This window comes from Sander vitreus, chromosome 11, assembly GCF_031162955.1.
Source record: "Sander vitreus isolate 19-12246 chromosome 11, sanVit1, whole genome shotgun sequence".
Lineage (NCBI taxonomy): Eukaryota > Metazoa > Chordata > Actinopteri > Perciformes > Percidae > Sander > Sander vitreus.
This window is the reverse complement of record NC_135865.1, coordinates 5,771,188-5,896,910: the sequence shown is the minus strand read 5'-3', so window position 1 is coordinate 5,896,910 and position 125,723 is coordinate 5,771,188. Positions and strand designations below refer to the sequence as shown.

Sequence of the window (125,723 nt, the reverse complement as noted above, 5' to 3'; positions counted from 1 at the left end):
CAAAGAATATGTTTACTATCTAACTGGAACATTTTGGGACCGATTGGAGAGGATTGCTGTGGACAAAGTACACACGCCGATACAATGCTAAGAGCAAATTCCTGTATTGTTTTTCATTTCATGTTTATTTGAATAGGGACAGATGCTTAGATGTAGACATTTGTGCAACAAATCTCCAATGTACAGCATCACAGCATTTATAGCTATTGCTAATTTCCAATGCCCGTCCCTAGAAGGGTCCCTTGTGTGGACAGTTAACTTCATTTAATATTGTATGTGGCATTTTCTTTTGCGGGGTGCAAATGTTCCACCAAAACATGTTCCTTCCTTAGACTATTCCGCAGAGCCACCGTCGCTGTGTCCGGAGCTTAGTGCCGCCCAAGACGACTGTGAGTGGTTTAAAGAAATGCAGACAACCCAGAGTGTATTTTTCTCCTATCCCAGAATGTATGTGTGGAGGAGAGACTCCGTACATACCGACAAGTATTTATGAGACTTTTTATAAACTACCAACCACAGAATAACCACTAAAAACAAATCTCTGTTGATATTTATCATCCTTCTGTCTTTTGCATCTCCTTCCTGATGAGACCTCAGTGATGGTGTAATTCACAATTCCCCCAGGTCAGGTCTACAGTGGCAGTTCACGGCTACCTCACCAGCCTTACACAGCTCACTGGCCATGGTCATCAGTGCAGCTGGTAACATATTAAATGTGACATCTCCTTCCATCTTCTAATGAATTTTTTATGTCTCTTCCTCTCCCCCACACACGCAGACGGGGCTTGTATCAGCCCCGTTCCGTGAAACTATGCTCCTGTAAATGTGTTGCCTTTGGAATCTGTAACCCCTGTGCTGCTTTGGCTATTGATCGCTTAGGTTTCATACTGATTGGACTGTCCAGAGACTATGTAATGCACAGTGTCGGCGCATTCACGACATCATTTGCAACCATTGCATTGTCGAGATACAAAGAGGGAAGAGGATGTCAAACATACATTTCCATGAAATTATTTTCCTGATTAGGAATCCTGCCAGTGGTTTCCCTATATTTGTGGAAGACTTAGGTGCACGTATTTGGTGGGGGGTTTAGGATTCCCCCCTCAAGAAAATGTTTTTCAGTAAAAAAAAAAATCATTTTGGACCAATATTATTACCATATCTGTGTCTAAAATGTTGGTAAAGCTAGAGCAGATAACACATTACACCCAAAAAACAACTTGCTAAATAAGTCCACTGGGGACCAACTACAACCATTCGATCTGAGAGAAGTCTTTTAGTCACATTCATTTGACTAAGGTGGTGCCATAAACAGCGTGGGTGCTATGCCTAAGCCTTATAATGATAGGGAAAACCCTGCCTGCATGTATGTCTAATCTTAGACGCTATTATACAAGCAACACTCCAGCAAGGACCACTGCCGAGGAATATTCTTTCTCATGCATCCCCTGTCTGGCCATATTAGACGTCGATTTCACAGAAAGACAAACTTCTGGATTTTACTCTCCGCTAAACTGACAGTTTGATGCAACACTTGTGCTGTGCATATCCGACCGTGTTATAATGCACTCAGGTATTGACAGCCTCATTGATTCTCAGGGCCCCTGCTAAAGATCATTCAAAAGGGGAGTAATGTGATAATCTGCAGGCCCTACACATGCACAATGGTTTTACCTTGGTAAAGAAATAGCACCTTTAATCTCCAAACTCTTCCCACAGCTGATGATGATTTTTTAGTATAAAAAATACTGTATAAAAATTTTTTTTTGAATCCAATATTTGTTTTATTTAGGATTGTGGAATGGAGCTGTAACTATTGCATAAAAGAAATGGCTCATCTAAATGCAAATAGGAATTTAAAATAATAAAAAGCGGAGTTACTTTAATGTAAAGAAGTCTGAAATGCATGCGGTCAGATTTATGTAAAGGTTAGGAGTTAAATACACAGAGAGAAAGAGAAAATCCACATTTGCTCTGCTTTAGGAGTGCTGTAATACATTTGTCAGTGTCCCTCCCTACATTTTCCCAAAAAAAATAAATGAATGAAATAATAAAAAAAGAAAAAACAGCAAAATGCTTCACATACAACACATGATCAGACAGGAATTCCCCTGTTCCATTGTGCCATTGCCCCCTCTCCATGCACCAGGTCACATTAACATTATGATTATTTCTGTAACGGTCCTGTCATGTCTGAATAAAGCCGTGATAAACATTTATGAAATAAAGACCTACGTTTGAATGCTGAAAAGCCATCACTTTAACAGATACATGAAGCCAGCAATATTCCATATATATGTAGCATGTATTCCATGTCTGAAAATGAGAAAAGACATTGTCAAGCCTATTCAGATTAAAGTTTGGCAATGGATCATGGATGTATTATAAGAACTGGACACCGGCCCCAAAGATGGCTCCTATTCAGTCCAATAGTACTCGCCAAAAGACCTTCTAGCTTCTGGGTTTACTTCCGGCGGTACGTGGCCCACTGAATATGCCATGGATGTATTATATTAACTGGACAGCGTATCCCAAAATGGCACCAAAATTGACTACAAGACTGAGCGCTCCTCTGGCGCCTGGAATATGCGCAGTAGTGTTTCTCCTGCTGGCACCGCCCGCGAGTTAAACCCTTTTACAAGTACAAAACCTCCATGGATCAAAATCCATAATAGAAAGAGTTATAATTGACCTTGTGTGCAGTTAGAGGTGTCCTGTCAACAGGGGAAAATTATTTTTGGGCCGCAGGGGAATTTATGCTGCAATACCACGAGTGGCCACTGGGACAAATTGGAAGCAAGGCTGAACGGCAGCAACATATCCAGGTCTTACTATACATCCATGCAAGGGATCTTGAGCAGGAGAGGACATGGCAGAAAAGAACTACTACTAACTACTAGTGTTCCCTGGAAACCACAGTCTAACTGCAGCCATTCATTTGTATTTATGCACCATGTCTGCATAGGTTTCCTCCAACATCCCAAACACATGCAGGTTAGGTGAATTGAAAACACTCAAGTGCCCATAGGCGAGAATTAAGGTGTTTGTCTATGTGTGTAAGCCCTGTGATAGACTGCCGACCTGTCCAGGGCTTACTCCCGCCTCTTGTCCAATGCATGCTGGGATAGGTTCTAACCCTCCCCCCCCCCTCTCCACTCTGAACAGCGGTAAATGGATGGCTAATTTTCCTTGGGGACTAAGTTATTGTTGAAGCTTGTGAACATCATGGAGAAAAACGCTGAGTCTCACAGCAAAATGTAAAAAAAAAAAAAAAAAAACCTGCTCCCCCCACACACAGCTGGCGGCCCCTGAGAATACCCTGCATCCCTGACAAAATCTACCTTTCAGCAAGTCGCCGAGCTGCGTTTGATGACAAAAAGAACAACGGTTCTTGATGTAAAAGTATAACTGATGTTTCCCTCACTTCACTGTGCAGAACGAGGAGTGGAATAGTGGAATGGTGATGTGCATTTCATTCCTCAACCTGACAGTTCACCATTGATCATTTATCATGCTGGGTGCTTGCCAGAGCCATCGATTGAGCAGGGGCGGAGGGGGAAATAAAATAAGACTTGTGGAAGTGAAGCGTGCTTATTCAGTGAACATAGGAGCAACAACGCCGGATGGTATTTCACACTTTGGTTCTTCTTCTCTGCTCAGTGTTGTTGATGAGCGCAGTAGGAGAATGCCGAGTGTAAATGTACTGTACGTGGCAGAAGGGGATTGATTAAGTGGGTGTGCGTGAGAGCCTGTGAATGTGAACACATGCATGTGTTCCTGCCTTTGCATGCATGTGTGGCTCGTTTGACCAAACATGAGTAATTCTCAAACTCCAGCTGACGGAAGCCTCTTTTCCAGTGTGGCTGCAGGGGTCTGCAGAGCAGCATGCAGTAACGTCGGGCCGAGTTAAGTGGCCCGGAATCTAATCACTCTAATGCCTGTTGCAGCCCTAAATCACACTCACTAGCTGGACTGCAATGCTTGGTCCGTCAAAAAAAAAAAAAAGGGGACGGTTTTTTTCACCACTCCTTCCATATTGTAATTATTTCAACTGGATATGAGCTATTGCACTTATTGGCTGGGGCAAGGCACCGGCTGCTTCCCCTTTCATTGGCTGCCTGGACACTTCTGTGCCGCCTCCCATTGGCTGCCTAGAGGAGAGTGGGAGGAGATCTTACCCCACCCTCCCCCCGTGGCAGAGCGTGTAAATCTAAAGACTCTTTCTCTGCCTATTATCTGAGTGACTCGGGGTTCTGGTGTCTGCCTCCGAGCGCGTGTGTGTGTGTGTGTGTGTTTGCTGGTGGGAGAAAAGAGATAAAGAGAGAGAGAGAGTAAGGGAGGGAGAGGCAAGCAGCGTTTCTTCTCCCCCCTTTAGCCTCCCCGTCTCCCTGCTCCCTGTCACTCCATCCTTCCTCCCCTCTCCTGGACCACCCTCCAGCCCTGCTGGACCGAGACCCCTCTACCACCCAGACCACCCCGGGACCCTTTGACTCTCCTCACTTCTCCGTCCCACCAAGCAGAACCTCTGAGCAGGTAAGACTCTGCTTATTTCAGCCCGGCACTGAGGCTTTAAAAAGTACTTCCCGCCTCTCCTTCTGCTCTTGTTTTTGGTTTTCTTCACACTCAGTTGTCTCTGTTCCGTCTCTGGACTCTCCATCTTTCCTGTATGCATGTTTGAAGTTTTCCCTGCAGCGCTTCTGTCCCTCTCAGAAAAGTGACACTATTGCAGGAGATGATATCAGCGGGGTCACTGTATTTTTCTTCTTCCTCTGATAATTCTGCCCTGATATCAACTTCCCCCTCCCTCTCCACCCCACAATCTCTTCATCTTCTCTCCTCGTGTCTTTTGCAATCTCATACCCTCCGGCTTTTCAGCGTGTCCAAATTCAGTGGGAAAGTGAGTCAAGTCTTTTATTTTAAGGTCTGCCCGGAGCACAAGTTGAGAAGGACAACATGCTGTGTTTTGGTTACGGAAAAACGCATCCCTAATTGATTTTTTGATAAGTGTTTATGTTTCGTTGGGTGATGGCTATTTATAGGTGGTGCTGACGCGACAGGCACACGTGCTTTCGCTAAGCCACTTCCCTGATGCCGGGACAGAACACAGGACCGTCCACTGGCTCCAGAACGCATGACATTGCACAAAGTGTAATGACTTTACAAGGCAGTGACTTGCTTGATTGAATCAAGCAATCTTTCTAGCAGGAGAACGCCAATATTAACATGCCCCATAAAGCATTCCTGGCAACAGCAGAGCAGACGAAAAACTGCTTAGTTCTCCATCCGCACATCCTGTACTTAATCAGGAAGGGGAAGTGGAGAGTGTGTGTGTGTGTGTGTGTGTGCATGTGTGTGTATTTGTGAGGGAGACAGAGATACTGCTAAAGTGCTTTAGACATCAATACTGCCAGCCCGGAGATTTTAAAGCCACTCCATCATATCTGAAAATTGGAACTTACAACAATGTCAACAACTGAGGAAATGCTTCTCCTTGTGTGACGTGTTGTTTCTTTGGAGCGTTTCTGTGAGGAGGGAGGTATGGTTTTAATGCTTACATATGACTGAGGAGCAAATGTAAATCACATATTATATTATCATATTATTTTAATTGGTAAATGGCAACAAAAAAAAATATCTGCCAAGATATGTGTGTTCATGTTATTCATCCAAAGTCTTTAGATAAATCAATTTAAAAACACGTTTTTATAATCCAATCACAGGTCAGGTATGTGGCCCTATTTAAAGGCATCTAATTTTGCATGTTTTATACTATTTCCATTATGCAATCATATTAAGATCTGTGTGACTTTCAACTTAGAAAAAACAGACCTCTATTAGACAGTTTGACCTTTCTTTCTGTGATCGTCATTTTCTAATTTACACAAAAACAGCATCTGTGACAAAGCATCCTGGGAATGAGGTTCTTCCCATCAGGGCTGCCTCGAGGGAGAGCAGCTTTCACTGACAGGCTTTTATTGTGATAGTTTGTGTGGAACAGCTGAATGAAACAAAAAATAAATAAAACGGAAATCCTTGGCACTTAAAATCTAACTCTGAAAGTCACTTTTATTTTGCATGTTTATGATGTTTTTGACCATAAATCAGTGAATTGCGTATTTATGATGTCACATATTTGTGCATTCAGGTGTTGGCTTGTTAGTTTATTAGGACGTGTAAATTGGGTGTTTTTACTACATGAAGAAACATGCAGGTGTTTTGCCTCAGATGCTCAGCTGGCCCTCAGCCAAAGTCACAACCGCTCATCCTCCCTGTATTAACCCGCACTCGAGTTTCCATGTATCATCACAAAGAGCATGTTGATACAGCAGGAGCCATTAGAACCTTAACAGAGTCCAGGCTGAATGCAAAGTTCTATAGATTGACTTTAGTGTATACCACAAGCACTCAGCTGTAACGCATTTTCAAGAAAGGAAAATTATTTCTCAGTTTTTGAGAAAGTTGCTTTCCCACTAACACTTAAAACAAATCATTCAGTCCTGCGAAAACTTAATATCACAAACCTTAACTACCTAATATCTTTAAATCACCAATGTGATTGCCATTGTATGTACAAAAGACACTGAGAGAACCAAAGAAACTACGAAAGAAAAGAAAATGGCTTTGCTCTCCAAACATAACTGTCGTTTCTTTTCACACCACATGAGCCCAGCAGCTCTGATGCAGCCATATTTAATGCACTTAGTGCACGTCAACTCTTTCAGTGTAAGCTCGCATAAGAATGCATACATAGAAATCCCTTGTAGAATGAGATATTTACGAGCCTCGGTGATGTGTTGTGCACACTCCTGCTCGTGCCTTTGCGTGCCTTGGTAAGCCACTGCTTTGAGCTTAAGTTGAGCTGCGTGCAGTTAATGCAGACAATGAGTGTGGCTCGCCATGTCACACCAGTTTTACACTTTCACATCACATAATGCCACACATGTCAGTTTGGGGGCACTAGGTGTTGTGAAGGTTTGGGAACTGATTTGGGCAAAACACACAAATGTAGCAGCATATGAAATGGGAGCCGACAGCTTTTGTTTCTCAAATAATGTCATTGAGAGAAGACGGGGATGAAGCCAAGGATGGTGTACGACACAGTTGATCGCAGGCTACTTGCTCGTTATTATTCAATGAATCCTCAGTAATTACATGCTAATTAGGGCTGCACAATGTGAGGAAAATATGCGACATGCGATAACGTTGTTGAATATCGCGATAGCAATATTACTTGCAATAAATAAACAGATATTAAAGTGATCTCAGTTCTGCATTTCGGCTGCTTTCAGTATTCTGCTAACATACAACAAGTTGCTTGTTGAATGTAAAACAAATGACAGGAAATAATTTCCAACATTTTTTATGGAACAAATTAAACACTGAATTGAATATAAAAGACAAAAAAAAAAACAATGGCGGTTTTATTTGTTATTTAAGTGCAGATTTCTACTGATATAGTATGTCGCAGCCTTTCCCAATGTGTTTATTGCGCAGGTTGATATCACGATGAATATATATATATATATAGTGCAGCCCTAATGTTGTGTTGTATTCTCTAGAAACGTCTTCCTCAAAATTAATTCTCAAAGTATTCCTGTTTCCACTGCTTATTTGTCATTTGGAACAACCACACTACAAAGAGATGGATTACATGTATCCAGTATATTCAGTAAGCCCTACTTCCTTCTATGTAAAGCCAATGCTCTGCAAGCAGCTGGCCCCTTTGTGCCTTGGCCCTTTTTCGAGCCGTTCCGGATCTCCTGCTGGCCTGGCTCAGGGCACAGAGTGTGCCGGGGTTTCCTGGGTAGGGACTGGCTCAGTGTGAAAAAGGCCACTGACACTGACTGCCTGTCACAGAATGATGGAGGGCAAATGGACGCAGACAAAATGGCTGCAGAGGAATTTCTGTGTTTGGTCTGTTGTGTGCTGACTTTAGTCTTAATATATTGGATAACTGTTAACTGGCATCTACTTTTCCACAATAGGAATTACAAAGAATAACCTTTTAATAGGCTAGTTTTAAGTTTCATGCTGTGTATGAATTCAAGTTTGGTGAACTGAAAATTGTTAACAAAATTACACACATCCAAAGATTGTGTTGCTGCAAAATGAGTATGAATGAAACGTCAGTATAACCATAATGTGGCCATAAATAATCTATTTGAAGCCCAAAATGTTTAATATATACGAACACTGTTCAGAAAAACAAAGAAAATGATTTAGAGCAATTATAGAAAGTTATTGATTATTTTATATAATATAATTACAAAAATCTTGGAACGTATTAGGTATTTATTTTTAATATTAGAACATTTGAAAATTAGATTCAAGAGTCAAAATAAAAACCTGCTTTAACTTTTCATTGGCTTTTTAATTACTTTAAGGTTGTTTGCCGTTCTGTATGCCTTTCCAATGAGTCATACAGCAATGTCTGCACACAAGAGACTCAATTATTATTATGAAGCTCTTTATTATTATTATTATTTTATATCAGATGCTGGACTTTAATTTTTTTCAGATTTCTTTAATCACATTTATTGAATTTTCATAGCCAGGTATTTCTATGGGTAATTTGTCAAAAGTTGCTGTTGCTGCTTTGAGCCGTTTTCGATTTCTACATCTATCTGTACCCCTCCTCAGGTCTCTCAGTGAGAAAGCTATGAGCAGGTACATAACTTCATATAGTCAATAACACATTAACGTACCTAAAGCCACAATCTGTAGGCTACATCTCTGAACATGCATGTAGTATCAACAAACATACAGCAGAGATGCTCACAAGTCACTGAGCTAGAGTCCAAGTCAAGTCTCAAGTGTCTGAGCTAGAGTCCAAGTCAGGTCTCAAGTCTCTGAGCTAGAGTCCAAGTCAAGTCTCAAGTCTCTGAGCTAGAGTCCAAGTCAAGTCTCAAGTCTCTGAGCTAGAGTCCAAGTCAAGTCTCAAGTCTCTGAGCTAGAGTCCAAGTCAGGTCTCAAGTCTCTGAGCTAGAGTCCAAGTCAAGTCTCAAGTCTCTGAGCTAGAGTCCAAGTCAAGTCTCAAGTCTCTGAGCTAGAGTCCAAGTCAAGTCTCAAATCTCTGATCTAGAGTCCAAGTCAAGTCTCAGGTCTCTGAGCTATAGTCCTATCAAGTCTCAAGTCTCTGAGCTATAGTCCTATCAAGTCTCAAGTCTCTGAGCTAGAGTCCAAGTCAAGTCTCAGGTCTCTGAGCTAGAGTCCAAGTCAAGTCTCAGGTCTCTGAGCTATAGTCCTATCAAGTCTCAAGTCTCTGAGCTATAGTCCTATCAAGTCTCAAGTCTCTGAGCTAGAGTCCAAGTCAAGTCTCAAGTCTCAAATCTCCCCTACTGCGTTTCAACCAGGATGCTTAGAACATTGCATAGCTACAGTATATAGTGTATAAGGAATCCAAAGCATTGCAGTCAGCGGAATGTCAATTATTACGTAAATCTACTACCACAAGTTTGGCAAATGCTTATTCATCTTTTCATAACTATCTATCTAGAGAACGAGTTAACCTTCGTAGGTCATGGCTAAAGCAAGAAACAAGCTAACTAGATGGCCAATGCTGAGCTATATATGTTTGCTAACCTGTCAGTTTGCGTCTTCAGGTGCCTGATAAAATGATATGTGGTTGAGCCAGAATCATTTATCTTGATACCACATATTCGGTATTCAGTGCTTCTATTGTTTGGCCCTTGTAGTATGAAGTATTTGAAGCCAAAGCTTGTGATGAATGGAACAGCAGCTGCCGGTGCCATCGACATGTATGTTGTCTTCTCTCATGTACGCAGCAGATATGTTACGCATCACGTGTTATGTAGTTAGGTCATAGGTCACGCAGTTAGGGGAATAACAATCGGCTCATCAGACATTTCCTAAAAATAAAGATTGTTCACGAGTCCCACATCTCGAGACCGAGTCAAGTCTTTTGAGGACACGTCTCAAGTCAAGTCTGAAGTCACTGTGGGTGCAACTCAAGTGCGACTTCAGTCTGAGTCTCAAACTCAAGTCCCTATCTCTGGCATACAGTAATGTCTTTATCTCCACCTACTTAATGTTTTAGACAAATTGCTTAGCATGTACATTTAGATTGATGCAGACATGGCATGACCCTGCTAAATAATTTGTCAGTCTGGTTTTTATACCATATTCTTTTGACATTTGCAATTTGATCACCTGATTAATTATACTGACATCCTGACTCAGCACAGCACAACCTTGCACAGAAGGGCTATTGAGTTAGTAGTCATGGCTGGATTAAGAGCTCCATGGAACCCTGGCTGTTTAAGGTCAAAGTCTCCCACGTCCCACCCAACTTCACCAATCACACCATCAGTAGCACAGCAGCTTATCAGGTGACAGCTCAGCGTTAAACCGTATTATGTAATCTTAAAATCCATTCAACATAATGTAACTTGTTACACCACTGCAAAACAGTAAATTACAGGAGTTTTTTACCTTTAGTTCTTATCGGACTTGCCACTACCTCTATTCTTCTCAATGACTTCACTGTGGCGGCTAAGTACTCCTGCACTTGTTGAAACGGCACTTCATTAAAGAAGATGTAGATTGCTGGAATGATACATTCACTAATTGCCTTCTATTTTTTTACTGCTAGTTGAACATTTTCAAGCTTCATTACATTGAGGAAAAGAACGATTGCTGGAGAGTGGTACCTACTAGAGATGTTTCAATACCATTTTTTCCTTCCCAATATCGATTCTCGATGTAACGGCCGATACCGAGTACAGATTCAATACCAGTGCATTAAGAACAATATATATAAATTATTATTTTTTAAAAGCTGTATACTACTAACCCTGTACGGATGTGATATGATTGTGATCATGACATACAGAAAATCAATGCCAAAAACTTTATTTCATTATCAAGTTTGACAGAAAAAGAACATAAACTACTTTGAACGAGATTTTCTTCCGGGCTTAATTACGTGGAATCGTATCGGTGCAAAGACTCGCGTACTCGCCGATACTGACACTAGCATTTTAGGCAGGACCTGATGGATTTTCCCGATACTGGCATCGGTTAGGGGCGTAATGATACATTAATCTTGATCGATGTATTGATTCAAACCTCAATAATCCGATATTATCAATACTAAGTGAAAATATCGATACATATCATCATCTTTAAGATGCACCTTTATTTTGAAATTCACACTTTATATTCATTATTTTTTATTAAAAAGAGTAGTTTGTTTTTAATTTAAATGTCTAGAAGAGCTTGATAATGACATTGTTAAATCATATTTTAGTTTTAGTTTGTAAATATATATATAAATGTGACTGGTTGTGTTAAATGGGCTTATGTATCCTCTCGTATCGGTAGCAGGACCCTGAATTGAATCGAAATGGTATCGTGGCAGACTTTGTGATATCAGTAAATATTGTATTGTTGTCCTAAGAATTTAATATAATATCGTACCACAAGAGGGGACTGTATCATTCCCTCTCGAAGAAGTGCTTTTGGTCAGTCAGAGTTCTCTGTAACAGCATCTAAAGACTGGAATATGTTGCCAACGCAGATAAGAGAATTAAATACTTATCGTTCTTTTACTGGTCACCTGAAGAACTGGCTTATTGATAATCAGATATGTGACCATTAGACTGCTGACTGCCTGTTGACTTTTGCTACCTGCCTGCAGATTTGTCTTGTTTTGTTGCTTGCAGTCTAATGTGTTGTGTTCGTTACTTGTTGTTGTGCATTGTATGTTGCTTTTCTGTGCTGACTGTATTAAGACATTTTATTGTATTTTATTTTTTTAGGTTGCCATTTTAAAACTGGCCAGGGACAACAGCTGCAAATTTGCCTGCTGAGCTAACTCTGGCTCATTTACAGTTACTTTGCTGTTGATTAATAAGCACTGCCCCCGTCAAATAAACAAATAAATAAATCATATTGTGATAAAACGTGATTTAACTCCGTAGTATCGGAACAACATTAGCAGTGACTATGCTCAGGAAATGCAGTTTGACATGCAAAGCAGCCTACTACACCCATTGCCGTCTTTACAGCTCACTGTGTTGTTTTTAAAAGTTCTTGATAAAGTCGATGACTGTTGAAGGTTTGCACTGCGTTTTAGCGGAGAATGTGTGTGTGTACAGTAATGCACTCACAGGGTCAACACACAGCCGATCAGACACTGACATACAAACAATCCATTGGGCTCATCTGCGGCCGTTGGCTGTTTTTTACCTCTCGCTCCCTCCTTCACACTCGCTCACTCAATTGGTTAGCAGTTTTCTGTCACTGAGCTGAGCTGTAAACTTAAAAAAAAAAAAACAATCTATGCTGTGTCATAATTCATAACAGAATGCCAGGGCTTGGAGGTGTGAGGCATTGCCAGTGGCTGAAATTAAACATGGCACCTTTAAAAGTTGAAGCTATTGGAGAGAATTATGATCTGTGAAACCTGAGGGCCTTCCTGTCTCTGTGCAAAGCCACCGGCTGATGTAATTTAAGCTGGTGAAGGGCTGCGAGATCAATCAGAGAGGATGAAGAGTTGGGAGAGGGAAAATGGAAGCGGCTGTGGGTTGAGAAGGGAAAGGTGGAGCAGGAACAGGGCTTTAGCCTTCCCTGCTGCTTTCCTAGCATCACTCTGGGTGGTGATGTATGGTCATAAATAGGCAGCCCCTCTGCCCCCTGTGTTAGTGCTATTTTTATACCGCTAATGCAGGGGGTTTGGAGAACCAGTTCAAGTGGTGACAAGAAAATGTTATTGTTGGCTTGGAGTTAAGAGAGCTGTGGTGATCAAAGAACTATGCACATACCCATGGAGGAGTGTTAGCCTTGTGTTGTTATTTCTCTATTAGATCAGAGCTTGAATGTGCTCATTAATGACTCTAGCTGGGATCCAATCTGACATGTGTCAAAGCATTTGTATATTGGGTCTATTTCCAAATAGCGACAGTGTTTTGGTTAAGGATAGGTTATAGAGTTAAATCAGTCAAAAGTTCAACTACAGGCCCACGTTACTGCCTACATTAGTTGTCCTATTAGAGAGTGCAGTGGGTGTTGTGCAGAGTATTTTGTTCTTGGTTAGAACAAAAGGAAAGGTGTGACGGTTTCCCGTGAATTCTGTGAAAACAGCATGCCATTTGAAATTCCTGCTTATAGAAACCAAATAAAATGAATTGAGTCTTCTCACAAGAGAAGGATGAAATGAACAATGTGTCACGGGAATCAGGCAGTAGTTTGACATTTGATACGCGCAATGGAAAGAAAGGCAGGTCGTGTTCAGATAGTGCTCGAGCAGATATGGAATATTAGCCTTGACCTCGGAAGATGGGGGTTACATTTTCAACCCATGGCATGGATTATTATATCGCCAGCTAGGTTTTATTTGTCAACGTTGTTTTTCAAATTTAATAACCAAAATCTGTCTAACCAAAACCCCTTTTCATGTTGTTTTCTCTTATCTGAACGTTAAACCTTTTCATATGACAGACAGGAGAAAATGTAATCCAGCTGATGATGTTCTACTGGAATCCAGTTTGGGACGAAGAAGCATGACGCACACCTTAGTTGTGTCTGCAACATGTAATTAATTATTTAAAGGTCTGCATTGGACTGTTTTTTAAATCCTGCACCCACCTGCGCACCCACATTTTGTGAATACTCCCGCCTATCCCTGCAGAGATTTAATCCTGTCTGCAACAATGTTTGGCAAATGTGTCTGCACCGTCCTGCAGACAAAATAAGACACAAGACCACTGTCCTTCAGGTCTGATGAGGGGGAACTGTCTGAGTTTTTTGTTATTTGCTTTTTGTTCAGAACTAGTTTGAAAGACGTGTTGTCTGACCTCATGGAAAATCTAAATAAGTATAGTTGTTCTGAATGGCCACACTGGAGGGAGGAGTGAAAAGTCAGCCGTCATAGAGAGGGAGGAGATCTGATATTGTTTAAATATGGAAATAACGGCATTAACAGTTTCTCCTGGAAGGCATTCACAGTCTTGCACTTGGTTGTTCACATGAAAAGTGAAAGAAATAGTTTTGTTAAGACGGAAAGCGGAGAGCTGCAGAGAGAAGTTCAAACACTGGCTCCTTTCTCCCCTCCGTCTGCACAGCTGACCAATCTCAGTGTGAATTGGGTGTCAACGTTGGATTGTCGTTTTTGGAAAGTTACAGAAATGGCCGGACACTGCCCTCCTCCAGTCCAAAGACATCGGAAATTCGACTATGCAACGAGCAGGTCTGACAGAACACTGGCCCCTAAAGAGTCAAAAGCCAAGCTAGAATCTGTAAAAGTATTCAGTAATGTTTACCATCAAAGTTTAGTGTGTTAGCATGGCAACATTTGGCATCCATTTCAAGGAACTGCATCCAGTAGTTGTGAAAATATTTAATTATAAAAACGACAATGGCAGTCAGGGGATCACCACACTCTGACAGATGATTTCCGTCACACGTACAAACCAGAATATGGCACATCAGATACATTTAGGTGCTGAGAATCACCTGTGACACAGCACTGCATTTATAAACTAGCGTCTGATTAAGAAAATCATTTTCTCAAACTGTACAACTGCCAATGAATGCACCATTTGGGGAGAATTGTAAATCAACATTTCAACAGCACTTTCAAACTGAGTTTTGAATGATACTTGCAAAAACCTATTGGCATGGGGCAAATTAGGGTACATTCTGTAAATAGAGAAACACCGACGCTTTTGTTTTCGCCAAGCAATCAATCAAAATCAGACTGACAGTTCAGCTATGCTGGCAACTGCTGCTGACAGTGGGGTCTCACATATAGTGCAGTGGGTCACAACAACACGTTAAATGCGCAGTAGGCTGGATTTCACCAAAACAATGTAGATTACACCGTCATTCACAGTGAATGTGGAATCTATTTGTAGAATGTGCAGAGAATCAGCGTACTATGAGGTGGTTACACTGAATATGATGATTCACATTAAATAAAAAGCATGGAGAAAAAAAAATTCACTGTGTCCTCTTTAAAGAAAAGGGAAAAAAAAAAAAAGCTGCAGCTTACAGTGAAAACGCACGTCTGGTGATGTCAGGAGAAAGTGTAACAGATATTCTAAAGCTCATCTCTTAGCCGGGGATCTTGGCACTCGCCACTGCCTCTCAGCATTTTCGCTTGATTAAAAAGCGCCCAGGAGTTTGTAAGCGCGTGGTAGGTGCGAGCGCACACCCTGACAGCTTAACATACTGATTATTCAAGCCTCTTAGGCTAAGCCACGGCACTCGAGTGATGAACGTCAACTCCCCTCTCTCCCTCACACAGTCTCGATTTCTCCCTCTCTTTTATTCTTCATTTGAAAGAGTGGAAAGCCAATGACAGCTTGCAGAAGGCGAACCTGTTGTCTGGAAAGCAGAGGGGATCAGTGACACAGTGATTCATACACTGCCGAGGCTTTATTTAGGCATAATCCACCCAGCGTAGGGTCCTCGCTCGCAACTTCTTGTATGAAGCTGGCGAGCGTTAGCTAAGGCTGTGTATTGTCCTACACTGTGGACCACAGGGAAAGTCCCTCTGTTGGGATTTAATGCATTAGTGGGTACCTGGTACACTCTGATGTCCTGCTGGAGGGGTCAAAATATCACACATACAGCCTACACAACAGTGCTGTTTCCGTCATCACAGCAAATAATACCACTTTGCTTGACATGGCTAGTAAACGGTCAGTGGTTAGTGTTGCACGGTATACCACTACTAGAAAGGTATTGCAATACTCTGCCGTTAAAAACGCTACAATTCCCCATTTTATTAGTACCAGTACAGTGTTTTCCACAGAATTTGGGAAACTCTGGCGGGTGGATCTCGGAAAGAAAATGTTGTCCATGTCCAACGTATCAATCTGGTGTACTTTGACAGCAAAATTAAGAGGCTAGATCTATGAAGAACCTTTTAGCTGAAATTACCAATGTTTACAGCATCTCCCGCATCTCAGTTCTAGGGCTGTGTATTGGCAAGAATCTGGCGATACGATACGTATCACGATACATGGGTCACGATTCAATATATTGCAATATATTTCGATACTGTGCGTAAGACGATATATTGGGATTTTTTTTAAAGTATAATTTTAGAAAAACTAATATTTAAAAAAAGACATGATGTGCATAAAAGTCAAAGAAGTTTACTTTAGGTAAACAATTCAGTACACAGAAAATCAAACTGCCAGTTTGGGATTGTGGTTCACAGGTTCTTAGTGAGCTAATGTTTATATGCTAAAGTAGGCCAAAGGTCAACCGTAGCTACATTACGTTAGCTTCTAGCAAAAAGTCAGACACTGCTAACAACACAACAACATAAATGTGAACCACTGTCTTACATGAATATTTTTGAACGTTTAAAAAAAAAAAAAATAATCGATACAGCATTGTAAAATAAAATATTGCGATACTCAAGTGTATTGATTTTTTCTTACACCCCTACTCAGTTCTCAAGAGAACTGAAGGTCCGTCTCTGTGAAATACGACAGTTACGGTAGCTTAAAAAATAGCAACATGGCATTGGTGACATGGGCAATGAATTTGATAAATGAAAATGATTATAGTGTGATTTTTGCGAGAATCTGTACCAAACAAAGATGATTTCTGTAGTCTGTAGGAGAGGATTTGTAGGCCGGGACGTCTCTGCAGCGCCACAACACTTCATTCAGAATGGTTTGACACATTTTTTGCCATTAACAAACATTGCGCCCCCCTGCAATTTGGATATTGCACTAGTCCATATTGCGATTTCAATACAATTGCGATTAATTGTGCAGCCCTATATAGAATCATTTCCAAAATGACTACAATAAATTGTCACAAGGATCATTTGTATCAATTGTGTATTCTGGGTTGCACTGCAGTATATGCTGCCCCGTTCAGTATGTGGGCTGTGTGCACCCTCAGCTTGCTGGCGAGGCCTTGGCTACTACCACCGAGCCACACCTGACCAACAGATTGGCCCCAGCTGGAGGCTGAGGCAGGAACAGACACAGCAGACGCTTACCTAGTGATTCAGCTCATATTGTGGACATGTGCAATGGAAAAGTGCATAAAATGCCACTTCAACTGCCTTTCTGAGGTCCTGGGTATACTTATGTGGTTGTTTCAATTAACAGACAATCCACTTTAAAAGATAAAGCTTGTGATATTCTACACATGCATAGATTTTTTTCATTGTCAACTAATCCCATGAAAAAAAACCAAAAAAAAACAGAACCAACAATACAGTACACATCTTAATACTTCCCTACTGTCTGTGACTCTCAGGCCCAAGCCCATTCATTACTGAAGACGTACATCTTTATAAAACAGGTCAACAATATAGAGTCTTGTCTTTTGTTTTTAATTCTAAAACAATCCCTAAACAGCTGGGCTGTGTTTTTTCTGCCAAACATGATTTAAAAACGGGAATAAATAGTGCGTCTGTGGGGAACTATTTTCAGCCACAGCTTTGGTTCAGCTGCAGTATTTAAGGCAGCAGGACGGTGAATGTACTGTAGGATTGACTTTGAATAAACTACTGGTACAGCGCCCATGTTCATGCTTGCAATTGAAAGTTGAGTCAGTGATTCTAATCTAATACACTTTCTGTCAAATTCAGCAAATATTTCCTCCCGGGGCCGCTAGTTGTCCGTTCTGTGTGTGCTGAAAACGTTCCAGTGTTTGTACAAAGCCAACATGGGTGTTGAGTTCAAATATTAACAATCTCTCTCCAGAATAGCAGACTCCACCTTTAAGGAATAGGTCACCTGATGCAATGATGTGGCACACTGTGCGTTTTATATAGTTTTCTGACGACCATGGAGCTCTACAGCACAGAGGAATAAACTAATCAGGGAAGACCTGTTGATCAATTCAATCTTTGTTTTGGGCTTTTTGTAGGATTTGTCCTAGAAACACAGAATATTGCCAGACTTCTCCTTTTATTATATTCTAAATATATTATATATATATTCCGTTTTGGTTTTATTTGATTTCATTTTGGACTGCAAGGAACTGAAATATCAAAGTACAGTATACTTGCATAGCAATTCACTTAAAAGCCAATAAAACAATATGCAAGTGTCAATAAGATAAGAGACAAGGAAATCAACATCTACGCAATCACTTTTCAGGGGAGTATACACTCACAATCTAAACTTAGCAGAACAAGTATTTAAGCTACTGCAGCAGGACAGCTACGGCAGGGATTCAGCATATTACTAGATTTAAGATATAAAGTTCTTATCTTTTTTAGGTTATTAGTCTGGGGATTGACTACATGGGCAACAAGTCCATTAACTCTGCTGTGAACTGCTAAGCATGTCTTTTTATATTTCTCCATGTTCAATTTCTCTCATCTGTCTCTTGTTTGTAATGTCATCCTCCTAACTCAGAGGAGAAAGAAAACACTTTTTCCTGTACGCTGTCTTCATTTTTTATTTTTTTTATACTTTTTTTCTGTGCAGCTCCCGAAGCATTCGCAGAAGAGGATGCTAAGTCAGCGAGAACTCAGCCAAGTGTGCTTAAGCAGATGTAGAAAAGAAGGCGAGCGCTTCAGGAGCTTGAGAAAACACTTCCCCGGGTTGCTGCGGCTGGCGTGCGCTCAGCGTCTTAGGGAGTGGGTTTGACGGGGGAAGGGGTGGGAGACGGACGTAATGAAATGGGGCAGGTCTGAAAAAAAGAGAACTTAAAATCTCATAAGCCCGCGCTGCGCTTTTCCACCTCTCTATATGTACAACCTAATTAATTAATCACTAAAAATTTCAGAGGACCCCCCCCTCCCCCCCCGTCCTGGGGACACATTGATGATTTTGATCATGTTCTATTAGGAGTAACATTTAGATGGCTGGCTGCACCAGAACAATGTTGAAAGTGTGCATTAGCGTCTGTTAAACTAAACTGTCGAGAGAACGTCACCTTACAGCGTGGTCCTTTCTCCCCGTCTTTATTTTCTTTCCACGTTAGGAAAGAGGAAATGCTCGTAAACCCTCCCTTCTTCCTCTATTATTCATTCAATGGAATACTGAAAGTGTGTCAGTGCGACTGCTCAGATATTGTAGCAGACCTGGTGTGCAACAGTGGCTCTCCCTCTCTCCTGCCTTGTAGCCTTTGCTTTCTTGTTTGCACGACATTACATTGTCCTCTTATCTCCTCTCTGGTGTGAATTATCACCTGGTGACATTAGAGGCATGACATTTTGCAGGCCTATTTGAAACACACCATCTGTCTCAGATCAGCACTAAGCAGACAGCTAAACCCGAGCACTGTGCTCTTGTTGAAAGCTTGAATCAGGTGTAAAGATTCACTTTTATTTAGCAGACACAGAACTTTCATAACAATGTACATTCTGCTACATGCATCCTCTGTGCATTGGCATTGTTGGGACACCAAGTGAAGCACATAAACTGTAAGAACACCCTCTTGAGTTTTTTTTTTTTTTGGTGTGTGTGGACATTTTGCAGAGCTCGTCGTGAGCCGAGCCACAATCTGTTTCCCTGCAGGCGAATCAAAAGTGGCAGCAGATTATTTAACCAGCATGGTGTGATCTCCACTCACCCAGATTTGATGGAACTTGATCCACTGGCTAATCCCGCTTTCCCCCATTCTGCAAGAGGGAAAGCCGTATGACATCATTACGCCCCCTCCCCCCCACCACCCCCTTACTATGGGTGTCACGATTCTCCAAATCCTCGATTCGATTACATTTTCAATTCTACGGTCACGGTTCAATTCTTGATTTTTACATTTATTTATTTTTAAAGCACAGCTTGCTATACCATTTTTAGACTAGACTTTTATGCAATGTAATATCTGACCTTGGTTCGCAATGTACCACACTACATTGTCTAATTTAACATAATGTAACAATAACTTATATCTATAACCTGCCATCTAGTTTCTCTTTTGTAACTGCAGTCTTCTTCACAGAAGATGACATTCAAGTTCACAACAAAACAAACAAAAACCAATAAAACAGCCATGTCCATAGTCTTCTCTGAACAATTAAGTGTCTAAACAAACTATTTCCGAACAGTTGAGCGTATACCACACAGATTAACTGCCATGTTAGTCGTGCTGCCAGTGGAAGAATATGGTACGCGCACATAGCAGAGCTTGCAAACTGTGGCTTTTTGTCGACAACGCGAATGTTGTCAACATAACTCACTGGAAATCTGAAATACTTCCACACCGGCGACTTCAGTGAAAGAGGAGGGGGCTCAAGTTCTGTCGATGGGTCTCCAGCACCTGCAGTTGCCATCCTATCTTTTGACTGGCTGTAGCTAAGTTAGAGGAGGTTGACTGACTCGTAGCTGACCGAAGAGCCGGTTAATTAACCCGAGCAGTGTCACTGAACCGGGAGAATGAACCGACTCGCTCCTGTTTTTTTTTTTTACCTCATTCGTGCCGGCTTCGCTCAAGCTGAGTGTGATCGGTGTATGCTCCGTTGTGTGTGTGTGTGTGTGTGTGTGTGTAGCTGGTCTTCTTCTGCTACTGTGTGTGTAATAATCTAGCTCATTAGCGCCTCTACTGGAGTGGTGGTAGAATCAATCAGGAAACCGACTACCTCGAGCAGGCTACGCGTGTCTTTTTCTGTTTTTTTTCCCGCTTGGCAAGCCGACCGGACGTGACATGGGGGCGTGGCAGCATCGACGGTTCCATTTTTTAATTCGAAATTCCCGATTGTGACTTCATTTCGGTCGATTTCGATTTAAAAACGAAATCGTGACACCCTTACCACACAATCATTATACCACACATGAGCATATTGCTGTTGTCATGTGCAAACCCTGTGTGTCCAATTATTTGTGCGACATTTTGCTTGAAGGGTTCAATTGATCTCTGTAAGTAAATTCTTAGGGAAATATCCACATATATCATTGGATGTCAAGCTACAAAATCACTATATACATGCCTCTATACAAAATAAATGTGTGTGTGCGCGCGCGCGTGTGTGTGTGTGTGTGCGTGTGTGTGTTTGTTCGCGTACAATCTACAGAATGTGGAAGACTACAAAAACGACATTCAAATGCAAGACGTTCTTAATTTTTTTCCCTCTTTGGGATTAAGTGGTTAAAGACTCTGGAACATCAAAGAGTTTCAGTGTCGTCTTTGTGTTAAGGAAAGGCTCTATGATGAAGGTGTGAAAATGTCAAATGCTGCTTAATCATGCAGGATATTAGGCTTCCCTGACGCACGCGCGCGCGCATGCATGCATGTAAGCAAGTGGACATTCAGACACTGACATCGTCACCAACCGTGTAACTACAGTATTTGTAAATCTGCACATTGAACCCCTAATATCTGGTCATTGTAGCATGAATGGTTTTTGGGGATTTGGACAATTCTACTTTTGATGTGCAGCTCCATTCATTTGCATGTACATCAGAGCGCCAGTGCTGTTAAAAGGTCTTCTTAGCCACTGACCTCATTAATGTGGTTAGATCAAACAGTCTTTTATCATCTGCTATCTACCATTCATCTATGGGGTTCTTAACTGCAGGGTCAGAACGCCACAGGGGCCTGCAAGACAATTTGGGGGGTTGTGCCTTTATCTATGGGTTACCAAGAGTGCTTTGCATTTTTTGGGGGGGAAATATGAAAATATAAAAAATCTCAAAAGGGAAAATTGTTCTCTGGCTAGATATATCACCACTATTTTCTTATCGCAGATAAACTGGTATATGTCTGTTCGATAGAGGTACCCGGTGGAGGTTTTGGACACTATTAGCCTTATGGAGCAATGTTTTTAGACACACGATTACCATCCCTGTTTGAGGTTTTACGCTATTGGTAACACGTCACCTCCGTATATCTACAGCAACAGCTTTTAGTTCACCTGGAGCTCCCAAACTGTTTCTCTCTTCATGGAAGGCTCTGGAGTCTATGTGAAATACAACAGTATTTCACATAAACTCCAGAGCCTAACGTTAGCCTTAACGTTAGTGCTTATTCCAGCAGACAGCGGAGTCAGTTGACTTTAACCAGCCCGCTTTCATGTGGAAAAAAACAACACACAACCCCCACTAATTCTGTGGGAAACACTGACAACCAGGGCTTGACATTAGCACCGGCCAACCCGCCAAATGCGGGTAGATATCGGCAGTGGCGGCTAACACAGTCACTCTCATTAGCCACTTTGGCAGGTGGCATGCCTTTAGATTGTAACCCTGGTGGCTGGAGTACTGTGCCACTGTGCCGCCGCCCGACACAGGAACACAGCTGTGACCCAGTGTGCAGCGGCAGCCCACGGCCGGAGTACGGTGGCCCGTATGGCACATCCGACCAGCAAGCCGCGGCGATTCCTTAAAATAACCCCCATAGCTCCATTCAGCGTGCGCACTCAACACGGCAAGCCGAGGCAACAGTTGGGTCTGTATAGGTCAGAGAGTGTATAAGATATGGGTTTGTAGAAGAAGTACAGAGAGAGACATTTGCTCTGCTTCCCGTCACCGAGGGCGCATGCCTGCTGCTACAAATGACAAGCGAGCGCTCCAAATCACTTTTAACTACTTTCAACTAATCTTCTCCACCCCTGCACCACCTAGCCTATGCAATAAGAAGCTACTCTCTTACTCGGTTGCATGTTTTCATACAAAAAGGATCTTTACACATTTACTCAGAGCTGAATATTTGATGACTGCATTGTTATATTTTCTGTAGTCTTGATTTCGGTGTTTTCAGTGCTCATTTATATTTAAAAGGGTTAGTAATCTGGTTCTTCAAGTTAATTGTAGCACACCATCGACAACTTTATTCAAATAAAACCAAATAAAATGTAATTTTCTCCAAAATAGCGGCTAGTGAAAATGCTGAGTGGCTAGTAGCTTTGGAAAAACCACTAGCCACAGTTGCTGGTGAGCAAAAAAGTTAATGTCTAGCCCTGCTGGCAACGTGTCCAAAGTGTTATCCTTATCCTGAAATACACGTTATAAAAGGAGTGTATGTTGAAGTACATGGGATGTATTGTTTGTTTGCTGTTGTCAAATTGGGTATCAAGAATCGTGGAATTTCACTGGTATTGGTACATACCAGTGAAATTCTAATCAGTGAAAAATTGGTACTACATTTCTGGTATACTGACATCCCTAATTGGCCCTTAAAATTCCACTACACTGGGGATTTTCCTTTTGCTTTGGATCTGGGCCAATCTAGCCAGCCATATTTTAAATTGGATCAAAAATGCATGATCCCAAAAAAAGGCTGTTTTTCATAATTTCTAAAAAGTTGACATTTTAGAGATTTGTGAGACAAGGCTTTTACTGGATGTGATGATTGTGTATGCATCTTATGATCAGGGATCAAAAGAAAGCATTGGTTTGTTTTAAGGGATCACAGGCCACAGAGCTGAACAACTTATATTACTGTATGTAGTGTATGAACATGTCACTCGTTCTTGTTTGTATGTAAATGAGTTTATAAACATGTAAATATAGTTAATGTCGTGACAATTCTCCTATGTGTATCGGTTTCGTGTGCGTGTCAGAGAGAGAGAGAGAGAGAGTCAGAGTGAGAGCGAACGGAACTAAACGGAGAAACCGGCTGTCTTCGCGTGAGAAAAATTCCCATGAGAAAGAGGAAAGCTGAGTTACTTCAACATCACTAAATCTGTAATTCACCACCTTGGGGAGCAATCAAGCTCCATTTGCAGTATGTCTCGATGAAAAGGAGAAAATCAGGTAATGCAGCCTGTCAGAAAAATTGACTGGTAAACAGTTTGCATCTGGTAATTTATCAGATTTATTAAAAGCTGGCACTTTTTATCTGCAGAAAATAAACTGTACTAGTAAGGGGAAAAACAGCTGTGCAATTTTCATGCACATAAATGGGGTGGGGGGGCATGTCTCATGATGCATGAAATTCATTTAGCTGACTGTGTATATAGAACTGGGATATGTTAGACAAGGCACATTATAGAATTCTACTTCTCTTTCGTCAGAAATATATTGAACTGAGATATGTATACTCGGGCTGGACATTAGGAGAGTGATTTGGCAGTATAGCTCTTTTCTTCTGGATATGTATGCAGGATTAATAAGGCTCATAATCTCCATTGCAGGCATTACATTAATGTTACTCATATGGCAATGAGGAATAAGATGAACTATAATGAGAGTGATATAATGGGGGACAAGTGTGATGATTTTAAAAGATTTACATTAATTTGTGCCTTAGTCTTCATTGAAGACAAGAAACTCTCTTACATATCTTACATCAATTGAATCAGAATTCATAAATAGATGGTAGGTGATCAATAGTGAGAACAAATAAAAGAACCCATCTCAGAAAAGAAATCTGTTCACAGACGAGAGCATCGTGCTTGCAGCAAACATGTCAGACCAGTTTGAAACAGACTTGTTGTGACTGTAAATCTAAGAAATGCTCGTAAAATTGATTTAGCAGGGCGTGATCGGCTGCCCATCTTGGAATAAACTGATGGTGAAATTTTATTTATTGAATGAGTTGCTTGTCACAGCTGATAACACAAGATTCCTCTGTGCAGCGCGCAGACAACAATAAGCTGTGGGTGACCCCCAACTGTTGGCTAGGGATACTGTTCTCACTTTTAAAAACAGGATTGGGCAGAGATGGGAACTGTGAACAGCCAGAGATTCTGTCTCTTCAAGCACTGTGATTGGAAACATACTTCAGTCAAATCAGTTCTATACTGCATTCTAAGACGAAACAATCGGCCATTTTTTCCACACAATGCAGTATGTAGTAGAGCTGGGACCATATGCTGTTGTTCAAATTAATTCTTTCATGATACATGGGTGCCGATTCGATTTGTATTGTGGTTTTTATTTAATGCGACTCGACAGTATTGAGTATTGCGATTTTCTTGTCCTTTACCAAAAACAACAGTTGAATAATACACTTTCAGAGACAATACATCATCAGACATTTCCACAAACTAATTGTTTTCTAAGAAGAATCCACATCACATGTCAGTCAGTCAGTCTGACATTTATTTCATTTGTAAAGAAGAACATAACATGGATTTTCGGCTTCGTTGGAAATGGATATGATGTAGTCGCCGTCAGCGGTACCGTATAAACAGAACACATTTAGGTGAATCATTCGATAAATGGGATGAGGTGTCAGAATACAAAATATTCCATAGTTTTTGAGAAAAGTGTAATTTGTATTCAAAGCTCTGTGTCTCGATGCTCATTCTTACAGAATGTCACAAAGGATGAACCGATTTGAATAAGCAGTATGAAATGTAATTTATCAGACACAGCAACATAAGGGCCCATAAAATTATCCTGACAGGCCTCAGTTTACTCATATATTTATATCTTTATTTGTGCTTTGCATAATTTGACTTGGACTTTCATTGGACATTTTTAAGTCACATTTCTCTGGGTTAGGCATCCACAATGTAGATGTCATTATTTACGAGTTTAGAAAATGCAGTCTAAACCCCAGACACACACCACCGCCGCCAAACCTCTACGAATCAATGGACATGAAATCACATCGTAGTTTTTTGGGCGGCGTGTCCCAAAGTGTAACAAAGATTTTTCACTGATTCAAGTGGACTGAATTCCTGTATTTTTGCTGGGAAAAGGAACATAACATAATAAACTAGGGCTGGGCAATATATCGATATATTGATGTTTTATTGATATCGTGATACAAGACTAGATATCGTCTCAGATTTTGGATATCGTGATATTATAATATGGCATAAGTGTTGTCTTTTCCTGGTTTTAAAGCAGGGGTTGGCAACCTTAGGCACGCTTGCCACCATGGGTACGTGGTACCTTAACCAATGGCACGCTGGCAACATAGGCGCCGATACTGAGCGCCCACGTGTGCCAGATTGCCAGCAGACTACATTCATTTCAAATTAAACATTGCAGTAGTTGGTGCTAAGTGGAGCATCTGTCATAGTGCGATTGGATATGTCACTGTCAGTCCCCTGCTCCATATCTTATCCACCAATCACAGCGTCTCTCAGATGAAAACACCTCTTTAGTGACCCCCCTCCACGCTATACAGTACGTGCATGTGCATTAGGTAATCAGAGTGAGACTAAAATGGACAGATTTGTTGAAAAAAAAAAACCTAATAATGCAAGTGCAACGACATTCATCACCAGTGCAGAGTTCTTAATTTCCCACGAAGCTGATCGCGGTTGATACCCCAGGATCGGTTACTGTGCGCTGGGTACAGAGCACGGCGAGCTGCCGGTCGTTGTGCTCCGTCAGGTCAGCGGTAGTTAGTGGTCAGTTAAACTTTTCATCCCCAATCCTATCTGTATTTGTGAGAAGTCTAGATAATGTCTAGATAGCCTACTTTAGGGCTTTGTTATTGAGTTAATAGGTGTGTCGGTGTCGTGTTTGTGTCGGCCACTGTCCACTTCCTAAGGTTCTGAAATGCATTTTTTGACTACTTTTGTTTTTAAAGGGCGTGCGACCGTGAGCACCCACGGAGGAAAACATAAATCGGCGCCTATGGCTGGCAGTATATGTGCAAGAGAGTTATTGATGTGTTGAAATCATGGTTGAAATGCTGAAGCGCTCTCTCATCCGCATGCCAAACAACGTTCATAGTTGCGCGACCAGTTATTTATGGTAGTTTGATTGACTTGTATCCCCACCATAGACTGTATAAAAACTATCCCCATCCGCATGCAGCAAAGACCAACCCAAGTATTAAGTGTACTGCTGACAAGATTAATGATTTCAACTCAGATGTGGATGTTTCAGCATGGCAGCATTATTGTATAGTTCTCATATTTCTGTTTGTTACTCTTAATTCTCCTGTTTTGACATTTACTGCCATTATAACTGAGTGAAGTTTAAGATGATAAACAAGATTGGTGTAATGTTGGTAAGGTTAATGATTTCAACTCATCTATGTGGATGTTTTCATAAGGATGGCAGCCTTGTATCATACTCCAGATATAATTGCAATGTCCTGATTATGGGAAATAAATGTTATCAAATGGTGCAATGGAATAAAATTACAGATTCCCTGGATATTAAATGTTGATGTGATGTCATAATTAAACTTAATGTTGACATGGCACACTAATAAACAGGACATTTTGAAAAAGGCACTTCATATCAAAAAGGTTGCCGACCCCTGTTTTAAAGTCTGCATTACAGTAAAGCGATGTAATTTTCTGAAGTTACCAGACTGTTGTTCTATTAATTGCCGTTACTTAGTCATTATATCCACATTACTGATGATTATTTATCTAAAATCTAATTGTGAAAATATTTGTGAAAGCACCAATTGTCAACCCTACAATTGTCAAACCCTACAATACCATAGTAAGTCCTCCTTCCCTTTTATTGTGTATTACAATGTTCAAGCCATGTACATCCTGCATTGGTATATTTAGAGTGTAAACCTTGTACAACATGCTTTGGCCACACTGTACTTATGATTATGCTAATAAAGCAAATTTGAAATCTTATTGATACACTTGTTTACGCTCTCAGTGACTTCTCTCTCAAACTGCATTGCATATACAGGACACTGGACACACTGCAAAGCACACTAGAGGTCGACCGATATGGGTTTTCTCTGGTCGTCGATGGCCGATAAATGCTGCCCATTTATTTTGGCCGATATGTACCTGTTTTTTAAACCTCTATTTGAAAGATAAAATGTAACACTAATATACACAGAATTTCTGTTAGCGGTTAGCTCCGTTAGCGGTTAGCTCCAGTTAGCTCCGTTATAGGAGTGGATAAGACTCCCACGGACAGGGGTAACAACCAGACTCTGATAAATGACATTCGGGGAGCTTCTACAGCGGTGTGGCCGCGGTGTTTTGTACGGTTGTATTAGTACAGTTAATCCCAAGGCAAGAACACCAGCAACATGCTACTGCTAATGGTAGCGTCTGAGTCTGAAGTGACTGTGCGAGACACACGGCGCAAGAATTCAGGAGGGGAGGGGCTGGAGGCAGCTGGTCTGGGTGCGCTGTAAAAAATGTCGCCTATTCATGTTTTTAACACTAGGCTGCCCGCAGATGCGCCTGCCTATTAATCGGCTTGATATACTGGGATATTGGCCGATGCTGTAAAAAAATGCCAAAAATCGGCCAATTGATCCGCCGGCCAATTAATCGGTTGACCTCTAAAGCACATGCACACTCATAACATAATATGTGACTACACATACAGTATGCACATGCACAAGGTCACGTATTATCAACACATGCACACAGCACAAACACAGTCTGCACACACACAGTTCACCACCCGACAGCGGCTGTGATGAGCAGGCAGAAAGAAAAGCCTCTCTGGCCATAAATATGTCCGGCGTCAGGATATACAACTGGCAATTCCATCTCCAGTTGAAGCCTGGCCGATTGCTTTTTACCCTTTCCCTGCAACTCATGCAAGCATGCAATACACACAGACAGAAAAACATGGCCTTGCACACGTGCATGCACAGCATGGACATATAATACACACACACACACACACACACACACACAATGGAGCGGGGTCAAAGAAGGGATATCTAACAAAATGAAAATTACCTCTCTGTTTAATTGAGGATTATGCAAACACATCCATCCATCACACATTGATGCTCTGTGCAGCGGCGCAGCAACCTAGAACCGAGGAAGCAGTCTTACTCTTCCTCATACCTAGCAATGTGCCTGGATGGTCACACCAGAACCATTGTTCTCTGTGATCACTCAATAGATATCATTATAACATGTTTCAATTAAATGCCTCTTCCTTTAATAACAAAAAGTAACTAATGTAAATCAAATCTGCATACAATTTAATTTAAATATTTTTTACAGTAGTACAGATGATATTGAAATATCATGTGTGACCTGATCAACTGCTTCTACTATCAACAGGACACATTTTTCCCCATCTAACCTGTATGTAACCAAGTAGCCCCACCGAGATTCTAAATCATCTTTCAACATAGACCAGCACGCTAAACACAAGTTAAGCGTAATGGAGGGCAGGGTGGCTGCTGTTTGAATCATGCCATTTTTTATTAAATAAAATGCTCAGTTTCACGCTTTGTAATTTGATACAATTTCAAACATGTTTTAATAGGCTTTAATAAACTATATATATATAAATATAAAATAAATATAGTTTCAAAATGGTTACATGTGGAACTGCAATAAGAAAGCTTGGACTGGCCTAACTCATCTGGCAAAACTGTTGGGATGAATCTGTGTTCACTAAAACCTTTAATGTAACTGCTTTGGGGTCAATTCAATCAAACAAATGTAAACATACAATGTATGCTATCAATAATGCACCAGGTTAGAGGGAACCTTGTACCATTGTAGAATCTCTTTAACGTCCAAGCAAAATTGGTTTTGCAACTGAAATATCCCGAATCGGCACTGAAATCAAATAGAAACCTCGTGAATCGGCAGCGAATCGGGAAATTAGTGGCGTTACCCAGACCTGTGTGAGATAGTTGTAGAGTTTGCTTGATGCTGAAGTTTGCATATGCTGTTCTCTTACAGTGGAAGCGTTTGACAAAAACACCTCAGAAGCAAAAATCCCTTAAACGCAGCAGTCAAGAGAGCTGATTCACACTCTCCAATAAACACAGCATGACTAATCCCTCCCCACAAATGACAAGGCCTTGTCATCTTACACACAATGAATGGTCTCCCTCTAAAACTTCAGAGCAAAGCATTTGCCACAACACAGACTTGTGAGAGTGATGGAAATACATTTCCGTCAGTAGCACACAGGGTTAAGAAAACAAGCCATTTCAGCGCGGCAGCATTTGCTAAAAAGCTTGATGGGGCCAGCTAAGCTCCTGTGATTGGCCTTTGTGTGGTAAAGTGACCACTTAAGTGCTGTGCAGCCCCTCCTGAGTATGTTTGTAGGCATAAGCACTTCCTCTGACTATTGCCTGCTCGCACTGTGTGATTGTGTGTGTCCTTGAGAATGTATTGCTGTGTGCTACATGCTCACTGGTGCATTTGTGGTTCTTTTTCTGTACATGTTTGTGTGTCGGAGAGAGAACATCTGTGTTTTTAAACGTCCTGCTTCATTGTGACTATATGTTAATGCTCCATGTAAAAAAAGACCACAGTTAACACTAGAACCACCATAGACCACGCCATTGAACGTAAAAAAAAAAAAATGGAATTAATGCGTGTTGTTGAACTGAAAAGACGCATTGAGCACGAGATGGACAGACAAATATCAGAATCAGAAAAAGCTTTATTGCCAAGTAAGTTTTTTACACATACAAGGAATTTGTTTTGGTGTTGTAGGTGCATGTCACACATTCTCTAAAATAAGTTAAACAAACTAGGTTTAATAGGTTAAACAGAACAAACAATATAAGTATAAATATATATATATATATACACACACACACACACACACACACACACACACAGTATTAAAAATAAGAGAGTAATAGTTGAAATAAAAAGAGCAGAGTAAGTACAGTGGCATGTAGAGCCAGAGGGGGGGTGTGGAGAGAGTCAGGGTGGTTTCCGGGCCTTGTTAATAAGGCTAGTGGCGGAGGGGGAAGAACTGTCCTTGTGACGTGAGGTTTTGGTCCTGATGGACCTCAGTCTCCTGCCAGAGGGGAGTGGCTCAAAGAGTTTGTTGCCGGGGGGGGGGGGGGGTCGGCCACAATCTTTCCAGCACGCTTCAGAGTCCTGGTGGCGTATAGGTCCTGGAGCGGCGGCAGATTGCAGCCAATCGCCTTCTCAGCTGACCGAATGACACGCTGCAGTCTGCCCTTGTCCTTGGCAGTGCTAGCAGCGTACCAGATGGTGATGGAGGATGTGAGGATGGACTCAATGATGGCTGTGTAGAAGTGCACCGTCATTGTCTTTGGCAGGTTGAATTTCTTCAGCTGCCGCAGGAAGTACATCCTCTGTTGTGCTTTCTTGACGAGGGAGCTGATGTTATAAATGCTGAAATTGATTACAGTGTTTCAAGCATTTGTTTCATGCCTTTTAGGTTTTACGCTGCAGGTTGAACGCCGCTTGCAACGCAAAACAGCATCAGATGGAAGCAAATACATGTGTTCTGTCATGAAGACGATTGATTTGCAGGAGTTTCTTACAGGAACCGGAGAATTTGTGTTGACTGTTGACTACACTTAACGACACACAGCGCAAATGACGCTTGGCAGTTATAGTACCCTCAAGCTGTCTGGCAGTGCTAGTGTTAAGCAGCTTTAAAAAATGTGAATATTCACTAGAAAAAGTCACTCAGGACAATGATCCTAAACAGACACTGGCCCTCATTTACGAAACAAACTAACGACAGAAAACAAGCGTAAAACCGGCATACGGTCATTACCACGCAATGCTCGGCATTTATCAATATGGACGTGAGCGGAGGCTACGATCAAATCTTACGTCAACTTTAAACTCATGTCCGCAAGTTTTCGAGTCAGTGTTGACTTGCCGTGCAGCATATAATCACTTTAACAGGAGAAGGAGAAGTCATCAGTTGATCACTTATCGGCAATGGCAGATCTGGCTCTTTTAGAGGACCTCTATGCGCCGTGTACAACAGTGCACCCTACTATACACGCCAGAAAAAGTCTGCAACATTGTTTTAGCCTGTGGGGTTCTGCACAACATCGCGCAGGAAAACAGGGTGCCATAAATGTAGTGATGGAGCCAGATGACCCGATGCCCAGCGAGCAGTGTCCAGCACAGCCCCAACTGGGGGCTATACCAAGGAGACAGGATATGATTCATCGATCTCAAATATGCCAGAAGATCGTCAGGGTTTTCCCAGCCTATCGTTAATGGCCACAAGTGAACAATTTATTTCTGCCATTGACCGACATATTTCGACTGGTTTTTCCAGTCCCTCTGCTGTCAGGAGACAGGGTCGAGGTGGTGGTCCAGCACAGGGGGGGGAGGACACTCGCTCTCCCTCACAGCTCACGGCTGCCTGGCTCTGACTCATGAAAAAAAAAACACTAGTAAAATAAAAGACACTGCATAAACTCCGCTACTGTGTGTTTATTTAAATATAGGTACACCTACATGTAGGCCTAAGAGATTGAAATATAAGCCTGTATATTACTATTAGGACTATAGCATACATATGTCAAGGATGTAAAGATTAAATAAGCTTCAGCTGCATCAGTGATTTCTTTCCATTCCGAATTCTTTCTACAGCCTTTAATACCAGTTTTCAGGCTGACAAGTAGTACACACGTAAGTGCAAATAAACCTGAGATGTCAGGGTTTCAATCTCCACCTCTGAAAAGTGCCGCTCCTTAGCCAAATTTTGTCTCGCCCATGTCGTAAATTGTAGGGGCGAGGCCTCAAAACCGAGAATATATTGGGGCGTGATATTTAAATTACGATCATTTCAAGCCGCTGCATTTATCAATGTACGACCATTCTTACGCTCTGATTGGTGTGATACGAATGTTTCATGAACCACACGTGAAGCCTGTCGTAAGAGGATTTCTGCGCTCATATCGGCGCTGGTTTCTCGATAAGGTTGATAAATGAGGGCCACTGTCTTTACCGGCCACATCACACATATGAGCGCAACCCACCTGGTTATTGTATGCATTTCACTTGCTGAGAACCAGACTAAGGCCAAAAGCCCCTGAAGGATTTTCCCAAGAAGAAGATGGCTGAGGTGCATGCCCGGCAGAGCATTACCAGAGAAGATACCCAAACGTTTGCAGATGTCTTTAGGTCAGAGAACTCTGTCAGTCAATAACTGCAAAGGATTACGGCACCAAAAATTAAACGTTGGTCCACCACATTGATCAAGGCTAAAGTATCTCATACAACTATTGGATGGATTACCACCCAATTTGGAATAGACATTCATGCCCCCCCCCCCCTCAGGATAGATTGTAATCACTTTGATGATCCACAGACTTTTTATCTAGTGCTACTGTACCATCAGGTCAGACTTGTAATTTGTCAGATACTTTGGTTTACGACCTGCAGAACTATCAGCTTCAGTTGTACTTTGCTGTGTTTTTGTGCTAATTAGCAAATGGTAGCATGCTAAATGAAGGTGTTGGACATGGTAAACATTATATCTTACCTGCTTACCATCAGCATGTTAGCATTGTCATTTTGACCTTATGAGCATGCAGACATTAGCATTTGGCTCAAAGCAACGCTGTGCCTAAATATAGCTTCAGCGAGAGGCCAGTGTGGCTCTAGACTCTTAACGTTCACTGTACCGTGTACGGTACACCTTGTGGCTGTGGGTCGCTGTAACCTCCATTCATAAACGTTTTTGTAACTTTAAAGCATTAAATCTTCAAAATATACAGTCATGCGACACACCAATTGAATTATAGCAGTTACACAACTGCTACAAAGTTATAGAAAATAAAACAATACAGCGTAAACAGCGCAGCTGGTGTGTAGTGCATCCATACCTTTTTCCTTGTCCCTTTGCCCAAAACTTTTTTTTCTTAAATCCCCAAGAGTCCAAGGAAATGGAATATCCAAGCCATTATATCGAAAACGAGCTGTTCGCCTCACAATCTTGACGTTTCTGGCCGAATCACAACGGAAAATCGCTAAACTGTTTTTCATTTACGCACTTCTAACGCTGCTCGCTTCTCTCCTGAGGCTCCTAGCAACTTGATGTGGGCGTCACTGTATTCTCTGAGTTCTCAGGTTTCAATAGACGTCTGGTATAAGCCAATCGGTGCAGGTTTGGCTGTGATACACCAATGAAAAGCTGAAGAGTCCTCTGACGCAATATGACCCCACGTGAAAATGATCGACATGTGCTCGGACCAGTTAGATTTAAATGCTATAAGACCCGTCCACATTTTTAGCCAATGAGCAGACAAGAAGATAGATACCACATTTGCCCCTGAAATTTTAACCCTGTAATGGCTGGAACTGTGTCAAAGCAAAAACAGGGCCTCCTGTAAGCATATCACACCCTGTGCAATGTATAATTACTTATTTCTATATATTTTTGAATATAGTTATTTCAAGTATGTGCATGATTGATGTGGGTGTGTTTGTGTATTTGAGAAGTGTTTTATTTTGTACTTTATTGGCTTTTTTCTTTGCACTTTTCAAATGGAAATCAGAAAAACGCACAGACATATATGTAGAAAAAAATTCATATAAAATCCATTTTTGAGTCTTTTGGCTTTCAGATTTTTTTTGTAGTAACCTGAGACATGTGGCTATGACATTGTGTTGTCTGTATCTCACTAGATGTGTTTACAGCAGTGTATTTTAATAATTTTACAGATGTATGACTTGGACGGAAATAAAAACCTCCATTCTAGCCTCTGTAACTCTGTGTCAGTAAGGCCTAGAATCACCCTGACTGACTTGTAACAAAAACTTGAGAGTGTTTCCCTTCCAATGATACCAGGCACATCCCTGAGTGTCAAAGTACATGGGAGCTCTACCACTTTTAATTTGGGTATGTCGTTTAGACCAAAAAGCTTGAAAATGCAGCCGTTTGTTAAGAGGCTAGACTCTTGTTAATCAGGTCACAACATGTGTTGTGCACTATGAGTAAGAAGGACGGCAGGGCAGAGCAATCATAAACAGGACATGGGAGAAATAACTAATATAAGTAAGTAATATTATAAGTGTGTTTTCACAGTGGTACAGTTTGTCAGCTGAAGAATTATTTCTTCAAAGAGGATTCATGCTGTTACACAAGTAATCGGCCATCACCAGTGAACATGTGACGAGCTGTTAAAGAAAGATTCAGGGTAATTACAACTTCATTTAAATTTAACAGCTCTGGCTATCGTTTCTATCCGTTATGATAACACTGGACATACAAAAGTAATTGCTGAAATCTAAGAAATCAGTCCAACAGGACAAGAAACATGAGCGGTCAGACAATTGGGCACCCAGAATAATCTAAATGAGGGATGCAACTATCAAATACAACACTGGACCGGTATTGGCACCAATACTGACATTATGAAGAGAATCTGATATCGGCAATGACACAACAAATCCACTTGCCACTTGTCACTGTGAGCCTACATCTGGTCTCACATTACCTAAAAACCATTTCAGTGAGTGCCATGCAGTAGGGCTGGGTACCGAATTCAATACTTTATAGGCACCGACCGAGTGTTGAAAAAATGCCTCGTCATTCCATACCAAATTTCAATACCTAAGGAGCAAATCTCATCAGTAACAGTGAGCCAATAAGCATGCAGCATGCTTCTACCAAGATCTAATAATGTTGGTGATTGGTTGTTTGACGTTACAAAACTATGTTACGCACAGAGATGGGGCGCACGTAGTAAGAGCTGAAAAAAAAAATTAAAAAAAATAACCAGTATCGAAGTCCTGGAATTGGTACCGGTATTGAACATTTTTTTAACGATACCCAGCCCTACCATGCAGTGAGTTACAGATTTTAAATTTGGGAAAAAAGGGAGCTCTGGTATGGGATGGGTATTGGCACTTGGTATTAGAAACAGTATTGGTCCATCCCTAATCTAAACCAGTGGTTCTCAACCTTTTCGAGTCGCAACCTCCAGAATAATGAGGTTGGTGTTGGCGACCCCCCGATCCCCCTCGACGACGAGAGAAAGAGCTTCAAACCGGCGTAAATAGCTGTTTCTACGCACCACCTCCTGCTGTTTTTGAGGGATTTTTATGAATGCTCTGATTAATACATGGAAACAAATAATGCTTTGCTGACAGTTTAGTTTTAGTTTTAGCAGCTAGCACCTAGCCTTGTCCAATGTGCTCCAGGCCCTGCGGATTTTTGATGCGTCTGTGACTTTTTCTCTCCCCCTGACCCACCAGAACAGCACCCTTTCTGTGTTCCAGGACCTCCTGATTTACAAATAAAGCTCTGAATATAACACATGAAATGTACCAAACTTCCCACAGTAATGTAAAAACCGTTCCCCTGTCTAAAATATGTTTTTTATTTTTATTTTCTCCCCAACTATCTGGCGACCCCCAGAATTGATGTCGCGACCCTCCAGGTTGAGAACCACTGATCTAAACCACTTTAGAGATGAAGCGGGAAGTGGTAGCCCCAAATATGTTTATAACAATCCCTCCATTGCCCAGGGAAACGATGTGCCCACACATCTATAGTGGTAGGTCAAAGGGGAATCAAAGGGTTGTTAAAACATGATAAAATATATAACACACTGGTATCGGATCGGTCGGATCGGGCCATCTCTAATCTGTGCATTTTAAATCTTGCATGAATGTCAAATTTGACCATGTGTCTCGAGGCTGCAATGTTCACATTACTGCAGAGGACAGAGTTTTCTTTTGAACATTTAGATTAAAAATTATGAAATCCAAAATGAGTTCAACTGCTTGCCTTCAATGAAAATTGAGCTAATTTCATTTATTGAAGCCACGTTTGACTGCACAGTCCAGAGCTGCACTGGACTGGACTGGACACATATCATATTTTGGACATTTTACTGATGTATGAAAAAAATTAAATAATCGATTTTTGGGAATAAATGTAGAATGAAAATTATTATTTCAACAATCAATTATTGCCTTTATTCTAACTGACTTTCCAACAAAAGTCAACAAAAAGTTTTGAATAAACCCTTAAGTAATGTTTGGAATGAATGAATGTGGGCTCCCAATTTAAAAATACCATTTGACTGACAGAGCGTCTGCTGGAAAATAGTGATAAATAAGGCGATGTTATGCACAAGATGTTGCTGCTCACCCAGCACGTACGCTCAAGAAGTTTCACCTGCTTCCTTCCCGTAACTCATCCACATTAGAGTCTTAGTCTGGCTAAATCCTCACACACATGAATGTCACAAAATGAATCCTTTGATAACGATCTTGGGTGGCTTTTCAAATAAATATAGGACCTAATATTCAAATTATGATAAGTCACAGTCTTTGCTGAATGTGTCTGATGTTCATTTTTAATAGTTTTACTTCTCTTTTTCTGTTTCTATAATTAATGCTAGGGGTGGTACGGTTGATGAAAAAACATCCGAACCGCTCGGTTCGCCTGTCTCGGTTCGGAGCGTGTGTGCGTCGCACGGTTCGTCAGTCCACTGTTAATGTGCACTAACCACTTCCTGCCGTAGTGCCCACTTTCGACACCTATGTTAAAACACTTACTGGAAACGACCACAGACAGTATATAAACGACGAGGGGGATGAGCGTGAGGAACGCAACACATGGCAGCTGATTGGACGAACGCGTCACGTGGTTCTTGCTGCTCCCGAATTTCAAAACAGACTCTAATGGCGTCTCGTTCTGAATACGATCTCCTATTTTACGAAAATAGTTCACCGGAAGGTGTTTCTGAAAACATTTTAAGCGAGAAATAGGCCATACAGTTGCTGAATCTGTCTGTTTGTTTTTTTTGATCGACAGGTCGAAGGTCAGTTTAAAAGATTTTCTTCAGATTTTGAGAGGCGGCGAGCCGACCGCTCCTCAGGTAGAGTGTGGAGTGCTGCTGCTGCAGGTCACGTCACATGCAGAAATGTGAATGGGAGAGATGAGGAAGGCTGCCCGGAGTGGGAGGATGCGCCAGCGTCGTATATAGATTTCATGTTACCTATGATGACAGCGGAAATAAAACAATAGATAGAACTGCCACTGTGTGCATGTATTGTGCAACATGCATTCGATATGCTAATTTTAGCTATATATCATATGCTGAAGTATATTTCTGGAGTGTTAAAGATTAAAAGAAAAAATAACAACAACCGTACAGAACCGAAAACCGTGACCCTAAAACCGTGATACCAACCGAACCGTGGGTTTTGTGAACCGTACCACCCCTAATTAATGCATGTGAAAAAAAAAAATAAAAAAAAAAATAAATGCCTGTCTGGTTCCCTGACCTGCAGTTGCAGCTGAACAGGCCTCGCTGAGATCCAAGATGGTGTACACTTCCCTCCTCACTCACTGATGTGAAAGCTCATTGGTGGCACTGGTGCCTGGGAGGGGTTTCCCACCGGTGGTCCATTATTATTTTATGAATCCCCTGGCCAAGCTGAAACAAGACACAGTTATAACATAATTAACACGTGCATAGGCGCAGAGTTATGCATTCTTATACACTTGGTATAAGCTGTAAAGGTAATTTTCTGTGTGCACACAAGGTATTATTTTCCATATCCATATTCCAATACATGGTGCTCTGCTGCCTCCCCCTGAACAAATCTTAAACTCTACGTTAATCTTTTGTGTGTGTGTGTGTGTGTGTGTGTGTGTGTCTGTGTGTCTGTGTGTGACTGTGTTCACGGGCGTGCACGCGTGCAAGTGAGAGAGAGAAAGAGAGAGAGACACAAAGAGAGAGAGAGAGAGATGTGTTCAATATCAGTGAAGGGCGAGTCCTTCAGCAGACGGGGTCAGCGCTCTAATCTGAGGAGGTAATGATATTGTGAGGATATTTAATGAGGAGGATGAAAGCAAAAGTGAAAGGGGGGGGGGATGAGTATTAGCCTTTTTAGATATCATTAAACATTAATACTGTCAGGGGGCTGGAGCACACTGGGGTCCTTTTCATTGACTTTCATGCTGTGTGCTAATAGAGTTTTCACCTCTGGGGACTTCCACACCCCCCCACCCATCCCTCGGTGCAGCGCTAAAGCTAAGAGGAGATGAGATCGCCACCACGCTTCTGAGGATAAGCTTTGTGTGTGTGTGTGTGTGTGTGTGTGTGTGTGCGTGCGTGTTAATTGTAGATTATGTGAGGTCTTTTGCTCATGATGTATGATATACGCATATTATAACTATTCTAAAACTATTACAGGCCCTGAGGAGACTAGCATATATTAACCTAGTACTTAATTCTGAGAAGCACTTTAAATACTTTTCTACATTAGGTCTTTTTTGTGTCCAAGTATTTAGCAAATTACTTTTGCTCTTATTTCAAGTTTTAGACTTCAGACATGTAAGCAGTGTCCTTATCATACTATTTCTATTATTTATTAATACATAAATAAAAATAAGTTTGTCCGGGATTGTGTGTGGATTGGTCAGTGTCTATAAGACAGACTCCTTAGTCATTATTTAGAAGCCTGTTTGTGTTCCCTGTAAAATGCAGTTCAGTAGGGCTGCAGCGATTATTTTTAAAGGTTCTTTATTTGTCATGCGCACAACAATTAACAAAAGTAATTGTTGGCAATGAAAATCTTAGGCCTCGGCACGCTTCAATTTCATGATCAATTAATCTGCTGATTCTTTTTTTCAATTTATCATTTCATCTTTAAAATGCCAGAGAAGAAATGTACAAATGAAATATTCAGTTTCCTCATTCTAATGATCTTCACAAGTAAGAAGTTCATAGAATGTTCATAGTAGTAGAAGCATTTATCATCTTACTTTTCTTATATCTTTTCTCATTAACCTGTGTTGAGAAAAAAAACATTGATTCATGCATCATCATTCAATGACGCACTCAGTCTTTGAAAATCAAACTTCCTTCGAACTGAATGGTGTTTTTCATGTGAAGCACCAACAGAGGGCAGTGGTCCCTTTTAAAAGAAAAAAGGCTTGGCAGCGCACACTAGGTCAAACCCTGTGTGTGTGTGTGTGTGTGTGTGTGTGTGTGTGTGTGTGTGTGTGTGTGTGTGTGTGTGTGTGTTGTACAGCTGGGTGTGGCTGGGAATGACTGAGACTCAGTGGGGTATGGGCAGACTGTTCCTCTCTAAGTCACACTGACACCAAAACTAATAAATGTGTCATGATTGTGACTTTGTGTTTCCTGTTTTATTTTGAAATCTGTTTGTTCTCCCTTATCTTGTCAGATTTACTTCCTGTTTTCTGTTTTCCCACCTGTTTGATTGTTCTGCTCCGCCCTGTTGTGTTCCACCTGTTTGTATTACCTGTCCCTTGTTAGTGTTCATTACCCTGTGTATTTAGTCTCTCTGTTTTCCCTTGTTTTTTGTCAGCTCATTGTTCCTGTTAGTGCGTGTCTGTTTCATGGAGGTCTGTCGCGTCGTGCTTTGCTGTCTGATATATGTTTGTTATTAAATCCTTGAACTGCGTTTGGTTCCGAGCTTCACCTTCCACCTGACAAAATGACTCTCATTCACAGGAATTCCTCTCCTCTTCTCCCCCTGGCCGCTGTCTGTCAACAATTCAACTGCACAATGTAAGAAACAGCACAACTTCTACTGATCACTCAGACTAACATGACCCATATTAAAAATTGAACCCTTCATGTTTTCACGTCACGCAGTAGGTATAATGTCATAATTCATTCTAACGGCAGAGGAGTGCTTGGTGTGCTTCCACATATTCAGTCTTGCTTTTCATGCAGTATTTTTCTCTCTCCAACAGATCTTCTGAATCCACTTCCACAATTGATTTTACCTTAATACGCTTCTGCTGGGCAGGCGCAGCAAGGTAGGTGGTTGGGTTGAATTTGATTCAGAAGATTACAGTTTTTGAAAGATGTACAGCCTGGATCACAATCCACCCGGATCACTTTTCTGCTCTCCACACTCCACGCTTATAAGTATATGTCAATACAAATGTTGGCCCTCTGACTTATCAAGCACATTAATCTATAATGTATCCTATAGGTTAAAGGGGCACACAACCTTAATGTTATTTCCATGGCAGAGGAAAGTTCAGTCCATATTTGTGAACATGAGCTTCCTCTTTCTTAAAGCCAGAAACCAGAGAAGTAAGCCTCAAACTGTTGCATGTCATCAAGTATAAAGTCTGGAGCTGCTCCGTGTCCTATTTAGACAATAAATAGGCACAACCTTAGGCATAATATACATTTTGAAAATGGCCGTATAGTTCCCTTTTAGTAAGCCTTAGCCAAAGATTCCCACAGGCTCATTAAAATTCACTTAATCATAAACTATTCAATTCTACTAAATTCATAAGCTACTTGAGTGTTTGATTGCATGAAAATTAATACAACTTAAAGAAAACCGAAGAATCTGAATAGCTCTTACACCACGGCATAAGATTTTATCGGTTAGATCCCCAGGACTCGGCTAATACCAAAAACCCGGTCATGTTACTACTTTACAATTGACCATGTTTTTTAAGTCTTAACCCTGTGATCTGTTAAGGTGCATCGGCCAGAGGTCCCGTCTCCCCATTCTGTTGGAAGGCTGCCTGCCACAGGTCACATGACCTGGAAGAAAAAACCTGGGAGACTTTTGGGATCCCTCTTCGGTCAGACACACCTTATTAATGTTATTGCTTGCACACCCTATGAGCAACATGATTGATGGGTTGCTCTATTCTGATTGAAAGGCGGTGGTTGGAGAGTCTAGGTTTGCTTCGAAATGTATTGATCCTGACAAACTTTTTTTACCAAGAAAAACAACCCATGTGTTGATAATGCACAGTATACTTCAATAGGGATTTCACCGATAGGATACTGCTTATCAATAGTCATCGTTACTCTTACTGATACTACTCTCTAGAATTTCCTGTAAAAAATAAAGACGTGAAAAGTTAATTTTCAAGTTATTTTTTTTCAGTAATAAGGTTAAATTGGTTCCAGAGTTTCCTGTAAATATAATTGCTACAAATGTCTGGTCTAACAACTGTAAGCAATCCAAAGTTAGTTTCATGTGGCCGTCAGAACAGCTCCCACTAAGTTCAGCTGAGCAGCTTGTCACTAAAATGAGAATAGCTGATCCCCCTTAAAGGTCAGCCCACCTTACATTAGTGAGCCTGGACCGCTTAAGCTTGTCGCTAACGTCGGGGCTAACCTCCTTCACTTTAATCAACAGATGGAACTTGGCTTGGGTCTTGAGGAGTTGTTGCATCTATTCAGAGGCAAATAGCCTAAACTGTACACACACTACACTGCTACGTTCACAGCTATATCCTTTATTCACCGCCACCTAACACACAACCTTACTGCTGAATATTCACTTCCACCTAACACACACACACACACACACACACACACACACACACACACACACACACACACACACACACAGCTATAACCTTACTGCTGAATACTTACTGCCAAAACGAACACACACACAACCTTACAGCTGAATGTTCACCGCCATCACACACGCACACTGCACTGCTATGTTCACAGCTATAACCTTACTGCTTAATATTTACCCCTGTCACACACACACACACAGCTATAACCTTACTGCTGAATACTTACTGCCAGAACGAACACACACACACACACACACACACACACACACACACACACACACAAACCCAACCTTACAGCTGAATGTTCACCGCCATCACACACGCACACTGCACTGCTATGTTCACAGCTATAACCTTACTGCTTAATATTTACCCCTGTCACACACACACACACACACACACCTATAACTTTACTGCTGAATATTCACCGCCAGAACACACGTTCACAGCTATAACCTTACTGCTGAATTGTTACCCCTGTCACACACACTGCTATGTTCACAGCTAACTGCTAACTTCATACTCACCGTCACACACCTCTCTCTCTCTCTCTCTCTCTCTCCTGCTCACTGGCTTACATTACACACATGTGCTCAGTTATTCCTCAAAAGAGTTCCCTACTTGTTCTGTAACCTAACACATTTTAGTTTACTTTCCCAGATGCTTAAACATTGCGTTGCATAGCAGTATAGTTTTTCAAGGAGCTTATCAATAACTCGGTACTGACCATTCCAGAACCGGTACCAAGTTAATAGCGGGTCGCAATACCCATCCCTATACTTCAATTCAGTTTAAAGTAATTGTGTAGTGCTACAACATTTTTGAAAAATCAACATTTGAAGAAAATATGATTTTAAAAAAAAGTTTCTGGGTGCACACAACCCGATAAAGACATTTCTTATCCTCTGTTGCAAAAAAAAACAACCTTCATGTCTTATATCTTTGGGCTTTAGCATGGGCTGATTATCAACCTGAAGGGAAGTCCAAAGGCTGATGAACTGATCTGTGTGCAACCATATTGCTCTGGTGTCCTGTATGCCCTAGGAACACGGCGGCCACTGCAAATCTGGTAAGTAACAACACTCACCTGATCGGTCGATGGTGTTTTGATATTCCATTGCAAAGAGGTTTAATAAAGCAGGTGTCCTTGCTTTAAAATTTTAGACTGGATGATTGCCGATGGGGGCTGTGCCACTGACGCTGAAATGCGTCAGATGATTTTGAACGAGCCTTGCCTTCCAATCATAGACTTTTGTTTGGTTGGAAGGCAAGGCCAACTGTCAATAATACAATGTGGAAAACGTGTAGTTGCCTATAAAACAACAAATGTTTATGAAAACAATGCATCAAATATTCATATTCATTTTTTCACAATTCTCCCTCTTCTTTCTTTCTCTTTTCTGCCCGTCTCAGTCAGCCTCAATACCTGTCTCAACGTTCTGTACTGTTAGATAAAGTAACGAGACATATGGCGCTTTTCCATTACGCGGTACCTGCTTGCCTCAACTCTACTCGCCTTTTTTGGTTTTCCATTACGAAAAAAACCCTGGTACCTGCTAACAGGTACGTTTTTTTAGTACCACCTCAGTCGAGGTTCCAAGCGAGCAGAACCGATACCAAAAGGTGACGTGAAAGCGACGGGGGAGGGGGGTGTCCTGAACAAACCCGCCATTTTTAAATAGTTTAGCCAGCTGTGTTTATTTTTTGCTGACTCCAGCTTCATTTGAAACAAAATGTGTCTTCTGGCTGTGGCAACAACAACACACCTTCCATGTTCTGTGTGTGTGTCGCGTTAGGTCACGGCAGTTTACTGCGGCGCCGCTATGACGACCAGCCACGCTGAGGCGGTACTAAAATCTGCAATGGAAAACGGACGCACAGTGAGGCGAGTAGAGCAGGTACCATGTAATGGAAAAACGGCAATATAGTCCTGTCACTCAGAACATCAGCCCTTTTCTGTTCCACTGTTCTCTGCAACACGGTATCATTTTACACAAGGTTTACACTAGAGATGCAACGATTACAATTTTTAGGCCGATTCTGATTTCCGATTTCTTTTTTTCATTGAGTTAGGCCAGCCAATTCCGATTTCATTTTTTCAAACCACTTTACAGCACACACAAATATTTATTTTCTATCTTTTTAATAGAACATTTTACATTTAGCATAGAACAGACAATTTGTGAATAGATAATCGATCGCTATAAAATAGAACTATATAAATGACTCCTGGTGTGGGAAAATCACACACATCTAAAGTGCAATGTTGTAAAAGAACCATTTCCTTCTTTTCACATCCAATATCCAACTAAAAAAAAATTGATATTTAGCAAACTAAACTTCTGTATGTATGAAAACAGGGGAAACGGGTACTGGCAATAAAATAATATATAAATAACAAATAAAATACATAGCCTTGCAGTATAAAGATATTTCTCAAAACACACACACAGGCCTGTTTGAACGTCAACAGTAACGTTACCTGAAAACAGCGTGTAGTTCCTTTTTTTTTTTTTTTAGCAAGTTTGCTTTGCCATTGTGCATAAATATGAACAATACCATTGCTGTCAACAGGCTGATCTGCTAACGTTAGCTAGCGGCGGTTACCTCGGAACAATCCAGCAAATAGACGGTACCTTAGAGTGCCGTTACCTGAAACCGATGATTTAACGTCACCGTTCATTTTACACACAGTTTAACAACAAAACTAAACTCTTTAAAGATTACTATGTTTTTAATGTTGGTTTTGAGTGGTATGCATCCCCACTAACCTGGAAAGCGTTTTACATAGTAATGTTAATACAGCGTCTATTGTTTATTTTTTTTTAATACAGCGTCTCCTACAGCGGCCAGCGGGGCGTCAGAGGCAGAGGGACCACAGCGTTCGCTAACGTTAGCTAACGTTTTCATGTTCCAGTTGTTCAGCCTCAGAGGGGAGAGAGAGCGGCTGACTGTTCGCCTGAGATCAGTACAGCAGACGGCTCCGCAGAGCCGTGTATAATTACGACTTTGTGACATTTCATAAACGGCTGATTGAGCGGCAGTGCGCCGCTGCTACATGCATATAGCGGAAACCCTGCATGTGCACGTGTGGTGCTGATGTTGCGCGACGTAAATCATGCGGCGCCCGAGTGCATTTGACCGGCATAAAATCGGCATTTGTCGGACTGACCGGCAGGTCGCCGGTCATGGCCGATGATGTGAAAATCGGCCAATTCCGGTCACCGGCTGGTCAATCGGTGCATCTCTAGTGTACACAAAATCTCCCATCAGCTTTGGGGTTTTAGGGACCTTTTATTTGGAAAAAGTCATATCTTATCATATCTGATATTTGCATGTCTCATGTCTCATAATCTTCTCACTTAGTTTGGTTGACAAAGCCCTAAAAGTCAGTAGCCATTAAAGGAGAACTCCGGGCAACTTTTATGTTAATCTTTATCGCTGTAAGTATGGGAGTACTGTCGATAGCAAAAGAAAATGAGCCGACTCGGTGCTAGCAACATGGAGTTGCTGCAGCTAATGCCGAGAGCTCCCACTTGGCTAAAACGGCAGTTTTGGGGGCATATCATAAAGAGTGCCTTTGTGCCTCTTAACAGACACAAAATGCAATTAAAATGTCTGTGCAACGTGAACAGGGCCCTTACATGACAACAAGATGCGTTTTCAACTCAGACATTGTTTAAATTCACTTACCCTGTTAGCTGCTAGCTGCCGTCTGGGATCAGCCAGGCTTCGGTAATAATCATCACGCAGCAGTTATGTGTATTTGTAGCATATATCCATTTTGTGTGCGATCCATCTGGCGTTGATGAATAGTAGTCTCTGCAGTGGCGAACTGTGTGTTAATTGCCTTAGCCAGGCTAGCAGGCCCGACCGGCATCGTTCTACTTCCTCCCCGCCTGCCGCGGGTGACAACAATCCATGGGTGCCCGCCGGTCTGGTGGATGTCCTCCAGAGGACAGTTCATGCTTTTCGCGGCGAAAAAAGTTTATTTCCCCCTCAAAATTAGGTAATTGAGCACTGTAGTGGTTATGATCATATCAGTGACTATGTAACTACATGGAAACGAGCCAAATGATGCCCGTTTCTTGTACAGTAATAGCGTTACTGAAGGCTGACTCTAGCTCCATAGGTACGCTACTCCAAGCTTCTTCCCTTGCGAACACCTCCGCTCTTCACTCTTCACACACTACGCTCCGATCTGCACACTGCTGTTTACCTTTTCCTGCTACAACTGAATTCCCGCGGGACTTCAGCGCAAGACTACAGCCAGCCTCCTGTAACGCTGTTACTTTACAAAGTGACAACACGTTTAAAAAGCGACAAACAATAGGTGGGCCAAACACATTTGTGAACCTAAATGAATATGCGGGCCGGATCAAAATCTGCAAGGGGACAGATTTGGCCCGCGGGCCTTGAGTTTGACACTTGTGGTCTAAACATTTGGTAACTTTTTTCTCAAACTTGGGTGCAGCAGACAAAAAACAAAACCCAAACAACCAAGATGTTTTGTGAGTTATGATTCATTGTTTGTGTAGCAGTTAGCTCTGTTTCTTATTAACTGTAGTTAAAGGTTAGCCTGTAGAGATTTGACTACTAGTAGGCATTGTGATACACATTCCTGCCAAAGGTTTCACGCTCCTCCACTGATCGGTGGCAAGTAAAGCTGCAGTTGGTAACTTTTATGTTTTCGTCATATTTGCTGAAACTGTCCCTATCCTGACAGTAGAACATGAGACAGATAATCTGTAAAAAAAAAAAAGAGAAACATGTTCCTCTGCCTCCCCCTAGTGCTCCTTATGGCAGTTGCAAGACTTCGAGGAGTCTTTAACACAATGTCAATGACTGCTCGTGAACTCCAATCAAACTTTTAAAACTGGGCAGCGTTTTCATAAACATATTTTAGTGTACTGATTAGCTGAAAAATGAGAACGTTCGTTTCAGCCGGTAGGCGGTGCTTGGATTTAGCTCGACTGTCCGACGGGTCGACGAATGCCAGTGGTGCCATCGGTCACATGCACAGATTACATGCATGGACCTTCAGATTCATTCCTTAAAATCATTTTAGGACATGTCATTGTGACGTCTTGGGCTGCTCTTTTTGTTGAGTAAAAGTCCACTTTACCACTTGAAACTGTGGCGTGTGGGGAAGAATTCCTTAAGGCAGCCATTACCCTTTGTCAATGTAACAGCTTTGGTGATCTTACCAGGGGTCAGCACCACTGTCAGGTTTGAAAATAGCATCTTTATAATACACACAGAGCCGTGAAGTAAAACAAAAAGACAAGTTCTTGGAGAAACGCATTGGAACACCTATTCTGTACAATTGATAAAGGAATACTCATCAATTACTCACCAAGTGATGCCTTAAATTCTTGACGAAACCTCTGTTTATTTTGCATGCCTCCACGGTGAATATAGAACTTAAAAACGGAGTCTTGATACATTGTAATAATAGTCTCTTTTGTTAGAAATAATTTAGTTTACCACACTGAATGAATCCACCTTTGTAATGCTATTTAAAAAAAGGTACAAACACAGATTAGTGGACCAAAGGCATATTGGCACAACCGTCACCTCCCTCCCTAAATGAGGCGGTCTGGCCTCGCAGAGCCTACCAAAAAACTCATTTGTGCTGTCCTTGCCAACTCGTATTTACTATCCATTTTACTGCTAGTACTTTCACTTCCAACAAAATATCAAAACCCAGGGTTCAGTGCCAACTTATTGGGCAGTATGAATTGTGATGTGTCACACATGATGGACAAATAGTGTACCAATGGTAATGTGAAATAAATGGCAGCATTTATGTCCACAGTACTTAACCCTGTTAGTGGCTTAATCGTTGTTCCAGTTCATGTCATGTATTCACCAGTGACGGAGGACAAAGACCTGGTTGATGTGACAGGTTCACATCATATTGCCCAAATTTCTTTCCAAAGTTAATGAGAAAGCCTGAATGCAAGGACACACCATCTTATCTTTGCAAAAGCAGACAGTATGGCGCCATTGGGAGAGCACAGCCTTCTCTGCCGTAATGACGTATTCAGCCTTGATCTGTAGACTTTCAAAGAGGCAGTAACTGAACTGAATCAAAGTGCTTGTGTTTACGTCTCTGAGGGACTTATCCATATGACTCAAATCTTAAGTCAATTGAATTTCTAGGAATCAAAAACAGAGACCTGCTCAGTACCATGTACAGAGCTGAATTCTTATTATCCAACAGCGCTTACTGCACTTCCTGCATCTGACCCATATTTCATAGTATTTCCAAACTTTCGCCTGCAAACTATACTGTTGCGTTGGAAGGAAATTATTCATTCCAGATGACATACTACACATAAAGCATTTCTTACACCTTTCTAACATTGATCAAATACTAAAGGTTAAGGAGAAACTAGTTGGAATTGTGCCTGCAAGGGAATGGTCTATAAGCAAGATTTTCAGTACAAATACCCCTACAGAAGAATTGCCCAATGCAACCAGTCAGGTTGGTCACTGAGTATTACTACTGTTGTTATTATTACCTCTGCCAAGGAGGTTATATTTTCTGTTTGGTTTGTTTATTAGCAGGGTTAAGGGAAAAACTACTGGCCTGATTTCCATGAAATTGTGTGGAAGGGCGTAGCATGGGCCATGGATGAACCCAGTACATTTTGGAGCAGATCTAAATCATGGGGCGGATACACTAAATTATCTTTGACATTTGTTAACATTGCAAGACAGCGCATTGCCTTGGCAGAGGTCTGCACTCTCTGTGTGCCCTTCTAGTTGCACATTGCAATGCTCCCCATTATTTCCCACATCACAGTGGAGGCCATTTGTGTAGTGGTGACTCATATTGCCTGGCTTCAACTCTTAAAGTTCACATAAGCTCTCTGTCCATCGTCATTGCTTCATGTGAGAGCAAAAACATCAAGACAGTGAGGGGGGAGTTTCCTTTAAAGTTATTCTGCTTGGATATGTTGGTCTGTCGGTGTGTATTCAAACCCTTTGAGCATGCGTGGCCGTGCCGGTGCATACACGTACTTTATGTGTGTTTTGACTTTTAAAGACTTGTAGCAAAGCTTTAAATCAATCCTCAGAACAAAATACCTAAGCTGGCTCCCTCTGCAGAGCACTGTTTTGGACTGATAGGCTCTAAGTCCGCAGATACTGACTTCCTTTTATAACCCTATAGGGGAAGAACACTGCCTCTGTGGCCTCTGGCCATACTATGGTAGCATACACCATACAGAAAGATTAACACAACCACATTGCACATACGGTTCAGACAACTTTCCTTTGAAAACCTCCAGTGTGTAAACTCAAGTTTGAATTCCCAAATAAAACTAGACAGTATTCATAAGGTTGAATTACTATGTTAATCAACTTTAAAATACATCACATAATCTGGTGTGAGTAGGTTCATAAGTAAGTTTACCTAAAACCCCATACAGTACTTTACATTTTGATTGCTTTGACTAAAAAGAAGTTATTTTGCAGATTCAACCGGGTCAGCTTATAGGCTACAGAAAGCTTTGGTTAAAGGGTTTCTAAGTAAAATATTGTTTTACCCTAAATGCTCAGACACAACCAATGATAGTAATCACCAGTGGCGGCTTAAACATTTTTTTTTTTTTTTTATTTCAATATTCAAACAAAAGAAAGAGGCTTATCTCAGAAAAACGTCACTATACCAAGCACAGTGGGATCTCCGTCAAGGCTGACGGCTTGTTGACTTGATTCTGAACAAGATTAAATATCAGATTAATAATAGGATTAGTATGAACCAATTCCACTAAGTGCAGTACATCAAACTAAAACATGGAGGCATGTGCTGAGTTGTACATAAAAACGACAGCACTCAGCCACATTCACTCTAAAATGCTTCACTGGGCATATTCTCAGCCTTTCCATGCTTCACTTTGATACAGTTGCTCACATGGTAACCTTAACTGCCCAGTACATCTGCTGTGGTCAGTGGACAGTTGTACTACACCCACTGGGGAATAAATGGCATAGACAAGGGCACAGAGAAGGTTTTTGTGTGATTTGTTGATGAAGGGGAGGTTATGAATTCACTGCCTTTCCCCAAACGTCTCCTAACTGGCATAAGATTATAAAAATGCATTCATTATAAATCAGGTATCCACAAGTGTATATAAGAAGGATGTACAATTATATAACCAGTGGGACCTATTACAAAGTGTGTAACACAAACACACACCTTACAGAGACATGATTAATCTACACAGTAGCAGTTACAGTTCTTAAAACAACTTTTCATGCACTTAAAATATCATTCTGCAGCTTTACCCTCATTTAGCTATAAAGTAGGCCCTCTCCAGCACTATCCCTAAACTGGCCGAGGAGGAGCACTAAAGCAATGAAGCCAAATAATAATGAGCTGGTTGAAATTTGCTTCCAGGACATGATCCCAGAGACTCATTGTTTAACTCTCAAATGTCGCAGGGGGTTTCCCCAAGCACCCTGTGCCAGCTAACCAGCCGCCTCCTCCCCTCTGTCTTACTGGCTACTTCTTTACAGTAACTGTAAAGAATTTGGCTTCTCATTAATTAGCGTACAGTTGCCGTTAGATCATCGGTCCATGCACCATGAGGTAGTTTATGTTCTAAATAGGGCTGGGTACCGAACTTCGATACTTTTAGGCACCGACCAAATTGCCTCCATTGTTTAGAGAGGCGAAGTCCCTCCCCTTCCGGTGGACCGCCATGGGACCTTACCTCGGGAAAAATATGAATGGTAGTGAAGGGGGAAAGACAAATCATTTTTTGATCCCGTTTTAAATTGAGCCATGAGATACACATATGATGTTCATCAGTTTAATAGATAATTTCACAAGTCAAGAAAGTCTCAGTTTATTGTTAAACTGTTGAAGTATAAATACGTAATTAGAAAGACTCCACACTTCAAAGTCGCATGGATGACGTCTTACTCTAATGAGCAGAGGATCTTGCTTGTTCTTTCGCTTATCTGCTGAAAACACTTCACTGGAGAAAACATCAGTAAGATAACGTTACATGTGTTGTGGAACAGAGCTAAGCTAGCTAGCTAGCTAGCTAGCTAGCAAGTTGAGCATCAAGCTCGGTGACGTAAATTGTGCGAGACGAGAGATGTAGTTCTGGCCGACTATCTTACCGGGTCTATAGTCGCATCTCAGCTGGATAACCGTTTATTAAGTAATTTAACTGTACACAATCGCGTGGGTACAAACTTGAATAGTGGGATTGACTTAAGAGTATTTTGTCCTGACAAATTATATTTTAAGTCTTGAGCAAAATAGGACGGTTGTCAATTTGAGCAGAATAAACTTTCTTCATTTGTAGACAGGCTCTTTTTTGTTTTTTTATCGCCACATGCTGCTTTTTTTTCTTTTTGGGCTGTCCTAAACTGTGACTGTCAGAGCTCAGCTGTCAGACAGAGACACAATGACAGGATGTGTTGGTCCACACAGCCTTGTACCTGGAAAACATTTAGATGATGATGATGATGAAAAAACTGACAAAACCTTGGAAAAACACAGTAGAAAGAAGGAAGGCAACAATAGGGCGACAAAAGTGCCAAGAAATTCAAATAAGCAAGACACTTCTTTGAAAAAAGAGGCAAAAACTTTGAAGATAAAAAAAGACAGGCAAGAAAAGGTCAAAACAAGCGACAAAACCTTCAAAGAAAGGTGACAAACTTCAAAAACGGTGACAAAAATGACAAAAAAAGACAAAAAAAAAAATAGACAAACTTGAAGAAAAAAATGACCGTAGAAGTAACTACAGCCTTGTAACTGAAAAACATTTTGCAAAAAATGTCACGTACCCCCTGCAGTCCCCCAAAGTACCCCTAGGGGTACACATACCCCCATTTGAGAAACACTGCTCTACAGCATGGCCTGCTTTCATTTAACAAAAAGCTCGATAATATCATCAGTCACCCGGAAATCCTGCATCCAGAGAAACCTACGCTTATTTGATCCTTCCTTCCTTCCTTCCTTCAGTCTCCTTTCATATAAAGCATCAGAGAGCATTTGGACTGGCAAACATGATGTGACATGGTTCTGGATTTTGAAGTTTAAAAAGTCTCAAACATGTACGTACTGCTGCCATTTGGAGCTGCTCTCAGGGCTTTAAAACAGATATTGAAAAGGGCAGAGGCTGTCACTGGGAGCTTTCTATCGCCAAAAGCAGCATTTCTTTTTAATGAATCATTAGAAAGAAAAATGAAAACAGCATTTACGCAGCAACCAAATACATATTTCTGGTAATGTCGGTCTACATATTCACTATTGTTAGGGCACATTTAAGAATAATAATCTTATAACCTTAGCAATATGCAATATATAAAGCTGAAGAATGAGATGTTATAATTAGAGATAATGATGACGGTGATGTGTATACTGTGTTTGTGTGTGAGGATGGGGACAGGTGTGTAAAACGTGTACTAAAATATTTATAAATAATTATGATGATGATAATCTGGTTGCAGGTCAGGTGGAATTTAAATGTTTCAGAGAGATTTAATATCCCAGTCTGTCAGTGCTTTTGGCTTTTTTAAAACACACATTCTGTTTTACCGTTTTTAGCAATGAGGCTCATTTGCATAAAAGGGTTACATTTTGCACCAAATCTATGCCTATTACCTCATTTTAATTACATAATTGTAATTACATAATTGCAAACATCACAGGCGCACCGAGACACAATTTGCTTGGCAGCGCAGTTAAGGGTGCACTTCAACCTTTTGGTTGATGCTTTGGCAATTAGTTTCTATTTGTCTTATTTGTGCAGGTTTAGCGCCCACTAAAGCTGCACAATCCTGTTGTGAAGTAACCTGGGAGTGTTTTGAAGATTGTGATGTTTATTGCAACACACACAGCTGTGCTCTCTCAGCGTCAGAGCCACAGCTGACCAGTGGTGCTGATGCTCGTGAGGTTTAACCAATCAGCTATGGGCGGGACATTAAATGACCGAGCGGTGACTACAGACAGAGAGGCTGCATACACATATTTTCACCAGACAAATGTATGACCGGACACCAGGGCCCTGTAACTGAAGCAGCTAAATAGAATTTAGCCATCATTCATTTTATTATTTACACCTGCACTTTTCATACTAAGACAAGTCAGAAAGTCTTCTGCAAGACGTGACCTACTTGTATTTTGGTTCATATTCAACACCTCAGCAGAAGTTGTGAGGTTAAAAACAGTCAAACAACAATGTTTAAGCAAAATATAACAAGGAACAGTTTTATACCCATTGGGGCCGGTAATTTTCACTAACACTAGCCTAGACATCTAGACGCACCCTGGCAGCAGCCAGGGGGGGTCTAGGCACTCTCCGTTGACTTGCGAGCTGGAAAAACCAAACTCTGGTCAGGCCAATCACATCGTGTATAGAGTCGGTGGGCGGGCTTATGGCTGCTGCTGCTGGGAACAGAGGTCTTCTGGAAGACTTGGAGTTAAGCTTTTCTTTGAGAAAAGAACAAAGAACTGCACTGAAATCATTCTTAAAAATGGAAGATGTGTTCGGAGTTTTGCCAACCGGATATGGCAAAGTATAATCTATGAACTAGCTCTGCTACCAGAGCTCAGCACCTCTGGGAACTCCTTCAAGACTGTTGGAAAACCATTCCTGGTGACTACCTCATGAAGCTGATTGAGAGAATGCCAAGCGTGTGCAAAGCTGTCATCAAAGCAAAAGGTGGCTACTTTGAAGAATCTAAAATATATAAACCATATTCATATTGTTTAACACTTTTTGTTTACTATATGATTCCAAGTGTGTTCCTTCATAGTTTTGATGTCTTTAATATGAATCTACAATGTAGGAAATAATACAAATGAATTAGAACCATTGATTGAGACAGTGAGTCCAAACTTTTGACTGGTACTGATATTACGATACGAAAAATATTATTGCGGCGTGAGAGTCCCGCTAACGTTACTATAAACCGAAAACATCACTGCCTCTATCACTGCCACAACAACTTTTAAACACTATGAGAAATAAGAAGAAAAAACTAAACGCAAGCACTGAACTGCCGGGAGTTTGTGTAACAAAAATCAGATTTTTTCAAATCAGATTTAGACCAGTTCCATATGTGGTCCTGAATCAGACCCAGGTCTGATTTTGTTCAATGCGGCCGCAGTGCGAACAACCAAGGCGGATTTGATGCGACTTTTACGTAAATCTACATCCACGTTTGTCACAATTATGCACCGGCGGGAGTTAGCCCTAGACACAGACAGTAAAATAAAAAACTTGACTAGGCCTACAAAATGGAGAACAGTGATGGAGCAAGTCAATGGAGGGAGAGTGAGGTGTTAGACCTCATTAGTGTATGCTCAATAATGTAACGGCAGCCATTACACAAACATTTTGAAACAAAAGCGAAAATGCTTACTTCCTCCATAAGCACCCTAACTTTAGTGCAACAGCGTGCTGCGTCTGACTCTGATGTTATTGTTCTTTTGCGCATGCGGGTCAGTTCGAAACCAACAGCCAAACAAAAAAATCGGATCTGAGCAAAAAATCTGAATTAAGCATTAAGACTTGCGGTGTGAACGTAGCCTAGGTGACTGTGTCCTGCAACGACAAAGCAAAGTCGCTTCAACTCTTTTCTTTTTCTCCAGTGCCTTCACGTACTGCCTTCAGGTGCAGTTGGACATTTTGACAGATTACCATGTACGTAAACTCAACCACTGGCAATATGTTTTGATACAGGATTTATTAGGTAAATGGCTTGTGGAGGTGGCTTGTGCTTAAAGAGTTCACACAGTGTTGTGGGCACTTGAGCTAAGAAGGATGGTTCCTTTGGGGGAACTCATTTCATTTTGACCTCAACACTTGCAATGGGTTTGTCTCTATTCTTCCTGCTGATATTATCAAGAGATGGTCCGATACCATTTTTTGCTTCCCGATACCGATTCCGATACCTGAACTTGCGTATCGGCCGATACCGAGTACCGATCCGATACCAGTGTGTCATATATTTTATTATGTTTTAAGAACTGTATACTACTATCCCTGTATGGATGTGATATTATTTCTTGACAGTCAGTTATAACAGAAAAAGAGGCTTTAGGGCTTTACTAAGTGGTATCAGATCGGTGCATAAACTCCAGTACTTCCCGATACCGATACCAGCGTTTTAGGCAGTATCGGAGCCAATACCGATACTGGTATTGGTATCGGAACATCTCTAATATTATCTATTATTTGTAAACTCACCATTTGATTCCTGCAATTCACCTTTGAAAATGCAGTCATGAAAAATGTTTCATTGCGAATCAAATTAGATTCAGTGCCTGAAGATCATTTATTATTTGCCTGTTGGGTGAATTGTCCCACTTAATGGTGAAGCTATATCACATCTAATAAAAAAAAACAACAACCTCCTGTTCAGTTTGTAATAGACTTTAATGCTTCTTCTTTATACAGATATGGACGTGGATCCATGTCTGGACTAATTAAGTTTTTTTGGTTTGTGATTAAGCGATGCCTTCTCAGCCACACTTTAAGAATGTAATTATTTATAATTATAAGAATGCCCTATGTACTGTACAGAAGAAAGTGACACTTTTGAGATTACAGTGACCCTTCCTTTTGTTTTTGTTTTTTTACCCGACCCTTCACACTGGCTTTCAGAGGAATACCTTGTTAAGATGGACTTTGTTTTTGTGGGGACATATCTCGCGGTGATTATTACTGCACTTGATCTTTCATCCTCTTTGAAAAAGTCAAAGTTCCGGCGGATACTGTATGGAAGTATAAAAGCACTTACCTGAGAGGCCATTGGAGTGGGGAGCGTGTAACATTACATTACATTAAGAACTACGTATAGGAACATGAAGCAGACACATATAGAGGTTGTGTCTTTAGGTTACTGTGAGATTATTTGAGCCTGTTTTTATACGTGACAAAATGATATATTGTCATTGACACCAAAACCAAGAGACATCAGACAGTGCTAGCTAGGGCTGAACAGTTAGATTAATCAAAATCATCACAAAATGGCTTACTACAATTTTCTAAATCGCAGGAGGCGCAATATTTGTTGAATGCGAAATGTGTGTGACAATACCATTTTGAATTAAATGTTGTCGTGCTGCAGAGATGTCCTGTTCTACGCAACATAGTGTACCGACGTAAGAAAACACCTCTGTTTGGTACAGATTACATCATAATTATTTTTTGTTTTTCAATGAAAATAAGAATGATGTAAAATGACTATTCCCTTTTTAATATCCCAATTACAATATCAGTCAAACTCTTTAAGCCATTAAGATATTTTGTCTAAATTGTTTGGCCCTAGTGATGGCAGTCTTAAGGGCCACGGTCAAAGTCACACCAGCACTGTAACTGTGCTTTACAGTATACACAAGCAGCATCTTAAATCAGTGTGTCGTGATTCAGTGTTAAGATGTTTCCTCGATGAAAAGAAGTTGTGATATGGCTATTGATATGGTTGTTTCTTTAGTAAAACAACATTTTATATATCTCACACTACTCTATATACTGGGAGATTGCCAAGGGGGTATTATTTAACCTGGTATTAACAGTGCCACACATTGCTAAACAGCCCATGAGCAAGGGCATAAAGGTGTGGAAGGAGAAACCACTTTGTGTGTCGACATGTTCATTTATTACACAACTGCAGCAAGAAAATTGGATAATTAATCATGCAAAGAAAACACCTGATGACCAATTTTGTCGGCTCCTTTTACATTTAAAAAGGAGTACAGTTCCACATGTGGGATTAGGCCCGCATTTGTTGTTGTTTTTGGTGGCATGCCAGCTGTACAAGGTTTCAGGGAACACCTAAAACAAAGGGACCTCCTTATCTTTGACAGATCACTTCAGCCCAAAGCATTACAATTTCATTTTTTTCAGCTTGTGACCCTCATGTCACATTGCTTTGGGATCTTATTATTTACTTAATATTCTCAAACCCTAAAAACTAATGCACTGATGTTGAAATAGATAAAGTATATTGGTAATTCTTTTGTATACTGATCTACAGTATTCTTTATTGTGTTTCTAGGATATGTTAGGTTTCATCATCTTTAGACCCATTTGTTTCGGGCTTAGTTTTGTTCCTCTTGCACTTTGTGTTTATTTATGTATTGGTCTCTCTATTGTATATTGTTCTTCTCACCAGCATTGCATTAATTACACTACATTTAATATAACCATATATTCACTTACTTTTAAATATAACACTTTCACAACTAGTATTTGGAGCAGCCCTGGGCTACATGGCTTTACATGTTTATCATAACTGGATGCAATGTCCAAAAGCCTTAATTATCTCTTGGATGAAAACTGTGAGTTACATCTCTTTTTTTTCTTCTTTTTTTTTTTTTTTTTCCTTTGTTACCTAAACTGTAGAAGCTTTCATTATTGAGGTCATGGATTAGATTTTGGTCAAATTGGAAAAAAAAACGAATTACATGTTCCTACTTTGGAGATACCTGGTTGAATTGACTGATAAAATACAACACAGACACACACACACACACACACACACGACAGCGAGTGTTATCAGAATGGTGGGAAATTAATAAAACAAACAAAAGTGTCATTATTGATCTGGAAAGTAATTGCAAATGTGTTATCAGTCAATCATAAAATACTCTGGAGAACGTCTGGGACAGAGACCTTCGGCAGAGAAATTTCATAGTTGATTAGTACTCCTTCTGTTTGCTGGTAGCAGCACAGTCAACTGTATGGTCATTTGTATGTAGCAAGAAAAAGTCAGCATGACCAATTTCAGTCTGTGGGTTACTGTATTCCACTCCACTGTGAACCAAGGCATTGTGGCGCAATGATGATGGTAATGTTTACACGCCATTCAACACACTAAACCAGAGAGGCGGTACAGAAGCCGATTCTCCCAGCAAGCCGACAGTAACATGGAGCTACCACGTTTGATGGCTTCGCTGACATGTCACTCAGAATATCCAGACACGCATTTCAATTGTTTGCCACCTCTAATCCGCCCCCCCACATACCCTAAGGGGCATTCTAATCTGGGGCACCCATCAGGTCTTCTGCCCATGTAAAGGAGAACACTTGGCCATGCAATGGTCAAAGCATGACGACACGGCTAGACCGGCTGTAGCGTTTGTCCAAAAGCTGGGGAGTATTTTGGGGTTGCACGCCAAAGGTGACGTCACGAATTGTGATGCATCGCCCACGTGACTCCATGTCCTGGCCAATGACTTGCCAGTATTTCATTGTGTCTTAGTGATAGGGGGGGATATCATATTTCAATTCCATTTTGCTAATCTTTTGTTAACAGCTGAAGTGGTGGTCAACAGTTTGGAGCTGCATAAAGGTAAATCCTTTCTGAATAATTAAAAAGGGTGGCACAGATGAGTATTGAATGTCTCAGTGGTCAAATGTTGCGATTCTCATAGAACGTTAAATATCATATCCCAGGGCCCTTCTGCTTGGCGACTATTTGCATGTAGACGCATTGTGACATCTTGGGGGGGGTTTCAGAGCAGACAATTTTTTTTTTTTACTTTTTCAGTGAATCGCACTGATTGGAAGAGATGTTATGTCTTACTGCGTTAATTTCTGTTACAACTATGGATTTATCATTCAATAGATTCAAATGCGAAACCAATAGGGTGCTGTCATGAAATCCTTTCAGTTAACATCAAACTATTACATTTCTTGTTTAAATGACTTGCATTTTGCCGTCAGTTATGTGTGCTAAGTTTTCAAGTGTGGCTGTGTGGCAGATTTCCTGTGAATGATAGTCTTATATTGTCTGGAACATGGATTTCAGTTCACGATGCAACTGAAAAACTGAAGCTATTCTAACTGGAAACGGAGTAGGCAGTGCACTGTTAGCTGTGTCTACCATTATGTTATGAATCAGTAGTGGATAGATGTATGGTCTCCATAAGGTACGACCGTGTCAACCTGGAAGAAACTAGCATTGTCTTTTCATTGGATGTTTTTGGTCAGACTGAAGAAAAGGGAAAACGGTCAACGGGCATGGCTTATTAGCAGACACGCACCAATAAACTATTAGCCATCCAAGCTAATGCCAGGTGGCAGGGGAACAATGCCAAAGGCGGTCATCTTGTAATTGTAATGTAGGCCGAGAACTCAACCAGGCCAACTGATGGAAGATGACAGGTTTACAGCCCTCTTTTGGGGCAAATGGGTCTGGCAGGATGGCTGCTTGCAGACTTAAGTGCTGCAACAAAAGGCTCCTTGGCACATGTATCTGCAGATATACTCAATCTCCCCTTTCCTACATCTCATTTTTCACAAATGCATTGAGGCCGTTTATGGCTGAGGGACCATTGTGAAATCGTAGAAAGTGCTCTGCTGCAGAGGGGATGTGCTAAAAGGACACTAGTAGCTATCAGGTGACGTTTAACCCAAACAAAAGGACACTTCTTGTTCAGGGTTATAATCTCAAAGATGTTCCTGGCAAGCAATGGCACTTAATTGGTATATTTAGAAACGCCGCATGCTCTGATGGTTTGAAGAAGAGGACTACAGAATAGGCAGAAAAGCCAAGTGCTGGCTGACATACTTAGTGTGTCAACTCAAATGTAATTTTCTGCCCCAATCTCTGCTTGTCAGAGTATATTTTTAAATATTGTCACTTACAACTGCTCATCTACTGTACATGGCTTCATGATATAAGCTGTATTTTGTTAAAGCACTTTGTACAATAATATCAAAAACAACAATGTTTTGTCAATTTTACAGTTTGGGGGTAAAAAGTTGAATCTGAAAGAAATAGTCTAACACAGTCCTATTATTTTATTTTTTAAAGATTATTTTTTGGGGGCATTTTTAGTCCTTTATTTCCACAGGACAGATGAAGACATGAAAGGTGAGAGAGAGGGGGAATGACATGCACCAAAGGGCTGGCATCAAGGAGTAAACCTTGATATATGTGCACCTGATCTACCAACTGAGCTAACCTGGCCCCACACACAGTCCTATTATTTTACGAGTGGAGAGGCCAACATGATAGTAATTGTATGCTTAAGATGGAGGGTTTCTCACAACGAATGCTTTTCATCTGCTTTTTGAAGTGAATTTTGTGATGGTTGGTACATAAGTGACTGCCAGAAGTAATGCTCCCTTTATATGTGCAGTCATGTGCACTGTTTTAGTGTGCAGCGTTTAAATGTGCAGTGTTTTAACTGAGTGCAAATGGGAGTTGCTGACAGCTGGCTTTCCATAACCACCAATGCAATTAACACAAAAGAATATGACATTTCTTACATTGTGGGATTTAGTTGTTTTTTTTTTACAAAAAAAACTGAATAACAAAAACAATACAATCCTTATTGTCTATAATACAGGGCACATGTATTCAATATATCAAAATGTATGTAGCTGATTCAGTTACACAACATTGTACCATAATTGTATGGCTTTATTCCTATTCCTTCATGACTAATTACGTCTCATTCACACAGTCTGCGTCGGCCATCCGGCAAAAACGCAGGTCTTTCTATTCCTTTTGAATGGGGGTAGTGGGTTTAGGCTGCGGCGGGGGTTGCCGCAGGGGGGACACGCGAAAACTTGTGACCGACTCAACTTTTGGAGAAACGCAACCCCGCGTCACGCTGCGGTGGCCAACCATGTAACCGGCGATCAGACTTGTCGGTGTGCTTTGAGGCGGTGTGAGAATCCCCTAACACAAGCACTGAACTGCCCGGGAGTTTGTGTAGTAGACGAATGTTTCCTGGCTGAGCGATAGAGAAAATCAAATATCGCAACATTTTTGACCAAATACCTCTAAAACGATATTGTAGGGTTGACTGTTGGTTCTTTCAATACGTTAGTTACACAATTATTTTTTGGATAAATAATTATCAGTAAAGTGGATATAATGACTAATGGCTGTTTTCTGCTGAAAGCTGCCTTGCCTTACAACCTCAGCCTGTCAGTCAGTCCCCAGGGCACAGAAACCACCGTTGTGCCTGCTTGTCTCAGAGGAAGTGTAATGTCAACAGTGCCACGAATGCTTTCGGCTCGCCATTAATATCATATCACAGTGAAAGGTGTCTGCGTGAAGTCTTGAAAAACTGTAACCACACTTGAATCCACTTTATCGGCATTGCCCTGACTCACTGTGACTTCAACAAAACTGCAGAGCTTCACCTGCTTCACACAAATTGCTACGATTGTGTTATTTTGCTGAAGCAACTGCAGCAAATTATGTTGAAAACAAAATAACTGCAACTGGAATGCCAATGCCTTAGTGTGCACCAATACCATTAGAGCGTTACATAACAATGCATACTACCATATTCAGTCCTTCCAGAGGTTTTTTGTGATTGTTGTGGGCAAAAGTCCTTGATTATGCGGCACGTTTTCTTAAAAAATGCGATGGAATATGCGGGATATTTATGCAATTTTATGCAATGAAATTGCGGGAACTTGCAAAAACTGTGGTTTCAACGTGGCTTCATCGCGGGGTTTGCAGCTTCTCGATGATGTTCACGTCGCGTAATTACGTCACTTAATAACATTCCCATGGCAACAGGGGGAAATGGCTGCTCTTGTGTGAAGTAAATGCAACATTTTTCAACTTTCTGCTAAGATAGATGTGACTTTTTTGCAACGAAAATGTGGGGATTATGAAATCATGCAAGCCCCGCATATTTTGCGCAGAAATCGGCAATTTATGCGGCAAAAGTGCGGCGTATTTGAAAAAATGCGGCCCCCGCATAAATATGCAGACTTTGGCTTATTATGCATTGAATTATGCGGTCGCATAATCGTGTTTTTCTGGAGGGACTGGATATTCAACAGAGTGTCAGCTAAACAAATGTTAAACAGTTGCCCTAATTTCTGCTTCACCTCTCACCCATGGTGATTGCTTTAATGAATAGGATAGTTTGATTTGCTTTCTGGCTGACAGTTAGATGAGAAGCTTGATACCACTTATATCTGTGCACTGTCGTGTTGGCGAAGCTTAGCCCAAAGACTGGAAACAGGGGGAGATAGCTAGCCTGGCTCTGCCCAATGGTAAAAACATCCACCTACTCGAACGTCTAAAGCTCACTGATCAACATGTTATATCTTCTTTGGTTAATCCGTACAAAAACCAAGGCGTAAAAATAAAAAGGCGTAAAGCTAGAGCAGATAATACAAAAATAACACTCAAAAAGCTTAAAGACAAAACTTGCTGGGAAGTCCACTGGGGACCAACTACAACCATTAGATCTAAGAAAAGTAATTTAGTTAGTTTTGATGCTCCCAGTAATGTTACATTCATTCAGCTCAGGGGGTGCCCAAAACAGGTTGGGTGCCACGCATAAGCCTAAGGTAGGGAAAATCTTGTACTTACCTAAATCTTACAAATTATTTAAAGGTTTCTCCAAAAGAGCACATCAAGTCAGGGTGTTCCTTTAACCACAGTAGTAACAAGGACACATCTTTCAAACAGCAGGGACCAATGCACAAATGTAGTTAAAGTGGTTTGGTGCATCATCAAGGGGCAGCAGCAACAAGCAGATTGGGACTAATTTAAATAAGAAAATCATAATGCCGCAATACGATTCAGTAAACCATAATCAACACAGAATATGAGGCCAGCCTGCCCTTGCACCACAATCCAAGGTGAGCCCACAAACAAATGCTTCCAGCAAGGCCGACATTAATATTTGAGCAGTTTTCCCCCCAGTTTTTCTCTTTTAGAAGATTACAGAAGTGAGCACATTCATGGGTGGACACTGGACAGAGTCTGGATGACTATCTTACACATGAGCTTGTTAGCACCTTTGGTTGCTACACACATGCTGCTGTCTGCCACCTTTTCACAAACACACTGTGGTCATTAGAGCGGAAACAAGTAGGACATGGTATTTTTGAGGGGTTGCAATTTCTTGCAAAAACTTTAAGTGTGCTATGCTTTCTATAGTAGGTGTTGCTAGTTGTCTAAAAAATAACATCAACAGGAGGTGCAAAAAAGCACTAAGCCTGAGCACCAACTTGGCAGTTTGGTTGGTGAGTAATTTGTTTTGACACCACGTTTGTCACTACACAGGAACCAAATACATTTGAACAAAATATGAAATTAGTAGCAGGTATGAAATACTTTGCCTCCTGCCAAATACCAACTTTGCAATTTAAAAAAAATAAAAATAAAAATAAATGAATGCCCTTCTGTGCTGATGATTTCAGAGACTTTGGCTGACAACACTCGCATCCAAAACTCTTTCCAATGTGTTAAGGAATTAGAAAATGACATCCACTGTGCTAAGAAAGTCACACAAAATACGTCAAACACACATCAAGGCATTACAGGATATCACAAGATTCTGTTTGGTACAGAGCAGCCAAATATCAGCCATGTAAGTGGGCAATATTCTCTGGACAGATAAAACATCAGATGAAAACTGTAACAGAGCAGTAGCACAGCTGTATACCTCCTATGCTCATCCCTGTGTGTCCTTGGCTCAAGTAGATAGCACAAGAAGCATTATGTTACTTTTTTTTTTCTTAAATGTTGTATGAATGGAAGTGCTGTCAGCTGACTTGTGTTATTATTAAGATTCAGCTGTATGATAGGAAAAGCTGGTTGAGGGGAGCATTTGTTATTCCGGGCCCATTTAAACCACAGAGGCAGGACTAGGAGCAATGTTCTGTTTGGGGGTTGGATCTGTCAGACCTTGGTATAAAACTGCCCCTGAATTTAAACACAAAAAGGCACAAACACACCTGGTGTCTCCTGGTGTCATTTTACAAAGTTGCATGGTGGAGCTAACTTAAGCTAGCTGATATCGTTAACAGCAGTTAGTTCACTTTCATGGTTGTTTTATTTCCAACTTGCTGTGTTGTATCGTTACTGTACTATGGCTGGCTTCATTTTACATTTTTACACCGTTTCCTGAGCCTGTTCGCTGTGAGATGGCAAGACACTCGTTGATATACTTAATTAAAGGAGACAGTTTCACCTAGCTTCCCACCAGCCATGGGTCGAGTCAAACCGGCTGACATTTTACTCTACCTTGTTGTAATGCTGTTATACCAAAATAATAAATCTTCCAATGTTGTAAAGGTGTGAGTTTTTCTATTAGCACAAAAACAACAATAGGCCTAGCCTAAGGCTGTACCTGGCTGGCTGAAAACTTTTATTTATGGAGGCATTGCACTATAAATGAATGTCAGTCCTAACTTGGCAACTGTGCAGAAACAATTTTTTGATATAGGTTTACATGATTTATTCTGTAATTCCCAGTGTAGACTTGCAAGAGAACACAATGCAATGCAATGAACAGAACAATGGGTCATTTCTCCTAACTTATTCTACACAAAATGTAACTTTCCATTTTCGGCAGAGCCATCCATGCATACAGACTGTCTTGTTTGCCTTTGCAAAGGCAAAGGGGGGCAAAGTAACTTGACTAACTGTAATGAGGGCACTGGAGAAAACAACTTTAATGTCTGACTCATCAAGAGTCTTTTAGAAGACTTTGCCACTAACAATTCTGCAAGTCATCATGCTGTACCTTCAAGTGAACATTATTACACAGAGATATTCATTTTCAGCAGTTTAGTCAATGCTTTCATTATCATCATTTAGTTTCATTTCTAGCACATCAGTATTGTGATTTGTAAACCACTGAGCATCCCCAATATATCCTTGCATAATGTACAAAGTTAGCCGAATTGCTCTTGTGATGTGAACTGTGGTGTCCAGTTTTTTTTAATTTATACGCATACAAGCGATGCATAGATGTGCTGTATTTGACTCCCTGCTACAGTGTTTTTTTTTTTGGCCCACATTTTTTGGCGAAATGATCAGCTGTGGCTTGACATGTGTGGTGACCTGCAAGTTGAACACAAGTTCTTTTGGAAGGATTTGTGGATTATAGATTTCTAGAAACAAGCACACAAATGTATATTGTAAGCCTACTACATGTGTTGCCATACAGTACACAAAATGCACAAAACAACTTTTTGTCAAAAAACTGTAATAGTGCAACACGACAGAACAGAAGTTATGTATCATCTGGTATTTATGTTCTGTTTGTTTAAATATGTAAAACACATAATAGCCTACTAGTATATACTGTAACATGATTGTTGTGTGTTGTGTTTGGCAGGTGACTGGCTGGCTGGAAGACCACCCTTCCCCTTCTCCTTCTGAGGACATCCCATTCCAGGACGGTGCTTTGGTCTCTCTTCCCCCCAGCATGGAGCCCACCAAAGTCCAGTCAGAGGGTGGCCTCAATGTCACCCTTACCATCCGCCTCCTCATGCATGGAAAAGTAAGCAGGCACACACGTTTATGCTGGCTGTGGTACAGTAGCCTCGATACCTAACGGGTAACGTCACTGATTTTATACTTACACTAAGTAAGTAAGTAACATTTATTTATATACTATAGCACTTTTCACAGATAAAAAAAAATAATCACAAAGTGCTTTATATAAACATACAATATACAGATACATATTAAAACAAAGTACAATTAAGGTAATACATAAAATAAAGTGTGGAGTGGTCATCGAAAGGCCTGTTTAAAAAAAGTAGGTCTTCAACTGATTTTTAAAAGAGTCCACAAAGACAGCAGACCGTATCGGACAAGGCAGGGCGTCACAGAGTCTCGATGCTACGACTCAAACCAACAATCCACTACGGGGCCTAAGTCGGGTGCTAGGAGGGAGATCGGACATATTGGACCTTAGGGGGCGTGCTGATAAATAGGGTTGCAGTAGGTCAGCCACCTATGCAGGTGACTGACCTGTATGTGAGAATGAGAATCTTAAACCAAATCTTATAATCTTATATTTGATGGGTAGCCAGTGGCGAGACTTGAGTCCCAGGGTGATGTGAGATCGTCTGGATGACCTTTGTAAGTAGCCTTGCGGCACCGTTTTGGATGGACTGAAGGCGATGAAGGGCATACATACTGAGTGCAGAGATCATTAGCCATGGAGATTTGCAGTTTTATAAAAAATGTTGTGGTTCTGGAGGAGTTTTGTCAAATCTAAGAAACTACAATTACAAATTACAAAGAAAGTCTACGTCCAGACTTAAAGTGTGACAGGCTTCTACTGACTCTGCTCAGTGTTCTTGTCTGCCCTAAGTGTTTTCAGGTTTCCCAGGGCACAGTGTAAGTGGGCACCAACATCGTTTTTTCCCAGACATTTATGTGTAACGTGCTCTGCCTCCCCCCTCTTCCCCTTCTACTCTTTAAGAGGTGGTCAGAGTTGGTGTTGGTGTGTATGTTTTGGCCAATCAGTTAAGATCCATCATGCTCGACTAACATGGTCTTTGCTTTCTTGCCCCCCATATGGCAGTAAGGTGCCAAAGCTGTGGAGCACAATTTTGTGATAACTGATAGCTGCAAGCAACTGGCTTCACTTATTTTAAGTCTGCAGTGTTTGTTAGTGAGCAATGTCTAAGAGTTCAATAGAATGAAGGTTTAAATGCATATGTCTTCAGGGACGTCTGCTGGCTGCTAGGTAATTGGAAAAACCCACACTACACATCTCCACTGAGTTGGCCATGTTGGTGGGGTGTGCACAGCAAAGACTAGAGTCAACATCTTCCCCTTGTTTTGTGTGCCAAGCAGTCTGCAGCCCAACACTTCACCTATTGCATGGCTTCTCATGCAAGAGTCCCTGACATCACTGATCCAGTGATAGTTTGAATAACCCTGCAGTCAGACAGTCTGCCAGAAGATGGCTTATGTGGCAGGACTTTGGCAGAATGATCTTTCCCTCAAATTGAGCAGCCATTTGGTTCGGCTGGGTGAGATATATGTATATATGTCAGCATTGTTTATCACGTGCAGGTACCCCGTGTGCTCGGAGTGCTTGGCTATGGTATACTCCCTGAAATATGTGAATCCGTTACATTCCATTCCACAAAAGCTCTGAACAAAGCCTCTCCAATCTATTTTACAGTTATTTGTGTCATAAATTGTAACACTGTTTTCTTTCCTGAAGATTTATCTGCGTGAACCTATCTTTAACCAATACCCCTTTACTATGGAGCTTCTTTCTTATCTTTCTACTCTCACGTCATCAAAGTAAATGGAATGACTGTTCGAAAATGTAGATATCCTTGTGAGACTCATTGAACCTGTAGAACCTTGTGAACTGAACCCTGCTTCGTGTCTCCTTGTTCTCCGAGACTCGTAACTGCTTTCAGAACAAACACACAGAGGTCAAGCAATTAGACAATAGGATACAAACCACAAAACAGTCGAGATCGGATTGTTGTATAACACTCTCCTCCACAGTGTTGGTGGCGGCGGTGCAGGACTTGTGAAAGACTTTGGTGGACACGTGTCCCTGGAGGGGGAGGATGTACTGTCCTGGATGCCCCTCCTCTGGACTTTGTACGAGCAGAACTGGTTGGCGCAGGGCATAGCTGTTGTTGGGGTAGAAATGTGTGGATTCTTGAATGCATGGAAAGAGATGACATGTCATTTGTGAGTGACAATAATAAAAAAATAAAAAATCATTTATCAGCTGATTTAATGGCTAAAAAAAGTAGAGTAGAGTAGGAACATTTGGTACAGAGATTAAAAGTTTGAGTAAAAAGAAAGAAAAAACTTGAATGAAGTATAAATTCCTAAAAGAATAATTGAGAGCAACGGCAAAGTATTTCTTTTAAGGAAGAACCTGGCACCACGCAGCAGCTGGCCGGCAGCTTTAACGTCACAATGGATGTAACCGTGGCCGTAGCTGAGGAGAGGTCAGGGAGTGTTGACGCTTGCAGCCAGTGCTGGCCTTCTGCGCCGCAGCGAGCTCATGAAGAGTGACTACATGCATATGGAAAGAGTGGTCCTCAACACGGCCATGCAGCTGTGAAACCTCTGCATGCCCTTGTACTGTGCACCTTGTCCAGGAACAGCAAAGCAGTTTTAGTTCTGTACATTTATCCAGAAGTTTCCTTAATGAATAGTTGTTGTTTATTTTTATCTTGTTTGTTTGTTTTATTGCAGGAGGTTGGAAGTATAATAGGAAAGGTATGTTCTTTTTATTAGATCACACATGCTTGAATTTGTGTAAAAATATTTATTGAACCGTGTTACAATTTTGATCATAATTTACTTCTTTATAGAAAGGGGAAACGGTAAAAAAGATGCGAGAAGAGGTGAGTTTCAGTCTGAAAAAATAACACAATTTAAATTATTAAATAATAAAAAAAATATGTACATCTTTTCTAAGCAGGTCACAATGTTATTTACTCAAAACACTATACACAATGCACATCACTTGAAATCAATGACACGTTCAACTTTGTAATTTCATACTGTGTTCAGTTCATTGGTAGTGAATAGATTATGTAAATATGGTTGAGGTCCATACCTGTATTAAGGTCTCACATCAACTAAATTGAACCTATTGACAGTATGTTTGTGTTGTTGTTGTTTCCAGAGCGGAGCACGGATCAATATTTCTGAGGGCAACTGTCCAGAGAGGATCGTTACCATCACTGGACCAACAGACACCATCTTCAAGGCTTTTGCTATGATTGCCTACAAATTTGAAGAGGTACAGTATGATAGGATTGTGGCAGTAGTTTTCTATATAAAGTAAAATATGCACATATCATTCACTGATAAAGTCCAATGGGAGTTGAAGGCCTTTTGCCCTCTTTATGTACACACACAGGGGGTCATTCCTATGTTCCCAGGGTCCTATACTCTTGATATAGTAGGAAATGTCAGTAAGCCAGAGTGTTTTTACTCCCTTCCCGGAGTGCTGTGTGGACTAGCCAGACCCTGCTCCACAGCGCTGTGGAGGAAGGTCTGGCAATGCGAGACTACTCTTGATATAAACTAACATTGTAAGAGATTGGTACATTTAAATTGTAAAAGAATGCAGTGACATGGACATTCCAAATGCAGTTTGAGTGGTAGAAATCTGTTCAGCCACTGTGGAGATATGTAAGGGATAATGTAGAGCGAGGCAGTTGTTATAGCGAATACAACCACGAAAGGGTGACCAGGACCCTCGACGCGAGGCGAAGGGGTCTTGAATCAGCCTGAAGCCCGCTTATTACGTGGCTGCTTACCAAATATATCAATAATTTGACACAAAATATTGATTTAAAAAGGAGTTTATTGATTTAAATACGATTGTATTGCTTCCGCTAAAGGAAATAGTCCGTTCTGTCTCTACGGTTGGAACCCTGCGTCCATGGCAACGTAAACTCTGTAGCTGTTTAATGCAACCCTTTGTCTATTACTCAACACCACAGTATCTCCCCCTCCTGCAGCGAATACATTTCTGCAGAAGCCACTATTCCGGTCCGGGCACGCATTTTATCCCCCCTACGGGCTGTGGTAGTAGCTGTATATGTTTTATGAGTTAGGCTGTTATGGTTTGCTGCCATGGAAGAAATCAAGAAATAACAGACCATAGAATGCCTTAGAATTCAACCAAGCCATGTAATAACAATATATAAAGTCACGCAAATGGTTTTGCTCTCAAACTTGAGGGCGTAGGTTTAGTTTAACATCAGTAAGATTTTATCTATACATGGGTGATTTTACCTTGAACATTCAACGTCAGAAAAAACATCGCTGAGAACATAAAACTATTTGAAAGGTCTCCTTTATGTGTCATATAAAAGAACATTGAGCTGGGGAACCTAGGACCCTGGGAACATAGATAAACTCCCCTAAATTGACTAATGTATGTGAACTTGCCACTGAAGGAACAGTGGTTAAATATCCTTTGAAACAAACCACAATTTAACATGTCGTATGTGCTCTCTGTTACTTAAACAAATAGCCCTACACTTCTGCACACAATCCTTCATCGTGGTTGATATTTGTCGCAAGGCTGTAGGTGAATTTCAATTGTCTTTCGGCGACCTTTTCCTCGGATCCCGTCTTTGATGTCACCCATCTAATTGATTTACGTAAGCACTGCGACTGGTGACCCACTGCTGCTGCAGTGACCTGTGTTAAAATCTGTTCTGCCAGACCAAGGCGCTCGTTATTTACTGGCAAAGCCAAAGTGCAGTGCTCAGTCGACAAGCAGATGAGATATGAAAGGATGATTGAAAGATATGTGTTCCTGCAGTTTTTTTGTACGGACTTTTAGCTTCGTAAACTGATTTATATGGATACAAACAAATACATCAATGTTTTGTTTGGATCACATTGAGGAAAAACTTACCACTGCATAATGATTTATATGTATATGTTGTTTTCCAGGACATAATCAATTCCATGAGCAACAGCCCAGCAACCAGCAAGCCCCCTGTCACCTTAAGGCTTGTAGTGCCAGCCAGCCAGTGTGGCTCCCTCATAGGCAAAGGAGGCTCCAAAATAAAAGAAATGAGAGAGGTACGATATGAATTCTTTTTTTTGATGGATAACCTAAAAAGAAATGCTATACAGATGTATTATTTATTCTGACAGATTTCATGAATTGACATTCTCCAATAATATTTAAATGCTAGGATAGATAAGAACATGTATTTGTTGTGTAATTAAATTGTTACATTCTTCTAATTTCTTTAATGTCTTTGTTTTCATTTAATAAGTAGGTATTTAATAATGTAATAACTACGACTTTGGCATCACATTTCTGACATTGTAGCTTCAATAACAACAGCATTGCAACTCCAGTTTATCTAGCCCTGTAACAGCTTTTCCAATTAGACTCTCGATGGCAGCACATTGAACTTTTTACGTGTTGTTTACCTATGGGACCGACTCAACAACAACACTCTCTAGTACAGTGTTTTCCAAACTTTACAGTCCATGCCTTCAGACTTTCTTTCAACTTTTTCAGTCTTCATACCAATACCTTGGTTTTGGTTATAGGCTGATACCGAGTGCCGATCCGGTACCAGTGTGTAATTAATAAGCTGTATTCCTCACTGTGTGGAAGTGACTGGGGTCATTCCTTTACGTAAGGCAACATCAGGCTTGACTTAAGCATTGCTTTCCTTTGTAAAACAAAATGTAACAAATAAAAACATAGATATACATTTACTGAATTGTTATTATTAAAATAAGAAATCATGCGCCAGCAATTTAAAAACAAATCAAAGATTAACAGGAATTACAATTCAAGTGTAAACCTTTTTAAATGCAGCAACACATTGGTCATAAAATAAACAGGATTCAAATTCCAGTATATAACATATATAGCAATAGAGCATATATATAGCATAGAACTGAATTTAATAAACCGGCCCCACTGTTACAATACCAGATTTAGCTATTTGAGTCAATATTGGCCCAATATCCGATATCCGTATCGGAGAATCCCTAATGTAAAAGACTTAACTTAACTGCCATCTACTACATCCGTGACTTAAGGGGTGTCAGATGACATGGCTAGAGACCTCCGTCTGTGCTCACACAGTGGATGCATGTGTGTTCTTTTTCACACAGGTGTTGTTCTCTAATGGGGTCTACAAGCATAAGGGAGCAAAGTCAGATGATTGCCCCATTTTTAGGAGGTTTGGAGGGTTGAAGGGGCACAGACATGCTGAGAATTAATACACATGCATCTATAATCAAGACTTAACAGCCTACAGTAATGCTAGGCTCTGTTTGGCAGTACTTAAGCACAGCTGTGCTTTGCGCTAAATGGTAATGTCAGCATGCGAACATGCTCACACAGACAATTTCAAAAAGTAACTGCCCCCAGTCTAATAATCCTACCTGCACTGCTAAGTAGTGGTGGCAACCATAGACAGTATATAAGAATGGACCAACAGATCCCGTTGCTCTGGACGGAGACCAGTGAAGGCCATTAGAAGCACTTTTCCTGTGATGGCTGAGCGTTACTGCACAGCCTCCAACTGAGAGAGACGACGTAAATGTAACGTGAGCAACCTGTCTGAAAGTTGGAAGTCTTCTGGTAGCTGTGCCAAGAGAAATCTCAATCATCCCCAATCTTGCAGAGACGGAGAACGGAGGTATATGTAAGGAGATAACATAGGCACAGGCTAATTATTGCTAACTAAAATGCTAGTTAACATTAGTAATTAAACTTAAACAGCTAATGTGAGATGAAACTGCTTGCGTGCTTCTCCTGTACTATACGGTAATTCCTCTACTATGTGACAGTAAGTCGTGTGGTTATGACACAATCGTTAGCATATTTTTACAAAAACGTCTACTACGAAGCCATAACGTGAGATACAAGGTAATAGAGCCTTTTATACATTGTCATGTTTCTTTAGAAATAAACAATGGACAAATAGAGTCTTTTAACGCTTCAGATGTAAAGTTATTCGCTGTCAAAGTGGCGCCAAAATTAATGGCAGTCAATGGAATGCTAACGGGAGGTGATGGCTTATTCGCATCAAAATGGCGCCATAGGAGGTTTGCGGTCCGAGGAGAAGCTTACCCCCTTGGTGGCAACATGCTTTTTCCACACTCTGTGTAGCATGCTACAGCACAGCTGGGTGTGGTCACAGATATACCCAGCTGTGATACTGGATGTTGCCAGAGGTTCAAGAAACTTACACCTTTCAATACAGTAGAGGCCAGTGCAGCTGGCTGTTTGAACTCACTAAAATCATTAGCCACAGCATGTGTGGTTAAGAACTAAATCCTGTCAACACTGTCCCTCAAAGTCACTCTACTCTCCTTCAGTCCACAGGGGCCCAGGTTCAGGTGGCAGGGGACATGCTGCCCAACTCCACAGAACGTGCAGTTACAATCTCTGGAACTCCAGAAGCCATCATCCAGTGTGTCAAACAAATCTGTGTGGTCATGCTAGAGGTAGAGTGTGTACAGATTTAGCAAGCCAGCTTTAATTCAAAGTGCTAGCAATGAAGTCATGTATTCTTGCAGAACACACAAAAGCCAGCATTGAACAGTTTACGGCTACACGAGTTGTGTTACATTTCTGGCAAGACACTCACGCAATGCATTGTTTGAGTTATATTCACCACTTCTGGTGGTAAAACACATTTTCTTAGGATTTGTGAATGGGAATCAGCGGAGATAAGATGAGATACAAGTTAGGCTATGTCTGGGTCAGAAACACCTTCTTATTGTTGTCCATAAATGTCAACTTGACAAACAATCTGCCTGCATAATGGAGGCCCCTAGAGGGCAGTTTGTGTCTAGCAATGTTCTTTCCATTTTAAAGCAAACTTGGATAGGTATTAGAAACTCAACAATAAATTTGCCGTGGAACTATAAATTACTTTATACTGAGTAAAGTGATCCCATTACAGTTTAGAGGAAGCAATTTGTAATTCCCTTCTGACCATTTTTTGCATACAACTACCCAGGTGAACTGTAAGGACACCTCAAGCCTATTTCTGAAACACAGTTGCTGTTCCTTGATATTGTATTTAATGCACATACCTAAGTGCATCCTCCTCCCTTTACAGCACAGCATCTACAGAGGAAATCTGATTAAGACCTCTCCTCTGTCTTGAACAGCCTTGTTGCTGCGGCACAGCTTGAATCAATAACTGTGTCAATATAGTAAGTTTGCAAACTGGAACCTTGCGTGCCTCCTCACTGAAATCATCCTCCTGCTGTCTTAGAAGAAAAAAACAGCACATTTTGTAAGAAAGAATAGAGTTGTGGTGATGCATTTTAATCTGGGATCAACAGGTTTTACTCGAGCCAGGCCTTTGTATTTTCCTAATCTCCACAAATAGACTACTAATACCTCTCAGCGCTATGACTCCTTTTTGTTTTCATGAACAACATATTTCAGTTTTTAAAAGCTGCCAGCAAATTTAAACATTTTCACAGTAAGCACAAAGTTACTAGGACGCAATATTGACTCAGAGTGATTGTATTGCTTTTACTCTAATGTAGTTTGATGCAGTAAAGCTCATGGAGAAATGAGATTACCTAGATTGATAAAACATGTGAATTACTAAGTGAATTAATGAATGCTTTTCCTGTATTTGCCCTAAGGAATTTTGAATAAATATGTTTTTTTACAATCAATGCCCTGCTTCACATACATTTACAAATTACACACCGTACTTCACCAGATAGGAAACCATTAGACAACTAGTATTTTAAAAGTAATTTGTTTTGAGAAATACCCTTCTTGCTGAGAGTTAGATGAGAATATCTCTATCATTCTCATCTCTGTTCATTAAATATGAAGCCAGTAGCCGGTTAGCTTAGCTTAGCATACAGACTGGAAACACAGGAAGACAACTAGCCTGGCTCTGTCCAAAGATAACAAAATCTGCCTACCAGCACCTCTAAGGCTCACTAAATAACATGAAGTCACTGCACCCGGCTGCGTCTATCGTTGTCCCAACCCACTTCAGATGAAACCACGGCCACTTCCGTATGATGAAAGCCTCGGCGCAGCATTGAGGGCTGCGTTCCTGGGGAAACTTCCAGTAGCTTAAAAATAACAATTATGGGGCACTACTATTTCTTATTCTTTCTTTATGGTTTATCAGACGCCAAATGAGACAAGAATTAGTTAGCTAGTGCACTCCCTGTCGATAGGATACTACTTTTCCTGGGACAAGAGCGGACAGCCGCTCCAGAGAATGACCTTCAGTTTAATTCAGCAAGCGCTAGCAAGCTAATTCTTGCCTCATTTGCAGTCTGATAAACAGTAAATTCATAAAATTCAGTGCCCCATAACGCTGTTGACACTGCGTCATACTGAAGTTTGTGTGGTTTCATCTAAAGTGGGTTGGAAAAACGATAGCTGCCACCTGGCCAAGAAATAGTCCGGCACATAACAAAACCACAACCTGTCCCTTTAACAATTAGGTTTTTTTTGTACGTATTAAACAAACAAGTTATGACACGTTACATTGTGCTTTAGAGGTGCTGGTAGATGGATATCTATGCTAAGCTAACATATTTGTCATACAGACTTAAGAATGGTATAGATTTTCTTATCCAACTCTCAGCAAGAAAGCGAATAAGCATATTTCACAAATCGTTGAACGAGCAGTTGCCTTTTTCAAATAAAAGTAAGAACATGCTGACTCTGAATCTCCTCTCTCTTCCTTTTCTTTTAGTCTCCACCAAAAGGTGCCACCATCCCTTATCGCCCAAAGCCTGCCTCCACGCCGGTCATTTTTTCTGGTGGCCAGGTAAGAGCTGAGCTAGCGCTAGCTAGTAAGTTTGTGCCTACAGCATACTTGAGACTTTTACTGTTCTGCAGCATCAGCCACTGCTTGTTACTGCAGTTCTATGCCACCACGGCCCTTTTACAAATGAGGCTAGAAACATTACAGCATTGGCTTTGTTCAAACACTAAAATGGCCTGCGTTTACTTTTTCCTGACAAACTTGCTGTCGTGCAAATACTGTATGCCTGATGTGCACTCTCAGTAACCAAGGCAAAGGTAATGTGACATTATTAAACTGCTTTAAAAAGTCTTAGGGAAGTAGGCTTGGTTTGATGTGTGCACAAAATATGTGACTTTGGTACCAAAGTATGCAATTCATGACATTAGTGTCAACAAGAATGAACAGCAAATACTTGTGTCAGTCTAGCTAATGTAAATAATTGAGTTGCAGAACTTGACTAAAAGCTGTTGATGCATTTTGAAAATGTAGCAACCGATTTGGTGGCTTTTGTCTGGAAATTATACCCAGTGGACGTTGATTGTAAGACACAGTTGAAGCCTCAGAGACAACATAACAGGAGGCTGTTTGGGAAAATTCTGAAGAGGGAACACAGTCACACAGAGAACGCAGAAACACCTGTGTAATATAGCCACCCAATCTTTTATAAATTCTACGTTTGTGAAGTTTAGACTTGTGTCCAACGTGTTCTTATGGTATATTCATTATGGTTATTTCTGAAGCTGCTGTAGGTTTTACCGATGTTGCTTTAGATTGCATCACTTTGCGCAGATGTTCCTGTAATTGTGTCCACACCAGTCATTTGGAACCTAGATGCATGTGTATTAAATCTGCTTTATTTGACTATGAATAGACACAAATCTAAACTAAAGATACTAGGATTTGAAAACATTGGTCATCTGAGACGTTTTCTATGTAGAATTGAATGCATGATTAAAATAATTGAAGTGCTCAAACAATGTAAGTGCCCAAGACAAATTTCCCACCTTGTGGGACAATAAAGTTTTATCTTGACCTTGAAGAGCACCGTAGATAAAGAATCATGAAGCAGCTCTTCCAGGAGCTCTTCTTTAGACGACTGGTGGCAAAGCAACTTTCTGTATATTATGAAATGTTTGCACTTGTTCTCGGATGTTTCTCAAGTGTCCACAGTTTCCACAGTGAACATACCGCTTCTGTATTTTAGTGTAGTGCACGACATCATATAAGACATTATCTTGTATGACACTCACAGAAACCAGTGTGTGTTTATATATAGTAATTCAATTCAAAATTAAGCACTTCCAAGGTCTCATTGCACTTCACACTCATCTACACACACTATTGATGTTTTACTGCTTTGAATGTGGCAATGATGAGAATGATTAATATCATACGCTGTAACATCACTTCACACACAAAAAAACAAAACATCATGGTTATTTGAGCTACAAGTGTACAGACGGTTTGTAAAGCGCTTAGAATGAGCAAGCTGATTGTGTTTTTTCCCCCCATCATATTGTAAATAAGATTCTAATATCTGCTATCTGTTATGTTTTTTCATCTTTCCAGGCCTACACAATTCAGGGACAGTATGCCATACCACACCCAGATGTGAGTTCCTGGTCTCTTTCTGAATTAATCAAGAATCCTACCTGTATCTTCATTATGTCTAATTAAAAAGAGTAGCAGACATTTTATTGCATGGCCACACCAGCTCTTTGAAGTTATTTAGAGGCAAGTTATAAAACAAGATTTCCAAAAACGGTGTCCTTGTGATTTAAGGGTGGACTACAGCTCAACCACTGGAAATAACTCTTACCAGATGTGGTTGATAACAAAACGGTGACTGCTGTGGATAATGATAAAGGCAAAGACAATAATGGCAGTTTTGATGTTGACACCCTTTTAATTCCAGTGGAACATACAGCCTCCATTAGTAGTCTGCCTTCATATGTCCTCGTCTAAAGATCATCTCAAGAGCTACCTTGTGTCAGATCCACTAATTCAAAGTTGGGCAATGATTGATGCCACTAGAGGTTGGTGGTTGACGGTACAATCACTCAAGTACAGGCTTGACACCATCTTCCACCCTCATTAAAACTCCTCTTAAAAAGGAGAAGGCTCCAAAGCATCCGTCTTCCCCCCATTCCTGATGGAAATGATCCACAGCAGGGGATGAACATCCCGTGACCATGTCGCTTCTGAGTCATAAGTGCCAGCTAGAAGGACACATGGTAATTGAGGGGGCAAATGGGAACGAAAGTATTTCCTGCGTTTGGCTAATGTGCTCATGAGTGGTGTTGTTTGTCTCTTCATTTTGTAATTTGAAAAAAGAAAAAAATCACATTGGCGTATGTGAAAATGGCATGGAAATTGGTAGAAAAGGGAAGAAGATTCAAATTACCTCGCAATTTACAACTCCGTGACAGACAGTTACCCTCTTTCTGTACCTCTTTTTCTCTTACTTTTTTTTGTCATCCACCCCCCTGCGTCCTGGCCTCCTTCTCCTCACCGTTTCTTCACTCTAGTTTTTGGTTGTCTTCATTTCTTGGTGTGACCTGTGTAACAGTAACCTCTTAGTTCTACTTTCCCTCCTAACCCTTCAGCAGTTGACCAAGCTCCACCAGTTGGCTATGCAGCAAACCCCCTTTACCCCTCTCGGACAGACCACCCCTGCTTTCCCTGGTACGTACCCACAAGGCCCTTTAGATACTTCCTTCTCTTTGCATCCAGAGAAAGATTCTCTTTCCCTACCTTCCACCTTATCTCTCTTTTGGCACAGCATGACTCGACCCCTGTGGTTTCTCTCCTTTGATTTTTTTCATGTATATATTTTTCTCTTGGTGCTGTCTTTTTATTATTCCAGTGAATTGCCTTATCGCTTGGAAGCAGGATATATTCTTCCTCTAAGACATGTTTTGTTGTTTAACTTTCCATTAAGGTTGACCACATTGTACTGTAAAAACCAAATGAATCTGCCTCCACATCCCAATTCAACTGTTTCACATGGACCTTGGTACATATATTTTTCTTCCTGTATTGTACTTGCAAAAGAGTGAAGATCTCATGAATAAATATGTTTGATTCTTTTTTTTACCACTTTCATCTAAAATGATGTGGCAGATACCCTTATACATGGAATTATTTATTGAGTCAAGAGTTATTTAAAAATATGAGTTTTCCAACTCATACGACCACATAGGTCGTTTTTTACTACCCTCTAAAACGACCCACATGAGGGCTTCCGAAATAAACGTCCCTACCGGTGGCAACAGATCAACACGTCCTAAACATAACGGTCGCAGTTTTTAACACGTGGTTAACGTTATGAAACGGTTGCAGTGTGGTTAGGTTTACGAGACAATTTGTGCTTCGTTAGATTTAGGAAAAGATCATGGGTTGGGTTAAAGTGCTCATATTATGCTTTTTGGCTTTTCCCCTTTCCTTTTTTGTGTTATTTTTTTTGTGTGCACGTTATAGGTTTACAAAGTGAAAAAGTCCGAAGTCCACCCCAAAGGGACTTCCCATCTCCAACAGAAAACACTGTTCACAAACTGCTCCAAACAGCTCTATTGTAGTCCAGCCTTTACTTCAGAGACAAACGTGCGCCACTTGTAACACACGTTATAATGCTCGCTTAGCTGCTAGCATGGCACTCCCTCATACTCTGCTTCTGACTGGCTAGTAGTCCTTACCTAGCTACTGAGCATGTGCGACTCCCAACAAAGATGGTACAGAAGTGAGATGTCTCACTCTGTAGCTAAAACAGAGAGCTCAACACACGGTGGAAAGAGAAGCTGCAGCAATGTGCAGTACAACAAAAATATGTAGTTTTTTAAAATTAAACCATGTAAACCTATTCTGATATAACCTTTAAATACAATTATGAACCTGAAAATGAGCATAATATGAGCATGTTAAATAAGTACGTTCATATGTGTCATGTAACTTTATTTATGTACGTAAGTATGTGATGTAGTTACGTAACTTCACATACGTACGTTACGTAGCCTAACATAGTTAACTTATGTTGACTTTTGGTTTCACACAAACAATGGTCTTCTGGGCCAAAGTCCTGTGTTTGTTTGACCCATCCTTACACGGACTTTGTCGCTGTTTATACTTCATCACCTGCCTTTCTCTTTTGCTCCCGTCATAAGAACTAGCCACTAGAGGTCACCGTCACAATAAATATGGGTCGTAATAGGCAGCTTGTACAAACGACATATTGGGTCATTTTTCGGGGAGGACAGTCTCTTTAAAAAAAATGTCCCTTTTCTTAAATGCATTTTAGCTGATGTTTCTCACATCCTGACAAAACACACACACACACACACACACACACACACACACACACACACACACACACACACACACACACACACGATGTAATAAGGAGAAACAGTGCAGGTACTTAAAGGAGCAGTTTGAAGTTTTGGCAAATACATTTATTGTCATTTTCATTAATAAGAGTTAAATTAGAAGATTGATACTACTCTGACATGAGACTGGTGTCAATCTTCCACTTCTTGACAGAGAAATGACTAAATATATTTCCCAAAATGTCAACATACTCCTTTAAAAGGTTAAAGCGACTTTTTAAAGTCAAATCTCCTTTTCTTATCCCATTGCTCCCAAATTCAGGTTTGGATGCCAGTCCACCAGCCAGCACCCATGAACTCACCATTCCTAATGATGTGAGTAACACTTTCTTGGGACAGCTGACTGAGGGATATATATAGGGATTTATGTTTCAAAATGCTTTACTTTTCTCTTTCAATTGGCATGTCATACTTATATACGTTTGTAAATACAAATTATGTTAAGACGATTGTGCACAAAAGAGTGTGGTTTATGTCATAGTGTAGTACCTATAATTATGCAGACAATTGTCAAAAAGCACACCTATCTGATTAAGTGAAATTGTAACTGTTAATTCACTGATAATTAAAGCTCCATTGTGTAAGAATTTCTCCCTTCTAGTGGTGAAATTGTATGTGAACACCAACTGAATATTACTTTCTAGCCCCCCCCATTCCGAGCGTGTTATAACTCCTACGGTGGCCGTATTATTCCAAGAAGTACGACTTTGTCCGTGAGTGTTCGTTCCAGTGTAATAATAGTTTTACGTTATTTTGGTACCATTTCATTGCTAACATCAGCTATCAGGTTCCCAAACATGTGCAAGCTAATGTTAGTAAAGTATCAGTGCTATCGTTATTCTGTATATTGTACGAGATTAATAGTGTAAGGCAATGTTTACAGCGTAGGAGAGAAGCAACGGAGGTTTGTGTTTTTAATATATTTCTGTGAGCAGTATGAACAATGTCAATGAAACCGAAATGAGCGATTAGTATCTCCATCGTTTACACGCAGCCGTTCTAGCTGTAGCTAGTCTGTGTTACAACTCCATTACATTGAGTTGTCTGCCAGGGAAATCACGACACATATGATTACAAGTTACAAGCATAGACAATCCTTTTTCATCATTGATGCGAGGAAAAGTATCCTAGACGTCGTTCTAGCGTTATGCACAACCATGCTATAGTTGGCCAAGCAACTATGAAACTTTGAATTTACACAAAAGGGCAGAATTACCTTTTGAGAAGAAAGCAGGGAACTTCGGCGTCTCTTTTAAAATCCTTGCTCCTTATGAGCTCTTTCCATCTTGGAAAAGCCACTCCAATATTAGCTTTGGTCTTTTTGCTTTGCCTGTCCCGTTGTCGTTTTAATTCTCTTTTTAACTTCCTTGACGACTCCGTTACATGTCCTCGAGAATAGGCGTGATCCTCCATCTTCAACAGGCTTTCAAATCTGCCGGCAGTGAGTTGCAAGTAATCTTCTCTCCCTCCATGTATGTATTCTGAATGATTCTAAATGGCAGATTCTACTCTTATGAGAATACTTTGATTAGTTATTAGTTATTAGTAATTACACATGAATGAGCACATATTTGTGAAAGAACAAAGGGGTTTTTGCTAAGAATCATCTAAAAGATTACACAATGGAGCTTTAAAGCAAATTCAGTAAACTGAGATCATACTTCAACGTTTAAATGTTATGAGAACAAATGACTGACATCAACAACAATGATGCTGCAAACTTCAGTTCAGACTGTTTGCACAGTAGAGTACCCCCAATCAGCTGATCTATTGACCATGCTATCATTCATCAAACGCAACTTCCTGAATTATTGGCTTTTAAATTAAACGCAGACCATTTCATGATCCATTAAACTTTCCCTTTTACCTTCAGGTGTATTAAGTACTAAGTATGAATGTATTTAAGACAACACAGATGTTTCATTTCCTTGCTTCATGTTCCAAGACGTCTACTTTTTCTCCCCAGCTAATAGGCTGCATCATTGGACGCCAGGGAACCAAAATAAATGAGATTCGACAGATGTCTGGAGCGCAGATCAAAATTGCGAACGCCATGGAGGGCTCGTCAGAGCGCCAGATCACCATCACGGGGACTCCTGCTAACATCAGCCTGGCCCAGTATCTCATCAATGCCAGGTAACCTTTTAGCTCTAACCGCTGGGCTCAAGCACAATCAAAAGCATAAAGTGACACTTGAATGACCATGCTTATAGTGAAGATCCAAGAAAACGGCTTTTTGTGATTGTGCTGTTTAAAAAAAAGAAAGAAAAAAAAGAAATAGCTTGCTAGTTAAATTCTGACATTCATGACACTGATACAATATCTGTCAGGCTTTGACAAGTGACAGACAAGCCCACATATAATATGGCTGTTCATGTTTTATTCTTGGCTTGTTTCTTTCTACTTTTGTCCCTTATTTCCACCCAAGTGTAGACATTAAAATGCAGTACGTTTCAGCCAGTACACTCTTTGCAAGTAAATGGCTCATGGGAGCAATGCCAACTACTGAGACAAGTAAGCTGTGTCTCTGAACAGAACCTGCAGATTGGTAAATTGGAGGTTCAATAAATGCATCATCAAATTTTCAATCAATCTCTAAAACAACACAAAGTGGTATTCAGCCTCAACAAGCCCACTATAGCAGATATAACTACGTAAGATAACCCTGGTGTATTTGCACATACGCCATTCAGAATCAGAATACTTTATTGATTCCCTCAGGGAAATTGTTCAGTTGCACTTGCTCACAGAAAGAAAAAAAGTTAAAAAGATCATGTTGCTTAAACAATGGATTGTACAAATGCTATTGTAGTGCAGTGTGAACCTAAATAAAGTACAGTGTGAATACAAATGAAGTACTGTGTAAATATAAGTAGCAGCAGTGATTAAATAACAGATATTGCACATGTAACTTATTACAAATTATTGCAAAGAGTTATTATTGTACATAATTGTCCAAGAATATTGAGATTGTGATGTGGTAATACGTGTTGTGACTCTAGTTCTGACATTCCAAGTGTGTAATACTCAGAGGGAGGAATAGTATAGTTTATTAGTAATGGTAATTCATGTTATTATATTAAAAGTAACTAACCGTAAGACAAACTCTGTGGAGCCCCAGACTAGATAAACAGGGTCTGGATAGTAAGACACTGCACATACTAGTAAAATACTGAGGAACATGTTTTTCATTTAAATGTTCTTGCCATGCTCCACTACTCCCGTCTCTCCCCCCCTATATCCACTGAAACCACTAATTCATTATCAACAGAGAAAATAAATGTTTTAATCCGCAACTCGGAGAAAATGGAACCTCGCTGATCTCCACAGGCTCCCTACAGTACACCTCAAAGTCCAATGTTATCAGCGTCAGAACAGGGGAACCCACATACTCAACCAACTGTATGTCTTTGACTTCTTAAAGGGGATTTCAGACAAGAATCCGCTGAGAAACTAATGGCTATTGCTTTCCCACAATTCCACTGGCAGGTTCAGGGACGTGGCTGCCATGTGGAATGACCCCTCATCCATGACTACATCCTGAAGTCATCCCCCCCTCAAAATCTGCTTCTGTTTGCAGAAGCTAACATCAAAACAACCGCTTCTCAATTAACCTCTATGTGTTATCCCATGGAACTTCCCCTAGACTCCCTTGGTTTGACATTACACTTTAGCATTAGCCTGTGGGAGACCTATAGTAAAAGTCAGACTTAACAACAACTGGGATTTGTTTTAAATGGATGTAGCCAGTGTATCGTTAAGAATAGTTTGACATTTTGGGATATTCAGTTATTATTGTTTTTGCTTAGAGTTAGATAAGAAAGTTTTATACCACTTTCATCTCGGTTAGTTAAATATGAAGCTAGATCCAGGAGATGCTAAGCTACGGCTTAGCCTGGCTCTATCCAGAGGTTAGAACATCTGCATACCATCAACTCTGAAGCACACATATTAACATGGTGGTTGCCTGGCAACCTCACTTTGATGACAAGACTCCAGTATGTCACTGCTGGGTAAGCCTCTCTTCAGAACTCGAACCTCCTATGGCGCCATTTGATGCTACCAAACGCTCACCCGCCGTTAGCATTCCATTGACTGCCATTCATTTTAATGTCACTTTGACAGTGAATAACTTTACATCTGAAGCGTTTAAAGACTCTATTTGTCCATTGTTTATTTCTAAAGAAATACGACAATGTATACAAGGCTCCATTACCTTGTATCTCACGTTATGACTCCGTAGCAGAGGTTTTTGTAAAAATAGGCCAACGACTGTGTCATAACCACGCGACTTACTGTCACATAGTAGAGGAATAGTACAGGAGAAGCTCGCAGGCAGTTTTGACTTGCATTAGCTGTTTAAATTTAATTACTAATGTTAATTAAAGCTGCAAGCAGCGATGGACGGGCCCTCGCGTCTCTGCGCGCGTCGGGGTTACTGGCGGATGCCGCTCCTTGCGACTGTGCATTTGCGCGGCACTCAGACACTGCAAACCATCACCAATTAAATATGAACTCTCTTCTGAGTTCAATGATACCTTACACAAGACTCAACCTTAGATGGATCAGCATTTATGAAAGGGGCGTGGCTTAAACATAGGGGGCGGGCCATCACAAATGAAGAAGGAAGTCTCTGCTGAGTTCAATGATACCTCACACAAGGGTCTACCTTAAACGGTTCAAATGTTATGAAAGGGGGCGTGGCTTAAGCATAGGGGGCGGGCCAAACCATCACCAATGAAGTAGGAACTCTTTGCTGAGTTCAATGACACCTCACACAAGACTCTACCTTAAACGGTTCAAATGTTATGAAAGGGGGCATGGCCTGAGTAAGTGGGCGTGGTTAAAGTATAGGGGGCGGCTCAGTATTACATGTCTCCCACACATAAGTTTCATGTAAATCGGATGATGTTTGTCATATAAGGCGCATTTCCTGTTGCCAGCGGAAGGCGCTATTACCAAAAGTAAATATTGGCCTGTAGATGTCCTCAGACCTGGACCTTTGTCAATCGTGAGAAATTACGGGCAGATACGACAACGTACACTCAAGTTACAACAATTTCTTTGTTCATCGCTAAACACTCAAAATGGCCACCACGCCACGCCCACACCGTTTGACGATAAGTTTTTCTTTTAATAACTTTTCATCTTCAAGGTGTGGAGGTGGTACAGACCAAATTTGAAGTCCGCCAGATGAAATCTCTAGGAGGAGTTCGTTAAAGTATAGCACCTTGACTTTTAGGCCTACATCCTGTTGCCACTAGGGGGCGCTATGACTTTAAGTAAATATCGGCCTTTATTTGTCCTCAGGGTTGGACTCTTATGAATCCTGAAAGGTTTCGAGCCAATTGGACAATGTACACTCAAGTTACACCCACTTCCTGTTTTGATGGCGAAACGCACAAAATGGCCGCCCCGCCACGGCCACGCCCTATGACAAAAAGTTTTCTTTTAACAACTTTTCATCTTTAACGTCTTAAGATGGCACAGACCGAATTTGAAGTTGATCGGATGAAATCTCTAGGAGGAGTTTGTTAAAGTACGACATGTGGAAATGGCCAAAATTGCACTAATTTTGAACTTTGAAATCAAAATGGCGGACTTCCTGTTGGGTTTAGGGTATGGCTCTAATGACGTTTTCTGTACATCTTGACATGTTACATATGTGTACCAACTTTCGTGTGTCTAAGTTAAACACACTACAGGGGCTAAATTTTTTTTATCTTTGTAGGGGGCGCTAGCGAGCTGTTTTTGTGCGCCTATTCCCGAAACCCTTAAAATCCGTAAATATTCACCAGACTTGATGCGCCCGCCAATTTTGGTCCCATGTTATCTCCTAACATATACCTACGCTCTCCGTCTCTGCAAGCTACCAGAATACTTAGAACTTTCAGACAGGTTGCTCATGTCAATCTACGTTGTCTCTCTCAGTTGGAGGCTGCGCAGTAACGCTCAACGCTCACCGGAAAAGTGCTTCTAATATCCTTCACTGGTCTCCGTCTAGACCAATGGGATCTGTTTGTCCAGTTTATATACTGTCTGTGTGACACAGTTGGGCACATATCCTACCGTAAAAAACACAACTTGCCATTTTTACACTTCAGTTTTTCTATGAATTGAACAGAAGCTTGGAAATGTTAATTAGTGAGTTTTAAAAGATGCTAGTAGGCAGATTCAGCTACCTTAAGACAGAGCCATGGCTAGCTGTTTCTCCCCTGTTTTCAGTTTATGCTGTGCTAAGCTAAGCTAATTATCTCCTGGCTTTAACGTGCAGACATGAGAGTGGTATTGATCTTCTCAGCTTACTGTAAGAAAGGGACTATAGCGTATTTTCTAAAATGTCAAACTATTCCTTGAAGTATTTATTTGGCATGCCTCGTTCCAAGAATAATACTGTATTTCTTTTTGTCATTACTATATTAGATACATTTGCCTATTAAGTTCTATTGTGTCATTGTCTGCAAAGAGTAAAAATAATAAAAAGTGTAAAATGAACAAAAAAGCAAAGAAAAAAAGACTAAACACATGACCACTTGAGCAATGCTGTTAGAAAGAAGAGTGATGTGATGCCTCTGTCAGGGAATCCAGCAATTTCTACACATTTCATGACACCACCATTTCTTTTCTGTCCACTGCATGGCTTCATGAGGGGGTTGGTATTACATTGTTGTGTTACCATATTTTTTAGACGGTAAGACGTTTTATGTAAGAGGATACAATGAAAATATGGTATAAAATCTATGTAAAAAATAAAAAATAACTGGTACGAGCAAAAATTGGAGCACAAATCCAGCCCTTGCAGCATAACTTTCACTGTCAAGCGAAAGTTCTTCTTTCACAGCTGTTTTATTTTCTCTGTCTGCCTCCCCGTACCTTCCCCTCCCCCTGCTCCCCTCCCCCCACCCCTCTCCCCTGCCTTCCCTGAACTGTTCTAGGCTGACGTCTGAAGTCACTGGAATGGGCACACTCTAGTTTCTACCCATCTTCCCTCAGTGCATCACATGACCTTTGAGCGAATGGCATTGCACCTAGTACATATTTATTTCTCTGTATTTGACTGTCCTGATATTTAAGTGACTTTCACTTTTATGATTTCTAGTATTCACTGTAAACATGCGTATCGGCACCGTTACTAGGATTCCTCACACCTATCTGAAACTCAATTGGTTCTGTTTCTGAAAGATCACTTTACTTTTTTGACACTCTAGTACCTTTCATGGCATCTCACGCACCCCACCACTTTGTTTTAACACTGTGTCCCAAAAAAATTACGTTCCCATACAACAAAACTGTCTTCTCAATTACGTTACACGGGAAACGTATTTTCCAGCCTGGTGGGAGAAGTTAGCCTTTAGGACTTTCTGCCAGAAAGCCCTTTCTGACCGCTGCACAAAATGGTCACTGTTTTAAACACGTGGTTAACATTGTGCATTAAAACACTACTTGGTTAGATTTTAAAAAAAAATGTTGTTCCGTGATTTAAGTAACGTACATAAGTTATGCACGAGACGAAGATTAGGTATGTTATGTAACCAAGTCAACATTGACATTCGGTTTCACACGGGACACGAACAGCGGTCTCCTCTGTGAAAGTCCTGTGTTGGCTTGACCCATCCATCCACCATGAACTTCTCTATATGCAGACTTTGTTGGCTTTGATGAGAGACGTACTGTATTTGTGATCAAAGACAAACGTAATGGGGGCAAAATATGTTTCCCTCAAAACATAACAGAGAATGCAGGTTCGTTGTATGGGAATGCCATTTTTAGGAGACAGGGTTGCTTGGTTTTACCTCATGTTTTAACACACATCACTGTACTGTGTCTTTCTTGCATTGCAGGCACTTGAGAGTAAATGCAAAGTAAACCTAAAAAGTCTCTCCTCCAAACTCGCATTCTAATTATTGACACATTCTTATTCCATATTCAAACAACTACAGTACCTGTGTCAATGCACCACTAAACACAAAGTTCAATAAGCAACTCTAAACCAGAGTATTCCAGTTTATTTTACACTGATTTCATGTTGTCATGCTTTACTGTAGACATGTGCCTGCTTGTCTTAGCGTTGTATACACATTATGGATTGGTCTGCATGACACACAAAACCTACAGCATTTCCAATTTATGTCAAAGTCACACAGGTAAAAAGGTAGATTGAGTGGTGAAAGGGAACGGAGCAAGCCATGAACATTCACGTCTGTTTGTTATCTCAATGTGTCACTCCGACTCAAATTTAAAATGGGTACAGGCCAAAAAAAACATCCACCGTAATGCACAAATTTTCATCTTTCTGAGTTTCATGTGCGACCTGACAAAAAGGTTGGGTGAAAAAAATGAAAATAATCCAAGTAAATGACTGCAGTGAAGAGTGAAATCCAAATGCATGCTACAAATAAACAACACTTTAATGCCCCTATACTTCACAAACATAATATAGCCTAAAGTTATCATGTTATTCAAACTGACATCTCATAACAACTGTGTATAAGAGTCATGGGCCATATAGAAAGGTCTCAGGATTGTCTAGTGTATATTGGTATATTTGCACTCATTCGTTTCAGTGTAGGCCAAAAGGGCTGTTTTTCAGACACCTGTTTGGTAGGCATCAAGCCGTTCCAGATACAGAAAAAGTAATGTGTTTCTGTTTAGCATGTATGAAAGAAACTGTTGATGTCAATTATCCTGTTGTTGGGTTTCGCAGGTTATGTCATTCAATCAGGCTACATATACGTACAAGGCTTACATATACATTTATGTATGAGTCTCTGCAGTTGCCATTGAATAGAGTATCTCCTTGGTTACATCACGTTGGACATGTGTTTAGCTGTTAGCTTGTCTTAATCAAATGCACAGACACCCGTTCAACCACAGAACTGTTCAAACTAAAAGCTGAATGTATTTCAAAATGGGTTTGAACTGCTATCAATGACATGTCATACTCGATTATAACACCTTTAAGGGTGTCTTTTTAAACAGGCACTTGAATTAGTACAGTAGAACATGATGCAGAATGATGACTATAGATGATAATGAGTAGAGTAGAAATGCTTATTTATCAAAGCGTTTGGAATTTCCTTAGGTTGGGCAGGTTACTCTGAAAATGAGGTCTGTTACAGATGACTTATTTCAAATTTTAATCTACAATTTATCACACTAGATATAAACAATGTTATGAAATCTGATTATTTTCTAAATGATTATGTTAGATATAGACCAATACTTTTCTGTATGTTCTGCAAACATATGAAAGGATGGCCTTACTACTATCTGCAGCTCTCATTTCAAAATGTAGGCTATAAGATAAAAAAAAAAATCCATCTATCACATCACAGTCAAACATGACCAGGGCCTGAAATTAACACCCGACCACGCGCCACATACAGGTGAATTCTGCCATTGGCGGGTGAAACTGTCAATCTACCTGCATGTCGGTGGGTAGCCAATGAGAACTAAGGGATTCATTCATTTATTTTTTGCACGCACAAACAGTTGTTCTTTCACATTTTAACCCAAGTCCGCAATTTCCTCGGATTTTAGTTCAAAAATGTGGCGGCACATTACTGTGGTGAAGAGGCCGGCAGCACTTAAATGTGTATTCTTAACAAATTCAAGAACGTTTGTACATTTCCTGTATTTCAACTTTATGAGGCCAAATAAATTGGCTGGTAAAAAGCCTGTGTGGCTAGAAGAGTTTAAAATCCACCTTCCACAGTGGCTGGTGGACAAAAGAAGTTAACTTCAGGCCCTGAACGTGACACTCCCACAAGTAATATGATGTTTATCTGATGGCTGCTTGTTACTGATTACAGGTAGCTACTATTTTTTAATCCACCTTATCATAATACATTTACACATTTTACTCCCAAAGCACAGATATGCATAACTCCAATGATAACTATAGAAATGAGGTTTGGGGAATATTCTTTCGTCATAGCTGTTTAGGCTCAGGTACTTTGCTTTTGGTTAGAATTGATTATACATCCTTTGCTAGTCAGTTAATACATTGCTGTCGTGTAAATGCTTTACATATATTTACATTTCACATTTACACATCGCTTCACATTTACATTACGAATGTAAATCTGTACATTAGCGCTCGTCTGGCTGCATCCAGATGTGTTTCAGATGACCAAACTGAGGAACAGCTGGTTGAGGGTGTCATTTAAAAATGTTCCATCATTTACAGAATCTGAACATTAAAGTACTGAAATATCTTTTTGCAAAGTGCACATTAATGGCTGCTTGTAGGTGTAAAGTGTCTGCTGGTTGGTTGCCAGCCAAGATGCAGTCATTGCTACTTGACCGATGATTTTCTCAGTTGCCTTTTTAATCGTCATATCTTTCATAATCATGGCTTCGCTCACGTTCTCATCATTCTACGATGCTGTGTTGGTCAAACACCTCTTGTTGTGTTGCTTTTGTCGTTTTACTGATACATTAACACTTTTTTTGTTACCGTGCTAGAGCAGCAAAAAATTAAAGGCTAGCACTATATGATGCTGTTTGGGGGGAAATGTGTCTGATCATGTCTAAGTTTGAGTGTTTGCTTCTTGAAGGTCTGTATTTGATTCATTATTTATTGAGGATGATTCTGAAATGTTTTGTAAAAAGAAGACAATAAAGTTTGTGTTTTTTCCCTTCACTTTGCATGTGTCATCTATTTCAAGTGTTTACTTCATGTGGGTTGGATAGGTGTCTTAATCAAAAGCTACAAAATTGTGTTATATTTTATTAACCCTTGTCAGTTGAATTAAGTTACAGACTATTTAGTAACTAGTACTATTTAGTTATAACTAGGGCTGTCAGCATTAACGCGTTAATCGCGATGCGATTAAGGGCCGAGCATGATGCGTTCATTTTTTTTTTATCGTGTTAATCGCATGCTGCCATTTATTAATTTATTTTCACTTCACTCGGCTTTGCGTCGTGCCTAACAGGCTACTATTTTGCCGTACTTCCTCGTAACACATCCTGCTGCTGCAGGAATAGCAACGCGGATTTCGGTGCCTCATTCTGGTGCCACTGATATGTCTGCGCTTCTCTCTGATGCTCTGAAACAGACGTTACAGGCAACAGAAACATTGCTGCACATGACGCTAGTTAACACTATACTCGACAGCAGCTAACGTTAGCCTACCGCTAGCTAGTAGCTGGATTAAACACGGTTAAAATGCTGACAGCTAACGCTAAACGGTGTAAAGTTTGACTGTGTTTTACTGTAGAGATTCAACACCGGGATGTAACAATCTGCAGCTGCTGTTGTCAGAAAAACACAGACGGTGCGTTCAATGAAACTGGTAATTTACAGCATCGTGGTGCATTCAAAGTTGTTGTTAAATGCCATTTTTCTATCTGGTGGTTGTTTTTGTTATTCAACAGCTATTTACTAGTGAAATAAGTTATTGTTATAGTGATTACATTATTATTAAACATTTAATTTTGACGATATGGCCTTAGCAATAAACAAGCTGTTCTTTAATGTCACCAACTGTTAAGTACCCTTCTTTTTTTTTTACTTTCTTAAAAAGTATCGGTTCAGGCACCGTTAAGGCACCGGTACCGTTTTAAAAGTACCGCTTTAGCACCGGTATCCAAACCAAACAATACCCAACCCTAATATTGACTCTAGATTCAAATGTGTGACTAGATTAAATATATAATAAACAAATACAAATCTTAAAATCAAGTTCATAAAGTCACTTTCTTTGCATTCATTTGATTCCCAATCAAGACACACTGGTAAGAATTGCTTTCCATTGTTAATATGTACTTAAAAACAGTTCTGAGATGCAAAATAATAGAATTTTAATCATATGATAAAACATGCAATTAATCACGATTAACTATAGAAATTCAACGATTAATGGCGATTAAGAAAATGTAATCGTTTGACAGCCCTAGTTATAACCTAAGATAGCCTTGCAATATTGCATTTGTTGAAAGTGTCAGACCCATTACATGTATTTTTCAAAATAAATATGAAACATCTACCAATACACATGGCGTAGTGTTTATTCTTCAACATAAAAAGTACAACATTTGAGGGAATTAAACCTTCGGAATTGCTCTTCTCTTCCTGCCATTGTATTTGTTGAATATTTAATACGACAACCATAACAAATCCGAGGTTACTTGTTTTCAAATACAGGCCAGCTGAACATTTACCCAGCCAGTGAAGTATAGAGAAAAAGATTACATTTAAGCCTATATGTCTTCCTTGATAGATTTTAAAAGCCTGCCTTCCGAAATTGCAGTATTAAAGAGCCTTTGTTAGCAAAGGCTCTACTACTGATTCCAAATAAGACCAAGATAACCCTGCATGAGGTCAGCTAGATACTAATCATGCACAACTTAATGACCATAAACTGGAGGATATAGCTACGTTAAATCTCTAAAAATGCAAGTCCCAGACAAGCTTTCTGACAATTAAGAAGCTAACTGATTTCTGGCTTCATTTCCCTGAAATAATCTGTGATTGAGTTGTGCACACAAAGGCAGTGGGTTCCCACAGTACCAAATGTTCACAGCTATTTTAACAATGAAGGTTTGTTAAAAATGGCTGGTTGGATGGATGAATGAATGAAAGGAAAGGTAGATTTTTTTTGTCTCATAAGGCTTTTCCCAGTATTATTGTCAGGCTTTTAAAGAATTTTGGTTTGTGCTCTTATTTTCTTTTCTTTTTTAAAGATTTGTTCAGGGCATTTAAGCCTTTAATGGAAAGAACAGCAAGATATGAAAGGGGAGAGAGAGGGGGAAGACATGCAGGAAATCGTCTCAGATCGGACTCCAACCCTGGATCTTCTGCGTCGAGGTATACACCTCCATATATGTACGCCTGCTCTACTCGCCGAGCCAACCCGGCAACTGGTTTGTGCTCTTTTAATGCAGCAATTCAGCAACTGTGTTTTGACCGGAAGCTTGTCTGGACTTTTTTCCATTTCAGAATGTGAGAAACTATAGCATCAGAAAGGAACTTCTAGGTGGCGGACACAATACCAGGAACACCTTGCAATACGATGCAATCAATTGCAACATCCCTGCAAAGAATTCCAAATTCATGGAGTTAATGAGCAAAGTGTTCTTATTTTTCCTGAGACTGTCAGTGAGGTGTTGATTCAATTCTATGGAAATCTGTCAGGTATGTGGTGTGACTATATGAAACACTTAACTCTTAACAATCTTAATGATATACTGTAAACACTGTCACGACTTCCACTTTTCTCTGCTTTCTCCATGAGCTTCTGAGAGACAATACAATGTGATGATTTGTGCCTACTGTTTAATATAAACTCAATTCTCAAAATGTACCACGGATGCAAAATAGCTGTATGACAAAAAAGCCTCTATAGTGTCTCCCACTGTCAGTGTTAGCTAAAAGAGTCCCTGCTGTTAATTGGACGTCTATGTTTTTTGGCCTGACATTTAGCTGGAGTGTGTGCACCCAAGAGACCGAGCCACAGGGGACGCCTTTGTCCACACATGCATGTTGCAAATGAACATTGTCACTCTTTAGGGGCGACAGGAGGTCACCTTGTATACAGCTGGACCATCGGTCGTCACCAACTCTTTCATGGCTGTTAATTATGCCCGGGTTTCAAGCAGCTCTTGATTGTGCTCCCAAAGTCCCTAATTGCATTTAGTAACACATTCACCAAGTCTAAATAAGGGCAGATAATCCCTATGCGAGACAATTGACAACCTTGCCAGGAAAAGAGGAAGCTCCAAATCAGGAAAGTCATTGTGATTTCGCCACATTCAATCATGACTTATCATGGACTCCCTTGTAAATTCATGTCAAGGAAGAACTGGTTGCTTACATTTATGTGAACTGTCCTGCACTACCCACTGCCCATTGCTAAGGGCATTTCAGGTAAGGTGCGTGCTACCTAAAATATAATAAAACAATCATAATAAACCCCACAAATCTGGTAGAGGAAGTAGATTAATGAACACTTACTTTAGAATGTTTGCAAATGGTAAAGTATATATTAAACTGAATACATGTAGCCTAACAAAAGGTAATTAGACAAGTCAAAATATGCCAGCTAGTTAAATAATTTAAATGGAAGGCAAAAGAAAATGTAAAGCTTTATACGTTCCCTTTTCAAATGCTTGGCTAAATAAAAGTTTTTACTTAGTTATTAAATTACACATAATTAAATTATGTATACCTATCTGATTGTTAGGAATAAGTGAACACTCAGGATACCAGAAACTAATCAACAAACTATTCTATAATTAAACAGCTTATGTGACACAATCTGCTTTGCTCTGGTGTATTAGGTCCCATCCATCTGGTACTCGATGTGGGGTAAAACAGCCTCCCCGCTTGAGCTAAGTGAAATCAGATGGCCTAGTGTTTGGTAGGAATAAAAACCATTCTACTCTTGGCTGATTAAGACACATTCATTTAGTCACTGCTGTCAGGCTAGAGATAAACACTCAAAACCGCCGTCTACTCATATCAATGCCAAGGCAGAAATGAACCTTTGCAACTTTATTTCAATAGCATTTCTTATGGAGCTGTGTAGGCAGAGAATGCTTTCATGAATGAAACTGTTGTCCTTATGGCATCCAGCTAGCAGCCTGAAATGCATGGAACTCTACCATCCCCAGTCAGAGAATGTAGTCAAACTGTATGTTGGATATTCATGGTGGACGTGGTATTAAAAGCACTCTCTCGCTGCTTACTGAGGTTCCTATTATCTTACATTAAGTCAAAATTTGGCCATTTGGGGGCATTGGAAACTGCTGAAAACATTGATTTGACATCGCCTTATAGTTTATATTGCATTATTTAGCTGGCAAAAAATGAAAACAATCTCCTCAAAAAAGATCGAAAACGATTAAAAAATGAGTAAACTTGCTTGGAATATCATATCATCTTGGCTATTACGTGACAAGTTTTGCACACCTGGATTTGGGGATTTTCTGATCAGGTTGGACGTAGACCGTCGGAGGACAGCCATTTTTAGACCTGTCCAGAGAGGTTTGATTGGGTTCAAGTCTGGCTGGGCCTCTCGAGGACATTCACAGAGTTGTCCCTAAGTTTAAGCATTGTCTTGGCTGTTTGCTCAGGGTCAATGTCCTGTTGGAAGGTGAACCTTCAGCCCAGTCTGAGGTCCTGAGCGTTCTTGACCAGGTTTTTGTTAAGGATATCTCTGTCCTTTGCTTCTTTCAACTTTCCCTAGACCCTGACCAGGCCCCCCCGGTCCTTGCCGCTGATAAACATCCACACAGCATGATGCTGCCACCACCGTGCTTTACCGTTTAGATGGCATTGCGCATATGATGAGTGGTGCATGGTTTCCTACAGACATGACACTTAGAATTAAAGCCAAATAATGTAATCTTGGTTTCATCAGACCAGAGAATCTTGTTTCTCACAGCCTGAGAGTCCTTCTGTCTTTCACTGAGGAGGGCTTCGTGTGGACACTCTGCCATGAAGCCCAGATCGGTGGAGCGTTCCACTGAGATTAGCCAAGGTGACCATCACGTTTTTGATCATCTCTTTTTTGTCTCCAAGGCCTTTCTCCCCTATTTGTTCAGTTTGGCCGGACGGCCAGCTCTAGGATTAGTCCTGGTTGTTCCAAACTTCTTTCTATTCTATTTCTATTTAAAAATTATGGAGGCCACTGTGCTCTTGGGAACCTTCATTGCAGCAGATTTTTAGCCTTCCCCAGATCTGGGCCTCGACACGATGCTGTCTCGAGCTTCCTACGGCCTCATCGCTTGGTTTTTGCTGATATGCATCGTCAGCTGTGAGACAAGCAATTGAATTTACCACAAGTGGACTCCAATCAAGTGTAGAAACATCTCAAAAATGATCAAGAGAAATGGAAGACATCTGAGCTAAACTTCAAGTGGCATAGTAAAAGATCTGAATAGCTTCCTTAAGTGATATTTCAGTTTTTTTTCATCTCCCCTAAAGTGACATGGGGAATAAAATTCCCCATGTCACTTTAGGGGCTTCGTACATTTGATTGCATTTTCAGGAAGATGAATACCTCCTCCGCGGCAGCCATTTTGACTGGTACTCAGATTGGTTTCTCGTGAGCATGAGATACTTTCAAGTATCTTGTGTGCATATGAGGAAAAAAACAATCCCCATGTCCCTTTACGGGCTCCGTAGGCTGCAATATAACAAAATGTGAAAAAAGGCAAGGGGTCTGAAAACTTTCTGAAAGCACTGTATGTACAGTATAAAGTGTGTATGGGGTTGGGTAATCTATGCATACACACACCTGTTCAGCATCAATAACTACTATCAAAAACACAGTTCAATGTCAGATGATAAATCATGTTCTGCTGATTTACTTCGTGCCATGCATCAGTACAACGTGTTTTATTACATGTCATCCTGTCGCACACAAACAGCTCTAGATATATTACAGCAGCTAATCAGACAGTTACACCCCCACCTCCCCACCCCTCCCTGCCTGTGGATGCTATTAGCTGCTAATGCTCTGCTCCCTGGGACACTGCTACAGTCACTAAGTGTTTGATGAATTGTTGGAAACTAAAGGCTCCACTCATCAGTATGTTGACCCCCTTCAGATTAGATGAATGTACTTTGTCAGAGGAAATCCAAAGTGATACACTTGGATAAGTAAATAGGTGACAAAAGGTCGAATTGACTGGAGGCAGTAGACATGGGTAATTTGTCATTTCTAAAGCATTTGGAGATTCATTAAGGGGCAGGTGAACAGGAAGATGGGGGAAAGGCCCCATGGTGACAACTGGACCTGTGGTTTTTTGCCTGCTGAGTAAATTCTACCTAGGCCTGTAACAATTATTCCATAATTGTTTAATTGCAATCGTTTTACATAATCACCACTTCTTTGTTTGACCGCAATTAATTGCTAACATTAGCTTAGGTCTTAAGGGGTATGACTGTTTGACAATTTTATGTTCCTTAATTATATTGTTAATCACAATTATTTCTGAGACAATTAATTGTACAGCAGGGGCGTCGTTAGGCCTATTTTAGGGGGGCTGAAGCAGCCAAAATGTTCCCAAGCCCCCCCAAATAATAAGAAAAGTACTTTTTACAGTGCAGTCTATATCACTCACTACGTTGAATCAATCTTCCTTCGCCATTCATCTTGATGGTTTGTGTCGTCGTGCACTGCAGTCTGTTTTATTTATATTTCACGAACTGTTGGCTGGTGGAAAAGGCAGAGACGGAGGGTCAACCAGCGCCCGTGTGCACGTAACGGTATGTGGACGAGCGAGGTAGAGAGTGACTGAAGAGAGAAGAGCGCCTGGCGGCACTAAAACAAAGCAGTAAATCAGAGAAATAAAATGTTGTTTTCGCCGATTTATCACTCGTAATGCAACTGTAGCAAGTATCTCACTATCGCCAACGTTATCCAAATTCATATGTAGAAACAACAAATAATATATCCAGCTACAAAAAAAGCCTGAAAGTTAGACAGAAGTACAAAGAGTCAATGGCTATGAAGATGAAAACCTGTCCCGTCTTGTCTTATTGGTGTAAACTTGGTAGCTGTCAGAAAGTGGAGGATGGGTAAAACACAGGACTTTCACCCAGGAGAGTGAGTATCGTGTCCCGCGTGTCACGTTTCCTTCATGTCCCGCGTGTGATGTTTCCTTTCTACGTTTGTTCTTTTCCTAAACCCAGCCCCGTTCTTCTTTTCCTAATCCCAACCGTTTCTTCTTTTCAACCGTTGCTTCTTTTCCTAAACCCAACCGTAGCCTCACAATAACACGTAGCCTCGCGATAACATGCCACGTGGCTACGCTGTGACGTTGCAGACTGCCGTCCACTGTATACAGCGTAAACATACACACGGAGAGCTCAAAATGCGTACAGATAACCACTTGGCTTTAGGAAAGTGGCGTGTACGTTTACGTGAAGTCATGATGTCATGTTGCCATTTTACTGATTTGTGCTGGACATATTTCTGACTGATTCAACCACTCTACCGTGCAGTAACAGTAATTAGTGTAATTAAATAGTCTTATTTTGACCTGCAACTTATCTAATAGAGAAAGGAATTAGGTATAGTATTACTTTATCACACATTTACACAAACAGATGGATGGCATTTAAGTCGTAGCCTACAGAATAACTCAGCAGGAGCACAGTCTGGCCTACATAAGTTCCCCCCATGCAGCTTTGATGTATCTAAAAGCCAACATTATCGCAATGTTTGATAGTAAGATTTTGCAAAGGAAGGTTTTGCATAGCCTGGGGGCTAAGCCCCCCCCGTCTTTCAATCCTAGTGACGTCCCTGTTGTACAGTACAATTTGGAATTGCTACAGCTCTAATTCTACCATCTACCATGTCTACTATCTCCCAATGCCAGAGTTGGATAAATGTGTTATGGGTTTGGTGCTGTTATTAGTTGTCCCAGGGGCAATTAAAGGCAGGGAGTCATTAAATGTGTCCTAAAGTGTGCATAATATAAATAGATGGTGATCATTAAAAACAATTGAGTGTTTATCACGAGACAAATGTAGAATAATGCCGCCTTATTCACAGTATCCCACCAACCAGTCTCTACCCTCTAAAAGCATTTAGGACAAAACAGGTTTTTGCAGGAAAAAAAAGAAGAAATCCTGACATAGGGGGAAACTCTACAGTGGCTACATTAATCAGGATCAATTGATATGGAGGTTAACGTGGTGCTGTTGTTTATCTAGATAAATAGCCACTTACTGGCTCATCCTGCCCTAGTTTCTCTGCCTGGCCCCCTCAATTGATTGAGGAAGGTTAGCACAAGACGCTGACGTGGAAAACCTGCTGCATTTCTCTGGCAGCGTATGCGTGGTATTTCTGCTGCTCCCGTAACAGCTGTGCTCCAAATTCCTGACCTTGGCTTTTCTTTTATCTGACTGTCGCACTCTTCCCATTTTTCTGACTTGGTACTGTCGCTGTGTGTTTTGGCAGAACGAAACCACCAGTGATCCCTGTTATGACCCCTTATCTGGACGGACAAAGGATGAAATTTGCATGTGAATGTCTGTGTACCCTTGTTTGAGAATAATCAAGCTCAGCACATACTTCTTTTAGATAAAATCCCTCCTCCAGCTGCCGGTGTTGTGTGTGAGCAATGCTTTTGTATTCATTTAAAAATCGTTGGGCTTATTCGTTCTAATTTAGTATATTTATGTCTGCTGGAGTCTTGTTTAGTTGGGACTAAGTGAATGATAGATCGGTAATTAGCGGCCGTGTGTGTTATAGAGGAAACAGACGGAAAATAATGCTGTGTGCCAGTCAGAGCCAGTGAAGACTGAATATATATATATGCGATTTATCAAAGATTGGCATTCTTCAATAACACTCACAATTGCTCTGTCTGCCTGGAGCTACCTTGCTTCCCAGCATGACTCCCAGTTTAGCTTGCCACCGGTCTGTGGGTGTTGTTTTTGCTCTAGGCAGCACCTCAAGTCACCTAACTCTGCAAAATCTTTATTTATTGACCCTTTACCTATTAGTATATAGTTATGGTTATGATGCATCACTGTTTGAAACAACAATAAATGAGTGTTTAGAGACGACTACCTGAGACTACCCATAAACTGTCTGTAAAGCAGCCCATTAATCTAAAATTCATTTTGCTCACTGCATGACAATCAGGGGGCACTTCTGCTGTAAAGCGCAGATAGGTACATTTCTGACATGACTGCCTGTACAAAATACAAAAAACAAATGGGAAAAGAGAGCATCTTCTTTCAGCCACACTAGCTACAGCTCACTCACTTAATAATACTACCCTAGGCTGCCTTCTCTTTGATTGATTTAGATGTCCTTTGTCTAGTCTGAAAACTCACAAATATTTAGTAATAACACACAAAATCTAATCCGAAGGGAAGATATTATCATCAGATCTTATTTCTTAACCAGGATCCATGTCTTTGCTTTGTGGGTTTCTTTACATTTGCACAAAACCAATTCTAGAGGACTTCCACGGTAGCAGCTGCGTCACCTTGATTGATTTTGCGTGTGAAGGCCTACCATCCGACCGGTGCTTTTTTGGTGTCGTTGAAAAGCTGCATTTTTCTCTTCACCTGCCTGCTGAGGTAATAGAATTCCCCAGATGACACAGTATATCACGGAGCTGTTGAAACCTAAACCAAAGTCTTGCCTGCTTAATTATCACGAATGGGTTTCTCAAAATGTAGTTGGTCACATACCTCTGAGGGCCTAATGAACATAATCATATTTTCTTATGTAATTTATCTAATAAATGGTATCGTCTTCTCAACACAATCCACGTATGATAAATGCTGAAAACTAACGAGGGCCAGATAAGCTCACAAGTTGGTATTATTCACCTTAATGATGCATTTGATATCAGCCATGTGATCAGGTCATTAACCCTGCATCAAATTAGTTTTTGGCTACTTGGAACAACAAGCTGAAAGCACAACACACATGAGTGCTGATATAGGTTGATATAGAGTAAGACATCACTGGGACTCTTAACTATACATGTATCACTGCACTTTACAGGTGTTCTCCAGCGCTAATTACATTAGTTGACTGATAAACACCGGAAATGCACCGAAAAGATGAATATAACATAATAATAATAATAACATTTGAGTTAAATTATGAATGTCATCAGAAGAGGACGAAGGGAAGGAAAGAAGCCTGGATACTTCAGTGCAAACCATCCAGGGGTCTCATTTATAAACGTGGCGTATGCACAAAACGGGGCTGAAAATGTGCGTACGCCACTTCCCACGCAAAGGTTGTGATTTATAAAAAACTAACTTGACGGGAGAATGTGCGGCCCTCCACGCAAACTCTGACCCATGCGTACGCACATTTTGGAGACAAAATAGGAATTGGCGACGCAGATGGTGAGGTGGTGAACTGAAGTCAGACTGCAGAAAGTAAATGTATTGTTGCCTCACGCACATTTTTTCACTCCATTTCGTCCACGTTACCATGAAGATTAAATCCAGCAGTGTTATTTGCGCTTGTACTCGGTGATAATTGTTCCATAAACACCTTCAACTCAAATCTTAAATAAAAATGAGTTCTTAATGTTTAATCGGCGCTGTCTCGCCATCACATTGTCCGCTACGGAGCGCAGAAGGAGAGGATGGCCCGACTGCATGGATTACAGGATAGCATCAAATACCCTAGCATTAGATAACGGCAGAACACAGTGTAAATAACTAAATATCTGTCTTTAAAACTGTGCATATATCATCAAATGTCAAAGTCTGAAAATACAGCCGTTGAGCTCTCGCGCAATTGTTACCCTTAATGTCCTCGTTATCAGTCTGAACTTTAATACTGTTTGTGACAAAACCTGCATGAAGAAAAGTGTGTTTTCCTATTACACTTTCTTTCGTCTTCATATTGTATCTCAGGGTGGGGGATACCACCAGGTGATGCTGTGTTGGCAAGGTGTTAACAATCAAAATTCTGCGGTGACCCCCGTGCGTAATGTTGCATGATGGCACTGCTGGCCCTGCAGGAATGCTACACTAATGGGCAGCCTCTAGCTCACCCAGTAAGAGCGTTCACCCCATGTTGGCTGAATCCTGCAGCGGCGCAGGGTTCAACTCCGACCTGCTGTGTTATCCCCCATCTGTCTCCCCCTTTCATGTCTATTCACTTTCAAATAAAGGGAACAAATTACCTTTAAAGGAGTACTACACTAATGAAAGAATCAATCTTCAGGGACTATGACGATTACTGGCTAATATGCCGATTTAGATTCCCTAAAGCTGAGCTCTTGGATCTATGTACTGAATTGGGTCCAGTAGAGAGGGCAACGCGCCGGAACCGTGCCATCCCGGTCCAAATACAGGTTTTTTTTTTTTAATACATTTTATATATAATCTTCAACTTTATCACTAAGGCTTTTTTGGATATAATATATAGTTCTCTTAAATCTTATCATATACGTCTGGTATATATCGAAGCTGTCCCTGAGTGCCGTAATGTCTGCCGTTTTGGACGTATTGTTAATACTAACAAGCGCCGGACGCAGCAACACTGTAAAATAGCCTCGGGAAGAAACTCGTTTTGGTGGAACGTGTACGTTCAAAAGTTGTTTAAGTCGTGCTACAGAAAACTCAGATTGGACAGATAGTCTAGCTAGCTGTCTGGATTTACCCTGCAGAGATCTGAGGAGCAGTTAACCATAGTCCTCAGAAATCCACCGGAGTTTAGAACGCCAACACAAAGAAAGAGGAAGGTAACGGACATCTGGCTGAAATGAGGGACATCGGTGGCACCGGAGCAATCCCGGAAATGAAACGTGATCGATATAGACTAGCCACTGTCGATCAAGCTCTTACCTCGTCGGAGTCACACATGCCACCAAAGCAACTGTCAACAGACTCTTACTTCACTGGTTGCACAATAAATACAAAGTAGCTGGCATGTAGACCTACCTAGAAAGCTAGGGTACAGGAAAATGTTTGTGTTGCTTGGCAACAGTCCAGCTCCAGTCCAGTTGCGGAACTACTTGTGTTGGCAGAGCCAAATGAATGATTAAACAAAAAAACACACAAATCATAATCTGTTGTCACTTATTACTGTTAAATGACGTTGTAGAACTGTTGTAAAAGAGCACTATCACACTCAAGGTTGCGATGTTGTGCTGAATGTCATCACGGCTTTGATTATGTGTTGTGACTATGACCCAATCACAGCTGTGATGACATTCAGTACAGCAGCACTCCCTCTCATGTGGTATTGCTTCATTTGGAGCCCCGTCCCTGACCACTTAGTCAATGTAAATCCAATAGTCAGCCTTCTTTTAGCTCTGTTTTGGTCCTGACCAAATCTTGAGGGAAATATCTGGCTTTTTAGCTGCTTAACTATGTTCACCAGCTAGTAACTTAACTTTGCCTGCTGTGTGATGCTGGGCAGATAGTGTAGCAGAGCTAATGTGTTTAACAGGGGAAAACAATTGTGGGCTATGGGTGGAAACAAGGTTTATGAGAGCAGTGAGACTCAACCAAAACAGTCAAGTCACGGGCTATAAAACAAAAACAAATAGCTGAAAAATGCTAAAACTGTCCGTAAAGCTGAGAGGGCAGCTGCAGAGTTGGGTGATAATTCTCTGCGTGCTTGTCACAACACAACAAGTAAGCCCTTTTACATTACCAACAGTCATTTGATCCATCGCTCATCTGTTTGAATTGGTATCATACATTTGTATCATAAATTGTAATGCTGTTTACCTTCCTGAAGATGTATCTGTGTGAACCTACCTTTAACCAATCCCCCTTTTCTATGGAGATTCTTTCTTATCCACACTCTGATGTCATCTATTTAAGTGAATGGAGCGATTGTTAGAAAATGTATATATCCTTGTGTGTCTCATTAAACCTTTAGAACATTGTGAACCTGGCCCTGCTTCATGTCTCTTTGTTCTCTGAGATCTTGTAATACTTTCAGAATCAACTCATAAACATCAAGCCACTAGATGATAAGATACGAACCACAAAACAATCGTGATTGGATTGTTTCATAACAGTGCTGCTTAAAGACATCATTACTTTTAGCAGTTAACACCACACAATTTGCCACTCACTAAATATATAGGTGATTCCCATGACTCCTGTAGCAGAAGTCTCGTGGTCAGGCCATTATGAGACATTTACACAGCTAATTACAAATAAAATGTAACATAAACAAGACATATAGATTATTGTAGTTTGTATATTATAGTACTTGACCAGCCATGTCTACTCCTGATCCAAAATGCATTATAGTGTAATATCCTATATCAAGTTTAAAGAGTTCAGTATTGCAACAAATAGCACAATTCCACATGCCAGCGGGCACACTGTGGGTTTGAGACTGTGTCAGGAATGAAACCTGGAACACTGGGACCAGCTGACCTACATTTGAGTCGCATGAGGGAGAGCAAATGTACTCGAAGCGGGCGGTTAAACTCACTTTTCTATGCCCATATTTGCAGATTGTTTTTGTGCTTTTGTCAAGGTTATCTGACAACCTGCACTAAATTGAAACAGTACATTTCATGAGCAACTGTAAGATTTGTTATGCTAGAGAGTATAAGAAAGATAATTAAAAACGGATTTCAACATGGTATGAAATTGCTTTTTTTCCCCTCCATTTTTGAGTCTCAGTAATGACATGAAACAAAAAACAATGCTGAATGCTCCAATGCATGTGCCATCATGTACAGTCAGTCTGTCAAGGTTACATGGGATCTGACCTTATTTACCATGCTCATTGTAGTCCAGTTCTTTAAGCATACGACACATTTAGTCTCACATTGCCAGACCTATCTCCACAGCGCTGTGGAGATAGGTCTGGCTACTCCAAACATTCATTCTGGGATAGGAGAAAAAAAACTATTTGGGTTGTTTGAATTTCTTTAAACCAATCACAATTGTCTTGGGCGGCGCTTAGCTCCGGTAGTTTTTGTAAATCTTTACAATCATTCCCCGAAAGAACTAAGCAGGCCTGCATTTTTCTCAGCCAATTTCTTTTGAAAATTAAACCATATAAACCTATTGTGGTACAACCTTAAAATACAATTATGAACCTGAAAATGAGCATAATATGGGCGCTTTAAGGTGGAATGTGTTCTACAAGACAATTATCCCAAAAATCTCTCTTTAATTATGACTTTGTCACTGCATTTTATAGCCTACTGAGGCCTGTATAGCGGAAGGGGGAAGGGTTCTTTTTTTCAAAAAGTGGACCTTTTTGCAGTTTTCCCCTCATTTTGTATTTAATTATGAGGTTCAAATACTTCATTTTGGTGACTTTTTATGCACTAATTTGTGCTGGATGAGCTTGTCTGCTGGTATTTTAAGGAGCACACTTTTTGACGCACTAAAAATATTTACTAGAATGTTGTCAAATTGCTTACCAAGATCATGTACCACCCTTTAGTCCAAACGCATGCATGCCTCAAACATGTAGTTATGAGTGAATAAAAGTCATTAGGCTACTAAAATGCTTTTCATGATAAATGTTTTCTCTTGTTTTGCATCCAGGAACAATTTTCAGTTTTGGTTCGGTTAATTGTCTCAGAAGAGAGAGAGAGGGGGGGGCTCAGAACAGAGGGGAGGTGCAGGGCAGACAGACAGAAGGACAGACAGAAAACGAAGAACTAGGGGAAGTGGAGGGCGAGGAGAGCTGCCAGCAGACAGCAGTCCAATCCTCGCGCAGCCGGGACTCCTTCTGGCGCCGTGCGCGCGCGGGTCGGAGAGAGTGGCGCGTGACGGTCGGACCGGTGCGGCTGCTTGACTTCATTACCATCATCACCAACAAGTGTGACGGTCGTGTTGTGTTTCATGAGAAGACATGAAGAGACTAGAGCCACGTTTGGATTCAAGAATCATTTCACTCGGAGAGTCCATAACTACTTCGTGCCGCTTAGGAACTTCTATCGTTTTATTCTGTACTCCAATACGGAAATGTGGACGCATTGAGGTAACTGACTGTGGCCTACTTTTGTATTGTTTTTTAACAATGTTGATTGAGTATTTATTTTCAGAGAGGTTCAGCCTTCTTTTAACCATGATGCAGATGTGATATGAGCAAACTACTGCTGCACTATCGCCAATAGCCCTGCGTTGGTGGGCTATTCTAGCCAGAGGCTGGATAAAAATAAAAAGGATATAAGTCCACTTGCTAATTAAGTCATTAGTCTGTGCGTATTAGTTTTACCGATTTCATATTTTAACCACATGCTAATGTGATTAAAATTCGCAATATTACAAAACGTTATGAGACTGTTTACTCTGCACTTAACTGCAGTCATTAGCCATGATTACATTTCCTCTACAGGTCCACTTAATATTCATATTTAAGATACATAAATGTTTACTTTCCTAAAGGCTGATTGTTTAATTAAAAGTATGCATGTCCCTTCAAAACTGGAGAAAACATCTGTTGCCTATTTAAGAGCCTATTTGCAATTTCATTCAAACAGATTACTTAAAAACAAATCATGTCGTAGGAAACGACAGCGCGGACAAGATACAGCAAAAAATGCATGTGTAAACCTTAATATGTAGCCTACTATTTTATGCAATGCTGTAGTGGTGTCATAACATGATAGCAGGGTGTTTAAGCCGCCCTTTGTGTACTGTAGATGTCCACATCATGCCCACACCTCCTGCTGAGCCCAGAGTGATGACAACGTGAGGGCTTATTTAAGACTGTGTGTGTGTGTGTGTGTGTGTGTGTGTGTGTGTGTGTGTGTGTGTGTGTGTGTGTGTGTGTGTGGCCAGCCTTAAGTTATGAGATCCCTTGCCAAAGACAAATGTAAAAAAAGAAGACACTGGCTCCATGGGGCGGATGACCTCGAACACAGCGAGGGGTTCGTTATGTGATGAGTTTAGCCCACCAGAGGGTTCACATTATGAATGAGAGACAGCTGGGCTTAAAATGAGGGACCTGCATGTGCAAAAAAAAAAGAAAAAAGATTCTCCTCATTGTTGGAGTCGAAAGGGAGATAAGCTGTTTCATTTGTTATGGTTTGTTTTCATTGTCCTGCTATGAAATAATGCAATTAATATTGATGTGCTCAAGCATCATATAATAATTCAATGTAATGTTTATAGTAGACAATGCAAAACATAATTATGTGTTCCCTAATTGAATGAGAAATGCTGCCGATGACCCATGAGTGTGCCTCCTGTGTCCCTTTATGAGATTTGCAGAAGTGAAATGGATTTTTCTCAGTAATCACATTATACATTTTGTGAACACTGTGGAACTAGCATTTACTCAGCTCAATTTGGGCAGACTAAGGCATTTGCCAGTGCACTTAGAAAATGCCTTATCTTCCCTATCAGTCACTGTCTGGATGATTCTTCATGTACACTGATGGCAGCTATTGCCATCTTCAGCTGCACTGAAGAACTTTCTATTTTCTTTTTTCCTGTTCAAGAATAACCACATTCTCTTTGTTTCTTTCAGTGCACAACATGATGATTCCGATGTCACTTATCCTGCTCCGAACTCTCTGAAGCTTTCAACGTCGCCACAATAAACCTGAGATTACAGTTCCCTGCCGGAATATGCTCAGTGAGCGCCTTGATTTTTGGATGAGCTCTTTTGAAATCTATTTCAAAAGATTATATAAAATGCTATCAAATCAATTTTGAAGAATTATCTCAAGATTATCCCTTAGGTTGGTGTGAATAAACTGATCATTTTCGCAGTTTTTAAAAGCTAATGAAGCTGCAATCATCACCATTTAACCACAAGACACAGGTGGAACCATGATTGCTTTTGCCTGACAGGACTTGCAGGAGGTCGCTGCTGAATATGCAAGACTTAGCGGGGCCTGATATGCCCAGGAAACTCCCTATCTTTGATGGCTTTGCACTCTTGTGGTGGGGCTTGCTCTTTGGATTATTCATTGCGCGTGCAGAAGTGATGGCTTGTCCCACAACTTGTCACTGTATCGATAAGAGCGGCATGACCGTGGTCCAATGTATGTCTCGCAACCTGGAGAACATCCCGTCAGATCTTCCGAGAGATACCGTTGTCCTACTTTTGGCATCCAACCACATCACCCACATCCCAAGCCACGCCTTCAGAGAACTGCACTACCTTCAGGAGCTGGATCTGTCCAACAATGACATCGAGACTGTGGACCTTGGAGCTTTCCAAGGCGTTTCGGACAGCCTCCTTGTCCTGGATCTATCAAACAATCACATTCAAAGTGTCCCCAAAGAGGCCTTTGCACGTCTACATGCTAAAATCAGCCTGTCGAACAACCCGTGGCACTGCGAGTGCACGCTGCAGGAGGTCCTGAGGGAGCTGCGGCTGGACCCCGAGACAGTCAACGAGGTGATTTGCCACACGGCGGTGCAGGAGGAGTACGCGGGCAAATCCATCATCCAGGTGCTGGACTCAGGGATCAACTTTTGCAACTTTCACCACAAGACCACCGACGTGGCCATGTTCATCACCATGTTCGGTTGGTTCACCATGGTGATCGCATACGTCATCTACTATGTGCGACACAATCAGGAGGACGCCAGGAGGCACCTGGAGTACCTCAAATCACTGCCGAGCAGCTCTCAGATCAGCAAGGACTTTGACACCATCAGCACTGTTCTCTAGCAGGGCTCAGGAGAAGTGGTGTGCGTCTGTAAATATGTGAGTAAATGTGTTGTTATGTACAAAATGACAAAAAAGCTGTTGGGACACATGATCACCAGTGTTTTTGAGCACATTATTTGAAGTCTTTCAGTGACTAAAATGAGCCATTTTGATTATTAAAGCTCCATAAATGAGTGATCTTTTTTTTACAATTTGATTAAATACGAGACAGGCGAAGCACAAAATAAACAAAATACTCCTTAAAGTCACATTTCCAGAATAGATGACAGCTCTAGACTGGAGAGACAAATGTTCCCATGCTGGTGTCGATCCACAGTGTAATTGAATTTGGACTGAGATGAATAAGGAGGACGACTGTATCGATTGATTTATGTTCTTCATGTCATACTGTCATGACAAGATTTTGGCTTACATATGAAATAGGGCAAGGTGTTAACATTCAGTTTGCATAACCCATGCAAAACATTCCTGCCTCCAGTAGACCTAACACAATAAACTACTGAGCCAGCAAATAAGGTTACTCTGTGCAAACTGCATTGATTCATGGCAAATATAAAATGTATTCAAACAAGGAACTAAAACATCGAGCAAACCCATAGCACCAGCAAAAGAAAATATCTGGCGCCGCCACTGCTCCCATCAGAGATGGGTTCAAAACATAGATGAAAAAAATTCAAATGTTACACAAACAACAAGTTCTTCAACCCATACGACCACATAGCAGGGTTGCCAGGTCTGTATGTCAAAACCACGTTATTATGGAACCCACGCAACTTCTAGGAAAGGCCTGCCCTTCAATAGCATTCACAGGCGTCCATCAAGGCTATAATTGCTAATGAAAACGAACGAAATAACAAAAACTAGGTGGGAAAAAAAACATTGTCGTTAACTGAAATAAAAATAAAAACAAGGTATTACAAAAAACGATAACTAACTAAAACTGCAATGTCTGTTTGCAAAACTAACTAAAATAAAATAATCAAGTAAATGTCCTTAGTTTTCGTCTTTGTCAATGTCTTTTATAGAGCAAATAACGTTATCTTTCAGAGTTGACATTTCCGACCATAGACCTGTTTTATACAGTCTATGCCAGAGACTTATGTTTCCGACTGGGAACCCAGAAATTCCGACATTCCATGTCAAATTGAACACAACATAGTCCATCCCCTCGCCTGGCATCATGGCGGTACCGAAAGTCGGAAGAAAGCGGCAGTGTCCTATTTGATTATGACTGTGTCAGATAAAAGCATGAGCCTTGCAGTGGAAGGTGGTAAAATATGTGGAAAAATCCCACGAATTTGAAAGTACATTTGAGAAGCGTGCAGAAGGAGGCTAACCTAGCTTACCATAACAAGGTAAAGGAGAACGCAAAACCCCCTTTCCCCTAAACAGAAGCTAACCCCGGTAACGTTACGGGCATGGATGTATGGGTACAGGGCCAGGCAGCATGACAGAGACAACCGCAGGACAGAGAACACTACAGGAGGGCTTTCACCGGCGACCCGATAGCTGCTGGTTAGTAAATACGCAGGAACACCAAAAGCGGGAGGAAGCGTGGGTTAATATGTCTATTTATACCGAGATGTTTACACAACTGTGTGAGTAGATTTACTTCAAAATGTTCGCCACTTTACTCAACCAAAGTTCAAAACACCTGTTCATGTATGTCTTCTTTAGTCTATTGGCTATTTAGGTTTTTTTCCTGGCACACGTCACTTACACATTTTGCACTTACTGCGGCGTCTTGTGTAGACTGTTTACATATTTGTGCTCATCATATGCACATTTTATGTAGCCTACTCGTGTTATTGTTGAATACATTGTGAATCCATATTTCTAAAATTGTATGATGTTTTTGTTGAGTTATTATTCAACAATACTTTTTCTGACCTTTTTGAATCTTGCCCCTGACAAATAATCCATATTACGCAAAAAGACTAAAACTAACACTAAAACTAATACAAACTAAACTAAAACTAAGCATTTTCTAAAAAATAAAAACTAAACTAAACTGAATTTGAAAACAAAAAGTCAAAACGAAATAAAAATAAAAACTAATGAAAAATGCAAAACTATAATAACCTTGGTGTCCATGCTTACGCAAGGTGACGTAACCTGATTTGTTCAGGTCCTATCCCCTGACCAATCGGCTATCCTAACCCTAACCCCTCGAGGTCAATACCTAACCCCAACCAATCGAGCTGCTTCGTAGGGCGGGCCTTGCCTAGAAGTTACGTGGGTTCCATAATAATGCGTCAAAACCAGCCCAACGGCCAAGAAAGAAAGCCCAAAAACCAAAACATGTGCCCCTGCCAAACCACATACACAGCTTTTAAAGTCCAACCGCATTACTATAATTGCCAAATGTATTGTAATATCTACAAAGTAACACAATAAATGTTAAGTGTTTACACATTAAAAAGGTGCTGACACACAAACTAACCTGTTGCTTTGTCCTACGGCTTTGCTAGCTGGCTAGCTAGTTGTTAACGCTGTAACCCGCAAAAGGAGTTGTTAACTTTGTCCTTCATAAAAGTACGCTAGGTGTTAACTCTGGTATCCTCTGTGGTCTGCTCCGACCCACCTTCAACCTTAGCAGAGTCTAATCAGCCACAATAACTTCAATCAAATTCAATCAAAAAATGTCCCGTGACGGGACTAAAAAAGCTCACAGTTGAGAGATAACTCTCTGTGACCCCTCTCTATTACAGTCTTTTGATTCAACAATAAAGCCCGATATGATAACCTGATAAAATAGCGTTACCCCGGGAGGAAGGTTAGAAAGCGCAACTGCAGTCTGCTGTGTCATGGTGGTTGGAGAAATGCATGCATGAACATATATGGTAACAATATCGTTTTATTTATTTTTTTTATTTTTTTTAGAAAATGAACCACACTTCCTGTGTAGGACTACAAATTTACACTGGTGTATCATCCAGTACACCCCAGACAGAATTTCAGTTCAGCTAAATATTTCATTACATCTTGGAGGAATCAATTACAGGACAGGTTCAAATAAGTCAAAATCACAAAGAACTTCAATATAAAAAGTACTGATTAATGCAGCTTTGTACCAGTCATTTTCAGAGCAATTTTGGGGGTCCAGAATTACTGTCCATGAATGTATTTATGTTGAATGTAAACGTTCAGAAGGATCAAACACCACATCAATTCTGTTATTTGTGAACCACAGCAGCAGACCACATATAGCATACTAGAATTAAATCGATTGTAGCATAACACGGTTTATTTGGACGCAGGCATAATTCATGGTTACTTTGTTGGTCAGGGGTTGATTGTGTCCAAGTGCCTACTCTCTGGGACTCCTACACCATAGCACTGTGCACTGCGCACTAAAAAGTTGGACAACTGAGTGTCCAAGTCCTCTCCCTGTCCACCCTCGCCATTGCAGAAGTCAGAGTCAGCTACAACTAATGCCTAGGTAGTGTCTGTGTAGTGCTCGACTGGGGACCGGAGTCATACAGATAATAAAGCCTAGATGGGTGGATCTTTCCAAAAAAGGACAAGAACAGCAAAGTTAAAAAAGTTAAAAGTTACATGCGTTTCTGTGATGGACAACTTACTGTACCTGTCCTCATATGGTGATTCCCACTCATCTAATTGTTAAACAGGTTAAAATAACCACAAAAGACAAATATTTGCTACTAACAATTGACACACTCTAGGTAGAGACTTGTTTTTAATGTTGTATACTGTATTTGCATCGGACAAAGTAGTCTTTTTGCATACAACTGTAGATCTATTTGTTACAGAAGTGTCTGTGCAGTTTTGATCTGTCATTTTAACAATGTTTGTGCTGGCCAATGTGTACATAACTTTTACAATCTAAAGGAATGTACATGCCATCTGTGTTGTTATTTTGTAAGCCCATGTCAAAGTGTTTGGATGTCTTCAAGAACTTGTATTTGTTCAATGTCTCTTCTTCCTCTGTAGAAGAAGTGGTCTGTGAGCGGTGTATTTCTGTGATGGAAATGAAAGGGCTCCAGTAATTCTGTTTGTGATAATCACGTCAATTTTCTATCTGTTTCAGAAATAACTGTGTTTATTTTACTTCATGTGATTTCAATGGACAACTTACCAGCTTTTGTAAATAAAAATTCTTTTCCTAGAGATTTTTAGTCTCCTCACATTTAGTTTTTTGGTTCCACATACTAATACTATACTAATATTTTCTGAAGAAAGCCAGCGTTCACCAGTTGAAAATGAGCTGTCTGGCTAACACTGGTCATTTACAGAAATGTTGATTAATGTTCATTGTCCTAATAAAATAAATAAATTACAAAATTCCAAATATTCACCATCACAACAGTGTTTTAGTTGGACCATCTCTTTCAGATTCTTTTTTAAAAACAAATATTGAATAGTGATAGTAGATAGACAATAAGGGGGGAGAGAGGGGGTGACTTTTTTCATTACTTTTGTTTAATTACTTCTGTCTCCCGTTTTGAAATAAAAAAAATGATAAAAAAATTACCCTCTTCACTATTAAGTATGTTTAAAGTAATTTATATCAGCTACAATAGTTAAAAACAAATCCTCTGTTTTATTATCATTAAAAAATGCATAAAAACTCATGGGCTACTAAATTAATTAGAAATGATCTTGATTAAACTTCTTTACTTACAAACTTGTTAGTTTTTCATTTTCCATGACATCTAAGCAGCGGTAGCAGAGTAGTCGTGCATGCTGGATGTAATGTGCTGGGATAAAGCCTGACATCTGGCGTGTCTTTGATGGCTATTTACACTCAAACGTACAAGCAGGGACTCAACAAAAGTGACCGATCGATTCAGTCTTCTAATGATGTTATCTGTACATCTAAATGTACGATGCAAATGGAGACAAACGTTCAAAGTCAAAGTTTGACCATCCATCCATTCATTCATTTAGCCATCTTCCTGCTCTTATCGGTTTTCCTGGTTGCGGCTGCAGCAGTCTATGACTAGTAGCTGTCCCTCTCCCCAGGAAAACCCTTTAGTTCCTTCTTCAGCCAACTCTATCACCCGACAAGAATATCCATGTTGGACCATTCAGCAAAATCCTGGAATTTTTAATTTTTTTCTCCAATGTCTTTAACACTCTTGCTTTCTACTGTGATGAGGACTACGACAACAAATAATTTTATTTCAGTTAACATACATTAAAGAAACAATTATTTCCCACAATTTGCCACCGTAGCTAAGCAAGAAAAAGGAATAGGCTGAAGCCAAGGCTTATTTTTGCCTATCCCATCCCATATCAACATAGAATCACCCAGAAATCCAACAAAACTAAATGAAACCGAATGCCTGAGTACAATCCTAGTAATACATTTTACAATTAACATTTTTTTCAAATTACTTCATTACCATTAATTAATTTAGATTTTAAAGCTTTCTTGAAACTTGAAAATGTTCAACTCGTCATTAAGTTGTTCCATAATTTAACCAACAAAACTGAAACGCATCTATATTTTACATTAGTCCTCACTTTACCAGTTTCAAAACCACCTTGAATTATAATTACCTTCTATTAAATTTAAAAAAAGAATACAGACAGGAAGGCCATTGTTCACAATGCAAAAAAGTAGTTCCAATGTTTTTAATTATACAAGATCCGGAAATTTTAAGATGCTGGAACTTGTAAATTTGGAATTTGTTAATTAATAATAACCAGCTTTATGGCTTGTTCATATACTCTTTTAATTTCTACTCCATTTAAGTTAATTTTTATATCACAATTGGCCCCGATACCACCAAACACCATGAATTTAGTTTTATTTTCATTTAGAGATAACTTATTTACATCAAATCATTGTATTTAATAATCGTTTCATATCCTCCTCTGAACAAAATACATTTGTATCATCTGCAAACATTTCAAGATTTTAGATACCGTACAAATATCATTTAAATAAAGTAGAATTAACTTCCAACTACCGACCCTTGTGGAACACCACAGGTTACTCGTCTTAGATTGGATTCAGTATTATTAATTTTTACATACTGGAACATGTCATTTAAATAACTTCTTATCCAATGTTTTGTGACACCGCCTATATCGTGATGTTCGCATTTCTGAAGAAGAATGATTGATTGTATTGAAAGCTTTACGTTAATCAATAAACACACCATCAGAGTGCTGTTTCTTATCTACTGCTCCTGCTATATTTTCACTAAATTCCATCACTGCTAAATATGTTGATCTATTGCTCCTAAACCCATACTGGTGATCATTCTGTAACTCATATTTCTCGACAAAGTCATCAAGTCAGATTACAAATAATGTACATAATTTACATAAATAATTTACAAATATTTTAGAAAATTGAGGTAGTAAAGTCACAGGTCTATAATTTGCAACAGTATACCTGTCACCATTTTTCCTGTCTAAACAGAACTAAACAGGCTTTCCAACGGTATAAGATTTATTGCCAAAAAGCATTGTTACCACAGAGAAATAATCTACCAAACACAAATTTCCTTACTTTTTGTGCTAAGTTTATAGTCAAATACTTATTTTATAAGTGACATATTGATATCATTACCATCCAAAGATTTTTTTATTCTTAAACTTTCTGACCACTTCTAATAAAATCTCACAAACTCCCAAGAAACATTGAGTTACTGTTGTTAAAAACAAAATGCAAAATTCAAATTGTCATCTCCATCTTTAGGAAGGTTAATTTATTTTGCCATATTAGGGCCTACATCTAAACCTAACCGGCAATTTCCACTGGATGCGTAACGGCTGCGGATCCGCTCCGGAACATCGGCGGAGTCATTAGGTTTCCATTAAAGTCAATGTGTGACTCCGTCCCAGCTGCGGCGGTCCGCAGCCCTCCGGAGCAGATACGCAGAACTTCTATTTTTGCCGGACGCCGGAGAGCACCGCAGCAATTCAGCACACGGCAGATAGTGCGGGACAGGAAGTCGAGCACAGAAACAATATAAAAATCTGGTTAATTTTCAAAATAAAATACACCGTGCTCACGGCGGATCATATTTCTCTGCACTACACCTTGAACACACAGCACAGAGTTGTTTCCCCTCTACTCCTCTGGATGGAAACAAACTGTTGATGGTTTTGTGGTTCTATTCTACGTGAATTCACGAGATCTTGTGGGTCCTCGTGACTACAGCTGTCAGTCATGGCCGCAGACGTGCTGCAACAAATCCGGACCTGGTGGGTATTGACGGACGGCGGAGCACGGAGCCGTTCCGCAGCGGAGCCGGTCCGCAGACGTTCTGCATCCAGTGGAAATCCGGAGTAAATCATTGAACTCATATACAATTTCCTTGATATTCTCAATCAATGTATAATTTTTGTCAATGTATGTTGGAAAATCCTTTTTACTACGTTTTTTGAATCACCCCATTAATCACACTCCAGGTGGCCTTTATATTATTTTTGTAATTTTGCAACAACTGATCATTTTTTATAGTTTTTGTACTCCTTTTGCTTAGTTCGATGTTCAATACATTCCCTATATAGTCTATTTTTCTTTTTATAAGCTTTTTTTCAAACCCTCTGTTAACCATGGTTTTCCTCTCTTTTTAGAATTGTGTCCAAATTCTTTCAACGGCATGTGCATGGCAACTTCAGTATGGTTACGGTTAGGGAAATATTGTGGTCATGACAAAGATTTCAATCGTATCCTATTTTTGATATTATTTATGCTCAACATTTTTACAGTAATTACTTCTTTAGTGTCTGTATAAGCAGTGCTGTGAGATGACGTAGTATAAACAGCGCCAAAGTCCGCTTATGGAGGAGGTCAGGGTGGATGGATGAGTCAAACACACAGGACTTTACCCCCAGGAGAACACTGTTTGGGTCCCGTTTGAAACCAAAAGTCAACATTGACTTATTTTAACTTACGAACATACCGACATAAGGTACTAAACTAATGTCACATACATTTATGTAACAGTTATGTAACAAACACTTATTTTTAACCAAAACCACAATCTTTTCCTAAACCTAACCAAGTAGTTTTGTTGCCTAAACCTAACCATACCCTGTGTGCTGAATGAAATAAAATAAATAGCGTTAAAAACGTGACGCCGGGGGTTCCTGACCAAGCGGTCATATGTGAAGAGTTGTGAGTGAGAATGTTTTGTCACAGGAGGAAAACTCCTAATTGCAAATGCCCCAAAAATCCATCATACTCTTATGTCGTCAGCAAAATCCAGAAAAACTCCATGAGTGAGGGCAGCAACTTGCTCCCAACCTAAAGGAGGCAATCACTTTTTAGCATTGCCTCAGAAGGTGTTGGTGTGTACCAATTCACCCCACTTAAGGGAATAGGCAATGCTTGGCCAGTTTTATTGTAAGTGTCCAGGTTTTTATATATTTCTTTTGTCTCAATCATGTCCCTGATTATTTTCTTGGCATGTTACATCACTATCCTTTTTTCTTGCCTTCATGGAGAACATAATCTTGTCTTCTCTTCTGGTGATTAATAAGTAGAATGATACACTTGGCGCTCAATTTACATTTTACAATCCATTCTGTACTCTTTACTGATCATTTCTATTTTTCAACAAGACTTAGTCGGTGTTTCCTTCATTTCTATTAAATCAAGGGTTAAACCAATGCATCAGGCCTATATGGTATTTTAATTGCATCTAACTCAATTGTTTTCTATGGGAAAACAAAAGTACTTTGATATGCACGATTTATTATCGTGGTACAATGTTTTCAATAACAACGGTGTTGAAAAAAACTTTCAAACGTCCCAAAGACAACTTTTAAACTTAAAGTAGTTCCTACAGCGTCACTGACCCACCGGTGGACCAGGCAGTACAACCACATGTTAGGCATCCAATTCAAAGCAACATAATTGTATTTTCACTTTAAGTGGAACATTTCCAAAGATATCAAAAAACATCAGGCTGAATTTAATATTCCTCTCAAACATCATATAAAATAGCATAGAAATGATACTGTCAGACAGTGTCAAGCTATGTTCAGGGGTTCAAAAGGGGTACCTTTTACGCAAATTTCCAGTTTGCGTTCTTCTGACTCATTCCTAACTGTAACCGTAGACATAAAAATAAAAATAAATGGACCCGGCGACGCCATAGACTTCAACGGAGACCAGTGGAAGTGAATTAGAAGCACTTTTCCGGTGATGGCTGAGCGTTACTGTGCAGCTGCTGTGCAGCCTCAAACTGAGCTTGACGACGTAGATGTGACGTGAGCAACCTGTCTGAAAGTTGTAAGTCTTCTGGTAGCTGTGCCAAGAGAAATCTGTTCGTGGATAAATGTTACTTCATATGAATTCACCTGCCACATACCGAAGTATTTCCAATCCATCAAGACGTTGCTAAAATATTTTGTTCCGATGCTTTCATGGACTCTCTATGGGCTTCTCCCTTGACTGTATGCCTCCATGTCCCCCCGATTGCCCGTGAGCTTCTCCTGACTACACGGTAATTTTTCTACTGTGCGAAAGAAAGTCGCGTGGTTATGACACAATCGTGAGCCTATTTTTTACAAAAACACCTGCTATGGAGCCATAACATGAGATACAAGGTAATGGAGCTTTTTATACATTGTGTGTTTCTTTAGAAATAAACAATGGACAAATAGAGTCTTTAAACACTTCAGATGTAAAGTTATTCACTGTCAAAGTGACGCCAAAATGAATGGCAGTCAATGGAATGCTAGCGGAAGGTGATGGCTTGTTAGCCTTAGAATTTCCCCATAGGAGGTACGCCTTGGCTGTAACCCCTCCTGCAGTTCACCAAGCTAAAACTCTCAATTCTTATAGATTTGGACAGTGTGGGCCATTTGGAGGGCATGGTAGCAGGTGGCAGAAAGACAGGTCACAGTTTGAATCCTTGAAATGGTGAATGTGTCTTTGCTGCATCAAAGCGTCCTTGAGCAAAGCAATAACTGGCCTCATGCTGAAATCTCTTTACTTCATGGATATGGATGGGCTGAATCATTTCAGACATCTACACTGCTACCATTTTAGTAACCTTTGTTCAGAAAATGAATTAAATTAGCTTGAACATTAAAAAAAAGTATCTTGTGCAGCTTCAGAAAGGGAAGCTTGGCATTTGAAGTTATTTTCACGGCTCAGGTTGCTAAATGTATTTATTAGGCTTTTTTCTTTATTTTCAATTTAGGAGTGCAAGTGCTATCAAATAAAGCTAATGCTGGTTCCCACTTCTTATCTCATTTACATTAATAAGCATTGCCCATAATTCCCCTTTATTTTTTGACATGACAGTAGCAGTACACAGTTTGCAGTCTATATGCATAATGTGCATAATCAAATAGTGTGTCATATTGAGAGATACCTCCATTAGGAATTATATCAGCAGTCATATTTAAAGCACAGTTTTTGTAATCTTGCAAAGAACAAACCACTGAACAGACAAGACAAAAAGAGGCACTTATTTTTGGTAGTGGTTGAAAAAACAAGGTGCTCTTTGGAGCAGGGGTGATACAATAGCATCAGATCAAAATATAGTTACAAATCTATGAAACTAACAACTGAGTAGAATCAATATCTATATACATGAACAATACACATTAACAGAAACATAAAACTCATCACAAGAAATAAGGGTAACCAATCACCATTTAGTCCTAAATACGCCATGGCTCCATTTGGAGAATCCCAAAAGCTCTCTCTAGAGCACTGAGTAGTTAGTCATCTGCTCTTTTAATAAGATCTTTTGACACCACACTTATCAGCAGGTCACTTGTAAGCGAGCCCTGGACTGGGAGTTTCTGGAACGTTTTCATTAATCTCATTTAGATGACAAAGCACATTGCTTTCCCAATGGATCACAAGCAGTTTATCATTACAACGTCTCTAAAAAAAACTGCAATCATCAACTCCACAGGTGCTGGTAGGAGAATGTGTTTAATTTACACCCCCCCCCCACACACACACACACACACACACACACACACACACACACACCATATATCACCAGCTGCCGGCACAGTGGTCAGCAGTGCTTTGGTTCCAGATCAGGCTCAGGCAGACACCCTCACTCACCATCATTCCCTCTTTGCGGGTTGTAGTTTATAGACAAGATGGTTCCTTAATCTGACCTGATTACACCAGACATGACGAGAATTGACTATTTGTGAATATTAATGACTTTCGAGTAGTGTATATGTGTCTCCAGTTGCATGAAGGGTATTGATTTGTTTACTCAGAGCGTGCTTTTAGGGCAGGCTTTGCAATTTCCACCAAAAAAGAAAAATTGCACTTCCCCTGCAGAGATTAATGGGAGGCTATTAAGTACGTGTAAATGTTATCCATACATGACTCCAGATTTTAGAGGGCGTTGGAAATCAATACCCGACTTTCAATAACATGATGTCAGAAACGGACAAGCAGTGCAGTGTAGTAAATCAGACTTTCAGTATAGCCAATAAAGGAGGTAACCTGCTTCGGAGTCATGTTTAGTTAATGGATTTCTTTAAATGGGGACATCCAGAGCTTTGGTGCCTGCCAGGCCAGCAGACATGCGGAAGTACAAGGTGTAGTGAATTAAGCATCAATCACTGCACCACAGCATCACTTTCTCATACAAATTATGTTTGTAAAAATGGAATTTACACTGGCACATTTTCTATGGAGAAATAAGAAAATCACTATGTTTGTCTTTTCACATGCTCCAGGTTTACTAACCGGCGCGCCGTAATTGGAAACAGTTTGGGAAGCGGTCATTGGAAAGAAACTGAAAAACGCTTAAAAAAAAAAATACTTGGCAGGATTTGATGAACCATCTGTCTGTCAAAGTCTTGCCAAAGCCAGTCGGCAGAAGAGCGAAAACATTTTACATCAACTTTTACATCGAGGAAGCCTTCAGTGCCGTTCTTTGCTCTTCTTTTAATGAAGAAAAACTTTCCAGTTCTGATACAACAGATGCTGTTGCAGCATCTACACTAAACTTTAGGAGCTGCCATTGTTGTTTTAAACCAACAGTCGCCTCTTGCTCCGTAGCTGCCAGTAGCTCCTTACAGAATGCTGATTGACCTGAACCACGGTGGCTCGGAAAACAAAGGCATTAGCCTACTTGGAAAGATTTTAGTGTGATCTTGTGTTCGTGGGATCACGTGATATTGCGAGATTCCAGCTGCCGTGCAACGTAAAGGTGTTAAGGTTAGGCTACTGAAACATTCGGCCCGTTCGAGGTGAGCTAGGCAGAATCGATCACCGGCGATCACCACCAAATGCATGCCGGTTAGATTTGTGTCCGACTTGATGCCGACTTGCTCTGACGTCATGCACACGTGGGCAACGATAACCTCACGAGATCAAGGCGGCCGCAGGTTTGAGACGCAGGCAGCGCAGTTGCTTTTCACCGACTGCAAGACCCAGGGCATGATGGGAAACGCCTGGCTCTCATGATTGGTTCAGAATCAACCCAACATTATGTTTTATATAAACCTTTTATGGTCTTTGAATTACAGGTATTTGAATTGCTATTTGTCTGATTTAAAGGCTTATTCTGTACAGAACACATGTTGTGTGGCTGATAGTCATGTTTAGAAGTCAGAGAGACTAAATCTGTTCAGATTATGGATCATCTACACTCTGTTTAACATCAGCAACAGATCGCCTGCAGAGCATTTTGACAGCTACTTTGTCATAATAAAACAACTGGAGACTGTGTACAAGCTGATATATGGGTCTGATAACATTTTATTAAATCGGAATCGGACCTAACAGGGCGTGAGTGTCTGTGACTTCCTGTTTAGCCTGAAGGCTGCTGGAAACGGCTGGAAACTGTCCGACTTGACCGCAGCTTTTTGTCCCCGCCTCCAGCTGCTGCCACCTGTTCTCGTCCACTTTACAGGCGAGGCGCAGTTCATCTCGAACGAACCTAAGAAATACACTCAGTCACTTTCTTGCCAAGTGTGAGATGAGAAGACTGATACCACTGTCATTTTGTATATATTAAATACAGAGCACGAGAATGTCGGACTCCACATGTAAATCTTCAGCATTATACTTAAAATGTGGTTTCTATTCTGTAACAACAATTATTAATGACAATATGAGCAACATCCAAAGTTATTGTTTGGAGAAAAAAAAAAAAAAAACATCTTTAGTTTTGACCTCAGAAAGTAACTTCTGCAACATAAATCTTTTCTTCTAGTTCTAGTTCCTCCTATCACTTGTAACATAGTAAGAAAGTGTTTTTCAAGACTTGTAATGTCTTCTTGGATCATCACTGCACTCATTACTAGAGGCAATCAATACATTTGGATAGAATCTTTTTAACTAGAGCGGAGAGGATTGAGACTGTTAATTGAGTAAGAAAATTATTTAAGTTGCAGCAATGTTTTAATATATAATGAATTAACTTATTGACCATATGCTTTCCCTATAGCATTCAAACGAAATTATGCATTTTATTTGCTAAAACAAAGTTTGTTTCAAGGGATGTAAAAAAGACTCTCCGTTTGACAGACACGATTTGGGCTGACAGATAAGATTACACCTTACCCAGATTCAGGGTAGCTCAAGGCGCTCTTATGTATTATTCTTGGGATGATATTGCACCATCTCATCAATGATACAACAATGTAGCACTTTCCTCAATTATGTATTTTTGTTCACCCCAGGGCAATTGTGGATAGTGTTAGCTTGGACTGTTTGTACGTCTCAGACATATGTCCATGTCTGGAGAACTTGGTTTATTAACTTTAGTACTACGGCCTTCACTGTGGAAGAACACCTTTACCTTAGCAATAAGCCTGTATTGCAATACACAGAGGATACATTGAAGACTTGCATTCGTACCCCATTCTCTTTCACCTTGTCTGAATGATACCTTCCAGTAATGAGAAATAAATTATTTGGCAGTCTTCATATAGCTGGTCTTAATAATATGCATGGTAGGAACCCGGCAACAACCTTGGAACAAGTAGCCTAAGGACGTGTACTTAGGATGCTTCTAATTGAGAGCTCATTGCAATATAGACTTTTATATATCATATTTCAAAGTGTTTTCCAGTTTTGTTGATTCATCTATTGGAAGCCCAATCTACTTTCTGAATGTTGTAGCTCGCATGAGCCCACAGTGCCCTTCAGTTTTAATAGATTTAGATTTTGTTGTCGCCTGAAATTATAAGAAAGAAAAATGTTATTGTTGTAATAATATCACCCTTTATTGTCTTGTTCCAATTCTGCACATAAATGAGCAGAATATAAATGAGATGTCACAGTTATTGACCATATAACATGTTCATTTCAGCACCATAGCAACCCGTCGTGCACACATGTAACATGCATTCATGTGGAATGTTTAAACCTATTATTAGCAGTGTAGTTGGCAATGTGATGTTCAAAGGGTGTAAGGATCTATAAAGCTGCCTACACATGATAAGAGGTAAAACCTTGAGGTAGGGCGCAGAGCACAGAGGTAGAGGTAAAGCGCAGGTATATATGTCACCTTTGCTTCTGGCATTGGTTGCACCTTTGAAAAGGTCAGCGGCAACAAGGCCAAAGTTTAAATAATTTGAACTTGGAGTGCAGCGCTAAACAGTAATTCTGAGCACTGGGCGACATCAAGGGTAGTGCTTCCTCCGAGGTGTCTCCACTGCTCTACCCATTGGAAAACTATGGCACAGCCAGCGCAAAGCGCTTGTATCGCAGATCAGCGTCGGCAGCCTAAGAGTCTCTAATAGGTCTGTCACATGTGTCCAACTCAAGTCCAGGGGGCAAAATCTAGCCACTTGCAAATTTTGATCAGGCCCACATATCAATTTAGGTTCACAATACATTTTGTTCCGCCTAGATGTGACTACAAAGGTTTTTCAAGCTGTAATTACGCAACACTCAAAAACAGAATTTGGCAGATTTGGTGACTTTGCAACTCAGAAATTCCCACAGAACCAGAGAGTTTGCATTTCCAGGCCTGTGAAGCAGGTTGTTGTGAGTGGGATAGCTTTCTTTTAAAAAATTAATCAGAAAGCGTCAATTACATTTTTTTAAAGATTATTTTTGGGCTTTTCTGCCTTTATTTGATAGGACAGCTTGGTGAGAAAGCGGAGAGAGAGGGGGAAGACGTGGAGGGAAATCATGACAGGTCAGATTTGAACCCTGGACCTGCGTTGAGGCATAAACCTCTCAGGATATGTGCGCCTGCTCTACCCAATGAGCCACAGAAAGCATCAAGTTGATATGTCCACCAAATAATATGCAAGAATATGAGACATGCAATAATGCAGTCAAAAATATTTTTACTTCTTCAATAAAATGAAAGCATTTCAATTAACTATACGTGTCTGGCCCTTGATGTGATTCTCAGTTTCCAGTGTGACCCTTAGTGAAATTGAGTTTGACACCCCTGGTCTAAATAGATTCTCTCCTGTCTTAGATGTCGTAGTACCTAAATCAGAATGTCATCTTGGTTACATGAGACAAACCAAATCACTGATATGCTTGCCATTTAGCATGATACTGTTGTCCTTTGATGTGACTCAGACTGAGGATGTACTTGATTTGTATAAAACAAAGTCACAGGACCTACAGTATCTCCAGTAACAACCCTATCCCTGTGGAAGTGTACTTATGCAAAACAACCAGCTCGGAGGCCATTTGACTGAATCAGAGTAAAGCAAAGTGAAGAGCTGCAGCACCGAGAAGCATTCTGTTCCTTCTAATGCAGACTTTGGCGCTTGAGATCCGGGTTCAATTCCCATTGGTATACATCAACCAATGTGTCCCTGAGCAAGACACTTAACTCCCAGTTGCTCCAGAGGTGTGTAACCTCTGACAAATATAGCAATTGTAAGTCGCTTTGGATAAAAGCGTCAGCTAAATGACATGTAATGTAATGGGACCATATGCTCTTGTTGTGATTCCTTCACGATACACAGGTGACGATTCGATATGTATTGTGATTTTCATTTATTGCGATTCTAGAAGTATCGCGACTCGACAGTACAGAGTATTGTGATTTTCTTTTCCTTCTTTAACAAAAACAATAGTTGAATAATACACTTTCAGAGACAATATATCATGAGACATTTCTGAAAACTAATTGTTTTCTAAGAAGGATGCACATCACATCAGTCTGACATTTATTTCATTTGTAAAGAAGAACATAACATGGATTTTCGGCTTTTTCTGCTTTCCCTGCTTTCGCTCTGAACGGATTTGATGTAGTCGCCGTCAGCGGTACCGTATAAACAGAAAATATTTAGGTGAATCATTGGTAAAAAAAATAAACGGGGCAACCTCTAGCGCACCTGGTAGAGTGTGAGTCCATGGCAGCGGCCCAGGTTTGATTCTGACCTGTGGCCCTTTGCTGTGTGTCATCCCCTCACTCTCTCCCCCCTTTCCTCTCTATCTGCACTATCCAATAAAAAAGATAAAATAAAGTCCCCCCCCACCCAAAAAACACACACACACACGAGTATATACCTCATGCAGCGTGTCCTCACCCGAAAAAACACTGTATAGGTCGACAATGTAAGCAGCTCAAAAAGACTGACAATACATTTCTTGTTGGGCGGCGACCTCTCATGGCTGTAGTAATTATCACAAAAACAAACAAGGAAGTGAGGTGACAAAGTATGAGACTAAATTCTGTGTGAGCAGGGAAGTTGGTCACAACTGCAGCTCTCTTTTTCTCAAACCCCTTTATTAGAGTTTCAAATGTGTCACTGGGCTCCCGGTGTATTTAGTAACTTAAATACAAAATAATGTTTGCAGAGATTAGAATTTTTTTCAGCCTATCAAAACACGTATGCAAGCATTAAAAAAGTTTGATTTCAAAAGCTTTCAAACACTAAGATTCAACCTCCCAAAGCTCCCCCCCATCAGTTTGAAATATGACATTATATTCATCCACTTGAAGACATCTCAGACTCAGCTTAACTTTCATCAATCAAGCTGTACTTTTGTAGCCTCAGTGCACTTCATCTGCTGCAGCTGCACTTCAACCAAAGTTCTTGTCAGATCCAGAAATAATGCCCTGGATAATCACACACCTCACTGTGAACAGTATTCATAGGGACTATTTCTTCAGTAAGACCTCAGAACTACTGTTGAATCCACCCTGCTCTGCCTTAACTGGGACTTAAAAGAGAAGTTGTTCATTTCCAATGACCTAAGCACCTCAAATATATATCCTATTATAGCGCGACGTGTAGTTAAATTTTTTTCTCGACATACCTACGTAGCCTATGTACCCACGGTGTCGATTTAACGCAGAAGCATAAATCGGCCTATGTCCATTGCATAAAGTTGAACTTTATACAAATAAGGAGCGGCCGGCTCGGCGCCTCTCAAAAGCTGACGAAAATATTTAAAACTGACATTTGCCGTTCTGAAATAAAGACAGATTCAGCAACTGCATAGCCTATTTCTCGTTTAAAATGTTTACAGAGCAGCTAGCCCCACGTGACACGTTCGTCCAATCAGCTGCAGCCATCACGGTCGTTGGAGGGTGGAGACTGTTTTCATCGCAAGAGAAACTGGTGGCAAGCCCACTAGCGTGCAATGCTGGGAAACGGGGCGATCCCATCTGTGAAAACAACGCGTATATGGGCACGTACTATTAGGTTGGCAGCAGAAATCTCAGAGACAGACATCCACACACATTTCCTGACTGTTTTCATTGCCAGCACGTACACTACTGAGTAATCTGTACATGTGGTCACTACACACAGTGACGTTAAACTGGGAGAGTGACTAACCTGGGCCAGACAATGTTCCATTTTATCAAATTACCAGATTATTAATATTATCACATTGCAATCTATCCAAACAGCTGTTGGCCTCTTCGAGGCGGCCCTTGAGGATTCAAAGGCAGTGCACCTGCTTCGCATCACGCCAATGTTCATCAAATTAAGGCCGCAAAATCACATCCCACTCTCCTGCGCTGTTGACACACTACGGTGGTAGATCATAGGGAAAGCAGCGTTTGGAAATTACATTTGAGGAGGACGGTCCTCTGCTTTGTCGTTCATTCTCAGTCAAGCATATTTTATTATACTATGGCCAACCAAAAACTCCCTTTGTGAGAGATAATTGATTAGCTTTTGCTTCAATGATTGTTTTTTAATACAGCTCATGATTTTATAGATGTGATTACAACATTAGATTATGCCGTGTCTGTATGGCAAATGGAAGAGCGTTGAAGAGAATCGCATTAGATTTGTTGAGACCGCTCTGTACATCAGAGCAGGTTGGAGTGGGTTTTTTAAATCACTAAATAAGATTATGCCCTCTTAACTCAAGTGTCTCCAGTGGTAATTACTTGAGAAGTAACTGAATTTTAATCACTTCAAGTTGGATGCATCACCTTTCCAACAGTTATTTATTTCTTTTTTAGTCACACTCGTGCTATGGTTGTAGGGACGGCAAATGTCGGCCAGTCTGCCCAGACTGAAATCATTTCTAACAATTGGATGGATTGCTGTATATTCTACAGACACCTACGGACCACAGACACCTACGTACAGTGATGTAGTCTAATGTATTGTAGTGGG

The 125,723-nt window shown here is 40.5% G+C and overlaps 2 protein-coding genes across 2 annotated transcripts; both read left to right on the top strand.

Moving 5' to 3' along the window:
- Positions 1-4,240: 4,240 nt before the first annotated feature.
- LOC144526044 (poly(rC)-binding protein 3) lies at positions 4,241-89,815 on the top strand. The gene is made up of 17 exons (XM_078263214.1): positions 4,241-4,533; positions 39,946-40,002; positions 40,191-40,256; positions 40,940-41,045; positions 42,737-42,852; positions 64,879-65,043; positions 67,734-67,757; positions 67,853-67,885; positions 68,170-68,286; positions 69,960-70,091; positions 72,363-72,491; positions 74,735-74,809; positions 76,358-76,399; positions 77,395-77,473; positions 79,433-79,485; positions 81,137-81,306; positions 82,660-89,815. The coding sequence occupies exons 6-17, from the start codon at positions 64,969-64,971 to the stop codon at positions 82,712-82,714; spliced, it is 984 nt and encodes a 327-aa protein (XP_078119340.1). The 5' UTR covers positions 4,241-4,533; positions 39,946-40,002; positions 40,191-40,256; positions 40,940-41,045; positions 42,737-42,852; positions 64,879-64,968; the 3' UTR covers positions 82,715-89,815.
- A 16,286-nt stretch (positions 89,816-106,101) lies between these two features.
- LOC144525715 (leucine-rich repeat-containing protein 3-like) lies at positions 106,102-109,167 on the top strand. The gene has a single exon (XM_078262770.1). The coding sequence runs from the start codon at positions 106,434-106,436 to the stop codon at positions 107,235-107,237; it is 804 nt and encodes a 267-aa protein (XP_078118896.1). The 5' UTR covers positions 106,102-106,433; the 3' UTR covers positions 107,238-109,167.
- The last annotated feature ends 16,556 nt before the right edge of the window (positions 109,168-125,723 follow it).

Coding starts and splice junctions, on each gene's coding strand:
- LOC144526044 (XM_078263214.1), top strand. CDS start 64,969: ATGGAGCCCACCAAAGTCCAGTCAGAGGGTGGCCTCAATGTCACCCTT. Junction 65,044..67,733: donor GCCTCCTCATGCATGGAAAA/GTAAGCAGGCAC, acceptor GTTTTATTGCAG/GAGGTTGGAAGTATAATAGG. Junction 68,287..69,959: donor TTGCCTACAAATTTGAAGAG/GTACAGTATGAT, acceptor GTTGTTTTCCAG/GACATAATCAATTCCATGAG.
- LOC144525715 (XM_078262770.1), top strand. CDS start 106,434: ATGCAAGACTTAGCGGGGCCTGATATGCCCAGGAAACTCCCTATCTTT.